The sequence below is a fragment of the Sparus aurata genome, chromosome 4 (genome assembly GCF_900880675.1).
Source record: "Sparus aurata chromosome 4, fSpaAur1.1, whole genome shotgun sequence".
Classification (NCBI taxonomy): Eukaryota; Metazoa; Chordata; class Actinopteri; order Spariformes; family Sparidae; genus Sparus; species Sparus aurata.
In genome coordinates, this window is record NC_044190.1 from 21,307,768 (window position 1) to 21,445,835 (window position 138,068).

General features: G+C 41.7%; 5 protein-coding genes across 10 annotated transcripts in view; all 5 read right to left on the bottom strand.

Moving 5' to 3' along the window:
• Positions 1-12,006: 12,006 nt before the first annotated feature.
• On the bottom strand, positions 12,007-13,651 carry LOC115580812 (BTB/POZ domain-containing protein KCTD12-like). Its single transcript, XM_030415476.1, has one exon. It carries the CDS (start codon positions 13,493-13,495, stop codon positions 12,698-12,700), a length of 798 nt encoding a protein of 265 aa, XP_030271336.1. The 5' UTR covers positions 13,496-13,651; the 3' UTR covers positions 12,007-12,697.
• Positions 13,652-28,927: 15,276 nt separating this feature from the next.
• slc5a7a (solute carrier family 5 member 7a) lies at positions 28,928-37,294 on the bottom strand. Its single transcript, XM_030413458.1, has 9 exons — positions 37,096-37,294; positions 36,065-36,290; positions 35,448-35,561; positions 34,968-35,123; positions 34,722-34,870; positions 34,312-34,455; positions 32,846-32,999; positions 32,024-32,241; positions 28,928-31,928 (listed from the first exon to the last, which is right to left on the bottom strand). The coding sequence occupies exons 2-9, from the start codon at positions 36,246-36,248 to the stop codon at positions 31,257-31,259; spliced, it is 1,791 nt and encodes a 596-aa protein (XP_030269318.1). The 5' UTR covers positions 36,249-36,290; positions 37,096-37,294; the 3' UTR covers positions 28,928-31,256.
• A 2,139-nt stretch (positions 37,295-39,433) lies between these two features.
• Positions 39,434-48,189, bottom strand: arl6 (ARF like GTPase 6). Its single transcript, XM_030413993.1, has 9 exons — positions 47,998-48,189; positions 47,079-47,232; positions 46,731-46,792; positions 46,514-46,582; positions 46,337-46,431; positions 46,053-46,182; positions 45,284-45,339; positions 42,311-42,379; positions 39,434-39,615 (listed from the first exon to the last, which is right to left on the bottom strand). The coding sequence occupies exons 2-8, from the start codon at positions 47,196-47,198 to the stop codon at positions 42,354-42,356; spliced, it is 558 nt and encodes a 185-aa protein (XP_030269853.1). The 5' UTR covers positions 47,199-47,232; positions 47,998-48,189; the 3' UTR covers positions 39,434-39,615; positions 42,311-42,353.
• Positions 48,190-49,625: 1,436 nt separating this feature from the next.
• Positions 49,626-108,446, bottom strand: LOC115580093 (ephrin type-A receptor 6-like). 6 transcript variants are annotated; one of them, XM_030413990.1, is made up of 20 exons: positions 107,721-108,441; positions 94,211-94,275; positions 84,490-84,618; positions 83,579-83,728; positions 83,136-83,297; positions 82,792-83,020; positions 72,604-72,759; positions 71,390-71,740; positions 60,433-60,557; positions 59,871-60,033; positions 58,097-58,202; positions 56,446-56,516; positions 53,844-53,969; positions 52,450-52,635; positions 52,295-52,356; positions 51,989-52,198; positions 51,749-51,898; positions 51,470-51,663; positions 51,096-51,245; positions 49,626-50,462 (listed from the first exon to the last, which is right to left on the bottom strand). In XM_030413990.1, the coding sequence occupies exons 1-20, from the start codon at positions 107,797-107,799 to the stop codon at positions 50,348-50,350; spliced, it is 2,979 nt and encodes a 992-aa protein (XP_030269850.1). In that variant the 5' UTR covers positions 107,800-108,441; the 3' UTR covers positions 49,626-50,347. The 6 variants fall into 6 exon arrangements, with proteins under 6 accessions (XP_030269850.1, XP_030269849.1, XP_030269848.1 ...); XM_030413989.1 differs by having other exon boundaries at positions 51,749-52,198; positions 107,721-108,443; XM_030413988.1 differs by having other exon boundaries at positions 52,295-52,635; positions 107,721-108,443.
• A 25,087-nt stretch (positions 108,447-133,533) lies between these two features.
• The window catches only part of nsun3 (NOP2/Sun RNA methyltransferase 3), a 6,103-nt gene continuing 1,568 nt past the window's right edge, over positions 133,534-138,068 (bottom strand). Inside the window, exons 2-6 of the mRNA XM_030413515.1 lie at positions 137,853-137,956; positions 137,262-137,764; positions 136,751-136,905; positions 135,520-135,641; positions 133,534-135,041 (exon numbers count right to left, since the gene is read on the bottom strand). Coding sequence (XP_030269375.1) covers positions 134,714-135,041; positions 135,520-135,641; positions 136,751-136,905; positions 137,262-137,764; positions 137,853-137,956 — 1,212 coding nt within the window. The 3' untranslated portion in view covers positions 133,534-134,713. The remainder of the gene's footprint in view (positions 135,042-135,519; positions 135,642-136,750; positions 136,906-137,261; positions 137,765-137,852; positions 137,957-138,068) is intronic.

A 138,068-nucleotide genomic window follows, 5' to 3' on the forward strand; every position in this document is an offset into this window, starting at 1 on the left:
TGTTTTGTCTCTTTGGGAGAAATGACCTTTCACAGGAAATTGATGAAGCAAATTTAACTGAAGGAAAAGGAACAGAAAGTCTTCTGTCCTCTGGCCTTCAAATGGGGAAGTGCCATATTGTCTAAAATGGCTGACTCGGTCTCTGACATCACAAATGAGAGAAGAGTCTGAGGTTGTGTGACAGTTGTGATGAACACTTGGTTTTTGTCTTTGTCATCTTACAGAAAGATGACTGAGAGAGATCTGTGGTGACGGAAGTGTTAGAAGCAAGTTACCTAGGTCACTGATGGTTGTTTTAACCTCTAAAAAAAAACATAATTGCATCACTTCTTGGAACTCTGATCTCTCAGTCAGACTGAGATGTTAAACGTCGGTCATCCAGCGCTCCTCTTGGCCTGATGGATGGAAATGTTTTGGTGGTTTTCTGTGACCTGCTCCTCTGGAGGGGAGAGTTCACTTCCCTGAAGACTCGAGTGGAGACATTTTTCACTTTCTGACATGCTCCATCTGTTTGGGATGACTCTTCTGACCCCAGCCTGACCCATTCAAAACCACAAGTACAGTAAGCCAGAGACTGCAGAGGGTCAAACTGAACAAAGCAGGCTGCAAAGACATCATTTACTTGAAATTTAGCTCAAAGATTAACCAAATTGACTCCATGGATGATGTTGACAGAGCAGTGAGCATTCCTCTAAGTAATGGCTAATCCTTTTAAACTGTGTTTTGCATCAGCATGTGAACTTTTCCCAACTGATTAGTCAATTAAATCCAAACCACAGTCAAACATAACTCACTTCATTTTGCTGCATTTTTACAGCTGAAACATGCACAACATTGCTGCTCGGGCCATCTGTGTTCTGAATCAGCTAAATCTAATCTGCAGGGCTCGATGGAAGGTTGCGCTCTATGTCGTCCTAAAATGCGCTGAAAACCTCTGGAACAAGTGGACAGTTAAAAATCTGTCAAACAGACAAATGTAAACAGGAATAAGCACCCATGGGACGTATTTTTAGCGAGCTACTGTTAATGTTTTTCTTCTTTAAGACATTATTGCTGAGCAGCCAAGCGGAAAATCCTGACCCTGGTCTATCAAAGTATCTTAAGAATTCTCCGTACCGGATTTTCTTTTTTTAATGGGAGAAATCTGAGGATGCCCTGAAGCTCTTATTTATAGTCCCTTTTTTTTTTTTTTTAAAAAAAAAGCATTTTTCCCTTACGGCTTTCAGGGCAGCTTCCCATGCAATTGTCATTAATTAGAAGTTCCCTGACTACTGGCTCTGTCCTGGTTCACCCTCTTCATCCAAGGTTTTAAAAACAATAACTTCCTCTCAGTGGTTTTCTATTATGAATAAGAGACCTTGTGTGAAAGATACAAACTGCTCTTTCCATGATTTAACAGCTTATAACATTTCATAACTAACTCACAGTTTAAGTGTACAATAGCTTGCCATCAAAACACTGACCGACAGACTTGAAACACACTTGCAGTTCGATGTGTCAAACAGGAAAGCATGACGACAGGAGGAAGTGGTTTCAAGTTAGTGTTCAAGTGTGGCACTAACCCTCTCTGTCTGCATCTGTCAATCATCCGTCACCACTGCACTATCTGGACTGTCTATCTGCGACACAGGAAGCAGCGAGGAAGAAGTGGGCGTGTCTGTGCCTCACAGATATCTGGCAAGTGTCCTGTCACTGCTGTAACGTTGTCCAGAGCCCAAACATGCAGGCAGAGAGACGACCTGGAACCTGTTTTCAATCCGGTAATCGAGACCGAATGCGATGTTTTGTGGCATGTTTCAAGAACAAAATGATGACGCATAACAAGAAGAACTGTAACATTTCTAAAAAGCTGGTTAGTCACACTTAAAGCAAAACTCTCGCCAAAATGCAACCTAGGCTTTTTTTTTGTGAATGTATATGAGTCAAACCTTTGTGTAAAAGCATAATTACAACGAAGGAGGCACTTTTAAGATTCATCTTCGTTTCGTTTTTGGGGCAAGCTAATTTTCAATGGAGTGCTGGGGCACTCTTACGCTAGCATCAAAATCGCTATTTTTAAAACACTAAGAAGGCTCGACACAACATGAAACTGTTCCTAGTATGACCAGGGTTTCTACACATGAACACGAGCATTGAGAACATTGTTTGTGTACACAGTTTACTAAAAAAAATACGTTTTTGGACAACTCACGTTAGCAGATGTTTCCTCCGCTAGCTGCCGTCCTGGCAGCCGAGAAGTTTCGATCCCCTATTGTGACGTAGCATGGAGGTGAGTTAAAGGAATATTCCGGTGTAAATTTAATCCATGGTCTAAATCACTGTGAAACTGTGTTAGACTCCCTCTCGAGTGATCAAGTTAGCAGACCGCTAATTTACGGAGTTTTATCAACCTTAGAAACGACCGCACGACAACAATACACTGCAGTAAATGGATCCAAATATAAACCGCCACCAAAAAGCCACAAATAATGCTCAGTACAGCACCAAACTTCATCACCAGTACAAATAGGGTCTCAGCACATAGTCCAGGGCATTAAAACTCCACTAGCTTAGCTGGATTTCTACTGAAAAGCTGACAAAATTTACAATTCTTCTGCAGCAGCTTCCTGTTGACGGGAAGTCCCGACGACTCGATTACTGAGTGCAGTAGAGTTCCGCGGCTCATGGATGAAAATGTATGATTATGACTCCATGGAAAAGCAATCAAAGTTCATATGTGTCTTACCTGCCAGTTTATAACAGTTATTATCGAGAGTGGACAGGGAAAAGAACGGAATTGAGCATTTCTAACCGCACTCTGTAATCGTCGCGTCGTGACTTCCCCGACCCGGAAGCTGATGGAGGAGAGGTAACTCTGTTTTTAGCTTCTCAATAGAAATCCAGCTAAGCTAGCGGAGGTGAGATGCCTCAGACTATGTGCTGAGACCCTTTTTGTACTGTTTTGTACTTTTTGTACGGCTTTTTGGTGGCGGTTTATATTTGGATCCATTTACTGCAGTGTATTGTCGTGGTGCGGTCATTTCTTAGGTTGATAAAACTCCGTAAATTAGCGGTCTGCTAACTTGATCTCTCGAGAGGGAGTGTAACACAGTTTCACTGTGATTTAGACCATGGATTAAATTTACACCGGAATATCCCTTTAAGGTGGAACGCTCCTAAAGCTGAGTTCCATATCAATGCACGGATAATTCATTGTTTTGTCATTAGCGAAAAAGAATATTGACCTTGAAGTTGAAAAAGGAGCCTCATGTAAGAAACAATACTGAAATAAAGAGCCGGAAAAGTCATGTAAGATATTGCGTGGATAGTTGCTGCTGGAAGACAGTAGCAGTCCACCTTAACTCTCCTCCATGTTATGTCGCATTCGGAGATCGATACTTCTCGGCTGCCATAATGAGTGGGAGCGGAACAAGCTACTGCTAAGGTGAGTTGTTAGAAAAACCTTCTCTTTAGTAAACTCTGTGTACACAAACAATGTTCCCAGCTCTCGTGTTCATGTGTAGAGACCCTGGTGATACTACGAGCAAAGTTTCATGTTGTGTCGAGCCTTCTTAGTGTTTTAAAAATAGCGAGTGCCCCCGTACTCCATTGAAAATGAGCTTGCCCGAAAATGAAACTACAGTAAATCTTAAAAGTGCCCCTTTGGTCGTAATTATGCTTTTACACGAAGGTTTGACTCATAAACATTCACAAAAAAAGCCTAAGTAGCATTTTGGCGAGAGTTTGCTTAAACAGACTAGACTCCAGTTCTCTCTTCTTGTTTCCTTCTGTTCTTTGTCATCGTAACAATCATGTAGTAAAGTATATGTACCCAACAGCTCCCGTTGGTAGTCATCTCAATTAACTGGAGGTCACCTCTGCAGATCGCAGCTGCAGTCAAGTTGATAAACAGGAGTGAAGATAAATCCACTTTAATCACTGAGATTCTACCGGGTGTTTATTCCTCCTAAGGGTCTGGCTCTGCACACGACTCTCTCCTACAGAGTTGCACGACTCTGGGAAGGTTAGACCCGCCTTTATCTGCCCACTCCACCTGGTCCTCCCCAGCAAATGACCAGTGAAGCCCGGTGACGCAAACTTTTCAATGAAAGCTGAATATTTTCGTAGCTGCAAATATGCATCCATTCACATCATTGCATTGACTTCATATGGGATTTGGATGCGTGGAAAATTTGCTCCACTTCCTGTCTGAACTCACCACAAAATGAGAGTCCACAGCAATTCTGGCAATTTTTAATAACTTCCAATTTTTTATCACTTATTTACTGTTACAACATACGATGTACCTGATTGTAACAGTTCAGCTTTTTGTGTTTGACTTCAAATTGATGCTTCAAATTGATGCTATTTGTAGTAGTAAATGAGCCTACTTTGTGACTGTGAAGCGAAATTCTAAAGGTCTAGCACACTCTTCCATACTTATTTGCACTATTAGCAAAGAAGACTACAGCTGAGGCTGATTAGAATCTAATTTGTTTTAGTGATACCATACAATACTGAGGGGCAAATTGACGGGGCATTCGGGCATTTTAAACCTGAGTCCGATATCTACATGTTTTGGTATCTAAGTGATTTGTATTTACCAAAAGTTTTGGAATCGGTCACCCAGATCGTCTCAGCCCTCAACAGCAACATGGCTGCAATCACTGCAACATAATCCTTTGGGGCAACTCCAACTAACAAAGTTAAGTCCACTAAAATGTTCTTAGTGTTGTATCGTAGGAAACTGGACGTGTTTCAGTTCCTTGACGAAGTTTCACCTCTCATCTGAGAGGCTCCCCCAGTTCGAACTAACTGGATGGGTGTTGCAGTCTTTTAAACTATGTTTGGGAGTGTCCTTACAGAATAGTGTGAGTTCCGAGTTTGTCCTTGGTGGCTTTAACGACTCTGAAACTCAGAGCTCGCATATGACCTGGATGACCGAGAGCCTTTATCAACACGTCCAGTCAAAGTGCTTGTTTTTGCTGCTGACAGGCTGCGGTTGATATTCTGAGTCTGACAAAATTACGAAAACGATTCTTACAGAGAGATCTTTTTCTTGATTAATTTTTTTTGCTGTCAGATATGCAAGTCTCATTCACAGACAAATCTTGCTCTAATAAAGTTTTTCAAGGTGTGTTGTTACAGTTGTTGCCTCATCAAGATCCTCAAACACATTTAAATAGTCAGCCATGACTTTTGAAATAAATTCTTGCTGGCAGCTTCTCTCGAGGTACTCCAAACGCCTCTCTCCAACTCTGACTCACCACTGTCTACCTGCAGCAAGTTTTTTAGTTTTCCAAAAAGTTTTCTACTTTCAGTGGACTTAACTTTGATTTTGTTGGAGTTGCCCAAAGGCATGATATTGCAGCCATTGCAGAGGTGTTGCAGCGATCTCCTGGAACAATTCCATAACTTTTGGAAGGTATGAATCAACAACACACAGAAACTTGTAAATATAGGGCCCAGGTTTAAAAAAAACAAAACAGAATCCCCCTTTATTATTATTACCCCTCTTCGTGAAAATGTCATGCAATAATTGCAGAGACTGCATTTAAAAACTAGAAACATCAACATGCGGGAACATTTTGGGGCTTACAGAGTCATTTGAATTTATCCCCAGTGGAACACCATGGTGATCCATCTGATGGTTGAGATATTTCCGTCTGGACTGACTGACCGGCTGACTGATCTAATGCCATCCCTTGAGCCATGCCGCTGGCTTTAAATAGGCCATTTTATTCAGATCTCAGGCGCAGGTGCTCCAGTGTTGTTTGTATATTCATTGAGGTGAAAAGTCTCAAAACGTATTAGACTTCTCCCCTCAGTGTCAGTTATAGACAGGAAACATTGCTTTGTCGAACCAAGAAGAAAAAATTATGCAGCATCTTACTTTGCATGAAATGGCATTACAACTCAAATTAAAGTAACCTCACAGTCCAACTTCGAATCAGTTTCCTCAACATCTTGCCCTTTCAAACAGCCCTGAGAGGGAAGGAGGGAGGGGGGAGTTGCACTTCTTGTGAAAGGAAGCCCACTGCAGCCACAGCAGGGGAGGAGGATGCTCCCTTTCTTCCTCTCTGTTCCCCGCAGCTGATTGATGCTGGCAGCCTTTTACCTTTCAGTTTACCGGCACAGTGCAAGGCTCAGCCCTGTCACTGGGAGCTGTACCAATCTCCGGCCTGCTGCTGGGCGCTGAGAGCAGCTCAGCTGAGGCTGGCGACATTTACACCCTCCTTCTGCCAGAGTTAACTACACAGAGCAGACAGGGAGAGAGAGGGCTCTGGTCAGAAGCAGTGAGGTAGAATCTTTGAAGGAGACGGATAACATGACAAATGGTGTCTTTCAGCAGCTACACCATATGCTCCTGTTAACTGATGGCAGTATGTGCAATGTTAAAGCATTTTACATCTAATCTCCAAAATCTACTGAACTACTCAGTATGTAATGCATTACATGACACAGTAAACAGTTAAAGGTGATCCATATGTATGTATTGGCCACCTGTTGAATTCATACTTCCAACAAATAGCGCATCTCTACTGCATATCAGTAGAATAACTGCTAACTGCTGCTAATTGTATTCTGTTTATACATCCACAAATGTATCTACAGTTAGCTTGTTAGCTCCGTTGGCCAAGCATCAGGCATCACTACTGGGAGAGTGTTTTAACACTGCCTGCAAAGCAACTTTGGTTTGCTGAGAGGTTTTCAGGCCCTGGGCTAGCTGGTTAGCATGCTAACTTCAGTAAATATCATTGCAACTCGATGCATTGATGTCTTTGACATAACGCCAACACTGTTGTTTCGTCACATTCTGTTGATAATGTTGGTTAATTTTTGAATGTTTTAAACTGAAAATTCGCACATATTGAAAAATGAAATTGACCGCCAGCGTTTCCTTTTTAGTGAAGTGACCTGATTTCACTTTAGGACCTCGTCAATGAAGCCTTGCTTGTTTTGTTGACTGATCAGAGCAAGAGACAGATTTCAGATTAAAAATAAAATTGCATTTTGCATGACGTTGTTGATGTTGCATTTTGTGCGACCGTAGGCAATTGTGATACAAGGAGTGCTCCATTAGTTTGCACTCTGCAACCAGAGCACTACATTTAGATGCCACTAAATCCTACACACTGGTCCTTAAACTCATACTTGTTCCTATATATTTGTACATCATTTTGGTTTCAAGAAAGAAAAAGTTGTTCAGGACGCAGCTTTATTCTTCCATCAAGGTTTATTGAGCCACTTGGACTGAAAAATTCAAGCCACACGTTCAGAGGACGGTTGCAGGCAGCTTTAATGCTGAATGATTTCCATTAAATTAGACTAGGCTGTGCTGTATGAGGTTTTGCGTCATGCTGTCACAATGATGTCATGATCTAATCTGTGCTCTTTTATTAACGTTTTGTGTTGCATTGGTGTGATTTCAGACACAAGAAACTGGATAGTAGAAGACAAAAAAAAAGACTTGTGCGTAGGTTTCTAGGTCCTGTCTTATTCCTGGGATTTCCGTTTTATTATTTGAAACACACATCTCAGGCTGTCTTACAGAGGGAGTTAAGTTCCCAACAGAGTTTATTACATTTTCTCCAGTGCAGTGATTCGAACTTTATACTGTACTTGACTGACACACACATAAAACATTAACTCAAGAATGTTCTGCTGTTAATGTGTTACTTTCCTCTAACTGATGAGGGAATGAAGTCAAATAAAGTTGGGATCCGTGATGACGATGAGAAGACTGTTAGACTGTAAAACCGAATGACGCAATAGAATAAAATATATCTGCAAATAATTGCTATAGATTAGAGTGTCACATTTCAAGGATGGGCCTCTAAATGACAGATTGTGGTTTCAACTTTGTTTCAGTGACTCGGCCAGACTGTTTCCTCAGAGAGAGATTTGTGAAAGAGGATGTTTGATTGTGAAAGTGCTGGTGGAGTGTGGAGAAACAGTAAAGGTCTTTAATAGATCGTATCCACTGTGATGAGACAAAAGTAAAGCCGAAAATGCTTCAACAAATGCTTGGAGCCTTAATGGCTTCACTGCTTGGTAACACAAACACTTAACTGGGCTAATTATGTGTTCAGGTGGTTAGCAAACATTACCAGCCCCGAGTCTGCAGTGATGTCAGCCTGCGATGGTCCGTTACAATATGTGCGCTTTACATTAGCAATCAGCGGCTGGAAAAACTTCTCAGGGTTTGTTCAAACAGTGAAATGTTTGCTCTACTGATACCTAGATAACCAAGGAAATTAAGGAGCCATAGAGTGAGTTGAGATTGTTTGCTGCTGTTTCAAAGCTGAAGAATGAATGTTAAGCTCAACTCTAAAGTAAACACGGCTGAGAAGTCCTTAAGGTGCTCAGAATCATGGAAAGTCTCCACGTATCGAGGACAAACTCAGCAGATGAATGAGGAGCAGGTTACAGGAGTAAGAACAGCAAGTTGTGTTTTTATTCATCACATCAGTGATGTTGAGATGTGCCGGCGGGTGGATTGTGTTTCAGCCACGCCACCTGTTCCCCCCTGTTTCTAGTCTTTGTGCTAAGCTAAGCTATAGCCTTCATCGTGGCTATAGCTTCATATTTACAGGTGATGTGTATATTAAATGGCCAACTGTCAGGTTCATTCTCCAAACAAATGGTGGGTAGTTTATCACAGAGTAGCCGCTAAATGCTGCCAACTGTAGCTGCTGTACGCTAATAAGCAGAGCTAGTTACTGTGTAGCTATCAGTCACATTAGCTGACTCCACTTAGCCTGGGACTCGGAAGCTCGGACCACCGGGAGACTGCTGTTGTTGTTTACTATCAGATTGTTATCACCTCTGATGGTAGAAAGTGGCTAGAGGCTAGCTGTTTAATTTTATTATTGTGTTTATTATATTACTTCAATCGATATCTCAGCAATACAACACATAGATGTCAGAACTAGTGTTTCTTCACATTCATTTTTTAATTTAAACACTTTCCGACACATTGCACCTTTAACAGACATACGTGAAATATTTTCGTCTAATGCTGCAAAAAAGCCAATAAGCGCATTCCCAATTATGGAGATCTATATCCCTTAAAATCTTTTTTTCTCCATGATGATGTTTACTACGCTGACATTCATGAATTAAATATACCGACTGAAGACAGCATTTGATCGTTTCCTGTTGCCTGCAGTTCTTGTTTAAGTGATAAAGCCTTATTGCTGTTCTTTAAGCAGCCTGAACGAGGCTTTAAGATTGTGAAATGTTTCACAGTTGGGCTCACTGTCGTCTCTCAGTATAGAGTAAGCTCTACGGCGGCTATGGTGCTAATGCTCGTGAGATCAGAGAGCCAAGTCTGAGAACGTCATGTAGAGAACAACATCCTCACATCTCACTTGACTTTCACGAGGCGTTCAGTCCTCTAATTATTGTCGAATCTTCAGTCGGAGTGTTGACTTCCTCAGCATGGCTCCCACATGCTTACACCATGCTTCACAACTGAGTACTTAAGAATCCTGCAGTACTTGGTATTGATAAACAGCCTACAAGTGGAACAGCCACTGCTGTCTGTAGATGTGAGGACGCCCTACTGTAAACAGGACATTTAAGATAACATGGATATTAAGGGAAAAATGTTCTTACATTCATCTGAGAGACAACGCGTTTTATCTCCTGCTCTCACACCTGATCTAAACAAAGATAAACACAGCCTGGGTTAATTTCTCATGTGTTGTTCTCGCAGCAAACAGTGTGATGTGTCTGAGAACTCGAGATGGAACGAATGCAAATTAAGACGCATTAAAGACGCGCAGGTCACAGTGGGCTCGAGGCAGACTGCGAGAGAGAGTGTGAAAGATTTAGCACATAGAGGCAGATATGTAGAAAGCCAGCGTGTCTGTGTTATCTCCAACCCTGCAAATTGGCTAATTTGGCTCGCTTGATGTGTCTCCCTCCTGCGCTCTGAGTGTTCACTTATGCGTGTGTGTGTGTGTGTGTGTGTGTGTGTGTGTGTGTGTGTGTGTGTACAGGAAAAAAAACAAAAAACAGTATACTGTATATCTAGTGAAAACTGTGTTGGAGGTGTTTTTATCACCAGGGAAGGACACTCACACTGAGAAACACAAAAAGGTCTGTATTAGAAATAGCTGCCTGGCAGAGAGACTCAAAATCTTCTCAGAGGAACCAAAAAAAGTGAATTGAAATGAACTGAGTGTGTCTTTTGACCAACAATTGTCCGATTGTTTTGTCAGCTCTCAGTCTAATATAAGACGAGAGGTGCTGGAGGACATCCTCGCCTCTCATCCCTTTTTTTTTTCTCGTAGCAGGCAATTACATGCAGAGTAAAATGCACAGTGAGGACAAATGTGTCTGATTTTGTCGAGGACAGCGAGCACTGTATATGTCCTGTTTCTGGAGAACACACTAGAGGAAGAGCTGCAGTCGATCCTTCCTTTTTCCTGTCCAGATGGCAGCATCAGCTGACGGCAGATACAAGGTTTCTTGTGCTGACGTGTATCTTTGAAGCTCTTATGAAGCTCCTCGGTAGCAGAAGTGTGTGGGGGTGGTTGGTTTGATAGGGGAGTGTATTTGTTTTTATATGGGGAGTTAGGGAACAAATCCCCTTTAATATTGTTTTTACAGTAATAGCTTCATTGGTCCTGGACACGTCTCCCACACATCTGACAGTAACATTATTCATTTTGCTCTCTCCAACTTTTTTTTATTCAGGCACACTCTAACACAGCCCACACAAAGCCTTTTTTGTATTAGACTCGATCCTGGGATAGCTTGGATTTGTGCCCCAGGATCCCACAAGGGAAGAGACATTTGATTACTGTACTTGTCAGCCAAAGAGAAATCCCCCTCCTCGTCCTCCTCTTCCCCCTCCTCCTCCTTCCCATCCTGCTCAGTGGAGATAACAGAGCTCTTCTGTGTTGCAGAGAAGGACACTCTGCTTACGGCAACCAAGTTCTGGTTTTGGCGACAATTTGCTGGCACCAATTTCAATTTCAGCTTCAACTGAAATTAAAATCCCCCTCTAAGGAGAAGTGATTTAACTGAAATGGTAGTAAAACGTGCAGGAATAAGAATGGAAAGAGTCACTCCTCCTAAATTCGGGTTGTCAATGTACAAAAATCAAGAAAATCCTTATGGAGTTTTGAATTGAGACAATTCAGCTGCCATCTCTTTTATCTCAGTGCATTTTGTACCATGAATGTTTCATTAACAACACATGACTTTATGGAAGATCATGTCTAAGTTCATCATCATCATCATCACCATCACCTCCACCATCATCATCATCATCATCATTATCGGTCTCTCTTCAGCGACCTCTGAATTTTTTATGTGATAAATGCAGGGTGGGTGTAACTAATTACATCCACTCATATTACTGTAATTAAGTCATTTTTGGGAACTTGTACTCTTTTCAAGCCTGTAATCTTACTCGTACTTAACTATGCATTACACAATGTAATCTACTTAGTTGATTTGAGTTCTAGGTACAATTCATATCCAAACATTTCATCTGCATTTTTGCAGCCAACAAAGCAATCTGAACACAAACAGGCCGATGAAAACCCTCAGATAGTGACAAAACTCTGCAGCAGGATGTAACTGGGAAATATTTCTGTAACGTAACTGCGCTTTACTTGAGCAGAGCGTTTCGGTACTCTTTCCACCAGCAGATAAAGGTCATTTCCAATGTTCCAAACGATATGATGTGACTTTAACTCAGGTCAAATTCCCATCAAACCCATTTGGGTGAGGTTATAGTCTGCTGAGGGCCTCTGGGTTTGACCTCTGACATGTCTGCATTTGTTAAAGTATGAAGGAGGCCAGTGTGTCGGATCACGTGAAGGAAACCCCCTGCTGGATAATTAGATCGCAAAAAAATGTGCTCAATTACATTTTCACAGAGAGACTGCGGATGAGACACTCTCATAAATGTCTTATTTAAAAAAACAAACAAACAAACAAGCAAAAAACCTTGTGTGTGCTGCATGTGGAGGGAAGCATTTTGAAAACTCAAGGGGACAATGAAGGTGGATAGTGTTACACCGTCACACTTTATTAGCTGAAGAGGAAAAAAAACAATGACAACAACTCATCATCAATGGCACATGACAGAATACTTGTAGCATTAGGGAAAAAAAAGTCCACAGGTGTCATCTTAAAAGGCAGTGCTGCTGTATGAGTGGTCACATTAGACACAAGAGACAATAACAAAGATCCTACAGTCCAAACACCAGGATATTTACAGCACATGTGCCCTGGTTAATGTGTTCAGAACATCAGAAAGCCTCTGTACAACAACATGGCCATGCAGGCACGGTTCAGCCAGGATCAGAAGAAAACCAGCCCCCTAACATTTCTGCCACCCTCACTAACCATTCATGTCGTTCACCTCTGAGCAAAACAGACTTTGTGGAGGCTTGTTAAAGGTTACGAAGCATAAAAATATACCCCAGCTATGGACCCAGATCCAGACAGATCAGAAGAGTAACTTGCCCTGACCTATCAGATGTGTGTTTGAGTTTGGAGTCTGGTCTTACAGAACCAGAGGAAGTAAAAAGAAATGGCAGAGAAGTTAAACTCTGGCTGATCCCAAACAGAGCCAAAAAGAAAAAAAAAACACATGAAACTGTAACTACATGAGGCTGAACTGACACTTGTGGGGTGTTAAGTTATGTGATAACTGTTCTATAACTGGTGATGATTAGTTAGTGGCTCTTGTTCACCGGCTGAAAACATACTCGGTGTAGCTGGTCCACAGTTTGTCTTCCCCCGGGTCGTTGCTGCCGTACGAGCACGTCCCGGTGGAGTTACAGGCCACCATGTGGAAACCAGCCTCGGCCAGCCGGTCAAACGCCTGCTCCAGAAAGTTATACTTGAGGTAATACCTGGCGGTGTACTTGTCAGGGGGTCGGTCCGGGTCTCGGCTCTCGTTCAGGGTCTCCCCGAAGACCTCTTTGGCCAGAGAGATCTTGCTGCACACGGTTATCCTGGCGACTCTGCGGAACTTGGCGTCCGCCTGGATGTCCCTCCCGATGGTGTAGCTGCCTCGGTACCCGATGGTGATGTAGCCGGAGCTGGGCCCGGGGGAGCGCACGGTGGTCCTGTCCGAGGAGGAGGAGGAGGAGGTGACCGGGCTCGTCAGCTCAGCCTCCTCCGGCTCCCCGCTGTCCTCCGCGCACAAGCTGTCCTTACTGACCGCCGCCAGGCGCCTGGAGAGCTCCGGCAGCTGGAAGAAGTCCGCTTCTTTCTGCAGCCGCCTCCTCTCCTTGAAAAACTCGGGCAGGAAGAGCTCAGAGTCCCGTAAGTAGTCCAAAATGTAGCGGAACAGAAAGCCGTCGCGGTCGAAGAAGAAGCGGCCCTTGCTGTCTTTCGGCAGCTCTTGCGGGGAGCCCTGGGTGAAGCGGGTCCACAGGAGAGAGTTGGGGACCGCGGTGAGAGTTTCGAGTCGGGTCACATACACCTGCCCGCCCACGTTCAGCTCCACGATCTCAGGGAAAGTTTTGTCGGCTTGTGCCATATCTTCTTCTTCAAGTAGTGTCCCTCCCTGTGTGTTCCCTAACAAGGAAGGACAGTTGGTGAGTCTCTCTCCTCACTGTGCAGAAATGTTTGTATTGGTTTGGCTGTGTGGGAGGAGAAGAGAGGAGAAGAGAAGAGAGGGAGAAGGGCGGCCGGCAGAGACATTAACTGTTCACTGACAGCTCTGAGAAATCACAATGCTGCCTTCAAGTGCTCCCTGTAAGCCTCAACCCCCGTGTTCAACACTTGTAAACCAAACACAACACTTGTACACAAAGTAGAAAGAAGGTTAGCTGCCAGTTAGCTTACTTAGCTTAAAATCACTGATCATTTAATGATTTCGTACTTTTGCCTTTAATGAGTTGATCATGATTAGCCAATAAGAAAATAATATTTAACATAATTAACTCTAACCTATCTGCATGAAGCCTAAATAGGAATACTAATGTTCCTTCAACAGATACAAAAGGGTTATTATACCCTGCCATATTCATACTTCAAGTTTGAGGTGGGCTATACAGTGGGGCAAAAAAGTATTTAGTCAGCCACCAATTGTGCAAGTTCTCCCACTTAAAAAGATGAGAGAGGCCTGTATTTTTCATCATAGGTATACCTCAACTATGACAGACAAAATGAGAAAAACAAATCCAGAAAATCACATTGTCTGATTTTTAAAGAATTTGCAAATTATGGTGGAAAATAAGTATTTGGTCAATAAGTTCATCTCAGTACTTTGTTATATACCCTTTGTTGGCAATGACAGAGGTCAAATGTTTTCTGTAAGTCTTCACAAGGTTTTCACACACTGTTGCTGGTATTTTGGCCTATTCCTTCATGCAGATCTCCTCTAGAGCAGTGATGTTTTGGGGCTGTCGCTGGGCAACACGGACTTTCAACTCCCTCCAAAGATTTTCTATGGGGTTGAGATCTGAGACTGGCTAGGCCACTCCAGGACCTTGAAATGCTTCTTACGAAGCCACTCCTTCGTTGCCCGGGCGGTGTGTTTGGGATCATTGTCATGCTGAAAGACCCAGCCACGTTTCATATTCAATGCCCTTGCTGATGGAAGGAGGTTTTCACTCAAAATCTCACGATACATGGCCCCATTCATTCTTTCCTTTACACAGATCAGTCGTCCTGGTCCTGGTCCATCATGAAAATGACAGGCCTCTCTCATCTTTTTAAGTGGGAGAACTTGCACAATTGGTGGCTGACTAAATACTTTTTTGCCCCACTGTATATCTAAATATAAGCATAAACAATTAAGATTTATTTCAACTGTCTGAATATATGATAATAGTTTAATCACTCTGCTAAAATTACATCACTGACTGCCAACATTAATTAATGATGGAAATAACTTTCACTTCTAGAAATTGCTACCTGGATATTGTTGAGGTTTTTGTTTGAAAGGTCTCTGTCAGTAACGTCTGTCTCTGTACCAGGGGTCTGGTTCGGTTTTGGGGAGCTCCCCCTCCCTCCGTTTGCTTTGCAGCTCAGTGTTAACTTTTGGGTGTACTGCTTTTAAATGCGTATACAAGTTAGTGGCGTTACCACAGAAACGTATTGCTTTCCTGCATACATCACATGTAATAGTTTCTCTGTCTTATTTTATTATTTTTATTAACCTTTATTTATACAGGTAAAATCTCATTGAGACCCAGGGTCTCATTTACAAGAGAGACCTGTCCCAGGTAGGCAGCAGTTGTGTTAAACTGTGAAATAACTCCAAACAGCACTCCTCTTCCTCTCCGCCATCAGGATCGCCACTCCGTCTCTGCCTTGGCAGGCAGTGTAGGAGGGGAGAGGGAGAGGAGGGGAGGGGCACAGTGAACCTGAGTGAGAGGAGTGAGAGAGGTGGAGAGGAGCGCTGCTCATAAGGACTAAGAGAGACGCTGCGCTCACACAAACTCTGTGAAGAAATATCTAAAAACGTATAGAAGAGAAACTACAACAAAAATATCAATCTCATCACGCTAGTGTCGATCCGATACCAATACTTACCTTGGTATCGATACTATCGATATTTGGATCAATCCGCCCACCCCTACTAATTGTCTTTGGATGCTAACCAGGACAACAAACTACACCACTCGATTTATTACTTCTACTTCACAATGGAAATTATTGTAACATGGGCTAGTGTACGTTTTAGTCTACTACATCTTTTGATAGCTCGTTAGCCTACCTAACACAGTAAGATTATAAATACAAAACATATAGATTACATATAAAAATGTCATACGATATTACAGTTTCAACTACCAACCAAAGCAAAACAAATGGACTCCACCAGGACTTTGACCCCACTTTTGTTAGGCTACATTAAAAAGCCGCCGACATAGCTTAGTTATAATTTAATTTGCTGCTTTGTTGTCACTGTTCACAACCTGTACTGCACACTGGTCAAACTCCAAAAAGCCTAGCCTAGCTGATAATGATGCCTTGAGAATATTATATTTTGAGCCCAAACAACTAATCAGTGGGCCAGTATTATCAGCCGATATTGGCCAATCACAGATACATCAGTGTTGATGTTGATGCTGTACTGGGTGATATAGGATCACTGCAAAAAATGTGTATATAGTGGCCGATATATTGATATCATACTTTTTCACGCCTTAATATCGATATTGGCTTCGGCCCCAAAAACTGCATATTAGTCAGGCTCTAATTATAGACTACTTACAACTGCAGTTCTAACTGCAAGTTAAATGTTTGTGGCTGCTGGTGTCAATCGGTCCAAGCCGTGTTGAGAAACCTCATGTTGCCTTATAATATCTCTGAAAATGAAATCATCTGTGTTTGATCAAACATAAGGTTTAGCTTTTGTACTTCTGCTTAACTAAAATTGTAAGTGCAAGACTTGTACTTGTAATGGAGCTGAAAATAGTGCGTTTAATAAAAGGAGACACTTATGTAATGCATCCTGTAGCTATAGTGCACACTAAGACTTAATAAACCTTCATAATGCACATATCAGCCACAGTCAAGTACAACACTTACTGAGTTTAAAAATAATCTTTAATAGCAACTGGTAAAGATTTGTGGACCTTTATAACCTTGGTGGATGGTAAACGTTTTGTACCATCTGCTGTAATACCTTCATGACAAATTCAGTGACAGCTTCAAGTGGAGTCGGGTTGTGGAGATATGTGTGACAGGATGTTTCTGTCATCCTGCAGCATGCTGCAACGATGTTTCATATTTTCATCGAGGTCTGCTCTATACAGCTGCGGAAATTGTGATAGAGTGTAGTCCTCTCAGATAACATTAATACACTCTCACTAGAAGCAGACAAGCTGTTATTATTATGAAGACGAAGTTATTATGGCAGCCATAACAACTCTCCATCCATTATGTTTACATAAAGCTCCAGGATGTTGATAACACATTATATAATCTGTCACGTGAAATGAGTAGAGGGATTCTAAACAGTTGTAGGTCAAACTCGTATCGTTTGTTATTTCTTTTCTTTGGAAACAGCTTTTTTTTAACTTGAGGATCTGTTTAGTACAGTGGGTATATTGGAGCTTTTGATCCTATCATATGACCTTGTCACTGTTGAATTATAGATGTTTACATTTACTTACATCTTCAATTTCCTGACATCTGGACATGATATAATGGAAAAGTCCTGCTAAATGGTGCTGAAGTGAGATGAATTTGTACACATACAGTAAATATAATGTCCGCTGACTGTTATAGAACTTCTTAATGAATTGTAATTGCTTGATGCAGTTTTTTTAGGCATTATTTATGTGCTGTTGTGCATGATGGCCGTCAAAGTGTGGTTTTATTTTAGGGAACCATGCAAAAGGGGTGCATGCCAAAGTTCAGCAGAGTGTTACATTAATTGTCATTGTTGTCACAGAGTATTTTAATTATCCGGGCCCCCCCAGACTTCCCACGTTTCAGTTTTGGAATTTGAACGCTGCATAAAGAGGCAAAGTCGCACTGGGTTTGACGAGAACGATCAAATTCATGTAGTGGAGGTTGAAAACATCCCCTTGGCTTGGAGTCAATCATTTCCAACCGAGATGAAGTGCAAGAGGACTCTACCAATGAACCCCCTGTTTTCCTGTTCAGCTGAGAGGGGAGGCAGGATGTGTGCCTGGGGTCTTCATGCGAACACCCACTGAAAAACCGAGTAACAACAGTTCAGTACGCATGACGTACTAAAAACCCTCTGCTTTAAAGATAGAGCTAGTCTGACTGATCTGTGGTGTCTCCAGAATCCCTTGAAAAGAGGCTGCACTTTCCCTCAAACCCACGCAAGCCTTAGAACAGGATCGATTTCATTTTAACACCACAAATCTCTTTGATCCTGTCTTGAAGCGCAGTGTAGGCTGTATTCATCATATTTCAGTCCACGCACCAGTATTTCTGCTGAGGAGGGACGCTGACATTATCACTCATAATCTGAGTGAGATGTAATAGACTAGTTGTCGTAGATGCTGAGCTGTTGGATGCATAAAACAGCAGCAGCTATTTGAAAGAGAGAACACTGATTAAGATCCATTTGAGTTATGAAAAACGATACTTGTTAGAAACATTCAAGGTACAGACGCAGCCTGCAGAAACGATGCAGTGAGTTAAAGTCAGTCAGATGTGTGTTAAAATAAACATCATTATGGAACACATTTAGAGACTAAGCCCAATCTGATATAGAAAAGCAAGTGCTAATTAATGGATTAGACACATTTTGCAATGGTGGAAATGGTGATTATGATGAATATAAAGAAGCTCACTTTAGCAGGAAGCATACTTCCAAATCAACTTTACAATGTAATTATAAAGTTTTTTATTTTTTTTTATTTTGATGGATTTTCATCAAACAAGGGGTGTCACAATATCCCAATATTCATGATACATGCATACATTTTTTTCTATTTTCTATTTAACTTTACGTGTATTTGTCTGATTCTTTTTCCCTTTACTTGTTGCATCTTGAGCTGATGTAACAAGTGAATTTCCCTGTTGTGGGGTAAATAAAGCCTATCTAATCTAATCCAGTCTAATCTAATATTGTATGAATAATAAATCAAAGATGCTCCACTGTGTGCATATTTTGTTCATTAGTATATCTGATGCTATCATTACAAGTAACTGAGTGTAATTGTTCTCTTTGTACACACAAGTTATGGTTACAGACTCATATTATAAGGGGATTTTATTTGCCAAAATAGATGCAAAACACACAGTAAACAAAGTTACACCAAAAGTGCTGCTACATTACACACTATAATGATTGTGTGGTTAAGCTTTTTAAAGGAAAGCACAATAACTTGTTGCTTTCTTGGCAACTGAAGATCTTCTCTCAGAGCTCAAATGTGTCCCCCAGCCTTGATAATCTTTGGATTACAGTGACATCTAGTGGACAGTGCCTTAAGATGCAGGTTGCTGTCCTTGGGTTACTGTAATTGAGATGTTCGCTGCAGCATTAAACCTCATCGTGTCCAAAAAACTGGAAACACCGATTGATGAAAAGCTATGAATCAAAACATGACATGTGAGGCTGTCCCTCTGCTAAAGCTTTTACTTTATCCTGCCTGTTTATTAGAGGTGTGTTTTTTTTTTCATATTAATAACACTAAAACAATCAGGCTGGAATAAAATAAATGTATGGTATCTCTCTGTGCACACCACGCCTAAATCCTCCTCCTCTGTCCAGTCTGGATCGTGTGTCTGTGTCTTAAATGTTACAGTTTTTCTCAGGAGTCTGGCAGGAGATAATTGGCTGGAGGAAGTTGTAACATTTAGCTCCTCGGGCGTTTCCAAGAGAGTCTAAGGGTTAAGAGATTTGGCAGCTCATTTACTCATCATATGGTGTTCTGTCTGAGATACATCAGTTCTCGTATTCATCAGCAGCTTTTAGCTTATAATTCTGAGGCCTGCATTGCATTGTGTTGAGTGTTGTTGACCCTGAAAGAAGACATCACAGACTGTATGTTGGAAGGAAAGGAAATCATCAGAAACATTCACTTATAGTGTCAAATAAAACTACTGGTTCGTAGCAGTCCTAATTTTTTTGTACTTGCTATCTTTTTAGCTTAATGCTCAAAATATCTCTGGAGCTGGATTCACTGTAATTGATTCAGGTCACCTGTTGTACAGGCTGTAGAGACTGGCTCCTCATTAATGATTCAGAGCAGTGTGGGGCATCACCCTCCCACTCAATCAGGGTGTGACGACTATTCTGTCCTCCACACACTGCAGACCTTGCCATCTTGTTCTTTTAGATTGAGGGAAGCTTTGAGTGTTCCTACCTAGTTGTGTCAATATCAAAAGTCCTGTTTAATTAGGTCAGGGCTGAGCACAGTGCTATTTGTGCAAGACAATAGCTTGCTTTGTAACAGCTGTGGTGGGCCTGCAGGTTTCTTATCCTAAGTGAAGCCCTTGAAGAAGGAAGAAATGCATTTCTGTTTTAAAATCCACATGACATGACATGGTGCAGGTGCTAGTTTTAACCTTATGTACTGTAGCGTAGTTTAGTCCAGTTGTTCGCAACGTTGGAGTCAATTCTGCCAAAACACTGTAAAGGACCAAACGTGTCCTTTTTACCACAAAATATTGAATCATTTGAACTCTGTGGGCCTCAGTCAACTTAAATGAACGATCGGAGGAGAAAGAGTGGGATGGAGCTGCTGAAACTAGATTTCTGAAAGGACACTTTGTTTGGGATGTAAGGGGTCACAGTCCTGATCTTGTTTATTATCATATGTTTTATGTAAAATAGGTCAGTTTCAGAGGAGAATATAAAACAAATGTCAAAGTTATGGGAAGCTGTACCTACTTTTTGGTCCATGTGGCTCCACCCTGTGGTCAGAAGATAATAGCAGAGGGGGCAGGACAGCTAAGTTTACATGTTCAATCTAAATATAAAACGATATATATCTACTTAATAGCTATAGATTACACAATATGAAAAATACTGCAAAGCACATTATAAAATGTAAATGTATGTATTAAATAGCAATGATAATGCAACATCTTAGATCCACTGAAAAACAGTGGCGTCCCTATGCTGTTTTATTCGGGGCTAAAGCCCCGGATGTTTTTTAATTAGCCCCGAATATTAATTTTCAAAAAAACAAAAACATATATATATATTTTATAATTTTTAAATTTTTATTTTTTTAGATCACATCCTCAAAGGTTATCTTATGTTGTTGCTTCAATAAAACAATGTTTTTGAACAGGTTTGAGTAACAATTAATTGTTATTTAAAAAAAAAAAAAAATCCACTACTACAGCATTGGCACACAAGTGGTTAACACCTCCAGGTCGCATGTCATTCACCCAAGAGCTTCAGAGGTCAGGCGCGAATTGGCTTGACAACAACAAGCAAGTATTACAAGATGTCACAACAAAGAAAGACTTACATGTTTTTTCCCCATAAGGTGGTCAGCAGTCAAAGAGGTAATGGGAATAGGGATTATGGAAAAATGTAGGCTATAATTTCGACATGAGTGTTGCAGCTGGAGCTAGAGGGGAGTAGCTAACGTTTGCTAGCTAGCTGGCTGATATTAGACGGAAAAAACGATCTATTATTATTAGCATCTGTCTGTAAATGCAGTTGTAGTGTGTGAGAATTGTGTTCCTAAAAATAATTAAGCTTGGGCTTCTTCTAGAGGGGAAAGTAACTAACATTAACGTTAGGCTATAATGTTAAACCATCTTGTTTACATTTCTTTTTCATGCATGATAGCTAGCAGACAGGGATCCTGCACAGCCTGCCTCTTCTACTGTAATGTGTTACATGGAAAAACGATGTGTTGTTACCTAGCTAGCTAATGTCAGTGGCTACTTACATGGGTGCAGACTAAATTCAAAATGGGTCATTCGTTTGATGATCTGTGATTATGGGATTGCATCGTTGTCACCTTTTTCACCGGTGATAGGTTTGCAGTGCACCCATGTACTTAGCCAAGCATTCGTCTGTGAATGCAAGTGTAGTGTGAATTGTGTGTTCTTAAAATAATTTAACACACTTCTTCTCAGATGATGATAATCAAGATGGTACTGCTGCTGCTGCTGCTAGTGGTACTGCTGCTGCCACCAGACAGACAAGCGCAAGGCATGGTGGAAGAGGTAGTTAGTTTGTTGTTTCTTAAAATCAGTGTGTGATTATTTTAGGACATGGAATAATCCACCTGGCATTGTAGGTATTGTGGTTTTTAACGTTTCACCATAGTTTCAAGGTGTGTCTCCACCATTAGGTGGTAGCATTAGGACAGGTTAACATGTTGTTCCCCAAAGTTGGTTGGGTTTAAATGAAGCTCGACAGATGGGCAAAATAGAGGAAAATATTGGCGATTATGCAGGAAAATTAAATATCTCAGATATCTCTTTTTTATGCTACACTAGAGTGGCGTAACTGGTCCAGTGTTTGGGCATATTTAACATTTAATTTTATATTTAACACGTTTACATTTAATTTTCAGGTATGATAGCAGATAAGGATGTGTTCAGGGATCCTGCAGCAGACCAAAGGGAGGACAATGAAAGAGCAGGTACCTGTAGGCTACGTGGAGAATGTCTTTATGTCTAAAAAATTTTCATTAACTGACCTGCTATGGGCTAAGCCCCGGATGTGTCAGAAACCTAGGAACGCCTCTGCTGAAAAACAAACACGGTACCACATTTGTATATTTTGCAAGTGTATGTAAATGTAAAGGAAACATTTTTGTGTGTGTGTGTGTGTGTGTGTGTGTGCGCGCGCGGTGTTTGTATTACGTCATCACGTCAATCATGCGACCTCCTGCTTATGACAATAAGGCAACCTTCTGATGTGACACCCAGCCAAACACTGTCACTCTGCAGTGTGCTGGAGTGTGACCTCCTCAACGCAGCCTCAGCGCTCTCTGCAGCACCCGGCCCATCATCTATGTGCTGTCTCCCCTTTGTGGCCCTCATCCAGCTCCTCTCCAGTGATCCTCTCCCTGCTCCCGTCTGACACACAGACAAAGACGAGAGGCAGAAGCCTTCTCTCCCTCCCTGTCAACACAGAAAAACTCGTTTACAGTCCTGTCTCCGCCAGACTATTTCTGATTTTAGTCAAGACACTTTATGTTCACGTCTTTTGGTTTGGTCTGGTGGTGTTGTTCTGCTCACAGTTTTCAAACAACCCCTAAGAGCAGTTAAAAGTTATGAAGCAACAGTTTGTTGTTTCCTCATCCTCATCTTCATCAAGCTGTAAAAATCACTGTAGAGTGCACCTGTTCATCACGGCCACACTGTGAGAAGTTAAGAAAATAAAAACAGAATTTCAGGGCTGTTCATTTTTCTTTAAATCTTGAATAACTGTTGTTTTCTTTTTTGGACACCGAGGAAACAAACCCTAAACCCAATACTGACATATTATAAACGTATAGCATGTTCAAAATCTTTTTAGCTCTGCATTTGATCTCTACCAACTACTAAGAAAAAAACTTCTGCTGCTTTAGCGGCTAAATGCTCCACTGTGGTCACCAGCTTGTTGCTAACGGTGTCTTTGTTCCTTAGAAGAAGAGAAAACACACCGTAAGACAAAACAGCAGGCAAGAAAAAAAGAGTAAGCAACTTGATTAAGCACCTTCCAACACCTTAAAGATATTCAGTATACTGTCGATGAAAAGTTCATTTTTGAGTCTCATTCCAAACGCATAAAATAACAACAATCTGGGGTGGCAGCCGACCTGCACCACAAGGCCTGAGCATCATTTTGGGACGAGTTGGGAATGAAAAAAAAAGCTACTTTTCTTACAAATAGCACCTCTGAACTGAGTCAAAACACTTGAGTCATGAAATGACCATAGGCTGTTAGTATAGCCTAAGGTTTTAATTAACTGAACTTAAGTCTTGATTTCACTAATACAAATGAGAGATATGTTGGTTAAGCTTAAATATGTATTCTTGAGCATTAAGTGATTTTTTTTTAGTTGGCTCAATTCAAATCATTCTCTTCATACAAATGCATTATGTTAGATGGCCTTAACATTCTTACTTTCAACTAACCTAAAACAAATTTGTGGAAAGATACATATTTTATTTTTATGTCTGGCAGATTGTTACAGATCTTGAATTTGTACTTACGACAGTGACGTTGCTCTCAGAAAACTCAGTTTTAGCGTTGTGGTATTTTTCATATTGACTTATTGTCACACTGTCACACTGATTTACTGGGACACTTGAATTACAGAGTCATCGTTAATATGATGAGCAGCACCCGTTCTTTTCCTACGGTGACAAGGCTTCAATTTGTGCATTTTTTACATGACTTCAGAGAACTATGGCTCAAATCATTTCTACTATTGTGGTTCACCTGCAAATTCATCCCTCCCTTACTGTGTGCATGTGTGTGTGTCTGTAGCTTTACTCATGCTTTATGGAACTGGACTGGACTGGAATGTGTGGGTGTGTGAGTGTGTGTGTGTGTGTTCTCGTCACCTTCTCTCAGGGTTACGTCTGCACCCTTGTGCTCCTCAATCAGCTCTAATGGATCCTCTGGCTCAGACTCAGCCTGGACTGATACTAAAGACACTCAAACACTCACAGACACACACATGCACACACACACACATAAGACAGGGCGGGGCTGGAGGCTGATGCATCGTGATGAGCTAAGAGGTACAGCGACGACCCTCCGAACATTTTCTTCCTTTCGCTGTCCTTTGTTTCTTCTCTTATCCGACGCCATTGCTGTCCCTTAACACTGAACCTCCGGCAGTCAATTTAAAATAACCATGTACTAACTAAACATGCCAAGAATTACAGTGAATTATGTAGGAATTTAAAGTGTATCTGAAATCTTCACACTGTAAAAATAGAAAAGATGACAAACAAAACAGCAAAAACCTCAAATCTTTACTTCTGTGTCTTTGTGTCACCCACCCCCCACCCATCCCATCACCAACGCCAGGGCCCTTGTGCGTGCATGTGTGTATGTGAATGGTTCACATGAGTCCCATCCTCCATCCCTCCCTCCCTCAGCAGCTTCATTCGGGGAGAGTGAACAGGTCCCCTGGGGCTGGTGGACGCTTTTGTATGTGTGTGTGGCCACTACATTATTCTCCCCGCTGACTTTCTATGGACCGGAAGAAAAAAAAACCTGTCCGTCCATCAAGCGCGCCCTGTCCTCACTGTATTTATCAAAGAGACGGGCTGAGGGCAACAACTTGTATGGCAGGGAAAATTCTAACATCAGGCAGCACCTTTATCTAAATATGACAACATTTCGTATGCTCGTCACTGATGATTCATCAAATTATTATCTGACAGTGACTAATTCTCATTGAGAGTTTTGCAACAGTCAGTTCGGAGAATATTACATAAATAGCAATGAGGAATGAAAGGCTTCTGTTTTTATTTCATGTGTTTGAAACATTAAACTTTTTAATACTTTTTGGTTTAATCATCTAAAATATGAGAGTAGCAGTACACTTTCAGTTGGTCTCGCCTTTTTGTGATGTGGCAGAAAGAGCCAGAGCACGAGAATTTCATTGTTATTCTAAAACGAATGATAATAAAGATGAACTGGAACTTGAGTGATATTGTAAGACTGGAATCTTTGAACAGTAAACCATAATTTACAAGACAAGGCAGTGACATCGATCCAGGCACTGCAACATTTTGGAAATAGGAAATAAAGGAAAATGAATTCCTTCTTTCTTTTTTTTTTTTAAAATGTCCACAGCTGCCATACAACTGAAATCTGCCACCGTCATTAACAATTAGCAATTTTGTGTGCATTGTTCTCTTTAAAGGCCTGCTCTCAACAATTCATCTGATTTAAATAAACACTGAATCTCATATCCAACAGTGTTTTTGTTTCTTGTTCTCGATCACATGTGCAGGTCCAGTGGAACAATTAGATTCTCATTGATCCGTCGGAGCTGACGGCACTCAGCCACTTGTAAAAAAAAAAAAAAAAAAAAAACTAGTCTCGCAAGGATCTGAGTGACTGTTTGACTCGCGGCTCTAATTCCAAGTCAGTGGAGCTGATTCATGGCTTCGACTCATTAAGAATCAGGGGGCTCTGCTGATTGTGGAGCAGTCGCCTCATTCCTGTGGTGAGCCCCAGACAGTCTACCTGCAGCCGGGGCCCGAGTGGAACAAAAAGCCGGATCTGTAATTAGGTTCTCCAGGCTGATCCGATTAGAGCAGCCGCTACATTCATTTAGCTAAAGATGCTCCTCAGCTGCTTGAAGGGACTAATGGAGGAGATGGAGTGATATGTGGGAAACGATTAGACATGACATTATCGTACGGTGTGTGTTTGTACATGTGTATTATGTACTTTATGTCTGTGTCTTACAAGCAAAACAACCTTTGTCCCCTCAACATTCACACTGATATACTGCAAATGTGTCCTCACATTTCTCCTTCTCAAACCTGCACCACTTCTTTCTCTTTCCTCCTTCTCCATCCCACGCCCGTTCCATTGTTTCAATTATCTGCCTTGCAATTAAATTACAGGGGACATTACTTAAGAAGGACATAAATAGCGGCCTGCCGATGCGACAGTGGTGCCCCAGCCTCAGATGAGATATGAGTGAGCTGCCTTGAGTCACGCTGACCGGAGAGAGGAGAGATGTCAGATCCAGACAGCAAGCTTCGCGCTCTACGTCCTGTTCAAATCACACGAAAATAAGAAATATCAAAGCCAACCCGTCCAATCAAAAATGTGCTTAACTTGGAGGAGATGTTGGGTTTTCAGCAGTTAAATGTTGGAAATTCATACAGATCCTGGATTTTTCAGTGAAGATGGATAAAGAACCTTTTTCTAGATTTTAGATTTATAAATGAGGCAAACTGAACTATCAGCAAAGACATATGAAAGCTATTCTCCAGCCTGTGTTTCACTGTTCTTCACGCTGAAACAGACACACTGGGCAGACGGTGTGTGGAGATTCAGTCAGATGATGTTAGATGTTAAAGAATAGTCAGCATCAAAGCAGCAGAGGTTTAGATTTAGAGATAATGATTTTTGTTTACTAGAATGAGTTAAGCCCGAAAAATGTGGGCTCCTAAAATTTGCTTTATGCAATTGAGTAGTATCTTTAAATAGATGGTCCCTTCGAAGGACAATTCCTGCAACTTCCCATCATTCAAACTCTTATTATGTTTGTTAAATGGCATACAATTTAGGTTATTCAGAGCAAATGCAGGAATAGAAAGAAGTTTATATTTACAATGTATTAATGCAAACTTTGAAAAAGTAATTTGATTACTGAATAAACAACCAACCAAGTAAAAAAATCACATCTCTTTCTATTCAGCATACATTCCCAAAAGTACACATTGCACCTTTAAAACAAAAATCATTTCTCCTCACGAGTGACATTCCCAGTGAGCATGTGAGCAGTGACAGTCACCTTGCTTTGAGTCCTCTCTCCGAAGTTATGCCTGACTCCGGCTCATTACAGATGTCTATCTGAATGCAGCGTCTGCTCTCTGTAATCTCGTCTCCTCATGTCCAAGTCGAGCTTAAGTGCTCTACTGGGACCTTGATTCCCAGAATTCTCTTTTATCTCTTAACGTTTTGAAAAATACGCCGGACAGCTGCAGGAGATAACACATAGCGAGGGGAAAAATGGCCTCGCATGTTTAAACATAGTGTCTGTGCACAGGCCAGAGTGTGAAGCCTGGCTGGTTCTCCTTCTGGGATCTAATTAGACTCTTCCTCCAGATCAAGAGGGAAAGTGAGAACGCAGCTGTGCGGGAGGTTTTCATTTTTTTTTTTACGACCAGTTGACCAAGTCGTCGACGTTTCTTGATAAATGAAAAGTGAAAAATCTTCATTCAGGGCACTTATAGATTAGAATAATTAGCAGTGATAGTTTGCACTGGACGTTCTACGTCTTGTAGGACGTTCTAAATATACCCAGCAGTCATGAATGAATGAATCTGTTTTGGTTTAAATCCAAAAGCTCTCAAAGAGAGACTCCAACACACAAACCCTCCCCCAACCATCCCCCCCTCGTACGTAAAGCTGTAAATAAATGGATTGGGTTTTGGACCAGCGACAGTTTTACTTCATAATTGTTAATTATCATGAGTGCTCTGCGAGGTACTTTCTATGAATGGAGATGGGACACTCTCCCTCTTTTTCTCCACCCTCTTGTTCTTTTTATGGGATTGGTCTCAGTTCTCAAGGTCGTCGAAAAGGACGCAAACGATGGAGGGAGGAGGTGCAGCGGGCGGGCGGGGCACCTGCGTCATTCCTGCGCATCAGGGTTGGCGGATTTGATGGCAAAATGGGCGCCAGTGAGCTACACCCACTCCAAACCCCACCCACGTCCAGCTTCCCCTCCCTGACCACCAGCAACCCCACCCACCCCCGGGATGGCTCCTCCCCGAGTCCCAGACGAGAGAGCACAGCACTTAAGGTAATGTAAATAACCGGAGCTATTTTAAGATACCGTCTTTCACTGTGGTCATGGAGGGGGACAAAGATGCAAGCCAAGCGATTGTAATTTCAGTCACGTTTTGGGACACGTTCCCTTTCTCTGTCTGCCGCCCAGCTAGCTGAAGGGCCTGGTGGGCTGGAAAGAGCCCGTACCGGCTGCAAATTCAATGTAGGCCTTTTTCTAAAGAGAGATGCCTTCAAAAATATAGATATCTTACAACAACAGGCAGCTAATGGTCTTGGACAGTGAACTGGGATATCTCTGTCAAGACAGAAAGAGAAAAATCATGGAAAAGAGCACATGAAATATATATATGTATATATATATATATATATATATATATATACATATATATATATATTACAGGGGCACTGTGTAGTTTTGGAGAAGACATTTTCACAATTAATGAGGTAAGAAAACAAATTCAGAAATGTTTATTTTTCCATAACTGAATAAACAAGCTGTTCTCAGAGGAACATGAAATCCCCAGAACACTGTTTGAAGCTAGAAAGGTGGCAGGGTCCGCCACATGTAAACAAAGTAAAACAGTATGAAACTGTGTTGCAGTTTGTTTACTCAGCCATGAAAACAAAGAGATTTTGTTTATCCAGTTTCTTTAGGCGTAAAATCAGCCAATGAAGATCTTTGTCTTCTGATCAAAATTTCTTCCCCAAAACTACGTAGTGCTCTTTCAAAATTGGCTCAATGTTCCTGTAAAACAAATATCCTCCAAAGGGCTTGTAGGATTAATCTGAGTGGTCTGAGTGACAGGAAAAAACAAAACCAATATGATCCTGCAACACAGAAATGATTTTTTGAAGCCTGAAGAGGAAAAATTAACTAGAAATCTACAACATGAATAGCAAAGATTCTGAATATACAACATTCAGGCACCGGAAAAAAAAATGTTTGGTTGAGGCCCCGAGTCTACATGCTCTACTCTGCCATAAAGGTCAGGAAAAACCTCATCCCTGATCGGATCACAATGTTATACTGTAGCATCATGATAAACAAACTAAAAAAAGAACAACCAAATAAAATGAGAGTAAATAAATTTAGTGGAAATTTTAAAAGGAAAACCTCATTTGCAAGTTGATTTTCAACACGAGTCAGAGAATTTAAATGAATATGAGCTACCCATTTTATCTTATTACAAAAGTAGACTTTATATATTTTGAAAATCTGAAATAATTTCTTATTTTTTATTGTTTCATCTTTTTATAACATCAAAAATAAATAAACATTTAGACGTCAGCCTCTCCATCTCATATGAATAAACTGTAACCAGCATTATTTGTTATCTCTATATATCTTTTTTTTCCTTCTCCATATTCATACAAACATTCACAACACAGAGAAAATAATCTGCACACTGCTGTTAAAACACCGAATCAAGAACAGATTTGTGAATCAGAATCTGTCACCACTTTTTTTCGCAACAGTTAATATTTGACTTTGCAAAATCACAAAACAACGAAAGAGACAAATAAAACAATAAATCCACAAACAGCAGTTGAAACACACAACGTGATATAGTTAGATCTTTTTGTCGAGGTTACATTCATGTTCAAGTCTTTGTTTGCTGCAGTCTGACTGGAGTCTGGTCACAACTGTGGAAATGAAAAGTGTCTCTTCTTCTGAGCTTTGTTAAGGCAGTTAAAATACAAGATAACTTTAAAACACTAATTCTTACGGATTCTTATGATTAAAACGGACATTAAAGAGAATATTAGCTAATGCTTCAAGTCCACTACTGTCACTACTGCTTGTATACTTTCTACTCAGCATGATACATGGATTGTTGGATTGTGATTCTTTGTTCATCAGTAATAATTAATAATACACATGAGAGACACGATCGCCTGGCATGAACTGCATCAGACAACATGAGTTTTGCCAAAAGTATTTCACTTGATGTCGTTACAGTCTAAAACCAGTTATTTTGCTGCCACTAATGTGAATTTGATTACACATGACAGAGTTATCGGTGTGATGTGACATACTGAAGCGGTAAAATGTCCTGTTTTGCATCATCTCCCGATGTGGATCGATTTTACTTTTACTTACACTCTCTCACAGTCAGGTTTTCCTCACAATCGCTGTACAGGTGCTGAAGTGTGTGTATGCGTTATTGCTTTTATCTAATTGGTAAATACATCGGTACGTAATACCCTCCATCCAAGCTGTGGTTGTGCTGTCAGGTCATCTGTTTCATTCCTTGTCACATTTATGATCTGATATTTTACCTCTTTATGCAGCATCTCATCTGCAGCTTTGTATCGCTCTGCTTCTTTCATGAATGACACACAATGAAATTAATCATATTAAAGGGATAGCTCACCCCCAAATCAAAAATCTGTATTTTTTCTCTTATATGAAGCTCTGTTTATCCATCTGTATTATTTTGGTGTGAGTTCTGAAAAAAATTGATCGTCTCGTCTGCCTTCTATCGAATGAAATGGAACTTGATGGCACAAAAATGTATAAATTCAAAAGTAGGGGTGCACAATATATATACCGGCCCAATAAATTATCGGTTCCAATAATAAGAGATTTATATTATCAGCCATTTATCTGTATTAGTATTTATAAATAGAGCAGATAATGGTCCACAGACCTTGCTGTGAGCAGTCTCATTCTCTTTTCCTCATCAGTGTACAAAAGGAAGCGTGGCTCCCCTTGTGGCCGAGTGGTTAGCTCACTAAGCTAAGCTAGCTAACGTTACAGTTCAACTGAGGAGAACAACTTTCATGTTTACACCCGGCAGCGTCACGTGCAAGGGCCTCACATCCATGAACAGGTGCTCGAAATAAAACTATTTTCCGACATGAGACCGCTCAAAACAAGAAGTGTGGATTATCTTGAGTAAGTGCGTCTCTGGTTTCTGCGAAAGACATGGCTGTTGGGCTCCTTCGAGTGCCATCTAGTTCCATTATAATCAAGAGAAAGCCGATATCGCCGAAGCTCACCATCTCACAGCAGAACAGATAAACAAGACTACAGGTTAAAGGAAAATTATGTATTTTTGACTTTTGGGTGAACTGTCCCTTTAAGAGTCTCTGAATACAGTTTTTCTCCAAACCAGTTTTTTAAAAAAAGCATGAATATACAGTACATCCAACTATCTATAGGTACTATATGAATGTATGTGTGTGTCTGATGCACATCAGCGTCATGTCCGGACACTCAGCAAGCTGCTACACTATATATCCTGACACGTGGCTGTTATCCAATCACCGTAGGCGGGATGCGGTACGTTGTAGTCCAGAGGGCAGATGTTTACTTGGAGTTTTTGACAGAGTAACCAGTTCTCTGGCAGTCCAAGTCACATACATTTTTTTATTCTTTTTTTATCACATCCTGAGTTTGTCATTCTTCATCATGGTGAGAGGAGTCAGGGCTGGACTCCTCCTCCTCCTCCACCGTTTCCTTCGGCAGTGTGTCGCGGCGCGTGAAGGCGGCCGCCAAGGTCACGCTCAGCCGCGGCTTGACGGCCGACATCTCCGACAGCCCGATGTTGTTGCCGCGAGTCACAAGTGTCGTCTTATCCATAATCTCTCCGCTGTGCTTGGACACCACCGCGTCGAGAAAGTCGTATTTGTGTGAAATCTTGCCGCTCTCGAACAGGTACTTTGCCAGGTAGGAGACGGCCACGTTACCCAGGAAAGAGGCGAGCATGGAGACGGTTTTGAAGGGGAACTTCTGGATGACGACTTCCTCCATTTCTCCAGTCATGGGGTGCATCCGCTGCTCAGTGGTCCAGCCAGGGTAGTAAATGAACGGAGGCAGGCGCAGGTAGGGTTCACCTCCACCTATGCGCAGCAACATGCCGAACAGGTAGGCGGCCACCGAGCCGTACGTGTTGGTGCCTTTGATGAACAGCACGCTGAGCAGCTGAGGGAAGATGATGACGTAAACCAGGTCAGAGCTCAGGTACCACAGGCCGTAAACCGTCCCGGTTACCAACGCCATTATCGTGGCAAGGCCGCCGAATACAAAGATGGTGATGCGCATCACCCACACGATCTCACGGTCAGACGCCTGAAGAGACAGAGAGGAGTGGAAGAGCGATCGTTGCATACGCAGAACAAGCCGGAAAAACATTGGGTTTTGTCGCATTTCGCTCTGGTACTCACCGACTGTCTGAAGGCGAGCTGGTAGATGTTCCTCGCAAACATGGAGCTCGCTGAGAGGATGGAAGAGTCTGCAGATGACATGACGGCGGCAGACACCGCACCGAGGCCGAAAAAAGAGACGAATGGCGGGCAAAGGTGTTGGAGCACGATGGGTAGAATCATGTCTGCTTGCTCCTTGTCTTTAGGGGCGATGGCACCATAACTTGTCTGGTTCCAGTCTGAAGGAGGGAGAGATTTAATGAAATTGAAAAAAATATGTTAAAATATCCAATGATCATATCAAAAACCCAACTTTTCCAGATGATTCAGACACAAAACAATTTGTAATTCTGATGTTGTCAAAATATCAGAAAATAATGTTTTAACAAATTTTCGGCTCATCAAACCAGTAAAATGCAAATAGACGATGTGGAACCTTTATGTGACTTTGTCCATTTTTAAGTTTGTCATGAGAACTCGTGTTTCTCAGTTTTTTTTTTTTGTCTTTTTTTTCTTGTTAAAACAAAACAAACTGTAAATTCAGATGTTCACGAGGAATCTGACGCCTAAAAATCTGGAGATCAAACCTCTAATTTGGTCCCTCGCCTCACTCTAATGTAATATTTACACGAGCAGCGTGGTTATTAAATGGATCGCTGCTTCATTATGGATGAGGGGAACCAGCTGCTATTTACCAGGCTCTCTCAGATCTAAGGGCAACATGGACCCATCCAGAGCCTCCCCACAAACAAACAAACACACATACACACACACACACACACACACACACACACATACACACACAGTCTATGCATCTGCAGTCTCATGTATGAGCTCTCTAACCTGTGGAGGCCCCGATGGCTCCGATGAGAACGGAGGGCACAGCCATGACGAGGCAGCCGAAAGCAGCCAGGAAGGACAGGACCTGGGCGTAGGTGGCGGAGGAGGCAGACAGGACTCTTTGGAAATACACCTGCCAGGGTATTCCTCCCAGCATCTGCAGGTCGGTCAGAGGCCAGTGAGTAACATTCGCAGAGCCCCGACACAGACTTAGGACCTGTCCACACTTACACAGGTATTTCTTAAAACTTTGCTTTTCCTTTGCTTTTTGGCCTTTTGTGCACATTTAAATCATGTTTCAGGTAATATGTGATATGCATCTTAAAAACACCGGTGTACGTACTGGTAAGACTGGTAACACTCTACAGTAACGCTAGATGAATTAACACTTTGGAACTTAACATTAACTAATAGTTAACTAGTGTGTCCAATAATCATTTATGAATGGTGTTCATGTCAACTAGGTTATTCATTTATACATAGAGCTTTGAGTCTCATTCCCAACTCGTCAAATAGTTATGCTGTAGGATTGCATCAGTCAGTTATCTCACCAACTCGAGCTTGAGTAGTTAATGATAGTAAAATGCTGTTAATCAAGGGAAACATCAACTTTGAGTTTATTAACACAGTAATAAGCACTGAGGGAGCGTTATCCAATGTCTTTAGTGAACATCTTTTCTCCTGTTATTTAATTGTTTTAATTGCATTTGACTATGCAGTTTATCTTCATGTAGGAATGACTTAACTTACAGTCTGTTCATTAATCAGTGTGCATGTTATAATGTATCAACAATAATCATGAATCATAATCAACCATGAATGAATGCGAATGAATGTGTCCCTTATCGTAAAGTCGATAACATGTTTTAAGAGAGAGCACATTACCGTTAAATAGACATTTGTTTAAAAACTGTTTGTTCTTAATTAAGTGGTTTAGCTGTGAACTTCATGACATATACGTTCATTAACATCTGTATGAAACCATCAACTAATATTACTTAGTACCTTAATTAACATGTAAATCCCCAATAAATGTTAACCAAACGGTTTCTCAGTGCTTATTATTTTATTTGTTAACTGTTCAATAAGACTTTTCACTAGCATTTTAATAAACTATTAGACAATGTGTAAATAAATACTTTAGATAACATGAACACCATTAGTTCGCAGTTTGTCCATGCTTGTTACTGCATCGCCTAATGGTTACTAATGTACCCTTATTTTAAAGGGTTACCCACATACTTTTGACCAAGTAATCCTATGAAATTAATTTGTCTACAACATTTCAAATGCAAAGAAAGAAATAAAGAAAGAAATGTCCATCACATGTTACTAAAGCCAAAGCTATCACATTTGAAAGGCTATAATGAGCAAAATACAGACTTTTCCTCCCATCCGTGATTTCACTAATGATCAAAATGATCAACAGACGCTTGGGAAAGTGTTTTGAATCTGACTGATTACTGTACCAGGAGGCAGAAGTTGTCGATCCAGACCCAGGTGTCGCTCTGGTGGACGCTGCCTCTCCAGGGCGACTGGTACACCTGCTTCACTGCAGTCACAGTGATGTCCGACACCGCAGGGTTGGTCAAAGCAAAGGGCACACTGATCCACTGTAGACAGCCCCAAACAAGTACAGTAATAAATCAAAAATTCACTTTTTCATTTTAGGACAATTTGTAAAAAGCAAATCTTTGCAGCGTCATTTCATATCACTTCATCCCCATGGAACAACATTCATGACCATTTTGTGCAGAATTCTTTTTTGGTATATTCTAAGTCAAGGTCAAAGTACGCGTGGCGTGGCAGATACAGTGAATCTACTCAAGAAGGGTAATTAAGAATAGTGTTTTACATTATCTGCTTTACATGAACCTACCAGGCCAACAAAGATACAGAAGAGCTGCACAACGTCAGTGTAGGCCACAGAGTACAGTCCTCCGACCAGGGTGTAGAAGATGGCAATGAGTGCAGAGATGACCACTGACATCTTGATGTTGATGTCCACGATGACACTCAGAGTGGCACCTAAGGTCACGAGGAAAGGGACGAAAAGGGTATTACGGCCACAGAAACATCTCCAACAGAACCTTTCGTTCTGTGGAAGACTGAAACACGAACTTACCAAGGGCGGACAAGATGGCGGCGGACCAGAAGATCTCGCCCATGAGTGCAGGTATGAAGAGCAGGCCGCCCATGCGTTTCCCGTACAGCTGCTGGAAGGGGTCCAACATGGTGACGTAACCTCGCGAGCGCATGGGCTTGGCGAAGAAAAGACCACCTGGGACGGAGACATGACAGGGTGAGAACAGAGGCACCACCCAGAAGCTGAGAGAGAGAGAGGGGCTCTAAATCTAGACCAAACTGCCCTTTGTGGTGTCGTTTATAGCTATATATGGTTCCTTTAAATGGATTTGTTCAAATTGACAAAACCATAAATAAAACACACACAGCACAAAAAGAGGCCAACGTTTAACACACAGGCCTGAGACCTAACAATCATTTCTATCAGGTCTGCGGTCAATAAGTCATCACATTAATGTGTGGGAAAATAAGTCATGTCACACACTGTCTCAACATGCCATGAACACGTAACAGCACTCACCCACAACAAGACTGAGGGCATATCCAAAGGGAGCTTGTGCCCAGGCCAAGCCGTAATCCGGCAGATAGACGTACTCAGCTGTGCCATTGATGTATCCTCCTCCAACCCAGGTCGCTAAAAAATCACACACACACACACACAAACACACACACACACACACACACACACACACACACACACACATCACATACCGAGTCCAAAGAATCAGCACTGGAGAAATTCAGATTGAGGGCAGGTGATTTGTGCTAAAATAAATATCAGTTCAAATAATTTTAAAGGCTAATGTGGCACTTATCGGGAAAACATTAGTCTCTTCAATGAGGAAAATCCATGAAATGCCAATGCAAGACCAATTTTGAATCAAGGACATTGTCTTAAATCTGGTCGGTGACTTTTTCCCTCAAAAAACACAACAAACAAACAAACAAAATACCGAAATGACCGAAAAAACAGGATTATCCAACTCCAACAGCTGATTCTTCACATGTTAAAGGGATAGCAGATTAAACTTGTTAAAACAGACATTTGGAAGACTTTAAAAAAAACAAACAACAACAAAAAAACACTCATCCCTCCTAAAAATCAAAGTGCAATTGAGCCATGAATCCAAACTTCACCTGTCATGGTGAATCCACCGACGAACAGTCCAATGTCTCTCCCTCCCACCATGATGGTTTCGCTGCGGTCGGTGCCCTCCGCCTCCCCGGAGTGTTTGTTCTTCCATGCCGCCCAGATGCCCACGAACAGGATGAGGAGATAGAAGATCGCGATAGCCACAAGCCCCTCTACATGGATGGTCATTGTCGCACCGGTCTTCCGCTAGGAACGGGGGGGCATGGAGACCTGCTTGGCGCACGGAGAGGAGGCGCTCAGATCGTAAAGTCTGACTGACATTCGGCTTTTATTAGGTTTTATCTTGTCTTATATCTCTCTTTATCTGTTTTGGTTTGTTTGAAAAGCATTAAAAATGTAATTTTTTTTTAGCGCGATTAAGAGGTCCAACTTACAAAGAAAAGACGCGTTGACTTGTTGAAATAGGAAATTCAAAGTTGAATAGTCCATAAGAAGGAAGGGTCCTCTGCCGATTTCATACATGTCGTGCGCTCTTTGGACGCTGAACGCGTTCTTTTCTTGAAATCTGACTTTCAACTCAGTACAGATCGACTGAGATGAAGCTTACTCTCGATGATCATAATGAGTAAAGAAAAAAGAACCCAGTAACCTCGAATGATTTTTTATATTTTTATTTCTCTGACTAAAATATGCAGTAAGCTTCAAATATTACAAAGTTCAACCAAATAAAAATAAATAATAATTCTCAAGATAATAAAAAAAAACAAAAAACTAATCAAATCTGTGAGAATTGGTTTAAGATTAATCACAGCTGGCCCTCGAATAGGACTTCGGTTTCCTTGTCTGTCTCCTTTCGTCCTTCTATCCGGACACCCGCGCGTAAAACTCAAATTACGCACAGCATCCACAACACAAATATATCTGTGAGCTAAGATCGAGTGAGTCTCAACCAAATCCTATAATTCATGATGAACTGTCACCTAAACATGTCCGTCAAACAAATGAGATATCATCCTCTAAAAGACCATTTCATAAACAGCCGGCAGAAGCTTAGAAGAACGCGCACAAAACTTACCTCAAGTGTTTCTAGAGTCATGTGCTGGAGCACCTGAGGAAGAAAACAGTGCGCGGGTCAGCTGGGCGGTTTATAAGAGCCTCGTCTCCACCTTTTTGGACCCGCCAGGAACGGTTGAATGAAACGCTGGTGGAGGTCTCCTGGATGACTTACTGAAGCTTATAAGGGGGGACAGGTGCCGTCAGAGGACTGATACACACGTCAGAGCCACCAAACGTCCCTCTTAATGAGGACCCTGCACGGAAACACGTCACAGTGTGCCGGCTGATCTGACTGGAGGAGGCCGGGAGAGATTCCTTTACTCAATAAAAAGGATGGATGGGGCATCTTACTTTCTTTTTTTTCTCCTCAGTTTTTTACTGAACCACTCAGTGGCGTGACATGAATTTTAATACGAGGGTTGCGTTTTTACGCATTAAGTAATCAATAAAGTGAGGAGGAGTCGGACGCTTCACGCAGCTCCTGCTCCTTCAGCTCAGTGCTTAACGGCAGCCTAATTGCGCAGCCATACTTCATGTGGCCTTTTATCCGCTGTCACCCTGTGCCCGGCGCCCGGCCGGCATTTCACCTTACAACCGCAATTAACTTTGCTCCACAGAAAACTGTTTTTGCGCAACTGTCGTGGAGAAAGTCGCCCTTTAAAATAAAAATGCGGAGAGATACACTTATTTAAAAGAAAAAGACTCAAATTGAATTCCCATCCAGTTCTTGTTCGTCGAGACTCTCCACTCTTTCCCCCCACACACACACCTTTGAGCAATTAGAAATCATTTAAATGTACCGTGTCTGTCACTTTCCCTCCTGGATATGAACTGTGTCTACTTAATGGCCCCCTGTGCCTGCGGTTATCTAATGCGGGCAACTCTTGTCGAAACTGACAGGCATCCAATTAGGATGGATCCTGAGGAGCGACGGGGAGATTTAATGATACAGTCCGACTTTAAAGAAGCCTCTGGCACACGGAACCACACAGAGGGTCACCACACACTCGCGCAAACAGCACAACGAAGGGAAGTATTTACTAAAGAAGGAGTTTTCTCATTAAGAGAGACGGTGACAAGCTTATTGTGACCGCTAAATGCAGACAGCGCCCCCTTCTGGCCACAGAGCTGCTTCAGCCCCATGGACAAGAGGCTCCTATATTTAGTCGAAGGTTAACCTTACTAGAAAACTTTTGAATTATTATTTTTTCCCCCATTTTTATTTTATTTGAAATAAGTATTGCACAATCAAACAGCCTACAAGTACACATACATGTTCAGGTATTTTCCTTTCTCCCATCCTTCTTTATTTTTTACTCCGTCCCTCCACACATCCACCCAAATCTCTTTGAGGAACTATAACACAGAATACATGGTAAGGAAAACAAACATACAAAAAAAACAAAAAAACAGCGGACAAACAAGGCTGAACTTAATCAAACCCCAAAATAAATAGAACGGGGTGGAAAATACAACAGGGAGGATGTTCCAGGTGTCATCTAAAAGTAGATGCATTCAGAATCGGATGGTGTCCAGAGGAGACGATAGGCTGCCATCTTTTGCAGAGATTGGCAGATGAACCTCTCGGGGAATGTTTCACCTTCTCTTGCGACACAAAGGACTTTCAGCCAGTTCACCAAGACGTGGCGGAAGGTGGATTTGGGCTTCTGACGAGTGAAGCAAAAGCTTCACTTAATTTGAACAATAAACCAAACTAAATGAAAGCTTGTAATATAGCTTCACTTCTTTCCAAGCTCTGGCTAACATTTCCTGATGAACCTCTTCCTCTCATCTATTAATATGATTTCTTAAATGAGGAATATTTATTTGACTCTGCTTGAATGGCTCAGTTGTACATCATTTGGTGGAGCCTCAATTTACCAAGCATAAAATTACAAATAAGGCCAATTTAACAAGTTAACTAGAATATGGTCGACTTGACCGTGTTACACCGATGCCAAAACCTAAAACATCCGCTAGACAGCTGGAAAGCTTCCTAACTGCATGTTTGACAGATGGCTGGCACGTGACCTTGACACTTCTTCAAGCCAAGCACTGAAGCTGAGCCTCTATGTATTTGTGGCTCGATGATGCGAGACATAAACACACGTTCCTCAATTATGCCATTATAAACAGATACAGAGCAAAACATCACTGCAAAAAATGAACTTTCTGGATAAAACCATAAAAAGGAATCCTCTGAACTTGTATAAACAAATGTTTATGTTTAACCAAATAACGTGTTCAGGGCTCAAGGACTTGAGGTTTAATGAGCAGCTGTTGCTGGCAGCGCTCAAGATGTTCGTGAGAGAAAGAGACGCACACACCGAAAGAGAGAGGAGACCCACAGATACAAACAATGTTCATTTGCCATCGCATTTATTCTTTCAACACATATAATGTCATAAACAAAACACAGACAGCCTGTTTGATGATATAGTGTAAAGAAAGGGTCTACAACTTGTCTGACGCTAAAAGTGCTCGGAGGCTCCTTGTTTTGAAATAGACGTCTGGAGGATCTCACAAGGACCCTCTTGTTCTGAAAAATATTAAATCAGATGGTCGGAGGTTATGAAATTTGAGTGAAGCACCTCTCTGAAATGTCTCACCGTTAGAACAAAATACTACAAAAACAATGTGGGAACCTTAAAGTCATTCTGAGTGAAATTCTTCGACCCATTTATATAAAAATACATATACAGGAGCAGGATTAAAGTAACACATAGATAGATTTTTACTGGAAATGTCTCCTTGCAAGAAAAAAACATTACAGTACATTTATACTCAACTTTCAGGATGTCCCAATTTTAAACATACCAACGGAAACAAAAGCAGAATTTTCAGTTTGCGATTCTTACCTTAAAGCAACATTATGCAGAAATTGGCATTTTGCGTGATCTGGCGCCCGCCACAGGTCCCGAGTGCAACACCACTGTCATGACTACAAATCCCACGTCTTTAACAATCGGACAGACGTAATGTTGGTGCTTACTACAAACAAAACTCATCACATCATAACAATGTCCTACGTTTTAAACTTATATCTTGAAGTAAACATGTATATGACCCTGTGATCCGACTCTCTCACTGAAGTTACACAGTGCAGAAACAAGTGATGGAGGGGCTGAGACACAGACACCTGTTACAAGACGCTGTTCCATCACAATGATTTTAAAGCTGGTATTTGAAGGTTAAAAAAATGGACATAAAGTTGCTTCAAAATCATTCCGATGGTACAATATGTTTGGTTCAAGACAAAAGTTTAAGCGACATAACATTGTAATGCGTTTTGGTTGTAGTTAGCACTTACATTATGTCCGACAAATCATCACAGACCTGAGATTTGACAGTGATTTGACAGAAACCGTGCGGGGCGCCAAATCGTACAAAATGTTGCTTCAAGCCAAATTAATCAAGTACCTAATCACTTTACATTTTTTTTTTTATTATATAAAACATGTATCTGTGAGGTTTTCTCTGGTTGGTGAAACTGTAAAAACGTTCATTCATTCACAACTTAAAGAACTAAATTCACAAAACCTAGCAGGAATTGGTTTGCACCCCACACACTCTGGTAATCCATCCTCTAGTTAATATATTAACCTACGAACAAAATCCTTTTAAAACAAGACATGACTTTAGAGGTCCACTCAAGATTTGTCAGTATTTGACCAGTTGGAAATTCTTACAAATCTAAACATCCTAAACCACCCATTATAAAAAGAATTGTACCCTGATACTTTAGTATAATTGTAAGCATAATTTTTGGGGAAAATAATTAATTTTTGATTGAGTGTTTCAAGGCTATATTGTAGTTTCTGCCATTTGTGATACTTGTAGGACTAAAAATGAAGTTTACAGACATTTATGAAATATTAAAATATATAAAATAGAATATAATTATTTCAAAATATTTTATCATACATTGTCAGTTATTCCTTTTTGCCTTGAGACTTCTCGTACACAGTGAAACACCTCTCACTTGCTGTGCAGCTTGTTTGAGGTGACCACACACTCTCATCTGTACAGAAGTGGTTTTTAATGCAAGCTTTCAGTCAGAGACGGAACAAGAGGATCAAAGGCTGCATGAAAATAAGTTGTGCAGATGTTCTTGGATTTTTTTGTTGTCTGCCTTTGAATCACTGAAGTACCACCATTAGTAAATTGTAAAATTTGTTTTACTATATTTTTTTTCTTTCAATGAAATAAGGCAAAGATAGAAAAAAAAAAAAAGCTTTTGAAGTTTGGATTTTAAAGCAAGCTTTGCAGGCTAATTAGGCTAATTGACTTGACATTCACTTTATGACTATCACTCCCTCAGTTGTTACAGCTAGGTTAACAATATCTGAACACTTAGTTGCAAGTAACAATATGTACAAGACAATCTACTGGGTTCTGGAAAACATTCAGTCTTCGATATGCAAAACTCATTTTTTACAGCAAATTGAGAAAAGAGAAACATTCATCGAACATGAGCAGAGCTGCATGAAGTATTTAGCTGCAGTTAGGAAATAGCAACTGTCGTTTTTAATGAGACAATGAGATGGATGATTGGCTTTTGTCAATCAGAAAATTTGCCTCCGCTGAAGAGGTATGTGAACTTTTGTGGTGCGTCAAACATGAATAATGGTTTATTTATAGAAGCGCTAAGAGACAGAGGAAAACAAAAATAAGAAAATGGAGCATTTGGCATTTTTCAGAGGCGGATATCATTTCTAAGATCCTTCCTTACAGGTTGTTTTGGATACATTATCTGAATATATAAAGACCACGGAGATGGACACTAATAGCTTAGCTAAGATTGGTAATTGTAAGCCTGTGGACAAAGGGCATAAAACCTTGAGTTCTCGTCTCTTCAAGGAAACTGGTGCGTGTCATTTATGAGACGCTGAGAGTTTAAGGGCTACAACATACAAGATATGACACATACCAACAATATGTCTTTTCTACAAGACATCTGGTGTATTCATGCTCTCTAAAATGAAGAAGCTCAATAACTTATATCAGTTTCAGCTGAAGATATTAAGAAATGGGGGCAATTTTTAAAGAATTTTTAAGCCAATGTGTGTGTTTCGCATTGACTTAGCCCCGTCAGTGGACACATTACTACCAGAGAATCAAATCGTGTTCTCATTTTTCGAGTGACATCCAAAATCCATCTGAATACCACATTAAAGACACAACTATCTCATTGCACCACTGAAAACAGGCTCAACCCATCTTTCATAAAAGACCTCCATGGATGCTGTTACTTTCCGCCTGTCCGTCTTCATGCCCTCACGTTCTCATTGTTTTGATTTGATCTGGAAAAAAATGAGAAAAGCAGGGAATCAGCAAAATATAACCACCATAAAGAGCAGCAACAGCCTAATTGGGGCACCCTCGATTCACACAGCACTGTTAGTCCAGAAATTCCCTATGGGTCACTTGACTAAAATAAGACTACAGTCACTATAACACAGAATACATGGTAAGGAAATTAAATAATATATTTTAAAGCTTCACAGTAACACAATATTTAAAAAGGTACAGTGTGTAATATGTAGTGGCATCTAGCAGAACAGACTTGGCAGAAATGGAATTTAATGTTCATAATGTTTTATTAAGTGTACAATCACCTGATGATAAGAGTCGTTGTGTTTTCATTACCTTAAAATGAGCCATTTATATCTAAATAAGGAGCGGGTCCACGTTCACGGAGGCAACTATGTTGCACTGATATGTATTTACAGTTGCCCAGAATGGACAAACCTGGCACTAGTGAGGGACTTTTGCATTTTGCATTGACGGCGGAAATGACCGGTTTGAAAGACAGAGAAGAATAGCGAGCGGCTACTGTTTCCTACCAAACAATTTATATTGTGAGAAGTTTGAAACCACAATCTGATAAAGGATGAATGCCAAATCACAGAGCGTGAATCACTGGCAAAGAAACAAAAACTCCAAGACGCTAAACAATATAGTGATGGCATAAAACAATAATAAACATTGTTAAGTGTGAGTTGACTTTCCCAGATGGAAATCTCTGACGATAGAGAAGTGTTACAACCGACCGTAATATATATTTCCCCCTGCTGCTGATGGTACAGAACCTAGATAATGTACAATGTTTATCAGCAGTACGTTAAAGAAAAGAAATTCTGCCACATATGACCTTAAATATTAGCACACTGTAGCCTCAGTCTGTGCCTCTCACACAGCTGGTGGTAATTTCACTTCAGCAGGATTTATTTAGATTTATTCCTCGTCTGTTGGAGTAAGGCAACACATGGAGCTATTTTTGATATTTCAGGTGCCAAAGACAGTCAGAGTAATGACTTCATGTGACAGACAAACTGTTTAGTTTTACAGACTAAGTAATTAAATATATCTTTACCTCATCACTTGAACTAGTAGAAATACTCAACAAGTTCATATTTAGAAAATGACTTTCTTGTCCGTGGGGGCCGCCGTAGCTTCTGGAGCTTTGCCAGCGTCTTTGGAAAGGGAGGGGTGTGTTGCAATATAGAACCTCACAGCTAGATGCCGCTAAATACTCCATCTATTACACACTGTACCATTAACACAGCACTCACGAAACACAGAGTACTCACTGTATAATTTGATCTATGGAATGATTTGAATGAGAGCGTTAAACATGATAAAAAAAAAAGAAAAGTAGACGATGTTGATGTGGTGGAACAGACCACACTGGGCAGGCTTATACAAAGTTATGTGCTGTATATCCTCCAGTCATACAGAGATATGCAATACATAAACAAACATATAATCCTTTTTGATGTGGTAAAAAACTGAGACAGCTTAAAATTCTTAACATTTGTAAGATTATCTTTAGAAAGGGTCCTAATCATTAAATGAGCTGTGGCGCTGGTAGCCGGCCATATCAGTATTTTAGCAGATTACATTTCTAAAGTAACATTAGCTGCTGTTGCTCTCTGTTAGTGGAGCAGAGTGAGGCACTGAGACGAGGCACTTAACAACATGCATTGTTTACAAAGAAATCCGCAGTCCAGCAGCATTTGGCAGCTGAAACAAATCGTCCCCAGGCTTCTATAGGCAACCAGGAGATCCAGAGAAGGTCTCATGTTTCACATTGCATTACAACCTGCTCACATACGGCCATGCACATTGCTACAAATTGATACACAGAGCCCCTTTAACAAATAAGCCACTGCACACCATCCTACAATACACTAAAAGGCCAACTGATGAGAGGATCATGTTTGGAGTAAAAATACACAAGGTTCTTGTTGCTAATCAAACATCGTCATATATGCACTCATTGGTTCATGTTAAACTTAAGGTTATAGAAGTAATTAAAGTCAATAACACAGAATAACTAATATAGGGCCCTATAAAATCCGTTTTATTTTTTCCCAATTTCCATTTTATCTTTTCCCAAATTCCGTTTTTTCCGTTTTAATTTTTGGGAATTCCGTTTTTTCCATTTAAATTTGGGGAATCCAGTTTTTTTTAAACCTTTTACTCTTATTTTACTACTAAAACAGTGTTTCTTTAATGTAAATTACAAGATGTACACAAATTAAATAGAAATTACCTTAAATTTATTGAGGTGACAAACACATTTCCTCAATACTGTACCGTGGAGTACACTAAAGTGCATCAAAAACATCTGATTTCATACTGTCTACATACAGTAGTATAATTTGTGTTTTTATGGGTTTAATTTTGGTTTCATTGAATAAAGACATATGGTCAGCTCTCAGGCAGATCCAGAAAATGTTTGCATACCAAAATTGTTCTGAATTTAAGTTGTAAATATTCAAAAAATTAGCAAAGATGACCAACGAAATGAGAAATTATACTGTTAATTATACAGTGAAAACACCAACCCTCCCCCTGTCCTCTGAGTTCCCAGCCCAGGCAGAGTCAGCTAAGAGGGCTGTGGCTAACGGGGCTACCTAGCTAACAGCAGCTACTGTTAGCAGCAGTTAACAGTCACTTTGGTGATATGCCGATAATATGAATCGGACAGGTGGCTAACTCTCTCACATTACAACTTTAATTATGATTTCTCAGGTCTGCTTCTTTGCAAAACAACAGTTCACCTGACACATACAAGTTGTTCTGGAACTGCTCGGCTCTGCGCCGAGGGGTTAATGAGTTAATGAAAGACAAATAGTGGCATGCTTTGTTGTCCACCAAACTGCACTCTTAAGTTCAGCACATATAAACAGTCATCGTACCTTGTAACCAGTCGACTCCCTCCTGTAAACCTTCTCCTTTCAGAGCGTCGGTGGCACTGAAACGTATCAACGCATCACATTTAAATAAAACGATATCTGAAACTGACGGCTTTGTCAGAAGAAATGTCAAAACTGAAGACATCACGACAATTTCAGTTGTAGAAAATAAGCAGGTCACACAATTCAGACCAGTCAACAGTGAAACGCTTTTAAAATATGCGAGTGGCTAGTAGTTAGCACTCACCAGCCAAAAAAACAATGGTCGTCTATTAAAGCTGGTAAAATGTTAGCATTCACTTGCTATTTTGTGGATAGGAAAAAAGGTTCACTCTGTGAGTAACTATGTTGTTTCTGTCATGTTTGGATTTAACCATCCGTACAAACTCACACAGTGTTGTAAGCATTTAATGTTCACAGTCTAGGTGGGGAGCAGCATGTGCAACCGCTGCATCAGATGTTTTATACTACTTCTTGCGTTTAAAGCTAAAAAAATCATTACAAATTGCCAATCACAGATATGCCTCAAGGTATTTGTCCGAGATCCGTATAAAAGGCATAACCTTCATATGACAAACAAGTGACTGCTTTACTAGCATACAAATGTTTACTCAATCAGCTAGTTCGGGTGTCTCCTATAGAGGAGGTGTGATTTAAAAAACTACAGCATTATTTCACAGCTGATTACAATTTGTCCACGATAACTTCACCACTGTTTTCTCCATCACACAGGCATACAGGAATACTGGTAAATTAATTAGCGTGTTCATACCAGATGTGCCAGGGTTTGTCTTTGATGTTCTCCAGACATAGCAGCTGTGAGACCTTGACTGAAGACAGAGCATCTCTGACATCCATTTTGTTAGCAAAGAAGAGGATGGGGATTCTCCTGTGTTTAATGTCTGTAGTGACAGTGAGAGAGATAATGTCAGAAATTCCATGCCATTCAGTTCTAATACAGTGAAACAATGCCGTGAAACCAAGTCAACTTGGAAACAATAATGGCAGCGAGTCAAATCAAGATTCAAGAATCAGGTCAAATGTACATGAACGCACCAGGATGGTTCAGTAACGTGTCCAGTTCTTCTTTGGCTACAACCATCCTCAGTTTGTCCGCACTGTCGATCACAAATATGATTGCCTGGCCTTCCCTGAGAATTCGAAGAGATCACAGAAATTAATGTGTATAAAGACGGCAAACAGGACACAGGAGTGTGTCACTAGAGCACTCACTTGTAATAGTGTTCCCATAGGTTCCTGTATCGACCTTGACCAGACATGTCGAACACCGTGAAGGAAAGACTATGAGAAGAGCAGACAAAAAACCTTTGTGAGCAGAATACATCAAATGTGCTATAAAATTAGATTGATTTATTTGAGACAGAAAAATGCAACTATGAGAAGATAACAAAACATGTTTTAAAAGTCCAACAATTTGTCAAACACTAACCTGGACGTCTTGAACTTCTCTATGCTGAAGCCAATAGTTGGGACAATGTCTTGTGCCTGGGCCTGAAAGACAAGACAAGACAAGACAAGACAAATACAGTATAGATTAACAAAACAAAACAAAGTAGGAAGCACACATTAGCAACATTTCTTAAATCCATTGCAAGTTAAACATAAACATGCTAGTTCACCATACTCAACGGATCCATACATAATTATAGGAAGATAACGTAGATGATTAGTTGTGTAATCAATAATTTGGTGGGTACATCAAAACCAGTGTGTGTCTGTGAGGGAAAAAAAACATTTCTGAAATCAGTTGAGTTAGAAAGCATTTGGGCAGACTTACATTAGTGGGCTTCAGGTGGTTGATGATGGTAGTTTTTCCACTGTTGTCCAGACCAAGACACAGCACATTCACCTCCTTCTTCAGCCCCAGCCATCCTGCCAACTTGTCAAACAGCCCCATTAGCTAGCCAGCAACCATCAGCTGTTTGTTTGATCTACAAGAGAAAAGGACCATAGGTACAGTGAAAGTTAGAAAGTAATAGCATCTTTTGCAGAGGCTTTTTAAGGCTCCATTGGCAGCTGAAATAAAACAAATATTAATGAGAGGAGTAGCTCTGCGCTTCTATACTTACATTTCATTTGAGTTGTTCCTGTTGTTCAAATATATGAAGGTACATGCACCTAATACAACCGCACTAGGTGTTTAGCTGGGTGGCTAATTAGCATCCGCTACTCTGGTAGAAGCCGTTTCAGCTAACACAGTTTAAAGCTAACTGCGGAGAGAAGACGTTCGTGTTTACTAGCTACAGAGAAACTCTCCATTGCAACTATCAACAAAATATAACCAAATAAAAAAAAGAGTTGTCTCTCGGCGACTTTTATTCCCTAACCGTAGCTTAAGCTGACATGCTTAGCGAGCTCTCACCAGGGTGTAACGTAATTACCATTCGCTAACAGCTATTTAGTTAATCTCTTGTTGTTTCTGTTGCTAGCTAGCCTTAGCCAGCGTTTAGCATGTCACTATTTTACACAAGCAGTATGTGACCTCAGCATTAGACACTCCCTCTGTGGTAACTGATTGATATCGCCAGTTTTACACGTCAGACATAAAATAAAACGCAATGAGGTGAACAAGCCTGAAGCGCAAATTAGCTTGCATAACGTTATGGGGATACTGGTGAAGCTAATACGCTAGCGGGTGACATTATCGGGTACTAGCTTGTTAGCTTGTCTTATCCTTCCACAGCCTGGACTCTCACCTGTGATTCAGCCTTGCGTTCTTGCGTCCAGGTTGTGCTTAACGCTCCCCTCTGCTAGCTCATGAAATAAGCAGGGTCAGACCGATGTTTCATTCATTTCTCCTCTCCTCTCTCTCATGCTCCCTCGGCTCACAGGGGAAACAGAGTTATTTACAGTGTGTTGCTGGGAGACCAAGAGACCGGACTCGAGCCTGCCACCTGCAGGACAAACAGAGAAACACACCTGACAGTGTGGCGCTGACACAAGCAACAGGACTGCGGTGCTACAGCAACCACAACATTTCTAGTTGGTGGTGGTGGAGCTTACTGTCTGTTGTTAGATTTATTTTTTGTTTGATTAGTCTAGCTGTTTGGTTTATTTTGAGTTAGAGTGCATTAGGGTCTGACATTTTGGGAGAAGTGGTTTTGACTGGAGAGCAACGACATTTATATTGAATGTACAACGACGTGACAGTCTCAGAAACACACATTTAAGAATCCTTATCAGTGTGCTGTCACACTAGTGGGATGCATGACTCCACACTGGCAACATAAACCTTTCCTAAGAAAGGTAAAAAAATATTTATATAATTCAGAAATTCAGTAATAAGTCTTTAACAGGGTTGGTCAAACCTTTTTGCCTAGAGGGCAAAAACCAAAACTTGATGGTGGACCACAAGTCAAGGTGGATGCAAAATGTTATACAGAAGCCCTGAAAAGCAAGCGAGGAGAAAGTCATGCTTGTGCATTTTAGTCAATTGTTTTCTCTCCGATGTTTATGACTTAAAACAAGTTTAAAAAGTCAAAGTTCCTTAATTTTTTTACAAGCCTCTCAGTGCTTCCGTAGTGCTAAGATCTCAAGTTCCCTTAATTGATTGACTTCCTAAACGGAGAGCTCAGATTATGAAAAATGATTGATAATAAAGAGCATTTTATCTCAGGGCCTCACGTTGGGCAACTCTGGTCCATAAGTTAAGTACTTTAAGGCTATGAAAATAATAAGTCACAAGAGTAATAAAATAATAAGTAATAAAAAATTACGTACAAAACAAATGCAACCAACTTACTGCAAATTATTTCTCAGGTTTGTGAAGTTAAAACTGAAAAAAAACAAACATGTTTTTGCACAATGTACAATGTAACCTAACCCTATCGTGAACACATCCCACTTTTATTTTCATCACTTTTAAACAGTTTTATTGACCTTTTTCCAGTTTCTGCAACTACATTTGTTAGTTGATTTACCTCAAAAGACAGCCAGCACCTTGAAAAACATAGGCTATAACTGTGTTTAAAAAAAAAAAAAAAAGATTTATAATGCCACATGAATTTGTATGGAGTGTTAAGAAAATGTGTTTGCCACATTGTTTTTCGCCACTGTGTTGGCCCCTTGAGGCTGTGACTCTTTGACCTTCCATAAGCACCTCTTTGACAAACTCACCTGACAATTCTTCATGTCCAGAAAACGTGTCAGTCTCTTGAGTGACAATAAGTGGGACACAGTCATAGTTCATGTGTTTGTCAGCAAGCGAGTGTGCATCCATGGATGTGTGTGTGTGTGTGTGTGTGTGTGTGTGCTAATCAACCTACTTTGAGGAGAGATACGCTCCAGCCTGGTTTGGTTAAAGTCTCAGAGAGTAAAAACAAAGTATTAAAATAGGGTCGTTTATTAAGGAACAAACATACTGAATAAAACAAACAACTTCCACGAGACTTTTTGTACAAGACATACTGCATTATCATGAGGATAGAACGTACATTTCTATAAAATCTTTTGACATTCAGCGGTCTTCAGTTCAAAAAACATGATTGTATTCACCATTCTGTCGCTCTGTGTTTCTGCTGAATTGTTTCATTAACCAGCTGAAAAAAAAAAAAGGTTGTTGTTAAGACTCGCACGCTGCACCACACGTTACCGTACCTGTTATCCCGTCCACGTCCTCTCTGGTCATGAGGTAACAAGACTTGAGACCAATCAAAGTCAATAGAAACCATTGGATTGTCACTTGGAAAGAGAAGAGGTATTGGTGAACACTTGAATAGACACTAGAGAGAAGAAGTCCTATATTCAAGTGAATGCTAGTATTTGCTGAGATAACAAAGAGGCCGCATTTGGCCAACGCTGACAGAGGTTTGTTGTTGTGGAGGCTGTGGTGACGATGATCCGTAAGATGATGAGTTGTGGTCTAGCAGCTCTCGCATGAGTAGCGTATGGTACCTGCCACACCTAACAGTCTGGTGCTTGTGCAGTTAGTTGGATGAAGATGCCAAAGGAGCTCCGGTTTGTTTCCCAGCTCACACACGCACACACACACACACACACACACACAAAAACACACACACACCACTGTCTGTCTTTGTGCAAAGGGTCTCACACTTGAAAGCCGCTCTGTTGGATGTGGTGAAGCTGCAGGCGGAGAGACTGTATGCTGCTTATGATTCTCCTCTGGTGACCAATCAAACAGATCCCGATGCGCCTGATGTCACTGCAGGGGGAAGAAGGGGAACATCATGACAAACGCTTCTTTAACCTGCAAGAAGCATACTGTACAAAAAACTTGATGATATAGATATAACCATATTTAGCATGGCAGGATGATATACCCTAATAGTGCTGTAGTAGCACTGATAATGTGGTTCAGTGTGGAGTGACGATACAGTGACAAACAGTGTGTTCATGTGGTGTCAGGATGAAAATTCACTTTAAAGCCACCTCAAGAGGGAACAAAAGTCTGCAAAACTCTCGGTACACAACTTGCTGACTATTTTCATGTTAAATACTACTGCATAATATGCTAAATAGTACTCCCCCCTGGTGTGACCTTGCATGAATCTCTGGCATAAACTATTATTCATCTTATTCATCAAGCTAGTTATATACTTATCAGGCTTCTGATGAGAAAATGAATGCAGGGTAACCCAGGACACATGGAGAATATTGTGGCATCTTCAAATTTAAAAAGGTGGGCATACATGATACAAACATACAATACAGATATGTTCTTGATGGATCTCATCGACTTCATTAGAATGTCACCATCCTCTGATGTCACTGTGCGTCCCTTACGTGTGCTTTTAGATACTGTGAGCTGCACTCTGTGTAATTTGTCATCACTCACTCTATACTCATGGTCGAAATGGAATCCAGTGTTGTGTATCCTGCTGCAAGGAAGTTGTTCTTGTACTGGCTCATCTTGATGGAGTCGAGCCAGTCGCCGATAGAGATGAACAGAGGGTAGTCCGGCATGTCCTCCGGGGAGTCAGGGAAACTGAGACGACAAACAGGAAGTTGAGGAACATAGAAAGACAAGTTAGATTACAGATTTTTAATTGCACCTAAGAACCTTAAACAATGAAGGAATAAAAATCAATAATAAAAATCATACAGTATGCTAAAGACAGTATTGTGAAGTTTACAAAACATATCTATCGTGGTCTAAAACATGTAAAAACCGTCGCTGTCACACAGTGTCTGTGTGATCTGATCCTTTACCTCTGCACGTCATTCACCAGAGTGAGCAGACTACTGGGATTGATTATTAGTTTGTCCAGGAATGAGAGCACACTGTTAAAGTGCGGGCGCTGGCCGGACTCCTTCTGCCAGCAGTGCAACATCAACTGGTGCAGCGTCACGGGGCAGCCCATTGGTGCCGGTAGACGGTAGCCTTCTTCAATCGATAAAATGACCTGAGATGAACATCGGTTAAAAAAAAATTATCTATGTGTTTGTTGCGTCAGCGTTGATGGAGTCTTAATGTGATCAGCGACTTACGTCTTGATTGGACATCTCCCAGTAGGGCCTCTCACCATAGGACATCACTTCCCACATGACGATGCCGTAGCTCCATACGTCACTAGCCGAAGAGAATTTCCCATAAGCAATAGCCTCTGGTGCCGTCCAGCGTATTGGTATCTTTCCCCCCTGACACGCAGACGAGACTTTTGTTGAGCAGGTATTCAACATCTCATTAACTGTGACATCCTGAAATAACCGTCCAATCCACACACTCACCGTAGCGGTGTAGGCTGCTTCACTGTCGTCCTCGAGGATCCTGGACATGCCAAAATCAGACACCTTGCACACCAAGTTCTCATCCACCAAGATGTTGCGAGCGGCTAGGTCCCTGTGAACGTAGCCCATCTCTGAGAGGTAGGTCATGCCTACTGCGATGCCACGCATCATGCCGACCAGTTGGAGCACTGTGAACTGGCCGTCCCGGGTCTGGAGTGAGAAAAAGACGGGACAAATATGACTCATGGTAGAAGTGTACATCTTTAGGAGATGGGCGCACCGCTGTGAACATTTTACTCTGCTCACCCTGAGGAACGAATCGAGCGCTCCGTTTTCCATGTACTCAACCACTATCATTATCGGTCTGCCTGAGGAAAAAGGGTAAAAAGACATTATTTGAGAAGGGAACAGAGAAAAGTGGCTACATTCAAAGAATGAGCAGTTGGACATATGGAACTTACTCTTGGTGACCACTCCATCCAGCCTGATAATGTTGGGGTTGTTGAACTGTCCCATGATCGAAGCCTCACGCAAAAACTCTCGCCTCTGCTGATCCATATAGCCGCCTTTCAGCGTTTTGATTGCGACGGCGATGTCCATCCTTCCAGGTATACGCAACCGACCACTGCAGACTTCTCCAAATTCACCTGACGAAACAACACAACACACCACATAAAGAGGGCATATCATCTCTCTTTTATCATAAGACGTGTTCCAGGCAAAATTACATTTACAGTTAAGTATATGTGCTATTTATTGAATAACAACAGCTACATCAAGATACTGTTTGTTGACATCCGCCCAGCATTTAATACAAGCTAGTAAGAGAAAGCATCCTGAAAACATCCTGGAAACTATAAGAAACTGGTCTGGTTCTTGCACAGCCGTGGGCAAGAAGGCTCAGCAGTGATTAAAACCGCCCAGAACATCACTGGCACCCATCTGTCGAGCATCAGTGACATCAGTGAAGTGGGGTGTCTGCAAAGAGCCCAAAGGATACTAAAAGAAAACACCCACCCCAGCCACAGCCTGGCAAAGAATACAGAAGTGTCCGCTGCTGTACCGCCAGACTACGGCTCTGTACTCTGGCGGTACGGCAGCGGATACTTCTTTATTCTTCCCTGAGGCTGAGAGAATCCTCAAATCATCGTCCACACTCTGTAAACTGTAAAAAAGTTAGTTTTTTGTTTCTTTTTGTGTGATGTAGCTAAAATGGACTCAAACACAATTTCATTTTGCAACACTGGCATTGTTAAAAGGTAAATACTAATATTTAATGTAAATGTAACCTTGATGTCCTTGTTTACTTATTGACGTCCAATAGAGGCACCAGTATCAGATTAAGGCTGTTTCATAATCAGTTCAAGGTTCTTTGTAGTACATTTAAATAATGTTTGATGTATTAATATCACTAAACAGTTGGTAAATCCAAATGAAACGAGAGAGAAATGTGGAAACTGTAACGGTGTCCTGCAGTTACATTGCCATATAGAACATGTGAAGGTACCCACTGCCCCCACCAGATGGAACTCATGTCACAGAAAACTGGATAATGGGAAGGCACGGTCACGATTACTCAGGGGCGAAACAGCAGACACAATCTGTTCAATGTAATGAACCATCTAACATCATTATTCATAGTCGGCAGCACTGCTCCTCTAAGGTACAACAACATAAATTACTTTAAAATCAGTTTGCTAAAAAGTTAAGCTTACACTTTATGAGGCTTGACATTTCTTGTAAAATAAAAGACGTTACTCAACATAAAATGTGTCAGTGGGACATTATCATAAATACTGCCATTCTGCCATAAATACAAAAAACTCATGCACACTTATGTGCACATCTATTTTACCTGCACCAATCACCCTCTCGATGCATATGTATGAGGGGTCTATCTCTTTGGCGAATTCCTCCACAGCCTGAGTGGGATCTTCATACGTGTCTGGATCTACGTAGGTCTTTATCCCGGAGAACGGGACTGAAAGAGCAGAAACATACAGCATGAAGCTTTTGACAAACCCCATATAGTGGCACTGCAGGAATATGCACTATTCAGGACGAGATCAGAGTATGCGGGTGAACATAGACAGAGACACTGAAAGGTCTTAAACACACTGATAACCTGCTGAACGTTCCATGGCTTCTTTACAGAGGTTTGTTGGCAGCGTTAGCTCGTCTTACAGAATAATCATAGTCAAGTCAAAACCATGTATACAGGCATTGTTAGCTTTTTACAGACGATTCAGATGGAGATTCTGATTTCAAGACGTAAGAATCAGTACTGACGGGTATAAGTGACATGTGTGCCTTATGTGCATGAGTGCAGATTAGATTATCTGTGCATGTCATTCGCACACAAATGTTGGACATCTTAACATGCAGCACAATGCAATCAAGTGCTTTAGGGTTTAAGTTTGTAGCCTTAAATCTCAAAAGTGGGTCGGCAGTTTGGAACCAGCTCACTGGACTCTGATTTGGAAAATAAGGTTTGACATTTTACTTTCTGGAGCGTATCCCGTCCATACCCATTCTCCTTTAGTGCACCACATTGTTGTTATTTTCATGATTTATTCAAAATGCAAAACAAAACTTTCATTCAAAAGGTTTGCCTGTATAGAAGATGTCATCTATGGACTCCAGCCCTGCAATAACTTCAGCTATATCTAAACATATAATGTTCTACTGTGTGCCAGAAAAGTTGACCCGTGCTTTAACTATGGGGCCATAATGAATGTTGTACTCGCTCCAATTCTGCTGTAAGGTTTTTCTGTTTGTTTTGTCAGGGGAAAGGGGAAAAACGAGCTGAGAAAACGCCTCAGTGCAGCGTATAAAGACATTGCAGGCAGCCAGGCTTCAGCATCCTCCTCACTGTCTGAGGCTGGGGACGTTGTTGCAGTGAGCGCTGTGCACAATGACTGGCACAAATGATAACTTGAAGCCGCCCCTGGTGCACCTCAACAGATGAGCTGGGGACTAAATGTACTTTATAGCTGTGTCAGCTCATATTGGGGAAGGTTGAAGGCTTCGCCTGAGATGGATTCCAGTTTTGGAGTCTACACTGTACCTCTCCGGGGTGCCTAAGCTCAGCTCCATAATAGAACAAACCTTTTTTCTACCAGTTTTGTTGAGCCTACTGGCATCCCCTGCCTGCGTGACGCCTCCACAGCAAAGAACAAACAAAAAGAAAAGACTGTGGGCAAGGATTACAACTACTAAAACAATGTTTTTATTTGATAAAAGACACTTAAATGTACGCGTATGTGTTGAAAAGACTGCTATCATCTTTTCACATGTGCTCGGCTCAGATGATGTGCAAAAACGAAAGTAACAACAAATGCATTTTGAGGTAACTGTGCAGCAAATTCAAAGTTCTGCGCACTGGAGGAAAAGACGCAGAAGACAGCATGACGACAAGCAGAAAGAAGCCGAGCACTCGTCGAGAAGGGCCTTGTGTCTATTTCCTGGCACAGACACAACATATGGGCACATATTGGAATGTCAGCATGCTACGATATTTTTATTAAGAGTCCTTCATGTTCTTGGATCAATCACAAATCAGGCCCTCAGACAATGGAGCAGTCAGGTTTGTCTCAGGACAACTTGGGCCCCTGCAGGCCTCAGATCGAACCCTCCAAGAGCTCTCACCGAACTGTCTTATTAAATTACAGGACACCATTTTGTTCCCCAAGAATGATACGCCTCCCCTGTGGGCCAATCAATAAGCCTGTTTTTATCTGTAATTGTAGCACCACACTTGGGTCAATCCTGTAATTCTTAAAACGGAACAGCGGTTACCCAAGCTTTGTCACAATCCAATAATGGGTGTATGACATACTGCGAGCGGTGGCTGGCAGATTTAGCACAGACATAGGGCCAAACTGCAGCATGCACAATCAATAGTGCACGCGCGCACACACACACACACACAGAAGAATTTGTAAGAGATATTTCTGGTGTAGATACAGAGCATTGCATTTGCGACAATAGCATAGTTTGATCAACCAGTGTGTGTGTGTGCTGTATATGTGTCGAGCTGCAACCTATTATTGATTAATCTGACCATTATCTTCATTTTGTCTATCGGTGTCAAAATAGTTTTATTTATGGTGAACCCATTTCCCATTTCCCAGAGCACTGTCTTCAAAATGCTTCTTTTGTCCAAACAACAGTTCCAAACCAAAAGACTCTTCATTTGCTATCATAGATGACAGGGAAAAGCGGCAAATCTTCACATTGAAGAAGCTGTTTGACAGTTTTTGCTTGAAAAATGACAGAAAACAATAATTGGTCTGACATAATAATCGCTTATTCAGTTGATCGTTGCAGTTCTAATGACTTGTGACTTGTACCCTAAGAAATTGAAAACTAAAGCCCTGGGAATTGGAGCATGCAGTCGTTTGAAGACATAACACAAACACACACACACACGCTATGAAGGAAATCATATATAGTACCGTGTCCACTGTGGAAGCGCGTCCTCCTCTTCTCCTCTGACTTCATCCTGGCTTTAATGTAGCCCTGACACCTGCACGGGTGAACCAGCTTTTGTAAGAATCACATTCACCAACACATAAAACAAATCTTCTCTCCTTCTCCCAAAACCCCCCTCAATTTTCCTGTGCTCAAAAGCACGGTGAATTAGATGCCTCTACTGGCAAGAAACAAGCGTGACATTTCACAGATTTACCACCCACATGAGAAAAGGTGGAAAAGTGCACTTTTCTTTTGGCAGCAGAAACTTCTTTAAAGCTGTTTTAAATAGGCTCTGTCTGTAATGCCGAATCATCAGTCTTTTGGTTTGCAAAGACGGCCATTTTCCTCTTTTCTATCGCCCGTTCCTTAGGAGCTGTCGTTCTCTATATTTTCTTCCATTTTCCCCTCTTTTATCCTATTCAGCATCCCACAAATTCAAGGCTTTCAAGGCTCAGTCTCCATAGAGAGGCAGAGTCTAGACATAAGTAGCAATCAAACACTGGTATTCAAGAATCAGAACAATATGCATTCTCTGTGTAAAAACCCAACAGAAAGGGGCTACCCTTTGAACATGTCATCACAGGATTAAGATGTTCTAATACTCTTGACTCAGTAAGTGTTCATTAATATGAAACAAGTTTCAAAGCCTGTTCTAAGAAAACCATTATTGACATGTAGACTCAGTTGAACCAGGGTCCAAGAGACGTTAAAGACAAAGCAGTTATTGTAAAGTCTCATTCACATATTGCAGCCTTTCTGCTTCGGTATCCTCGGATGTGGCCAATTCCTGGCACCTGAGAGGTTGAATACAATCAGTGAAAAACATCCACGTCTCTGAATGCACAGAAACAGGGACACCTTTTTGAGAGATATCCGGATACCTGTGACGTGGGCTCATCTGTGCAGCAACATTGTCTCTGAAAATTAGGGGATAGGGTTAGGGACTGAGATTCTCCCAAAAAACATTCATAGTATTGTTGATACATGTATTCTAGGCAGGACTTTTCAAAGTGAACCTGATTAAGGCGTGGATGAAACAAGTGAAGTTAAGAGTTGTGTGAATCCGACTTGGAACACATAACAGAGATGTGGAACAGGAATATTTGCATGCATAATATTTGCATGATGCCAAGTGTCCACCACTTTGTTTCAGAATATAAAGTTTTCTGTAAAGTAAGACACATCGCTCCCCTTTTCGGAGTTCAGATATGTTCCGCAAAATGCGGTTCACAAATTGAAGATTAATGATCAGCTAATCAGCTCGTATCACAATTAAGTAAAAGTCCGGGCGTCGTGTTGACTGACTCTGGGCCATTTTTCATTGTTTATTAATAAAGTGCCACTAATGGGAAAAGCCTTTGAACCAGAATCAGACCGAAGACAACAGTCTGAGATAACCTGTGGAAGTTAATGGAATGGAGCAAACTGCTGGTACATGCATTACATGCTGAGTAATTAGGCAGAAAATTGGTTCAGTCATTTGGAAAATAAGAGTGTCTGCTTGCTGGCAAAAGAGAGTCCATTAACAGACTTCTGGTTGTAGTGCCACTCAGGAGATTATGAGCGGAGAAGCACGGAGTTGCGTGCGGGCGTGTTAAGATGGCACTGAAGTGAAACGGGGGGTTCTCTCACCGGCCAGTGATGAGGAGGAAGAGGGTGAGGATGACCAACAGAGAGAAGCCTCCTACAGACGCCGTGACGACCACCAGAACTTGACCCTGATCGGCAATATCAGGATCTGAGGATATTGAGACATAAAAGAGAAAAGCAGACCGATTAGCACCTGAGCTCAAACCAGAGAACTGACACTACACGGTGACACAAAGCTGACCACAATGAATGGATTAGAAACAATATTACATTTGCTGTCTTGCAGGATTAAAACTTCCTCCATGTTTATCAGGCATTCGCTCATTTTCTAGTATCCTCAAGGCCCCCGGCCAGACATCGAAGAACCAGCTGCATCGAAGGCAGACTGTTAAGTCGCCCCGTGTCTCCCGTGTCTCGACCTGAAGAGCTGCACTTGACCACACTACACACACGTCTACTTGCGGTAAACGCAACAACTTGCGTTAAACGGGGGAAATCATGGAGACTAGGTGCGGGGAGCTTTCCCTTTCTTTTTCTGTTTCGTTTTCCCTTTTCTGTTTCGTTTTCTGTTTTCGTTTTCCCTGATTTCCCTCAATCAGACTGATTTATCTCACTGACAAGCCCCCCGACAGTTCTACTTGCTCAATCAGCCATAAAGCTGCCGACAAGGGCCGTCTAGTGGCTATGGTGCAGGACACATCACACCAACTAAAGCCTCATGGACGGCCCTGACAATGCCCATTTGTGGACATGTGGGCTTCATGCTCACTGAGCTGTCGCTTCTGAAATGTTATAAATATTAAAACTATTCTGAACAACAGAATACATGTATCAACATGTTTTTTATTATAAAAATGTGCATCTTCACGAGAGCATTTTGACGTTCCTCATGACTCAAATAAGCAACTTTGTGACAAAATGTCCATGAATTCATTTATTTCCTTAATTGACAATTTTTGCTTTTTACCGGCTGGTAAATATTACCATTATCTTTAGCAGCGTCTGATTTTATTTCCAATCAGGAAAATGAGAGGTAGCAGGAGACAGATGTATCTCTGACTGATGAGCCTCTGCGCTTGTGTCTGATTCACGTGACATCTGTTGAAATAAACACATTTTTGCACGATGTGCCCTCAAAAGATTTAACTCTGGATAACTTTTGAGCACCGTTGGCAAAGACCTGGTCTTGGTTGGTGTAAAATGAGGAAAAAACAGACGAGAAACAGGAAAAAAGTCAAAATCGCTGTATTGTGTGTGACCTAAAGCTATATGAGAGGATGCGTTATGCGGGTTGAATGAAGTCAGATTGAAGACGACGTATACGTGGAGGCACAATCCGAGCATATAAATGGAGTAAATGGTAGTATGAGAACGTGGAGGTGGACATTTACATATTCATCACTTTAAGTGTGTTTCTTGGAGGAGGCTGTGCATTCCTGCATATTTCAGGATTAGAATCAGCAGAGCGTTATGTGTGCATCAGGAACTTAAAGCGCTTATAAACATTTAAATAAATGGCTCATGCCTGAGGAAGCACTGATGAGTTTCACTGATCCATGGCAAAGAATGACCATAAAATGTCGCCATGGGTTTTATGGAGTTGTCGATCAACACAGATGACTCCAGATCTATCGCTTTGAAACGCCCATCTTCTCCCGTGCGTTGTTTTAAACACAAAAGTCACAACACAACTAACTGGCATTTAAACACCAATCTAGCTGACTAAATGAATGAATATGAGAGCCATTCCTCCCTATAACACAGCGAGCACAAACACAAACACAACTCCCTGGTGCTCCCTCCTCCACATTCGTACCCTCGGGTGTGGTAAAGAACTCAAAGTTGGGGCTGTACGCTGTGTATCCAGCAGCGGTGCGAGCGCGCACATGGAAGACGTAGACAGTCGAGGGTCTGAGGCCCGTTACCACCACGCTGGGGGCTTTGGTCCGCGTTGATGAGTAGCTCAGCTGCTCTTGCTCCTAGGAAAGCACGGACAGATTGCCAGAGATGATAAACAAGAGCAAGTTTTTGGCAGACAAATGTGCGTGTGCATAAACCCATTATCACAGCAACGTTTGAAACAAAACACATAATTTTCATCCTATTAACTATCTGAGCAGATGGTGAACAAAGCAGAGACACCAAACACATTACGGATGGCTCTGCTCTTACATTTGGATGTTTTGTATGATAACAATGCACATCGCTCTGTGAGCAGCGATTGTTATTTGTCCATGTAATCACTTGCCGTTGCTCATTTCACTGCTGCAATGACTGTAATACAAACCGCTGTTGTTGCTAAACCATTAACACATATGGTGCTTAAGCTTGTAGTAAAAAAAAAAAAAGAGAAGAAAAAAAAAGCCTTATTTACTTACCTTCTCGTAGTATTTCACTTCATAGTCCACTATGTCTGGGGGCGCCTGTTCCACTTGTGACCAGGAGAGGGCGATGCTGTTTTGAGAGGCCCAGTCCTTCCTGACTACACCCACCAGAGCAGGACCTGAGGATGCAGTGGGGGAGTGCAGGGACTTGAGTCAGCTGCGAGAAGAAGGCTGATTGGAGGTTTTAAAATGTAAGTAAACAAAATGTCTTTTTACAACCATTGACCCTTAGATATTTCCAACTCTGTACTCTTGGTTCGTCCACTGAAATGTAGATGTACCAAAGAGTGACTACTGACATAAAAGGATAAAGATTGGAAGGAACATAGGCAAGAAAAATGGCCAGTTTGCAGCAGGACTGAGCAGCCCAGGAGTCACCTGTCTGAGAGGCCCAGGGGACGAAGAAACGGATGACTCCGGCCACTTATTGCTCGAGCCACTCCGGTGAACTCTAAAGTGAATCCACTAGGTTCAGAGACACCACTGCAAAACACATTTCAAAAGTGTCTCCAGCCATCACGGGAAAGATGTCAACTTTGAACAAAAAGTTTCACAACTCCAGAAAAAAAAAAAAATAGATGAAAGTTCGATAGATAGATGAAATAGAGCCTGAGAAAGCAGATGACATAAATATAGCATCTCCACTCTGCAGCTTACCGCAGAAGATCTCAAGTAAAAGAACTTTTGAGAAATGTAACGACCTGCTGGCCTTTTGGAAGAGAAACTGTTTCAGTATCCCAGGAATACCCAAAGGGAAAGTCGGGCCAAGGAACAACCATTTTACCGTCCAGCTTCAGTGTGATGTGCAGCCTGAGAGAAACATTTTTGTTAACCAAACCACTAGACCCACTGCTACTGTTTATCATGTTTGTCATTACTGCTGAATTTGGGAGAATATTTCACACAAGGCTGCTGAGGAGACACAAAATCACCTAGCAGAGATTCAAATATTTACCATCAATTATTCATAAAGCCTTCGCTTGAACAGAATATGATTTGGCAAACTAATAGATCCAGTCCCTCTGTTGTCGAGCATGATGTTTGGGAGACCATCGATGGAATACAAATTCAACGCCAGAATGAAGTCTAAAAGTGTCCTCGTCTTCAGAGAGGCAGATTGGCTTCAGCACACAGAAGGCCACAGGCCGGATGGGGCACTTGAGAAAAGGTGACGCACCAGTGTATTAAGTGGGATGCATTAGGGTTCAGATGCGACCTTCACATTCTGTCAGAAAGCCGCCATTTTCGGGCAGCGGCTCGGCCCAGACAGGAAGCTTCACAGTCCAGCAGCTCGACAATTTTAGCTTAAAAAAAAACAGAAGGGCAGAGAGAAAGATGGTGCATGCAGGAAGCAAGAGTTTGATGCTGACTCCTGCAAAAAATGTGCACTGGAGGTGACAAATATGTAAATTTAAAGTACCTCCTACAGCGCACACATTCAGACTCCAGACTCAAGTCTGTTGGAACATACGGTATGTTCAAGCCCCCTCGCCCACCTTCACACACGTACGTACTTGCTTTCGCTTGCAAACACTGCGGCAACGTGGTTGCACACTCCTCCTCGTGTAACTTATTTCAAGCATCGTCTCTGATTAATACAACACTGCAACTTCGGTGCGACATCTTACTGAAAAAACAAAATAAGAAACAAGAAAGCTTCACAATAGAATGAAGTCAAATCTTGAGACACCCTGGTTTGTGCTGGTTAAAGCTGAGGGCGAGAGGTGCCTCGTCATATTTTCTGTTCTTTGTTTTGAAGGGTTTGTTGTAGATTCATCGCCTGCGTTATATTTACTGAGGAGTCTTGTCACAAACTTGAGCATGTTCTGTTAGCGCCACAAAGCCATGCCCCATTCATTTAGCGATGCGATAATCAATTAATTGTGTCAAAAGAAGCGGTCTGAAGGCTCTGGGAAATTGTGATGAGCATCTTCACATTATATTCACATATAGACTAAACGATTCATAGATTAATCCATTATGAAAACAATTGTTAGTTGCAGAGCCACACAAAGCATCACACACGGGATCTGAACCTTTGCACTGTGCTATCTATTAAACAGTCTGCAGCGCCACATCTCACCCGTCTGCCATGTCCGCCATGTTATTCCAGGTAACATATGCCCCTCTCTATCCTGGTGGCAGGTGGTTTCTGAGCTGCACCGAGCGCCCGGAGATGTTGTGGAATTATCTCAAGCCTCTTGGTCTGACAGCCTGCTGCAGTTATTAATGGCAAACAGTAGACACACCAACAAAAACATACAGCATGTATTGACAGAACACCACGGCGCAAAATGTGCGCAGGCGAGGCGAGGCGAAGACAAACTCCACAGTGTTAGTCTGCAGATCTGTCGTCTGCGTCGTGTCTGGATTACTGTCATTATTACAGATTGAACAATATTAAACTTCAGTATCTTTACAGAAATCTTTCAGTGGGGTAAAATATGTGGCAGGTAGCTGAGAGCATTTCAGATCCTGCTGTATATATATATGTATATATACATGTATATACACACACACATATCTATCTATCTATCTATCTATCTATCTATCTATCTATATATATATACATATACATTAATAAAAGCTAATTGAAAAGTGCATAGTGGGGCTGCATCACAGAATTATTTTCACTTTTGATTAATCTACTAAATATTGTTCAATTAATAAATACATTTTTGCTCTAGAACATGTCAGAAATTAGTGAAAAATGCTAATCTCAGTACCCAAAGTCGAGTTTTCTGATCAACAGTCCCAACTCCAAAACATATCCAACTTTCTGTCTCATGAAAAAATTAATTATTTCAAAATAATTAGTATTCTGCCCGTCAACTCAACGTTTAAGCTACTACTCATTTTGGCTTTAGCGCACAGCAGTGAGACATCTGCAGTCATCCACAGCAAGTGGAAGTGTATGCAAGCGAAGGCACACAGAAAACCTGAGGCGAACATCGACTTATCTGGTGAGGAGCGGCTACAAAATATATATCAGTCCGGGTGAAACCAGCAGGGATGTTGAAACAAGGTCCAAAATGTGTTTCATTAAGACCAAGTGGGTTGTACCTGTGACGGCTTATTATTATTTTTACACTTATTTAAAATTACAATTAAAATAAGTATCCATTTCATTAAATCCTCCAGCATGAATATAACTGGAGAACTGAAATGAGTAAGTCAATGTGTGACTATAATTGGTTGTGATTTTATCAACTGTTAAATCACATCCAAACGATATGTTGTACATACTGTAGACGTCATGTTTAAATGAAGATGTTTTTCAGTCGTCCTCAGTGTAACCAAGCAGAGGAGTATGCATAACCCACTTTGGGAATGGGAATGAGAATCACAGCACTAGAGCAGATTTTTATGTCCGCAGAATACAGTGTGTGTGTGTGTGTGTGTGGACTTTTTTCTGCAAAGTGAGAAAATCTCTCCAAACTCTTATGCAAGAGGCTATTTTAGGTGCAGGATAAATCAATCCACTGTTTTGATACCCACTTTTTACGCATGAGTGGTTGAAAGGAAACACTTATAGTCATTACGGTTGAATCACAATCACACATCGAGAGATAATTGACTGTGAGCTCCAGTTATTGGCAGCATGTAAAAATAATCCAACCCCTCAACTATAGATGCTCGGAAAGAAAGAAAGAAAGAAAGAAAGAAAGAAAGAAAGAAAGAAAGAAAGAAAGAAAGAAAGAAAAAGAGAAAGAAAGAAAGAAAGAAATGAGAGAAGGACAGAGGGGGAGGAGAGAGGGAAGGAATGAGTGAACAGGGAGAGCTGTAAAGAAATCCCATGAGGTTGCATCTCCCCAGCATCTGAGCATATAAATAGAAGTCAGCCTTATTCCCAGAGCAGGGAGATGAAAACAGAAGAGAATCCACTGGAGGAAAAGGGAGGAAAAAGAGCAAAGTAAAAAAGAGGAAAATCTCCTGAATCAGGACACCGCAAAACAGTGGGAACTGTTCACACGTGGATTAATTGCATGAGAACTTTGCATGACTCGTGTTGTTATTGTTTTCTCACAAAATATTCAGGATAATAAAGACACAAGAGACAAAATTATGTTTGTTTTTTTCCCCCCCCAAAAAAGACAAACTGACAGCCAGGAATTTCCACAATGAGGTGAATCTTTCTAGCTGAACCAACATGTGAATCATACGGCTTACAGTTTACTGCATGTACAGTCATACATCGCATAAATAATTCAAATACAGTCGATATTCTTTGTTGAGTGGAATTGCTGACAGCTCACAAGAACCACAGCAGACAAGCCAAACTCAAATGACAAAGAGTTTAATGAATTCTTTGTTCACATATTGTTTTTGCACTTGGAGGAGAGAGCTCGCTAGAAGCAGGGCTTCTTAATCTCAAAACACTGCCAACCAGTCCAACATCCTCATGACCATGTTGATTACACCATCTTTAAATATGTCCTGATAAAATGCTGCAACTTGAACTGTTCATTTTTGCCCTGCACTGGTGAACTGTCAGTCTGTGCTCAAGCAAGCTAAAAAAGATAGACGTATCGAATTTAGGAAAAGAGGAAAAAAACAGCGCTAAATAAGTGTCAACACTGCCAGACACGGCACAAAAACGACATACACATATTACGATTGATCTCGATCAACCGCTCCGTCTGTAAAATGTTGTAACACGTGGAGAATGCTCATCAAAGTTTCAAAGAGCCCAAAGTTGTGTCTTTAAGCGGCTTCTTTTGTCCAACCAAATCCTTACATTTAAGAAGCTGGAACCAGCACGTTTGCCATTTTTCGCTTGGAAAATGAATGAAATGAGTAACTGATTATAGAAATAGCTGGTTATTAATTTGCCTCCGATAGACTAATCAGCTGATTGAGTGATTGCGGCAGCTCGACAGCCAAACGTGTGAGGCCGTAATCAGACTACGTAAACCAGAGGATAAAACCTGGATAAACTTCTCGCACTGTTTCAACCTCTGGACAACCATTCATTATACTTGAAATTATTCTGCTTCAGCGTATCATTATGCAGTAAATGGTGATAGCGCAATGTAATGAAAATAGAATAAAGAAACCATCAGGGTTGACAATGGTCACCCTCGCCACCGGGCACCCGGTCACCCCAGGAAAAGAAAGCTCAAGAGGTGATGGAATAAACTCACTCAACCCTCGGTATGTTCGACAACAACAACAACAACAACAACAACAACAACAACACATGGAAACACTCAGGGGAAAAAAGATGTCCGTTGCCACTTTGAAATTTTTCCTGTGACTAGTTGTTTGTAATATTATTACAAACAACTAGTCACAGGAAAAATCACACAAATACCATCTAATTACTTAATAGTAATTATTCATTAAGCAGTATTTAATTTAAAGTAGTTTCCAGTATGATGAACACAAGTAAAAACCTGTAGTTGTAGAGCAGTAGATGCCGATCAGCTGAATGACAATGAGCACAACTCTGTGGGGATTCAACCGTTTAAACCAGCAGCTCTTCGATTTCGATTATTTCAGCGGCGGTTAAATGCGTCATTAAATCTCACATTCTCTGAGTGAATTGACTCGAATAGATTCAATATATTTTGATTCTGCCAGGCTGCACAAATGTAAAAAAAAAAACAAAAAAACAACAAATCCGTCCCTTCATTAAAAAACACACGCAAACTTCACAGGTGTGGTGTTTAGGTCCAAACTTTCAACGGCTCAACAGACAATATATTTTCAGCCTCTGCTGGGACACAATGTTTCCTTTATTTTCATTCTTACGTAAGGATTTCTTTTAACACACAGTCTATCTTTGTGGCTGTCTCTCTGCTACTGCTGCTGCTGCTGTAGGAGCACACATTTCACAATTTGCTCTGATTTCTCTGTCTCCTCACGGAATACTGCAGTGAACTTTGTGGGAGTGAGAAACGCTCTGTTGGGCAATCTCTACAGTGCTCATGAACATAGAGATCATCCTGCTCACAACAACAGCTGACTTTCATCAGCTTCCACGAGGAAGGGACCGGCGTCCTGCCTTTCAAAGTGAGATTAAGTCTGGAGGAGAGCATGCCAAAAGAAGGTCATTTAAGAAAATCAGGTGTTTTTGTCAGAGAGCCCGTGACTAAACAGATCCCGCTTAGCTCATGGAGATACAAAGCTGACCAGTAACTCCAGTATCGTCGAAGGCAACAAACACTCCACTCTGTCCGGAGACTAAGCGATCATATATCTTTCCCCAACTGAGCATCACCACTTCTCAAAGTTAGACAAGCACACTGGCAATTGAGGAAGAGAGATTATTAGTAATTCTGATGAATTGGTTTAGCTTAATTAAAAGCATAATGAGGCATTAATAAGCAATTTACAAACAGATAACATGCCAACAGAAAATAAATCGTCCTGCTCCTCCACACTAAAACAAAATCAAGTTAATTGCTAATCCTGCTTCTGATTGGCCGTCATTCCATCGTTGGCATAATATCACAATCAATTAAATGAATCACCTTGCAGCATCTGCGTTAGCTGGCGACGAGCCTGCCCATCCCCAGTCCATCCAAACATCGGTTTAGACAAGCGCAGACGTACAATCAGCGTTTGTCTCGAACTTGATGAATGTCTCATCTCATTTGAATTTATAGTAAGTTTTGGAGTGTTTGTTCGGCTTTCAAGACCTGAAACAGATTTCCAAAGATTGGCCTGTTATTCGACAGCATCGTCAACAAGCTTCCTGGAAGATTTTCCTCTACCTACAGCTAAAATTCGCAGTTGCCAATAAGACTCCCACGAAGAGGATTATGAGCCGTCAAAAATGGCTAACAGTCCTTTTTATTCACCCTTTTCCCACATATAGTATGCAGTCCAGTTATATAACTGCAACCAAGGGATCGTGTATCGAACCGCAGAATTAAAGTGTTATTGTACTCCCTCAAATGGAGCTATATCTATACACAGAACTATATCTATTGTGAAAATATAATGACACTTGATCAAATAAAAAGAGGTACCTCTAGTTTGCCTCGTGTGTGGGAGAGAGACAAACAAGAGAGAGCACAGAGGAGAGCCAGGGAATGAGTAACCAACCATATGCGAAGCTGTAGGTGGTACATGGCTGAGGCGAATGTGCATGTGTCGTATGTGTGTACGGATTTGTGTGACTGCTTGTTTGCATGCGTGTCTGGCTGTGTGTGCATACTGTATGTCTGCTGAGGAAAGACAGTTTGACAAGATAATCCACTCCAAACAACCTAATGGGAACATCCCCACAGGCTGCTTCTCCTCCTCTACTCAGATTATTTTGCATTCCAACTTCCCCCCATCAGCTGAGCTGCCTTTGCCAGAGAGAAGGGTGCAAAGTGACACCTACACGCCTGACATCTGGTTTTCCACGGTGCGGTGACAGGCTATCGGCAAAACATTTCATTAATACACATAATACTTAAATGCAAAGTTTCTCAACTCACAAAAGAGGAGAATCAGCCACGAGCAATGACAGTTAAAGTTATTAACTTTTCTTGAACGGGCAGCAGCGTGATTCTTTACAGACTCTGATATGATAATTGGAACCATTTTTTTTTTTCTCGTATAAAAACCAACCACTCCACATTAAAGGTTGTTGGAAAATTATACTAAATTAATAAGAAAAAGGTCCAATTTTTGAATTACACTTCAAAGTCTGTTGTTCATAAACAGAACGGGAGCATCTGCACAGTCCAAACACTTGACAACAAAATGTGAAATTATATTTTTATTCCTCCACTGAGTCAACCTCATCATTAATGCCGCTTCATCCCACGGCTAGATGCTACATTCCACCTTTTTAACTCGATACATGGGCACAGTTTTTTGAAAATCTGAATCAGGCTCACGGCAACTTTCGCAGATTCTGAGTCATGCATAGCTGCTGTGTCAGCGCTGGAGAAAAGTCATCCTGTAAGCATGATCAATATGGTACAAGGGAGGAAAATGCTCAGGCTTGCTTCTAAAACCAATAAGAATCATCATGGGCAGCGGTGGATGCAGGATGCAACGACGGTCCGCCAGAGAATAGTGTCAGGAGGAGCTTGTTTTGGTGGATCATTTGCACTTGGGGAGGTGAGACCTGGCATTAAAATTGCTAAAACATTGCAGAAGAAAGTCAACAGCTACCAGCTTTGTTGGTTCGTACTGTTGGCGAACCAGGTGGATGTTGTGGTAGCTTGCCATTTATAAAACAGTTACATAACATGAGCTTAAGCCTGAAACACACTGGGCCAACCGTTGGCCGTCTGAAGCGTTTGGAGAGACTCGGACGAATTCAGGAACAAATCTGTTCAGTGTGTTCAGCTGCGTTGGAAGCTTTTGGAACCGCACGGACGTTGTATGCTCCGATTCAACTTGCGAAGTCTGAGGAGGTTGGCTGTTGGCCGTCTGAGCCATTGGATTCTCTGATTGGCGGTGTGCTACTGAATTAGCGCAGTGTGTGGGAGGGGCGGAAAACTGTGCGCTTTGTTTTTCTATGCACTCCGTTCCGTAATTTCCTGTTTTCATGTTTTGAAGTGCTGGCACGAGACTAGCGCCACCCGCTGTTAAGGTGGCTTATTGCATCTGGTGTCGAAGCGGTATGTTCAATGCAACTTTTCTGCCAAACGGGTCAGACGAGAGGCAACGGAGTGGTTGGATAAAGGCAGTTGGCTGTTCGTTTGAGTCTGGGCGTGTGTGGGGACCTGTAGACGTTGCTGTTGTTTCAATAGTCATAGATAGGCTGATACTAACATTCTACATCTGGTGAGTGAGGCTCATTCACTTCCACTTGGGTCCAGCCTGGAACATCTCAACAGCTATTGGATGTGCTGCCATGAAATCTAGTAAAACATTCATGATCTTCAGAAGATGATCCCATGGAGTTGACTTTTCAGAGAGCGCCATCGTCCGGTCAAAGTGTTATTCTTTCCCAATATTATGTTCACTTCTAATTAACTGCAAAGTAATGACATTCCCGTCATTCTCAGCTTTACTTTGTATTTTCTGCTAATTAGCAATTGTTGAATGAAGATGGTGAACATGGTATTAATTATACATGCAAACCAGCCTTCACATCTTTCTGAGACTTGGTTATCGGCCCCAAAAAAGTAAACCTCCAAATTCAATGTAATTGTAGAACAAACTTACAGCCAGCATCTCATCTCTAAAACTGAAAAAGTGGAAAATGTGTTGCAGTCTATCTTGCAGCACAAAGATCATTTTTAGCACAGATATACCCACTTCACCATCCTTTATTTTTCCATCCGAGCCACTGATAAACTAGAGAGCGTCTGAATGTTCTCATCTGAATTTCATCTCAACACTGGCTTGCTGCACATGCTGAAGGGGGGGAACACGTACGCATACATCCCTGTATAATTTATTCATCAACTCTCTTTTCTTCCTGCTCCCCGGCCTTTTCCATCAATTATTCCATCAGTTGCCCTTAAAATATAAGGTTCAGGTTTCAGTAGTTGAACTCTCTCATTTTCCTGTATTCAGGCCCAAGACAATGCTGCATTGAGGACGGCTTGTTATGGATGACCTGAGGTCAGCCAGGTTATGCTAATTAGGACTAGATGTAGGTCACAGTGGCTCAGTCAGCTATTCAAGGATCAGAAATGTGCTTCACCTATTAAGCTGGTGTGAGAGATAGAGACTATGTAGGAAGACACAAGGACCTTTTAGCTGCAGAATAAATAGATGCTCGTCTATTACTGTAGCATAAATATCTTCATCTGCTCCCAAACAGTATTCATGAGCCATGAATCAGGTGTTATGTAACAGTATATGCAGTATATGCATATGTCAAGCATAAGCATGTACATTTAATATGTATTTATACTTAGAACTAAAATATGGCTAGCTGAATGTTAACCCTCAACAATCTGTCCAGCAAAGGAAGAGCTAATGTAAAACATAAACTGCAGATGTTCTGGCTGTTAAATTGTGCCATTTTTGGATGCAACTGCAATCATTAGTGTACTTCAGCCATTTTGCACCAGGGTTATGACATCTAACTCGATCTAGATACAGTAGTTACAGAGCAGACATCTTATTACCAGCAATCACTATAAGCATTTGACCAACAGTTGTGCCACTCGTCCAGTCCACGGATACTCCAACCACTGCACAAACTGGAAATGCAGAATATCTGTCCATTCATTTTCTGTGTATTTGTGTTTGAGTTTGACATTTTTTTCGAGGAACACCTTGTTAATTCTCAGACAGGTTGGGCAGTCAGGAGCAGCGGGTATTTTTTGGCATCCTGCAAAAAGAAGAACTTATGAGTAAACAAGTAAAACTCCTGGTAGTTTGTGCAACCTGCTAGTTTTTTTTTTTTTTTTTGCAAGTTTGAAAACAATTTTTACTTGTTTTCATCACCTCCCTGCCATCCCACAGGCTGAATGGCCCACTGGGAAAATTCCCCCCATTGCAGATGGCCATTTTGCCCATGCCAGCAGGATTAAAATGATGAATGTGTCGCAATATTTTGCAGCTTACTGTGGACTATCTCAGCCCTGCAAAATATTTAAAATTGATTTATGTACTTATGAAAAGAGAACTGTTTTCCATTATTCATCTTAAAAATATTCTTTAATGTCTGAACTTAATCAGAAAAAGGTACTTAAAATAAGACCCCGGAGCCAAAAGTCCAAAACCCTACATTATTCAATTATAGTGATGTAAAATGTCGAAAATCAGCAAATCATATCATCTGAGAACCTAAACAGAACTTAAATGAAAGATAATTTATCAAAATTGTTTGCAACTAACTGTCCTTTGATGGATTGATCAATTTATCCACTTTCTATTTAAGCACTCATGAAATTGATACTCAAATGTGAATCTTATCCAAGCCAAGAGACCGCATCAAATCAATGCATGTCAATTCTAAAATTCTGGTGGTTCATCTGCTTGTCATCATCACAGCTGGATTTGAAGTTGCACTGAGGTGAAAAAGATGTCTGCGACTCACCGGCTTGGTGTGTGGTGACGGTAACATTCGCCAGTGATCGCGCTGCCACGCCCAGCCCAGAGACGCCGTTCACAGCCTCTACATGGAAGGTGTAGTTGGCGTGCGTCGCAAAATCTATTATTGCCACCGAGGTACCGGTCAGACCAAGTGGCCGTGGGATGAACCTCAGGTCCGGCTCACACGGCTCACACTGTGTCACCCCACTGTCGCCATCGCTTCCATCACAGCGCTGGCACAGGATGTTGTAGGTGATGTCCTTCCTGCCTCCCGTATCAGCAGGAGGCATCCACTGCAGGAAGAGAGCTGTGTCGTTGATTAATGAGACCAGGTTTCTGGGAGCTGACGGAGGCCCTGAGGAGAAAGTAGTTCGAGGGAGTGACTACCCATTGATAACTCACTAATCGCCTTGTTGGGTATTTTTGAACAAATATTTTACAGATACTCTCGTACAGATATAGGGTAACCCATTTGGAGGGGGTTTGGTTATTGTCTGATTGGTGATTTATGATCACTGGAGCCCTTTCAGACAATACAGGGGGAGAGCCAGTCACAGGCATGAAATGAGCAGCACTTAAGTATACTACTGCAAAAATTCCAGTTAGTATAATTATACATATGAAGTATAACAGTGATTATATCACTCTTCATGTCGTGTATTCGTGTACGTGTGTTTGTGTATATGAAGGTAGGTGTGTTAGGTGTGTGGGTGGTTGGCTTTCTTCTACATTATTTCAACCGTACAGCCGATGCGTCAATTTCTTGGAAGGAAACAGAAGTTCAGATCTCCCCCCCCCCCCCCCCCCCCGCCATTTTCACAACTGAACATCTGATTTGGCAAAGTGATCAGAACTAAAGTTGAGCCGGTCTTTGAATATCTGTGTGTACGCGTGTGGGCGGTAACAGAGTGCCATAAGTGTTTTATTCCAGCATGCTACTTGTCAATTTCATGGATTCAACCGTCAGAATCTTGAGGTACATCATAACAGATGTGGGGTTTTTTTTTCAAACGCTGAGATATGTATGAATAAGGTTATGGAGGCATATATTTAAATTTAGCTCGATCATATTGCGAAGATAAAAAAAAAAGAAAAAAAAAAGAGCAGATGGATGGGGGAGAGATGGCACCGCGGACGAAAATTAATTAGAGACATGCAAACAGAAACTAAGAATGTCTCAGCTGTCGGGGAAAGTTTTTCATTCTGGAAACTACTAACTTGTACAAGCCATGGTGGAGGAGTCTTTGATAGCCCTGTAGAAGCCTTTGTCGCAGTGACAGATGGTGGCGGCCTGGTCGTGGCTGGAGCTGTGTGGAGGACACTTGGAGCACTTCTTGTTCCCAGCGTACGCACTGAAGAAGCCAGGCCTACAAGCTGGAGAGACGGGGGGGATAGAGGAGGAGGAGCAAGTTACACAGGTTAATGTTTCTCACGCAAATGCGTTTCCATTAGCACACTTTATACACACACACTTTTAACACAGGGCCACAGCTGCTCCCGTCCTCACCTGTGGTCTGACCTTATTTCTAAGCTCTATGGAACACTGTTACCTCTTTATTAGCTGTCCATTGTCCAGTCTAACAAATGGCTCACACCTGTAATCACACCTGTAAAGCGTGGAACTGCTAAGACTAAGAAACAACCCATAAATAAGTTTTAAAACACATTACAAACAGCTCACAGCCCAACTCAGGTAGTTTACAGTGACACCTTTATGTGCTAGCAGCACCCAAATGTTTTTTTTTTTCTAGCAAGGCTCAACAGGTTTTTCCTTGAGACAGCTAATGGTTGTTCATGTTGGATTCCAATTTTGGAAAAGTTACTTGAAAAATGAAATGCTCTCGACCATTCATTCAAAGTAAAACTGACCAGTCCCAATACTAGCTAATAACTTGACAAGAATAACCAAATGTTGCACAAAAAATACACAAAAATTATATGTGTGTGTATATATATATATATATATATATATATATATATATATATATATATATATATATATATATATGTATATTTAAATTTTTTTCTGGGGTAAGTTGATATAGGCTAAATCTTAATTATTTGGGTGAACTAATCTTTTGCATGAAAACTCTAAACAACAGTGAAATAAATTTAAAATGACGTACAGCATTAAAATGACTTATTATCAATCGATGTAATGGTATTGTCTCAAAAACAGCATGTTGACATTTACATACAGAATGTGCTATTTTCACATGATGCAGAAGAAAATGCATATTTAGGGAGTTCAGGCGTGGTTCAGATGGTAAATTGAGCGGGGAATAGGTAAGCTATGGAAAACACTCTGGAGCCCATTTGTTTTTAAACTGCAGGTTTAATAGAGTCCCTACTTTCAGTTTCCCTTGAATACAAACATCGGAAAGTTCATATTGTTTGTCAGGCAGGTTAAAGAAATAGCTATTAACATACAAATAATGCATTATGAAAATGCAATTATAGCCTGCTTCAGTCCAAAACCTCCGTACACTTGCAAGGTGTATCCTGCTGACCTAAGCATTCTCCCGTTTTCCTTCCGTACCTCGGTTCACTTTCCTACCTCATTACTTCCTCCAGTTCTCTCCCGTTTTTACCTTCCCATTTCTTTTCTTCCCCATCAATTCTCCTTCCCTTATCTCGCCAATTTTCCGACAACTGTTTTTTCTCTGCCACAGTTTTCAGTTTCCACCTTCTCATCTATCCTCCAATATTTTTTTCTTTCCCCACCTCCCCTCCTGCTTTCCTCTCCTTCGCTCTCTCCACCTTAAGGCTTATCAGAAGATGGCAAAACCCGCTGCAGATTTGCCTCTCTCTCTCCCCTGGTCTTATCTGAGCAGCGAAAAAAAATAAAGCCCTAATAGACCAGTTATATAATATTCTTGGAATCTGGGGATCATTTGATTGCAGCGTGATTTGCGTGAGAATATGTGTGTGTGGGTGTGTTAATTATTTCGAAATGATCAAATTAGTATGCCAGCTATGACTGACAATGGAGTGATAGAGAAAAAAAAAAAAGGTAGCACGTTGGGAAATTTAATTTAAGACTTTGTGGTAGACTGCCAGAAGGATTTTTATGATTTCAACATTTTAATATTTTTCTCACAGTAAGTAGGAAGCACAACCATGCAGCGGTGAGCCACGCTTATTTCCTGTCTCCCTCACATAATCAGCAACCAACCGCATTACATAAGTCTGTTATTGTCTGATGCGTTATTGCTTCAGCTGAGAAACATTACCACTGCCATCCTTCTGTCGATATTAGCTCTTTTTATTATACAGAAATACGTTTCATATTGTGTCGCATGAATGATGTCCAGCTGCTACCCAGAACTCGGTACTGTACCAAAGATAATTGTCACTGACTGGATTATCCCGGTAAACTAAGGCCAATTGAATGCAATTGCTGCTGGTACATTTATTTGTGCTGTAATGGAGATTATTATTCAGTGCATTCAGCTGTTGTAGAAACACTAAATCCCATCAGTATGTATCCGGTGCTGCATCTCTGGTATCTAAAGTGTCTACATGTATGTCAGCTTGGGGGACCTGTGGGAGAGTACTGGTTGAATGAGGATTAGGCTTCCTACCTCGGGCTACTATGTTGTTACCAGAGTCTACCCGAGGCTAGAAAACTTGTTGAACTATTTATAGTCTAGTCAAAGCATCAGCACTTCAGTTATTCATTCAACTGATAAGAATAATTCATTGTGTGGAGACCAGCAGAAGCGCAGACTGTCACACCAGCCGGGAAAATTATTTATGAAAAGACTAATTGGTTTTAAACATTACCCTTTAAAAACAAATTTTTCATCCATGATCAATCCAATATAAGAAAATGCAGTACAACTTAAATCATGGCAAAGGAAAACACTAGTTCTTGATTTGTTTTCAGTTTTCCATAAATTGTATTTCAAGACACCTCAAGCACATCATCCCTCCTACAGCGGTGAAGTGTGAGGAGTCATTTGGGCACCTTGAGTTCAGCGGTTAAGTAAAAATCCAATTCATTTTCTCCACAGATAACAGTGAGTGATTGAGCACTTGCGGCTTAGATGGTCCTGAAATTATAGCTGCAACAATTAGCAGATTCATCAATTACTTGATGGATCGGCTCCTATTTTTATGACTGAACAATAATTTTCGTCATTTATAAGCAAAAATGAAAAACGTTAGTTGGTTCCGTCCTCTACAATGTACATTTTAGCAGACTGAGTCTCTTTGGGCGTTGGAGTGTTGGTCAGGGAAAATAAGACAACTGAAGATGTCACCTTAGGCTGAGGGAAATTATAACAACCTTTAACAACCACAGAATGAAGACCAAATTATTAATCAAGAAAATAATAAGTAAATTAAACAATATTGAAAATAATCTGTTTCAACCCTAGTTGAAATACTTCCAGTTGAACCAGCCGGACAAATGATGCTTTTTTTATCGAACTGTGACTGATGATTTTTTTAACTGTGACCAATTTGCGCTGAATTTTTGTGGTTACTTATTTGATCTGTAAGACATCAGAAAACAGAGGAAAATAATCACCAACATTTTGAAGAGCCAAAGGTTTTGTTGTCAAATGTCCAACCAACAATCCAAAACTCACATATATTCAGTTTGCGATGAGGTCAGACAATATAAGACATTTGAGAACCTGAAACTGCAAATGTTTGGCACTGTTACTCAAAAAGTGCCTGAAACAGTCAATGGACAATCATAATAGTAACAGATTAATTCTAACTGTTAACTCGACAATTGACATCTCTAGTCGTTGCAGAAAAAGTAGAAGTATAAGTGCCAGTGTACCTAAAGGCGGATGTTAACCACGACTCCCGAGATGCATTTTGGCAAGAAACATCTAATTATAAAGAGTAAGTTGTCTAATCAGACAATATGTTTACTTTATATTCTGTCTGATGCAGCTTTACACAGTGGTCACAGGTCACCATATTTATTTAAATAGCGACGATCTGTGGCTTTGATTTTAAAACAGAGATGACGTGCAGAGTCGAGTGAAAATGAAGGATTGTTGCAAGAAGAGAAACATGGAAAAGCAATCAGCATAAACAGGTGGACATAATTTAGTGCAAAGATATGTAAAAGGGATGAGATGAAAGATGGACACAAACAGAAACCCTCGTAAAATCATGTTGCTGCTTAGCTCCTCATGAGAAGAGTCATTTGTCACCGGTTTCCAATTTTTGAGGCCCCTCGTTCTCTTGGATATTACTCTCCTCCTATGCTGAGCTCCTGCCAAAGGCAACAAACACACACATTCATTTGAATTTCCAGCTGCTCCCCGCTCTCTGGTATATGCTGGGGAGATCACCACCAAAAAGCAATTACGATACTTATACCACTGTTTCCATCAAAAAGTCTGAAAAAATCTCGTGCACAAACACACAGACATGAGAGATGCATATGTTCACTATAACTGCTTTTATTTGTACAGTACTTCCATAGAGTAGTGCTGCACACACTAAACATACAAAAATAATGCAGACACGTCTGTTTCACTAGTTTATTTGAATTAAGGCCAAAAGTAACAATTACTTTGTCATTACAGTAATTCTGTAGATTTATTTTTTTAGTTAATTGATAAAACATTTTAAAATGTCCAACGAAAAGATTTATTCAGATTTTTTTTTTATTCATCAACAGTCCAAAAACATATTCTCATAAAGGTAAAAAAATTCATGCAAATCTGAATATTTGGCATTTTGCCCACACATTTTCCAACTAATCAATTAGGTGCTTTAGATAGTCTTTAATCATTCACACTGGCGACATAGCTCCTCTCGCTGATCTAATATTACATTGTTTGTTATATAAAAAGCCACAGTCTAGTTGGATGAGTGACTAATGTGTAATGCTATTACTTTCACTAGCATTAATCAATTCTTTGGCCACTTGGGGACAGCACAACAAGCTGTCGTCACAAGCATTATCAACCTAGCCTAAACATGCAGTTTCCCAAATTACTCACAGAAGATATGGAGCAGCATGTACATTCATTTGGAGTTGACCATTGATCTGCTTCTCACTAAAGTTAACGGGAAGTATAGGCATATCACCTGCACACAAAAACAGGTAATGGTATGACTTTTGCAGATTGATGGGTTGTTTTAATTACACACACAGCAATTTTTTATCAAAATGGATGAATAATTAAAAAAAAAAACACCTTGATGTGATCAAACTTTGGCTTCAGGTGAAGAGCAGCACTTATGAATGCCTGAGAACTGAGAGTCAGTAGATAACCTACAGGGGCTCAGTGGAAGGAAGCACATCACCTGCACGTTTGAAGCGATGACGATCCGACTGAGAGATTTTGAGTTGTTTGGGTTTGTGCAGTAGCTGGAAGTTTTCTCTTGGCTTTACGTTGTCAGAGACAGATGGAGCCAGAGACTATGTTTACTCTGGTCTCTCAGCTTTGATATGCAGATGGGAAGTTCACAGAGAATGAGTGATGCTCTTGTCTGGCTGTGCTGCTTCGAGGCCAGAGAGTAAACACAGTCTTTAATGGTCAGGAGGTGGGCACAGTGACTCACATGCAGCTACGAGGACGCATTGATTCCCCTCATTTGCCATTCCATTTTGCCTGGATTGACAGTCAAAAGTTAGTGCTTTTCCTGCCTGATCAATCAGGTGTCTCGAGACAGCAGAGGTCATGAGTGAGCAGGGAGTCTGGTTCTGGAGAGCTCTGACACGCAGAAGGGAAAGCTCTGATGGACTTTATTGTGTGATTCTGTCAATCTCTGCTTCCTCACTATTCACCTCTGCAGTAAAAAAGAGAACCCTGGGCTGTGTTAACTTTATGATGAATATAGGAGGTGCACATGTTTTTGTTAAAACCAAAATATTTGAATATTTTCTGCCTATTGTATGTAATCAGGTAGCTGACTGGTGGGCTTTTGGTCTTGCATGCATATCTGTACTCATTCAGATGAATCTCAAAAAAGACATCTCCATTAGCTTCCCCCACAACTCTCTGTCTCCTTTTGAATGCGATGGTGTGACGAAAGGATGTGGAACAAATAGCATTAGCTCTATGATGTTGCCTTATCTAGGTCATGATATAACCAGCCCATCTCTGAGTAATCCTCTTGTGGCTGACACTGAATGAAAGGAATAGAATAATAAAGCATTCGATTGAGATGTCAAAACAGTCTGGCAGAATGCTATTGGGGTGGAAAGCAGGGTTTGATAAGCGCTGATGCCTTTGTTTAGGCAGCTGGGAGGGAAAAGATGGACGTGTTAGCGCAGAGCTCTGCTTATATTTGGGAGCGTTGGGGTTTTCCCTATTCTCTCTCTCCCCTCTCTCTCTCTCTCTCTCTCCCTCTCGCACGCTCTCTCTCCCTCTTTTGCTCTTTCCCCATGCTGCCTCTCAGACAGCTTTGATCACAGTACCCTTTGAAGCAGTGTTCCAAAATGAAAAACGAGGAGAAAGCAGAAGTCATCGCAAGTTCACGCCTAAACTTCCTGCAACTACTTGCAAAGTGAACATCTTCATCACAGCCGAAAGCTCTGCAGGACCTGTGGAAATTATTAATGAGAAAATAATAATCGGACATGAATCATTAAAGCCATAAATCATTAACTGCGAGGCCGTAATCTGTTGTTGCCATTGATAAGCGAATGCAGATAAACATCCTTGAAAGACCTTACTGAACATTTTCTGTCCCGGACTCTATTTCTCTGCAAAACAAAAAAGCAGAGCAGCATCCTTGCTTTCCCAGTTACCCAGGATGATACAACAGTATCAGTTACATCACACATAGGTAAATCTTAAAGGAACAGCCATTTCAGGTATAACATTTTTTTTTTGTTGGACTCACAGTGAGATGATAAGATCATTATTAGTTTTATCACCGTCCGGCTGCAGGAGATTATTCTGGGAAATGTTTAGCAGACCAGATATAAGGATGCAACTGTAAGTCTAGCTGTGCCAAAAGTGACAATATGCTGTAAACCTCATTTCAAACAGGAGGGACTCATTAATTCTGAGCGACCATCAGATGCGAGATACGGGTCTCCGGCGATTAGGCCCCATCGTTATGTCCATTATATTTTAAGAGGGGAGGCTGAATAGGAAACCCCAACTTCTCCCCCCCCCCCATTGGAGCCTAGACACTGAAGTGGTGGTGATGGGATGGGGATGAAAGGTGTAAGATCTAGATGTGATAAGAGAGTTTAACCTGGACACAGTATATGATGAAGTGGAGATGAATGGGCTGGAGGACGGTCGAAACGATTTTGCACTGAAATGAATGAACCCGGTTGGTTTAACTGAAAGAGTTAACGCCCATAGGCTTTCCCAGCAGAGCACTACTTCATAATGAGATCATGATCAGTGTTACTCAATGCAGCTCTTTGTACTTTTTAATGTTTTGGCTGATAAGTGTTTGGCGTGAGACGATAAAACTTGGTCATCCATCAGAGATTTTTCCAGACCTTTTATAACGAAGCAGCTGTCCTTTCAAAATCTCCGGCTGTCTGAGACTATTCTGGGCAAACAAAGAGCAGGACGGGTTCGTGGTAATACCAGATTTATGTATGATATTTGATGATGATGTCAGTTTGTCAGTTTGGATTGGCTGAAACATACTGTTCATAGTCTATACACTACATGTGACTCACCAAATATACAGACACACATCATCTTCCAGTTGCCAAGTGGGTTGCTGCTCAATGAGTTACTGGCCCATTTATTGTAATGGCTGCCTTGACACTGTTTCAGCTACAGCACAATAGAGAGAAGCAACCACTGTCAGCCAAAGGAGCTGAAGGGAGAGTAAAGATGTGGACATATACGAGGGACGCCATGAGAATGCTGCTGCTAAGCTGCCGCCTCATCAGTAATCTCTCCTGACAGGCCTCTGTGTTATTTAACTACTACTTTGAGATGATCGAGAGAGCGAGAGAGAGAAAGGATAAATTGAAAAAAAAGCAGATAAAAGAGACAAAGATAAAAAGAAAAAATTACACCCGAGGAGCAAATAAAGGAGATATTACAGCCTGTCCTACATATCAGCTGTGCTAATGACTGCTGGAGTTCTCTCTGTAATAACCTGAGTAACCACATCACCACAGGGGTACTACATGAGATTCACCCCAACCAGCTGAGACTTCTGTAAGTCTGAAAAATGTAGCAAGTAATTGTAATCGTGCAGTGTGGTTCAATTTAGCACCTGCCTTAATTACAAAAGTAAGTCTGAGCCCCATAAATGAAAGAGAGGGTTCGGGGAGTTTTACCAAAGACTAGGTGCAGGCCAAATTAGCTGTGAAACTAACAAATGAAGGCAATTAGCCAGCTAGCCCTGCGTCTGCCTGCACAGTCTAATTGAGAAACCAGGCCAAAGACTATCTGGAACAACTCAACAGTTGCTTTAACTTTTCCTTAATCTGTTTTTACTGACAATAGGCCACATTTAGGTACAGCTGATACGAGTAATTGCAGTGGGGAAAGCGTTTAACAGAACCTTTGTGTTATTTATCTTTGCTCGCGTTTATGGAACACAGTATGATATTTATCAAGACAACAGCAGATGTATGAACAGCGGAAAACCATAACGGCTTGATTTTAAAATAAATGACTTTCCCGTTTGAACCACATAATTAGAACGAACCAGGAGCCCCTCTAGTGAGCACAAGAAGGTAGTGTGTCCCCTCAGAGTTGCCGTTAGGCAGGACTTGCTGTTTTGATTTTGCCATGAGGGAAAACTTGAAAAGAAGTGTTCTGTTGATCAGTCCATAAACATTGTGTCTCCATGTCCCATTTATTACTTTCTTATCAAACCTGCACAGCTAGGCGAACCCAAAACCCTTGGTTCAACTTGTGGCAGTTGTGTTTCTTTTCAGTGGGACGCTGTTGTTGTTCACAGTTTTTATTAGCTTAGTTTCCTCAGTGTAACTAGCCGGCTTGTGAGGCTGAACACAGCTGACATGCAGACATGGGGTGCTGAGACAAAGATGCTTTTGAACCCAGCACGGGGATTTATGTTGCCAGGAGTCGGTTTGCTCAGATGGGTGAGACAGTTCGAGGTTGCCATCAGAGCGACAGTGGGACTCGATGGTTCCCTGTGGGTATAGTCATATGCCCAACACTACCATGCATGCTTTTCTGCAGGTATCATGTGTAGTCTGTCTGGCAGATGAAAATATCGATGGCCAAATGGCCAGGTGGGCACATGCCAAATTAATTATTATTATTGACTTACTATAAATTAATAGCAATAAAAAATTATTAATTACTGTACGACCTATGTTGCCAAAACCAATGTATATATAAACTCTTATGCAAAAGTTTTGTTTTGCCTCAGCTATTATGACATTGAGAGATTCACTGAGAGTTTAGTCATGAGCAGAATCTTTTTCTCTCACTCTGCAGGGGCTTCATCCAAGCAGTCCCCAGCGATCTGCCCACGACTTCTGCCTGAAAAAAAATACACAGACAGTGGGCCTAAGCACGGCTAGAATCCAAAAGCCGCATACTCCAGTAACAAGCCCCACGCTTTGGCTCAACAGCGGTTAAAAATGACTTCAGAAATGCTGAAGGTGAAGCAGACGTCCCTGGACCAGTTTTATAAGACAAAAAAATCAGGCAGTCAAGAGCTGCAACCAAGACCAGCAAGACCACAGAGACGCATCAAGCCCCTGCTCTGCATGAAATGGAAGATGGAAGAGATTCAAACCAGAATGGCAGGAGGAGTTCAACTTGGTGGACGATCACACTGAGACGCCTCGCTAGCAACATGTCACCGGCAAAAGGGTTTTTTTGGAAATCACTCGTCACTGGCCAGGCAAGTCGCACACACAGCTCTGCTCCACAGGCACACCACACACACGTTCATGGAAAGATGAACAGAATAGAATAAATGTGATGCACTGTTTGTGACAGTTCAAGGTCCAGTCATTGTACCGCCATGATTTTGTAATATCATCGACAATAACGGCCCTCAAAATTAAGTCTTGCTTAAACTCATAAACACACTGTTTAGCATGGCAGAAAAGTATGGCGAGGAGAGACCGCAAGCGGGAGACTAAAATGGGAGGAATGGCAAGACAGCAAATAAAGAGACACAGAGGAGAAAGAATGGGGGTGTAAGTGAAGCGTAAACAAAGAGGACAAGTGAGGAGAGACGATGATGAAGGGAGGTGGAGCTGTGAGGAGATGAAGAGAGATGTGGATGGAGAGGATCAGACAAGGATGTGGGATCTTAGAACGAGAGGAGGGAATAACAGTTCTGTAACTCCTGCAGATGACTGGGGAGGCCCAAGAGATCTGTTAATGTGATGCAACGCCTTCTCCTCTCTTGTCTCTGTTTCTCTTTCTATTTATCTTCTTCTCTGCTCTACTGCTCTAAAAAAAAGTACAAACACATCAACACAAATCCAAATCCAAAACAGCATCTCACCCCGGCAGTAGCCATCCATCTCCTCGTGGCCAATGCTACAGAAACAGCCGCCCAGTGGCACCAACCAGTCTCCATCCGCACCGCAGTACAATTTGGGTGTGTCCCTCTCCTCCGCGTTCTCCACACACACACCCCTCACTTCCACCAGAGAGGACGAGTCCATATGCGGCACTGTGTCAGGAAAAGCCGCCAGGTTCCTTATTGTCGCTGGGCAGCGTTTGTAGAACACCTTATGTGAAAGAACGGGAAGTTAAAGGTTCTGCCAGTCTTGAGAAAGGAATATAACTGACAAGATCATGGCTGTTGTTCATGCAGACATAAGTCCCACCCTGCTGGTCACTGACCTTGACGGACACAAGGGCGATGCAAGCTCCCACATCCTGAAAGGCCAGGTAGAAGCCCTTAAGTGTCACCGGGCCCACCTCCCTGACCTCGGTATTGAGGCGAAGAACGCGATCGCCGAGATCTGTCTGTGTGAAGCTCTCGTCTGCTGCGATGGTGTCCACCTTAAAGCCAACAGATAACACTTTATTTGCACAGGTCACTGCTACTGAAGAATAGCAGCAGCACAACAGAGAACTCCAACACTGATAAAACAATTAAACATAGGACATAACATTCTGTAAAACGACCCATTTTTTTATCATTCCTTTTAAGGTCACTGTAACTGATAATAACAGTAGTAATACTAATTGTTTTAGAACGTGATACTGTGGTATTTGCTGATTTACCGGGAGTTATCATTCTGTGAAAATCTCATATCGTGGCAACCCTGCTGATAACCAACCTTGGCGTAGTCAGTAGGCCGAAACCGTGTGGCTGCAGGGAGCGGATCATCTGTCTGCAGGTAAAAAAGGTTGAAGGTTTCCTTACAGGTGCCAGACACCCAAGGGATGGAGTTGCAGTCTCTCAGTGTGAAACGCAGCTCCACGTATACCTGTGTTAAAAAATAGAAAATAGATATAATGATCACAAGCTCATTAGAAATGAGACATTTTTTCAGGCCGTACAAATCAGAAACTTCTACACATATTGTACAATATTCTGTTGCTTATTAAACTGGGCTTGCATAATGTGTGAAGGGAAGTCAGCAGCAGTTATCTGCAGGGTAAACGTTAGCCCACTCTGCAGTTTCTCCGGTGGCTCCTTGTCAGAGTTGCTTGCTCAGTAAGTTACAAAACGTTCCATTGCAGCTCAAAAGAATCGTCCACACACTTTTGATAATAATAAAAAAGATAAAAGGCCATTATGTTTCAATAATGCGAGGTTAGCCGACTAGTTATTGACAGGTGCCGCACAGTGATTTAGCATATGGTTTAGTTAGCTTGGTCACATGATTGCACAAGGAGACTATCGTCAATGTCTTGTAAATTAAATTCTTTTGACAAACTGAGCTTTACTAATCATATGTTGGAATTTATGCTCATGTGTATTTTCAGACACATTTAAAATATTTTCAAACAATTTGGCGGCACCCCTGCAGTAACTCCGAGGGCCCCCAGGGGGTCACGGACCTCCTACTGAAGACCACGGACCTAACATTTCTAATAGAGGTATAAATGTCAAAATAACGCTTTATCTTGGGATGTCATATGAATATCAATTAAGTACAAGCATAGCAATGATGAATTAATAAGTAATCATGATAGGTAAAAACACTGAGAAGTGAAACATGAAGAAGTGTGATGTGGTCCAGACCCTCTGTGCAGCCTGCCGCTGGATCCATCCAGACCGTAGCCAGTTGTTCTGGTTTGGCTCCATGACGTGGCAAACCTGGAAGGTGTGGATAGGCCTGTTCTGCTCATCCATCTCTGTGATGGCGTCCCACTGTGAAAATATAGGAAGCAAATATAGGCAGATGTGTGAATAGCAAAAGCCTACAATGTGAAAGCATCAAAAACAAAAGATATCTGACAAACAATATCATTATATACTTTTCTATAGCGAGCATCTGTAGTTTTAATCCACAATTTATTTTTGGAAAGGATCAGTCATGGTTTATATTAGTATGTGCTAGGCTGCAGATTAATCATAACGGTACGATATGGAGATTATGTGTGTGGGATTCCAATACATGCAGCCATGATCTGGTTTTAGAGCTGTTCTGTTAAATGTTCAACCTCTATTGCATGTAGCAAGACTTCATTTCTATAGAAACATGACGTCTGAGAGACACCGTGAGTTTCACTGATGTTTTCAAGCTGTTGCATCAGCCAGACTCCCTCATTTGCCTGCTCCGCTTTAACGGTGTGATGATCAGAGCTTCAAAAGCCCTAATTTTTATTGACAGATCTTCTTTCTCACGACTCCTGTGGCAATAAATGGGCAGCAGAGATAGTGTCAGTTACACAGCTGGACATGTAATTATAAGTCAAGAGCAAGAGACAGGGTTACGTGATTCTGCCCTGAAAAGGACAGACTGGAGGAAATGACAGCATGTAAACCATTATGCTAAGCTATTACATCAAAATGGAGACAAAATTGTGGAGGTTGAGATGCTATAAGCATCTATAATAATTCACATTTCGCAGACACACTCTCTCCCAGATCTTTCTAGTGTCCTGTGACACAGAGAGGACCTCTATTACAGAGACATGAGGAGTAAAGCCGCCCACAAAGGTGGGAGCTTGTTCCTCCTCTGTAGCCTCACAGAGACCAAACCCTCATCAACAAGTCCACAATTCCCATGGCAAAATGTATCACAAAGTTACGGAGAGAATCTGAATTTATCCTGGCTGCAAACAGGAACAAACAGCATACTTTATGCCTCTTTATCATCAGTCTCTGTTTCCTTGTTCTATACCATCTAATGTTTTTGTCAACAAGAACTATTACGAAGGAAACATACTGAGAGCAAGTACCAGATATACAGAAGAGCTAGCCCAGAGGAAGATTTTACTGCTCAAAGCTTGCTCCTTTACGGCAATGGAGCCGTAAAGGTGCTCAATGAGAGTACTCATTTCAGTCTCGTTGTAGTCTTTTTTGGTCTTAAACATTTCTCATTTGTTTCTCCTAAAATTCCTTAGGAGCAATAGGTGAGACTTGAGACTTTACCGCTCAAACCTTGCTCCTTTCCAGCACTGAGAAGACATTCTGAAACTTCATTGAGAACTTGATGAGATCTCCTTTGAAACTTACAGGGAGCCCAAGTTGAGATTTTCTGCACCTGTTTCTCAGGAGAAACAATTGAGAAACAGGAGAAATCAGCCACAGCCTCACTTCGGTCTCACATAGATCTCATAGTTGTCTAGGAGAAATGAATGACACCACTGAGATCTCTTTTCCAATTTTCATTTCCTCTGGGAGGTGACATTTCGCAACATAACAAGTTAAAAAGGTTCCCTCGAACTCTCCCTGTAGTGTGGACAACGGATTTATGGGATGCTGAGGGCTACCGGAAAACTACTGTCATGATTTAGTGTCATCTTGTTGTTGTGTTCTGATTTAATTTGATATTATGCCCTCTTGTGTCAGTCACTTCTTGCTTTTCAGTTTCTTCTGTGTGTTACTTCCCTTCCGTTCATCACCCCACCTGTTCCTGATCCCCTCGTTAACGTGTCTGTGTATTTAGTGTTTGTTCTGCCTAAAGGCTTTGTCTCTTCGTTCTGCATCTGTCAGCCTCTGTTCATCCCTCCATGATGTTCTCCAGTGTCTCCCCCATTGGAATGTTTGGGTTTTGGGTTTTCCTGTCTCTCGTTTGATTACAATAGTTTGGTGCAGTTCTGAGCATTATTTGTGGCTATGAGTGGCTTTTTGATGGCGGTTTCTTGACGGAGGCATAGACTGCAGTGTATTGTTATCGTCTTTTCTGAGGTTGCTAAAACTACATAGGCTAGCGGTCAGAAAACTTGATCTCTCGAGGGGGGGTCTTACTCAGTGTCATGGTGTGTTAGACCATGGATTAAATGTATTTAACAATGCTACCTCCATTGTTACAGATGATGATTTCCAGGTCCGCAGACTGGAGCATGCAGGACTTCTTATTGCATTCACTTCTCACCCGGTTAATAACTACATTATGTAATTATGTACTTGGGGTATGGGGTGGGAAATTCACGGGGTGTTTAAATTGTAGGAAATTTGGCATTTTGCTCTAATGACTGTACTTTTATAGGCCACAAATACATCTGCACACAGCACGGCTGCACAGTGCTTAGTGATGAATACCTTGAATGTGTCACACTCAGAGATCCAATAAAGTTAGATGACGGACAGAGCGAGGTGAGCCAAGACAACTGAGGTAGAGTGTTCTCTAATATAAATGATTAAACAACACTTTAACCTTGACTGGAGTGCGAGCAAAAGCAATTACTCTTATATTAATTACTCTATCTAAATTAGCTCTATGTGACACCCAAGGGCTAAATGATTAATCAATCATAATCACATCCTCTTTCATTTGGAACTCCAGCCAGCCAATAATACCATGCCTGCACCTTTATGATGTTAAGTGGACTCTGAGGTAGTATGTAATCAAGCACATATCATTGCTATGGGAAATATCCACGACGAATGAGGAGAATTTTTAAATGGAGAAAAACGTCTTGGTTTAAGGTTCACCTCCAGCTTGTGGGCTAAAGAAAAGACAAATCATGGTGATAAATATTGCATATGCACGATTAACTAGTGTGTGTGTGTGTGTGTGTGTGTATACCTGTAGGATGGGGAGTGTAATTGGGAAGACACTCCCCCATACTACATCTTTCCAAAGTAACTATGGCTGACGTCTGCAAGATGAACAATATGTGTGCTACTACCTGCTTGTGGTGTTAGAGGTTAGAGGTTTTGCTAAAGTCATATGGATTAAAGGAGCTTCAATGGCGTGGTAATCCATCCAGTAGTTGTCGTGATACATCAGACTCAACCAAACAAAGTGGTCGACGGACTGCAGCTTTGCCAACAGCATGCCTAAAAAGCCTATCTAAGACATTCATTGCTGAGTTCACCAAAGTGAGAAACCCAACTGGTGTTGTACGACTGCAAGGCCTCTGCAGTGTTTCATCTCTTGCCATTTGTCATATTTTCTTTTTGCTATAAAAGTGAAAATACTTTAGAAGTCATAGAAAGGAACTGTACGATTTTATAGAAAACTCTCGCTCTTGAGAGGAGAGGACTTTCTCTAACATACAGACTCTAAATTCTGTCATTTCACTGCCCTCTTTCCAGACCAGAAACAGAAACTCGGGTGTCTTTAAAGGGTGCAAGGCTTTCTGGTTTGCATAAGATCAGCATTAAGTAATTGAAGTTCCATTATGCATACAAACAAGAGAAAATGGTAATTTGTCACTCTCTGTGCCTCAGTGTTCTAAAATGCCCCCTTGGGATGTGGCATGGTTCAGAGCAGAGAAAACAAATGCAAACCCCGAGTTTGAAGGATGAGCTGCAGCCCACACTCTCTGAGGCAATCAGATATGCACCTACTAATCGCTTTGCCTATTAGCCCCGAGCTGCGCAGACTGCAGCAGACACAGACCAGGTTTACTTTAGTACAAAGGTGAAGAGCAACTTAATGCATTGACACTAATGCTGTAACATGAAAGTGCATTTAAGGTTTTCTGAAACTGGCCTGTGGAAAAAAGGCTCACTGTTGACTTTGTTTTGAGGCCGCCCTGTGATGATATACTCTAGATCTCGACAACTATGGATGATGCAAAAACTATCCTGGGCTTAACTTCCTAGTTTGGCATCTTGACCCGAGAGTTTGTGAAATATTTCCTCACCTAATCCAAAAAGCAATTAACACACTTCATTTCAACACAATGACACTCAGACCACGATTAGACCTGCCCCGACGAGCTCTCCTATTGACTTTTGCTTGTTCAGGTGCACTTTCTCCGGGTACAGATGACTTTTAACAAAGTTTGCAACGATTAATGACTACATGACTTCGGCGTCTGCATACAGATGGCGATTTGGAGGAGAGAGTGGGTGGATCCTGGAAGACTTCATCTTCATTGCCAAGTAGATGACCATTTACTTCAAGAGTCTCAGTCCCTCTTCTCACTTGAAGTAGACAGACTCAGAACAGCTGCTGAGTTTAGTCCTCACGGCAGCCATATTAATATACTGGAGTGGGGCAGAGTGGATTGGTACTGTGTTATTTCTGCCGTGTAACGTCCTTGAGAGTGGAAAATGATTATCTGGGGTAACTGGGCAAACATACTGCGCACTTGTGTTGTTCAGAGACATTTGGATGTTTCTTTTTTACTAATTTATTCAGCAAGATTTTTCTTTCATTCCTGGGACGGGAAACTCTGAATTACGTTGTTTTTATCACAATTTTTAGCTACTGGCCACCAACATTAACTTTGCTTTGCGGCTTATATTAGCCCATGCTCCTACCCCGACAGTGTGGCCTGATAATAAGTGCTACCAAGATACCAAGTGCTGCAACTCTACTGTTGGACCTTGGGTAAATTTGGGTCATCATATGCAATCAAAAAGGAGGTAATGTAACATTAAAATACATCAGAATGTAGGACTCTCATGGCCAACTCAGTAATTATGATTTAATTTTTATCCTTGTAATAAAGAGAGGCACTGAGTCTTGTAACCTTCAGTTTGTTTCAAGTGTGCCTTGAAAAAAACTTAAATTGGAGGGCCATGTAGCCCTAATACTTAATCCTGCCCCTCTCCAAACAAGAATCAGGTTGCCTTATCCCTGGACTTGAATGCACAAAACAGAGTGGTAAGGCACAGTGGTAGTGGTAAGGGCTGTGTTGGAATTGGGCCTTAGTTGCACTTCCCAAGCCCTACTCTTGTGCAGAGACGCTCATCCATTTAAAACTCATGTTCAGTATCTAAATGTACTTCTTATGACAATTTACTGTTTTTTTACTCCCCCGCCAGCTTCAGGTCTGCACTGCGCTCCTGCCAAGAATCTTTGACAGCAACATAGTCAGTGTCGAGTTGTTATGAAAGCTGTTCATATATAGGCCTATATATATATATATATATATATATATATATATATATATATATATATATACATATATATATATATATATATATATATATATATGTGTGTGTGTGTGTGTGTGTGTGTGTGTGTGTGTGTGTGTGTGCCTTAAAAAAGGTGCAGTTTTCATCGATAATTTGTTGCTTTTAGACCTATTAGTAGAGCTGGGCAATTACTTCCTCAATGTCTCAGTAACACAGAAAATGGGTGATGCTGGGGGTGAATACAAGACTAAATACATTTTCCTCACTGTAGATGGAAGTGATTTTGCGTCATCCATGTAAACTCTGATCACAAAAGCTGCAGACCAAGCATGTAAAGATGAGAACCTCTGCCAGCTTCATGGTCAGAAGAGCCACATTAATCCTGTAGCCTTACGATTGATAGCAGCCATAATCAGCCGTTCAAGAAAATTCCTTTTAACACCTGAAACATTCTGTTCAGGAAGGATAGGTTCAATAACTTTTAACTACCTCGTGTCTTCCTGCAGGACACCAGCACTAGAACTTGACTTGACTTCCAGGGCCATATGAAACTGTATTAATGAAAATGCATGAACATAAAGTAAAGGTTTCCAGTCACTTTGGTCATTTTCATAAATTAAATCCATTTGATAAAATATAATATAGTTACACACTGCAGAGGAACACACTGCTGTGACTACCCAAGTCAAATTGTAAAATATGTTGCCTCCAGGGGGCTCAGTGTTCATTCTTCATTCACAACTGCATTATACACTACAGACAAACACCTGCCTTTTATGACACACACTGGCGTTCCTTGACCTGCTGTGGCCACAGTTATTATTACATTAGTAAAGGAGTGATGGTTGGGTAAAACAAGAGCTAGAGACTGCTGTTTGTGTCCAGTGTGAAACCCAAAATAAACATAATGTAACATAGGTACATTTAGAAATGATTTCAATTGAGTAACTTAGTTATGTTCACCAAAACCACAATGTTCTCCTCCACCTAACTAAGAAGTTTACATGCCTAAACCTAACCATAGTGTTACCATACGCTCCAACAATCAATTCATCTTGGGAATTGTGACATATGTTGTTTTTGGAGGTGCAATAGTCAGCTGTTTTTTTTGGTTGCACATAAGGTGCAGGGCTCAAAGGGCAACAATTTTTGGTCGCACATGCAGCCAAAAATCTGTAAAGTGCAACTAAAAATGTTAATGATTGCATTGCATTGATGGACCTGTGCACCTGCACAGTTTATTTTTTAACAACTGAGGTTATTGCCATTTGTTGTGTATGTTGTGATTTAAATGAAGACAAACGTGTTTTTGCAGCATTATTCTTTTTTAAAATCATTCACACAAGCTCTGCATGCAAAAAGATAGCACTGATATGTGTCGGCCCAACGCTGGAGAAATCACCTGCAGTAAATGACAGACGAAGATGGATGTGTGTGATTAAGGGTACAGCAGGGGGAAAAAAAATAATGTGGAGCTCCCCCTTGAGGTGAAATGACTATCGATGTTTCACGCGCTGAAAAATACATGAGGCTGTTAACAAAGACTCTCACACACATCTGCCTACACTGCACAGATAGATACTGTCGTGCTAACAACAATGGTGGAGCCACTCAACCTGGCTAAGAGATGTGAGGTTTTGATTAAAACAAGACAATTTGTCATTGTCAGACTAAAGGGAAGAAAGAGAGAGAGGCGTTATGAAAATATCATTAAATCTCTGTAGTCGTGATGAATTATTGATTCGATGTGAATCTGGGTGGTGCCGATGTGTTTTTTGTTCAACCAATTAATGCCGACGTCGCTCCCCATAGCAAAAAGGGAAAAAAACTGTTTTCGTCTGTGTGCGAGGGAGGAGAAGCTGTTTCAATATTGGTATTTGGCCCTGAAAATATCTCAGTATTTTCTTTCTATTTATTGGTTTTGCTCCAAAGGATTTATTACACTTTTAATAATAGCCTGAAAACGCAAACAGTCCTGCTACCGCCCCGTGTCCCAAATTAGACGCAACATCGTGGAAAAATGATTGTTGCTCAGTCCCATTTGTGAGAATGTAATCTTACAGCAGCACCTCTTCAGGCTTTGCCCCATTTGAACTATATTCTACAATTAGATAAATTCAGTCTCCAGATATGTTAAAGGCTTGATCACATCTGAATTCATCGCACATAAACACTGTCGCATTTGATCTATGAAAAAACACCATTGGAGACTATTGTTTCAGATTAAGTCTGGACCTTTTGTTTACTGGACTCTCTGTGTTGCTTGTGAATTCTTAGCTGTATAGTATTTGAAGTTAAGTCTGCGTTCTTCGTTAATAGAGTTGAGATAAGTGTGTACAAGGGTCATCCCCAAAAACTGTAGGACTGGAGTGTTTACATGCTGTTGTAAGTATATATGTCCTTATTCATTCATTTTTCAGGATATGTTTATTTAGGACATAGAGTAAGCCGGTTATTCATAATAACATTATCCAGCTTTCAGCTCGCTGTCTGTTGTTCGCTGCTGAAGGCGTGTAAACAACTCCTCAACATTTCCCGGGCCTGTTACCTCGGGAGCTCAGCGTAAACTCACTTCAACTCAGATACTTAAGGTGAAATTACGACAGCGTTAACATACTTTGTCGTTCATTTGAAAATAAATGATGAAATTATCATCAAAACTCCCTCTGCATCAAAATAATCCCTGTGGCTGATATATTATGACATCTTTTTTTTGTTTTATAATACTGATGCAATGATGTGTAAGCAGCATTTTACTGTCGTAGCTGGTTGAGACAGAGCTAGTTTATCTGCTGTAGACACAGTCGGGTCAGATACATCTGAGATGAAATGATTATTGGGACAGAGAGGAACAAAACAATTAGTTCTGCCGCATAAATCAGCATTCCTTTTTTAAAAGAATCTAATCTTTTCTTATCAAATCTGAATAATAATGGACAATTGGTTGGAAACATGCATTTTAATTTATATTTTTTAATGATAGCGTACATCAACATATTTGTTTTCCCAGTTTCAAATTGTACCAATAGGTTCCCACCTGAAGTTTGATCAGGTGTTCACCGTTTACATGCCTCAGTGTCCCTGCTTCTTTTCATCTCACACGTTCTGGTTTCTCAAAACCTGAGATAATGATGTATTTGGGTTCCAAAATTCCAGTGTGACTTTGAATAGCCGCTCCCAGAAATGGCAGCTCAAAGTCTGTATTAAACTGTATGAGTTTAAGGTATAACATCAGCCTGTTAGATCGCTTAAATTGGTCCTACCAACATTTTGATGTTCTTCAGACCTAAATGACTCAATTTAACCTTTATTTTACCAGGAATATTTCCACTGAGACGTAGAATCTCAAGGGAGTCCCGGCCAAGACAGCACCGTATCCTTGTGTGTCATGTGTGAACACCTGTGTTCCACCAGTTGAATATTGTTGGATGGTCTGATTCTCCTGCGTTCCTGTGCCTGTTCCCTCTGTCCTCACGTCTCCTTTGTGTTTGTACTTTCTTCTCCGTGGCTTTGGGTTTGTCTTCAGTTTTGTATTTCTCTTTAGTCTTTTCTTGGACTTTCCTTTACCTTCCTTTTTTTCTGTAAAAAATTTGGCTTAAAGCTCACCCTTTGTTTCTCGCCCCTTGTTATGTCTGCGTTTTGGTCCTCAACTTTTTGTAAATGTATAAAAAGCTGTGTTTAAAGTTGTGGTTACTTATACCCATCGTTTATACAGTTTTTCACTAAATGAAGGAAAGCCTGCCAGCTACAACCCCTATTCCACAAAAAGTAGAGATGTTGTGTAAAATGTAAATAAAAACAGAACAAATCAACTTCAGAATGAGTGCATATTTACGTAAAGCAATAACATTTATCAATGTGAACATAAAATATCTTTTTTTTTTGTCTGTTTTTAATTGAATACAGGTTGAAAAGATGATTCATTTGCACCTGAAAGCTATGTTGTCGCTCGCTCACACTGCTGCTACCGTTCATACTGTATTTCAAAAGCCCTACCTCCACCCTTGCATCCACCCATAGGATCTGAGTCTACTTTTCCCTGGGGGATGAGTTATCATCACTGCACCTCACTCCCTGTTGTGCTGTGCTTGGGGCTTCCTATTGTTGGCGCCAGTCTAGATGCTAAACATCAACAGTATACATACAACAACAATACATCGAAGTATGGCATCAAAATGCTGTTTGTTAACCTTACAGCCACATTTATCCCAAATGTAACCTTGTAGACGGTCGACATATGAGCACTGAATGCTGTCAGGAAGGTTTTGTCTCTTGTCTGTGTCGACCTTAAGAAAGACAAATCTCAACTACTCCGGCTCAGTGGCTTCGTTTTTGAAAAAATAGGTTGGAATAAAATATTTGTATATTTTTGTTGTATGTTATTTAATTTGTTCACTTGTTTGAGAGGTCATATCCAACATAGACAAGACACTTTGCGGGGAATATTCGTATTCCAGGAAATGCTTATGTCACTCACCCCATTGACAGGATATGTCTTCCAGTCCAGTTCTCCTAGCACCGTCGTGGTGTCCAACAGAACCACTAGAGAGAGCAGGGTGGTGAAAGAGAAAGTCATGTAAAATGGAGGAGAAAAGTTAGAAGAGTGAAAGCATGACAGTACAAGCACAAAGAGTGACAGCAGAGAGCAGACAGGGGAAGGGAGAGAGTGTGCGAGAGAGGTTGGACAGTGAGTTTAAAAAGAAGAGAAATGGAGATGACAAAATAGGAAGAAAGCAGACAATAGTTATCAAGCTGTCAATGAGGAGCTGGTAGCGCTGTAAAGCCCTTATCAGATTCAACCACCTATGAAATAACAGCTCTTAGGAAAGTCCAGGACAACAGCAACACTAACACAGATCCGCCCTCCGTCTAGGTGAAGTCTGGAAGATTAGTACTCTCCTTCTCAGAGGTCAGGAGTTTTCTGCGCTACATGACATCAAAGATGAGCCAAAGATGAATAAAGGGGAACAATGGAAGGACTGTGGTGACTTTCAGTATTCAGAGGGACGGTGTGTACTTTTAGGAAAAGAAATTCAAACTTGTACATTTAACTGCGTACAATATAAATGAGGTAATAATACAAATGAAGGAAAATAAGCTCCCCAGCACACCGTTTGAAGCTAGAAATGTGGCTTTATAAACAAAGTAACACGGTATGAAATTGTGTTGTCCTATAAGGTCAGTTTCATTATGCGGTGTATTCACTCGTGAAAACTAAGAGAGTTTGTTTATTTAGTTTGTTTAAGCATAAAAAAAATCAAGTCAATGATTCTCAAATCTACACAGTGCACATTAAAGTAAACAAAACACGACTCCATTAAAAGTGATCTGAGACAAGTGCTGTCAGCATGCCAACTGCACGAATGGTGACAACCTTTTGAATATATGTAAAGAGCCACCTTGAGCCCCTCGATATCATTTTGTTACTTGATAGCAGCCAAAAATCTCAAGGATAGGATGATTCTGCACATCAACGTAGTTTCAGTTCCAATTATCAGTGTCAACGCAGGAAGAAGAACTATATGTAGTGAGGTGATACCAACAATGTGGAGGCTGGAGTGGTGGGATCCGCATGTGGTGCACTTAAGTAGACTGGGAGTGTCGTCACTGCAATGAACATTTTTCGAAGCCAGCATGTGCGGCTGGGTAACGAACTTCAATAGTTGGATGGCACTGATCAGATTGCTTTAATCCTAGTCTCGAAAAATGTTGTGGCTTGTTTGTTTTTATTTAAACCAATATTGATCACTGGGGTGGTGCCCAACGTGTTCAGGGTATACGTTGCTAGCTCAGAAGCAGCTGAAGCAGTTGTTGTTCGCTGGTGATCTACATGTGAAGAACAATGCCGCCTTAAAATAGGCACCCGATGGCATACTTATACCAACAGTTGAATCAAACTACTTCCTATCCAGTATCACAAAATGCCTTGTCATTCAATACCTAAGAAATAAATCTCATAAGGGTCAGTGAACCGATAAGCATGCGACATAGCTTGCAAGTAAATTGCATTTGCTCATTGGCGAATCCGTCTCCACATCATCCACGGGTATGGAGCGCCAGCAAACACTCTCCTTGTCACCTAGGCGATGTGTAACCTCGGGCAGAGGTGGAGAGTGTTTCTGAGGGCTAAATTGGTGACGGAGAAATGTACACCTGAAGTTGACACGATGGGTGGTTGTCAGACTAGCTGCTGTCATACTGCAGGCTAGCAGCCTATCTTTTTTTTTTTTTATTGTCCAGAAGTGTACATATATTGCATCAGTCTCTTCATTTCAGTCCAGTTCTCCAGGTTGAGTAAGAGTACATAGTGCAAAGCACATAATTGTTTCTCCAGCTGCTCCCAGATCTTTGAACAGCTTCTTCCTCTGAACGAAGTCATTTAGCCGTAACATGAAATGTCATTTTCTTTTTTTCTTGAAAAAAGGATTCTACACATTGTTCAGTAATGTGTAGATGATTACATAATGAGGGACACTCAACTTCAACCATATTTGGATTTTGGACAAGTCCAACAATGGCCTGCCTTGTCAGACTTGGGGCATACACCTCATTAAACCGAAAAAGACTATAATTTTCTTTTTAATCTTTTCCCCTTGTTATGTCTGGATTCGCTACTACTCATCGACCAAGTTGTTGTTTTTGTTGCACGAACATGTTAAAAAACGACTCTCTTAATGTGCGTCCATGAGCACATTGTGTACATACAAGTGTAACAATCTCAAGCTGTCTGCACTCTGGTCACGGCTCTGGCATGAAAAGAGTCATTATCTGGCCCTTGCTAAGCCCCCTGAGCCAATTTGATATGATGAATGTGCAATTTCCTTTGTCTCCACACAGCCAGTTAATTACAATCTCTATCAATAAAGTGCGTCCCACTTCAGTGGTCGACATTACAGACCAAAGAGTCACATCTTCAGACGACCTGTCACTCCAGTGCACGGCAGACTTTGCCAAATCTGGACTAATTTAATGGGGTTGCCACTGTTTTAAGAACAAGTTAGATAACCAGCGAAGATACACTTTGGTGAGACTAAATGAACCGTTTCAGTATATACAGAGACTTCATTTAGCCTTGATCCCCTGCTGGTAATTAAGGGCTGAATTATAATAAGATGGCCTTGTGTCTGTTTAAAAGGAGGACATAGAGAGAGGGAGGAGAGAGAGGGAGGCTGTGAGACAGACCGAGAGAGACAGAGAGATATTGATTTTTGACTGAATTAGAAAAGCAATCTTTCATAATCATGAGCAATGTTCCATACCATGTTTGACAGCTAAAAACTTTTTTCCATTCACTGTGTGTGTCTGTCTCGCATACATGCACACACTCACACACACACCCACACACACACCCACACACACATACATACGTACATACAAAGTAATGTAGTCATGAAATGATTAAGTTCCTGCAACTACCTTTGGAGCCAGGAAATAACAAATGACCTAAGACCACAATTCTGAATTTGATACACAGATTTTCTCACTCAAAGCGCACAGACACACACACACACACACACACACACACACACACACACACACACACACACACACACACAGACAAGTATATTTATCAGGAGGCCAAATCACATTACTCCAGTCTGGCTTTTATGTCTGGATCGTAATAATCTGCAACTGTCTAGTCTAAGTTTTCCTGACCACAGAGATATTATCACATTTTCGAAAAGACGGTGGGCACAAATGGTCTAAAAGGCATCAAATTGTTGTTAATTCTTTTGTGATATGTTATTGCAACGATATTGCAGGTTGAGGTGTTCAGTACGTGAACAAATACATCTTTAAAACTGAATCCTCAACCTGAACTGAGCGTATGAGTCATTATCGTGACAGACTGAATGAGCTGCTTTTGAGCGTGGAGGCTCCCCCTTCCACTTTAATTACCATAGCTGATTTTTGATATCTGCTAAAACTGATGCAAGTTGCTGTCTTGATTTTCTGTGTTTAGAAGATATCTCCAAACCAAGGTCCTGTAGAGGTAGCCAGCCGTTACTAGCTCGCTCAGTAGCAAACCTTCTCATGTTATGTTATTGCAGGTCGATGGTCCATCATGTCTACTTTACACACTTATGTGAGACCAAACAATATGTGGAGTACTGTTATCATTGCAGAACTGTTAAATCACTAATTCATTAATCAAGTTGTGCATCTCATTTGGGATATGGGCTAACTATGGGCTACATAGAGAAACAAAGTTGTTGTTAATGTCACAACATACAGGTAAAAAAGATCAACTGCGTCATCAGGGACTAATACTCTATGAGCTGACCTGAACAAAATGATTTGGATCAGCAAAGTCATACTGGCATTCTCCTGTACTACAGAGGCATAGCTGTATCCTTCCTCTACTCCATACATGTTGCTGTGTGTGTGTGTGTGTGTGTGTGTGTGTGTGTGCGTGTTTGTGTGTTTCTCCTTCGATGGGTCCTCGTTTGGTTTCTCTGTGTGGGAACATATGGGACAATGCTTGCGCGTAAAATATTTAAAAATAGTAAACTGTATATGTTTGTTGAAGACGGCGAATAATTAAACACATCGTTTAAAAACAAGAAGTTCACAGTGAGAGACCTGTGTTGTAACAGTAACTCATTACTCAGTAAAATAAGTTGTTTTGCCAGTAATTAGTAGGGTAAAGATTACAATTCAAAATTAGTAATAACATTACAGTTACTATATTGAGTGACGCAGTATGACTGCGTTGCCAGAATGATGTGTACGAGTGATGAGATGATCTGTCATGACTCTGGTTTTATGTCTTTGTATCTTGTCTTGTGTCTTGTTTTTCCATGCCCTCATGTGTCCTTTAAGTTCTTCTGTGTATTTTCCTATGTTCCCTCTGGCTCCCTCTGTCTATTGCTTTGTTCCCTTCATGTTCTCGTGTGCTCCTCCCCTTCGTTACCTCACCTGTTGGTCCACCTCACCTGTTCCTCGTCTTGTCATCAGTGTCTGTGTTCTTAGTCTGTGTGTTTCCCTTCACTCCCTGTCTGGTCATTGTTCTTGTCAGCGTCCGTCTTTGTCCATGCTCCATGCTCCATGCGCCAGTTCCTGTGCCTCTGTCTGTTCCTTGTTCCCCCACGGTATGTGTTTTTGGAGTTTCGCATTTTGCATCTTTGATTTGAACTTTGCCTTTTTCTTTGTACTTTGTCTTGCTTTAATTTGCTACTTTGCCTCACTTTCATTTGCTACTTTGCCTGCTTCTGTTTTTGTGTTCAGCTTTTAAATAAAGCTCGCCTTTTGTTCCCCACGCCCTGCCTCTTGTCCGTAACTGCATTTGGGTCCACCTTCCCCTTTTCCTGAGTCTTCCCTTTAACCCCCCACCTGACAGAATGACCAGACCTAAAATGGACCCAGCAGTAAATGGCCTGGAGATAATCCGCTGGTACCAGGACTTTGTCACCAATCCCACCAGCAGGGCTCGGCAGATTGCTGCAAGCAACCTTTTTTTTCAGGCCACAGCCCAAACCCATGCCTCAGCTCCAGCCCCAGCCAATGCCGTAGCCACAGCTAGGCTACCAGCCCAGGCCTCAGTCTCGACCCCAGGGCCTTCAAGTCCTGAGGCGTCTCCTTTCTGGGGAACCCGCCTGGCCTTCAAGGTTTCCCCGCCTAGGAAGCGCCGCTCTCGGTGGCGTCCGGGCTCCTTGAGGTCTGGCGCCCTCCTTTGCTGTCCTTCGCCGACACCTGCCAGTGGCCCTCAGTCGGCGGCCCGGTCGACACCGGCCAGTGGCCTTCAGTCGGCGGCCCGGTCGACACCTGCCAGTGGCCTTCAGTCGGCGGCCCGGTCGACACCGGCCAGTGGCCTTCAGTCGGCGGCCCGGTCGACACCTGCCAGTGGCCTTCAGTCGGCGGCCCGGTCGCCACCTGCCAGTGGCCTTCAGTCGGCGGCCCGGTCGCCACCTGCCAGTGGCCTTCAGTCGGCGGCCCGGTCGCCACCTGCCAGTGGCCTTCAGACGGCGGCCCGGTCGCCACCTGCCAGTGGCCTTCAGTCGGCGGCCCGGTCGCCACCTGCCAGTGGCCTTCAGTCGGCGGCCCCGGTCGCCACCTGCCAGTGGCCTTCAGTCGGCGGCCCGGTCGCCACCTGCCAGTGGCCTTCAGTCGGCGGCCTGGTCGCCACCTGCCAGTGGCCTTCAGTCGGCAGCCCGGTCGACACCTGCCAGTGCCTTCAGTCGGCGGCCCTGATGGCGCCTGTTCCTGCCAGTGGCCTTCAGTCGGCGGACCTGATGGCGCCTGTTCCTGCCTGTGGCCTTCAGTCGGCGGACCTGATGGCGCCTGTTCCTGCCTGTGGCCTCCGGCCTGAGGCCCGTCCCTGCACCTCGGTCGGAGGACCGGCCGAGGCCCATGCCAAGTCCTGTCCCTGCTCCGAGGCCCATGCCAAGTCCTGTCCCTGCTCCGAGGCCCATGCCAAGTCCTGTCCCTGCTCCGAGGCCCATGCCAAGTCCTGTCCCTGCTCCGAGGCCCATGCCAAGTCCTGTCCCAGCACCTCGGTCGGAGGACCGGCCGAGGCCCGTCCCAGCACCTCGGTCGGAGGACCGGCCGAGGCCCGCTCCTGCTCCAAGTCCAGCGCCAAGTCCTCGGTCGGAGGCCCGGCCGAGTCCCGCTCCTGCTCCAAGTCCAGCGCCAAGTCCTCGGTCGGAGGCCCGGCCGAGTCCCACGCCAAGTCCAGCGCCTGCTCCTCGGTCGGAGGACCGGCCGAGTCCCACGCCAAGTCCTGTGTCTGCTCCTCGGTCGGAGGACCGGCCGAGGCCAGTACCAAGTCCCCTGCCAAGTCCAGTGCCAGCTCCTTGGTCGGAGGCCGGGCCGAGGTCGTCTGCCGCCAGCGACCCTTCATTGGCTCACAGGCCACCAGCTCCCTGCGAACCTCTGTTGGTGGTCCGGCCAAGGCCCAGGAGGGTTTCCCAGTCAGCGATCCGGCCTCAAGAGGGCTTCAGCCTTCGCCTTCGCCGCCGGCCTCCAGTGGGTGCCAGCCCACGTCTTCGCCGCCGGCCTCCAGTGGGTGCCAGCCCACGTCTTCGCCGCCGGCCTCCAGTGGGTGCCAGCCCACGTCTTCGCCGCCGGCCTCCAGTGGGTGCCAGCTCACGTCTTCGCCGCCGGCCTCCAGTGGTTGCCAGCTCACGTCTTCGCCGCCGGCCTCCAGTGGTTGCCAGCTCACGTCTTCGCCGCCGGCCTCCAGTGGGTGCCAGCTCACGTCTTCGCCGCCGGCCTCCAGTGGGTGCCAGCTCACGCCTTCGCCTTCGTCGCCGGCCTCCAGTGGGTCCCAGCCCGCGCCTTTGCCTTCGTCGCCGGCCTCCAGTGGGTCCCAGCCCACGCCTTTGCCTTCGTCGCCGGCCTCCAGTGGGTCCCAGCCCACGCCTTTGCCTTCGTCGCCGGCCTCCAGTGGGTCCCAGCCCACGCCTTTGCCTTCGTCGCCGGCCTCCAGTGGGTCCCAGCCCACGCCTTTGCCTTCGTCGCCGGCCTCCAGTGGGTCCCAGCCCACGCCTTCGTCTTCGTCGCCGGCCTCCAGTGGGTCCCAGCCCACGCCTTCGCCTTCGTCGCCGGCCTCCAGTGGGTCCCAGCCCACGCCTTCGCCTTCGTCGCCGGCCTCCAGTGGGTCCCAGCCCACGCCTTCGCCTTCGTCGCCGGCCTCCAGTGGGTCCCAGCCCTCGCCTTCGTCGCCGGCCTCCAGTGGGTCCCAGCCCACGCCTTCGCCTTCGTCGCCGGCCTCCAGTGGGTCCCAGCCCTCGCCTTCGTCGCCGGCCTCCAGTGGGTCCCAGCCCACGCCTTCGTCTTCGTCGCCGGCCTCCAGAGCGCCTACGTCTTCGTCTTCGTCGCCGGCCTCCAGAACGCCTACGCCTTCGTCTTCGTCGCCGGCCTCCAGAACGCCTACGTCCACGTCCCCGGCCTCTAGGGGGCCCCAGCCCACGTCCCCGGCCTCTAGGGGGCCCCAGCCCACGTCCCCGGCCTCTAGGGGGCCCCAGCCCACGTCCCCGGCCTCTAGGGGGCCCCAGCCCACGTCCCCGGCCTCTAGGGGGCCCCAGCCCACGTCCCCGGCCTCCAGTGGGTTCCAGTCCTCACCTCCACCCTCCTGTTTGTTTGGGCCTTGGCCCTCCTCCAGACCCCCTCCACCCTCCCAGCCTCACTTATGTTTTGGGGCATCTGGAAGCTGCCCCTTGAGGGGGGGGGTACTGTCATGACTCTGGTTTTATGTCTTTGTATCTTGTCTTGTGTCTTGTTTTTCCATGCCCTCATGTGTCCTTTAAGTTCTCCTGTGTATTTTCCTATGTTCCCTCTGGCTCCCTCTGTCTATTGCTTTGTTCCCTTCATGTTCTCGTGTGCTCCTCCCCTTCGTTACCTCACCTGTTGGTCCACCTCACCTGTTCCTCGTCTTGTCATCAGTGTCTGTGTTCTTAGTCTGTGTGTTTCCCTTCACTCCCTGTCTGGTCATTGTTCTTGTCAGCGTCCATCTTTGTCCATGCTCCATGCTCCATGCTCCAGTTCCTGTGCCTCTGTCTGTTCCTTGTTCCCCCATGGTATGTGTTTTTGGAGTTTTGCATTTTGCATCTTTGATTTGAACTTTGCCTTTTTCTTTGTACTTTGTCTTGCTTTAATTTGCTACTTTGCCTCGCTTTCATTTGCTACTTTGCCTGCTTCTGTTTTTGTGTTCAGCTTTTAAATAAAGCTCGCCTTTTGTTCCCCACGCCCTGCCTCTTGTCCGTAACTGCATTTGGGTCCACCTTCCCCTTTTCCTGAGTCTTCCCTTTAACCCCCCACCTGACATGATCGGGTTCTACCGTGAAGGATGAAGGATGAAGTACAGAGGTAAGATGTAAAGACGCTCATTTCTATGTAAGTTATATCGCGAAAGAAGATGTTAACTATGTAAAAGTAATATGGTAAAATAAAAAGTAACACAACTAGTTACTTTTGATACCAAGTAATAGGAAAAGGATTATCATTACTTTTTAACAGAGTATTTAGTAGAGAGTAGCAGATTACCTTTCAGAGTTCCTGCTTGGCAGCTTTTTTAAAAACTTTGGGCAGAACCAGGCTAGCTGTTTCTTTCCGCAAGTTACACTAATAGTCTTCTGGCTCAAGTGTCAGATTTGCCGTACAGAACACAAGAGTGGTATCAAGTGGTCGAGTGGTTATTTACTTAATTACTTACTTACTTACTTGTGTCCACCAAGGGCATAGATTTAGTTCACTGGCACCACATGTGCGATATTACAATAAAAGCCTCCTAAAGTACATGGTGTCTAATATCATGTCTTAGCATTTCCACAGCCTTTATTAAGCTGTTGCTTTCAGGAGATGAGGAGCTGTTTTTTTCTGAAGGTTAACACCAGACTAAAATCTAGTCTTGAACAGTTTCAGACAGTACATAACTTCTCTGTAAGATGCTCATGAACACTCAAAGGCTAGAAATGAAGTTAGAATCCTCACTTACATAAATACCTGAGCTGAGATCAACCAGAGACATATTTCTATGAGGGCCATTCTATTTTCTTTCTTTCCTTCTTTCTTTGCAGTTTCCAAAATGTGGTTTTTTTTTTTAGAAAGCCGCCGGGAGTTGAAAAAAAATCGCTATCTTCTCTGATGATAATAAAAGTCGACTGGAGCATCTTAATTCAACAGATCGTGGCGCAGATGATGCTGCATCCTCGTCCTGCAGTAACTGGCTGTTTTCTACTGTTGTGTTGGGATGAGATTTGGTTACAGAGATGTCAGACGTTTCCTTTTAGAATACACTGGTATCACAGAAATTCAAAGTATTTTGTCAACTAATTGATTGACAGAAAACTTTCAGATGAGTGTTTATTATTAACATTAATTACCAGTAATGGATTTATTGATGATGTGTTTGCCATTTATCAAGAGACAACATGAAAAGATTTGATATTTACAGCTTCTCAGATGTTCTGAAAGCACATGTAGATGTTGTATACAATGTATTGTTGGTATCATGACTGCAGAAATGTTGAAAGTCTAACCAGATGTTAAATTCACAATGGCTTCAAGTGCAACAGGAACAGCAAGCACAGCATTATGGTTTGAGGCTTAAGGAAACTGAATTTGACGAGTTGAGAATGACCACATGTTGTCAATTCAGACGGCGGAACTGATGATTTGTCTTTAATAAAAAAGACCCGCTGTTTCTGACATTACTGAGAGTTTGGAGTGGTAAATCTGCCATGGTTATCATCGTAGAAGAGTGTAGTTATATAAAGACTTCAACTCATCTCTCATTTTCTCGTTTTCATCTCTTCATTGTCTCATACAAGTGATTCACATTCATTAGGAAACTCGCTCAGATAAATTCCTCCCGGCGAAAAATATATTAGACTGTTCTTGCTACATTTTAAACTCCTCACGTTGTCATCTTTTTTTTCAAGTTTCCCTGTGTTCACTCCCTCCCTTTCGAGCCTGTCACCACCACAGGCAGACAGGCATCCTGTGGGGAGAACTGAACACACACACACACACATACACACAGAAAAATGTAGTGAAGGAGACTTCAACATTTGGCTTGTGAAAGGGGCGTCTGTCACCTTTAAAAACGTGGGTCGTAAACATTAAACATTCAAGAAGATATATCAAACGGACCTCTGCAAATGTGCAAAGTGGAAGATGTCAAGAAACGATTACATTACGGTGACCATTCGCTCCGTTTGACTTACGAGTACAACTGAGGGGACATAACGTCATTACCTACTCTGTTTCTAAACCGTTCTCGACTGCGCACAATTCCCATGTGACTGCAAATATATTTTTGAAAAGTGGGAAAATACTTGTATACATTTGGTGCCAACAACTGCGCATCATAATGCTATTCACATGTTTCATACAAGTATAAGACAAGCGTCCGTGACTAATCCCCTTGGGACTGCATTGGCCGAGATCCGTTATATTTTCATCCATGAATGTGTGAACTCATCATGGAGGCAGAAATAGGCAACTCAAACGCATCACTACAGCAGACAGAGTCTGCCGGAGGCTGACATTCACTGGAACGCTTTGAGGCCCCTATAGCTGTGGCAATGTTTCTGTACACTCAGATTTTGGAGGTAAAGTATAGTGTCAGAGCCTCCTCTATAATTAGTCTGATGGAGCTCCTGTCTGTGGCACACAGAACCTTGGTAAGAATTTTACGCTTTAAGGATGAATTTCAGTGTGTGTTCATTATAAAATCAGCAAAAATGTCTACTTTAATCCAACACTGCTCCTGAAACACCTCATCAGTAGTCCCGCCTTAGATTCTGTGATTAAACAACATCTCACTATATCACCATGTCACACATCTGACTATGTAATGCCTATATTCACAGTAGAAGTGAATCTAACTGGAAGCTGAAAACAGGGTAGAACTGAGACAATAGTGAGTGGTGCTGGCTCAGGCGTGTGTGAACTGACCAATCAGAGGTGACTGGGTATTCAGGTGACCCAAATTAAAATTATGAACCTGAAAATGAGAATAATTTGTCTCCTTTAAAAAAACGACACGCAATATAAACCGATAACTGCTAACTTGCTTCTCAAGACCAATACTGATAATGTCACATTTTTGTATTTAAAAAAAAAAAGTTCCTTACATATCGTTTATATTAGGGCTGCAACGATTACTCGAGTAACTCGAATAATTTGATTACAAAAAATGATCGAGGCAAAATCTCTGCCTCGAGGTGTTTAATTCCTATCACCCGCATTATGTTGCCTGCTTAGCTCAGGGATCATTTTTCCACACGGACTGTTATTGCGGACACACACCGCTACATTCAGAATTGAGTTAGGGCGATGGCGGAGAGCCAAGAAACGGTCCGTAAAAGTCAGAGAATGTCCAAAGCTTGGGATCATTTCACACTTAAAAAAGAAGATAACAAAGTGCAACGTGTTTACTGCAAAGCAGAACTGGAGTACCACAACAGCAAGTCAACAATTAGTCAACATCTGAACCGAAAGCATCCAGCTGTTAACACCAGCTCACCAAGCATCGCCGACGCAAGCCGACGTAAACATTAATGTTAGCTTATTTAACGGAGCCTAGCATCGCTGTTTAGAGCGTATGGTATTTGCGGAGGCTGTAGCCTGATGTCGGTATGACCAGATATCATGTTAAGATGTGGAAACTACTTTGTGTTAAATTGCAAGAGAGTAATAGACTACACCAAATAACTCCTTTCCACCCCCCCGCACACACATCTCGTCTCTCACTCTCCCTCATGCACAGGTGCACACATAAAACCAACACACACCTTTACTCCCGGTGTTAGGAACAGTTGGAATAAATACCTGTATGTTTTTTTTCAGGAATAAAAGCCAATAGCTTGGTCTATTTAACAGGCCTGTCATTTTCGTTACGCATTATTTGGTATTATTGTTTAATAATGCAAAATTATTTCTATTAGATTACTCGATTAATCGATGGGATAATCGGTAGAATACTTGATTCTAAAAATATTCAATAGCTGCAGCCCTAGTTTATATACACCTGGGGGTAAGAAAGACAAGGATATAGTGAGCAAAACCAGATGATTTAATATCCCACAGCTCCACTAATATTTGTAATGTCAGAACTCAACTCTTCCCTCCTCTTTGAAACTTTGCAGCACAAAGTGCACTCAAACTGGACAACAAACATCCATATCGGCGACGACATGTTTGGGTTTTTTCGTCTACACTGCCCGGCTCTATCCAGGCGAGGCAGTTTGATGTCATGAGAGGGTCAACGGTGTGCTGCATTTGTTCTCCTTCTCCTTCTTTCGTGTGTTTATTGATGGATTGCAAAACAACTTTGGAGGAGCGTGCTGCCACCTATTCTACCTCAGTGTGTAGATGCTTTACTTGTTCGAACAGGAGATCAAAGTAATTTGGCTTCATTTAATCGACTCCATTTATCGGCTGTAATTTCAGCGATACCAATATACAGCCAATAATATAATATTTCCCAATAAAGAGGAAAGATTTATTGGCTGATTTTGTTGCACATCACTATTTGTCAGGACCACTGATAAATCCACTGACAAAAGCCAGCAAATGTACATTTCTGCCCCCTTTTTTCGAGGCTGTGAATGTGTTTACATTTATAATTTTGTACAATTCACAGCAAGAGTGACATAATTCATAATTTCAGATGGTGTCAGTTAAAGACACCAAAGTCAAAGTCTTGATTATGAATACAGATAGATCACATCAACAGGGGCATCTCTTTTTTCAACAAGAGGAACTTAATTCACTTGTTTTTTTTTTTTCATGAATTTTGAGACTGAACATGTATAAATATATTTTTTAGGCAGAGCAGACTGACAGTCACTTAAACATGATTGTCTCTGCCAAAGATAGAGACTGACATCTCTTGGCTCAACCAGCAAATTGACAATTTGGCGCACAGTTCCATTCTGTCAGTGCATCTTTAAAATTGTATCTGGGCCAAATTAATGTAACTCCGTCAAATGTATTTTGACAGAGTTGATGTAAAAAGTAACCAAAACATTATTATCACGACCGTGTTCAGTCTGTCAGAGGTCTGCAAGCCATAGGTATCAGGTGCATCTCCTGGTTTAGCCAACAAATTGAAATGTAATTGCATTTTGAGTCTGTGCATGCATGTATTAATGTGTTTTCTGTCTGTCTGACATATTCCATATAGGATAGATTCACTGTCAATCCCTGCTCAAGACAGGAGACAGACATACCAGCTCTTGACATTGGACAGAAACCAAAAATACCTGAAGAAAAACACATCACAGGTAAGACACGTGAAGGCATCGCACTCTTTAAACACGATTATTGTGTTTCAAGACAAGATATGTTCACCGGTTTGACATTGTATGGTTGCGGTCAGTAGATGAGACGCACTGTAAAACATGAAGTTAGATGCGTGTCAGTGTGCATTTGCGTGTGTTTAGGCAGAACAGAGGATCAGTAATTGTTGGAGAACACTTTTAAATGGTCACATCTGGTGAATTGTTTCGAGTGTGTGCAGTGAATCTCTTTTTGCTCACCTTGGTTTGTGGTCCCCGGGTCCGACAGGATACTTTGAAGCAGGAACAAAAACACACAGTATTTCCCAGCGGAGCACATCGTTGAGTCAGACACGAGTGCGCTCTGAAACTAAAACGCTGCACAGACTCCGAAATAGGTCCCCCAAATGGAAAGGTAAGGAGGTGTCATGAAAGAGGCGACTGGAATCGTCCCGGTGTCCAGACGGGGGTGGGGGGGGGGGTCACTCAGGAGTTGTTGATTTCTTGTTTTATTTCAGCCAAGCATTCCGAATCCCTCCATGTGGAGACGGGCGGACAGGCGGGCTGAACGACCAGCCATTACGCACAGACACCTGGCGACGCGAGCTTGGATCAAGTTAAACAAAAAAAACAATAAACGGAGGAGTAGTAACCTTAAGGTGCAGACTGTCCCAGAAGTGTCCAAAAGCAAAGTTCCCCGAAGATTACTTATTAGAGGCAAGCTCCGTCTGTTTGTCTTTGTCCATAAGCGAGAGAGGCGCAGGGAGAGAAAAAGGGGGAAACCCCGGACTTCCCGCCTCTCTTACAGCCAGTGCATCCCTCACTGTGTGTCTGTATCACTGCATGTATCTCTCTCTCTCTCTCCCTCTGTCTGTCTCTCCCTCCTTCCTCAGGATAGGAGGGATGATCTGGCGCAGGCAGAGGAGAACAAGACTACCACGACAACCCGATATTTAGCAGCTGCGTGTCCAACTTGGTCTTTTGGTGATATTTCACCTCACTTCTCACTTTACATCATGTAAAAGGGGCAGGCGTTTTTTCCCCCCATCAAACGTTATTGATTCCTGGGGTTGGGGACGGAGGGGGAGATGGAAGGAAATATGAGGCAATTTGTTAAACTCGTGTATCACTACTGTGCTATGATGTAGGTTATACCTGCATTGGATTATGTTGTAGGGAATAGTAATGTGTCTGGGCCGCTTCTATTTATGGTGGCAGAGGAGGAAGGCTGGCAGACAAATAGATAGGTTGATATGGGGCATGGTGGGGTTGAACCTGTGCGCGCGCGCACACACACACGCGCGCGCACTTTTCATTAAAAAATATAAAACATGTGTTAATTTTGCATAAAAATCTCTTTAAAAAAACGACTATACCTTTGTTGTGTGTTTTCTTGGGCTGTGTACTTACATAATCTCAGATGTGTCCAACAATGTTCAAACCTAGAGAAACACAGTTTACAGTGCTCAACAGAGACTGTGTTTCTCTAGGTTAAAATTATGTCGCGAACACCTGAAAACAGAGTTCAGCTCCACGGATTGCTGTTGCAGTCAGGTTGATAAATAGAAGTGAAGATAAATCCACTTTGATAGAGAACCTGGTTTGGAGGTGACGCCGAGCAGTTTGACAGTTTAAATCGTGCAAAAGTGGAAGTCTGTGTTTTGGTTTAGATGATTGATAATGAATAGTAGATGTCCCAGGACAGATCCCTGGGACATGTCCTTGGATGCAGTCAGTGAGTTAGGAGTGAAATCTTCTGGCTGCACACACTGGGATCTGCTGGATGATAATTTTTAAACCCTGAGACAGTTGGCTGTCAACAATATCAAGATCTACAGTATCAAATAATTTAAACAAATCAATGATAAGAGCTGCACAGTGTTATTTGGTGTCTAAATATTTGATAATACCATCTACTGACTTTAAGGCAGCTGTGACTGTGCTGTGTTTTTTATTAAATCCATTTTCATTTACATATTCTTGTTAGTGAGTGAAGATGATCCTCTTGTTGGTGATCAGAGATTAATTCAACACAACAGTAATTCGTTAAGTTTTTTATTTAGGCTTTTATCTTTGCAAACAGCTGGTGTTTTTGTTATCCGCAGGGGACAATTATTGTATTGCCTGCATGTGAAGTAATGCATGTGATCCAATCAGCAGTGAACAGCGGTGTGTTTAAAAGAAGAAATCAAACAACAGAAAATTCTAATTGAAAATGCAGCACTAATGCACACATTTCATTTTAACAAAAGACAGGGGTTTAAGGGGTTACCATTATAATCCTTTCATATGCTTGTGTGTACTTTTCCATATGGATGTAAGATTGTGGTTGAAATGTCCCTGCAGTGGGTACCTGCTCATTAGAAACAAATCCTGTCAACACTGTTGGTTAAAGCAGCTCCTAACACAGAGAGGATTTATCCTTGCTTCAAACACTTCTACCTGTCCTGACTGATGGCCTGTGAGCTTTAATCTGTAGCACAATACGTGGTGACTCTTAACTGAAGTCCACTGGGATCCACCATCAGGGAGAAGGTATAATGACCCTCTGGCCTTCAGAGTCTCAGCTCAGCTGTCCGAGGATAAAATGCTGCTTATCAGACGCTCATTGTCTGTTTGAGTGACAGCTCAAGTAATTGCTAGCTGCACTGGTATTCTAGCATTCAGACACACAGCTCACCATAGCATGTAGTTGCTGACAAGAAGAAGTTGTTGAGATTGTATGTCAAAATAAAAAAAAGCTTATTGTGACAGATATTTACATTGTTGTTAGGCGGCGACCTCTAGTGGCTGTAGTAATTATTACAGCCGCAAAGGAGGAAGTGAGGAGAAATGGTGTACAGAGAGAGAAGGCGGTAAAGCACAGGAATATAATTCAGGAGACTGCTCTTCATGTCCAGTGGGTAAGAAGAAGTCAACAGTGAGTTTGGTTTATCTTTTACACATGGACTTACTGGGGTTGTTATATACACAACATAACATAAGTTAAGTAACATAGTGATTGTAACCCAAACTATTATGTTTTCTTTGACCTTACCGAGGATTTTGTTGTTTAAAACCCCAACCAAGTAGTTTTGTTGTCTAAACCCACCTGCAACCATAAGAAGAAGGTCCAATATGTGCGTCGTTGTTGTTAACCACAGACAGTAAAGAGTTGTAACCAAAAACCCACTGACTTCGAGACAGGGGGACCAGAAGTACAAACGTGTGAACTCATTCCTGCAGTAAATGGAAACGGTTCCTTCCCATGAAGGAATCAGGGCTCACCTCTCCCCGCAATGCTAATAATAATAATAATACTGCATTTCAGCACCATGGACAGCAACAACCTTCTGAAGAAGTGAGACTTCTGTTTTTGCCTTGCTTTGTCAAAAATTAAAGTGTGGTCAGTAAATTTCAGTCATACAGACTGACCCACCCGCTGTTAAAATTGTCACGATATAATAAAGATAAAAAGTGGGAACACACTTTGGATTGTGTCTTGAAAGTATAATTATGATAAGAATATACAATACAATATGAATCTGCCATAAATATGAAATAACTGAAATCTGAATCACTTTCTACCTGCTGTTTGAAAGACGTCTGGCACATGGCAGTTCATTGCGATGGTCAATTTTATTCTTGCAGAGTGAAAATCAGTAGCTGAATTTAGATGAACACTGCTGAGAACATTCATTTTCAACAGAGGATCCTGATCCTTATATAGTCTTCTGCACTTTCTCCTAGAATAAGTACAAGAGGGTGTTAAGACATAACACCAATTATGTTAATGAATTATGTCATACATTATACTACACCTTCCTTTAAAACAGTTTCCCATCACTTGCCAAGTCTTCGGCCTCACTTGTCTTTTACATTGAGGTCTAAGTTTATATTTTTAATGTTAAAGAGCTCTAACAAAAACAAAAAACATGAAGAGGAGCCACAAACACATTAATTAAACTAAATTAAAACTTGTTTTTCTGCATCTTTCGTTTTATAAGGACATTTCTTTGACTGTGTCGTGTCACCATCAACATTTCCTTTTGAGATAAGACACATTACCCCCTTTCCTCCTTTTTTCCTCCTTTATTTCCTCTTTCCTCTTACAGCAAATGAACAGAGAACAAAATGAAGGAATAGCTGCAAGCCGGGGAACACACACAGTATTTGCATTAACACGAAACATTTCATTTGTGAATATAAACGTGCAGTTAAAATCTTTAATCCATTTGATTGTCTCATTTCTCACGTGTTTGTAAAAGCATTTGAGATGTATATCCTTGCGTTAATGGCATGGATAAAGACAGAACTTTGAATCCACCCACCAGAACATCTTCAGTTCTCGCACATCTTTGATTGAAAATTGACGCATCTTGTTGCTTCAAATACTGAGACAAAGATTCTGCTTCCTTTCTGTGATGATAACTTGACGCTATCATTTATAATGGCTATAAAAGCTTATAAACACTCTAGGTCCCTGAAGCCCACAAAATGACAACACCGTTATTCAAAACCACCTAAAATCACCTAAAATGGAAATAATCACATCATTGTGTGAAAAGTGATTCTTTGCGGGCAGCCTTACTGTAAATGACCAATTCAGCACCTATGTGCAGTGTCTCTATAAGCAGCGTGGAGCAGCAGAAAAACAAGACCAAAGACAGGTGTGCTTGAAACAAACTAATTCAGACAATCATTCAAATGGGGATTATGATGCAAAGTCACTGTGCTCTGGAGAATTATGGTGTCGTTTTTACATGCAAATAGTAAGTAGTTGTGTGAAGAAATATGAGAGAAATTAAAGCTTGAGAGCAAAATTTAAATCCTGAAAACTTTCTTGTCTATACACATCTGGTGAATCTCTGTGAGAAGTGTTCAAAAGCTTTGGAAAGACTTGGATGGAGCCCCTGGGACCCAGGATGTTAAGAGGTTTTCTACAAATGTATCAAAAAATGCTTTGAGAGTAACAGCCATTTTTTCATTTTGACGGTCAAAGGACAAGGTCACCGTCACCTCCCTCCCTCCATCCATCCAACTCAAATTTGGCACAAATGTCCACCGCGATCCAGGACAAACTGATCTTGTTTTGGTTGTTGCTGGAGCATCTCTCAAATGTAAAGCATAAATTAATCAATGTCCATGACGTGTCACATACTATAACAATAACTAAATTAGAGGGTTTTTTTCTGACTATTACAAATGCTTGTTGAAACTTTCAGTAGAATGTTCATCCAGTTGGTTATCAAACCACCTTTCCTCAGGCTGCGAAAGGCTGCAGTCTTCTCACTGACGGTGTTGTTTGCTTAAACCAAAGTTTTACTTTCTGTCTAAGCGCGCGTTTACACAGACAGCAATGGTAGCATTGTGAACATAGTTGTTCACATATTTATTCACATATTTGTCTAAATACTACACGTGTTCCTGAACACCAGAAACAATAGTGCTTAAAACCAATTAAATGGCACGTTTGCTTGTTGTCACTGCTGTCACTAATGTGCTCACTGACATTGGCACAAACTGATGCTACACTGCCCCCTACGATTCATGATTGTAATGCATCTCACATACACGTGACATATATTTTCCGAGGACTTCAGAGGCAGGATACATGAGGCAGAACTAAATTAACCACAAAATGACACATTTAAAAATAACAAAAGTGATGAGAGTCATTCAAACAACCGATACATTGAGAGGCGTCAGGATTAAATTGAGACTGATTCGCAACTCGTTAAAAGTTCATTGTAGTTCGCTTAACAATAATAAGATTAAAGGTGTCAGAGAGGAGAAGAACGTGTCTGTAATGATGCTTCAGAGTGAGCAGAGTGGAAGTGAATAGAGCAGCTCTGCCTGTGAGAAGTCTTTTGAGAAAGCAGGACAGAATGACCTGTGAAAGAATGAACCCACATTAATCCCGGATAGGGATTATCACTCTTCAGCTGCAGACTGACTGGGACCATAAAGAGCTTTAGAGCATCATTTCCTGCAATCCATTTACTCTTACACATCTCTTCTGCTGTCGAACACCACACATTGTGCTGCCCGATTATTCCCGACTTCATCTGCCAGTCGGTCTACATCTCTATTTGTGCTACCAACTCCTCTCCCTCTCTGCCTCCTTGCCCTTCGTTTCCGTCCTGTCGCACTCTTCAACCCCTCTCCTCAGCCTTCAGCCTTGTTGTTCATTCCCTCTGCCTCCCTCAACACCTCCTCTGCCTTTTTCCTCCCTCCACGTCTCTTCCTCTCCACAAAACAACCCATTCCTTCCCTTCAGATCTTTCTGCTGTAGCACCAAGCCACCTACCCACGCACTTTTTTCACCTCCATCCATGTTATTCTGTTATGTGTGACCTCTCTCTATCTCTCTCTCTCCCCCCCCCCCCCCCCCCCTCGCTCTACTGCTCTCCACCCTCCTCCCATCTCTCTCTGAATATTTCATGATTTGGTGGCACACTGCTAAGGTGAGGAGCCTTCCTCTGTCTAGAGCTTGCGCAGCACAAATATTTACTCCCCGAGCTGAGCTTAGTCGAGTGTTAGGACGGACTAACAGTGTGTGTGTGTGTGTGTGTGTGTGTGTGTGTGTGTGTGTGTGTGTGTGTGTGTAAGTAACAGTGATTACATGTGACATGGGCCCCAGAGGGGAAGGGAGGTCTTTGGTCTCTTCCTATATTGCTGTTACTGCTCCATTGCACTCCCTAAGTCTTCTAGGATAGATAGATAGATAAATAGTAGATAGATAGATAGATAGATAGATAGATAGATAGATAGATAGATAGATAGATAGATAGATAGATAGATAGAGTAACTGAAAAAAGGAGGAACCACAGAGAAAAGAGAGGTTAAAATGGAGGGCAACAGCTGAAAATGTGGCGGAAAGAGTGGGGATCTCACGCTGCCTGTGCATTGACAAATGTCTGTTCTGTTTTGGCTGGCGAGAATGGAGCTCAATTGCAGGTCTAGAGGAACATCAAAACACAATTAGGGACTGACATGGAACTGGTCATGCAGAAGAGTGAGGACAGGGGAAGGAGGAGAAGAAGCGGAGTCAGAGGAAGTAGGAGGAGGAGGAGGAGGAGGAGGAGGAGGAGAACTCGGCAAAGAGAGAAGGACAAGAAAGTGAGATATTTGGGAAGCAGACAGAGGAACGCAGAGGACCATAATTGTATTTTATAGGATATGATCAGAGGAGAAGTGGGAGGTAAAAAATGATAGGGAAGGTGCAGTCTTCTGGGAGGTGTGCGTTGGTACTGTTTGCGACATGAATTATCATTTCCTTGTGTACAGGTATTGTAATGCATTTAGAGGGGCTAATTTAATTTTCAACTAAGTGATTCTGTAATTTAGTATTCATGAACTTGTTTGAAGGCAGTGTGCAGACATGGCCATCAATTCCTGCCAGATTACAAAGGTGTGGCTCCAAATGAAAGTAAATTAGCCATGTGGGTTTTTCTGATTTCAGTCCCTGTGTCTGCTGCCTCCAGGTTGCTCCGTCTACCACTTCAGTGTTTCAATGGGAAGACGACTAAGTGTGGTGAGCCACTGACTTCTTATCTAGTGCCACAATCTGTTAAAAGTAGGTCTTTATCCAATACTTTGATTAATGAACAAATAATAACTACTGCATCACGTTCCCATCAGCCTCGGGTGTAGGCTACCTCCTCATTCTGCTTATTTTATTCATATGTTAAAGCATGAGCTGGAGCACGTTTTTGTAATTTCATACCATAACAACTCAGTAAAAAGGATGCAAATGGTAAAAGTTATCATTTCAAACACGTGTTTACTGTGGTGGAAGGTTTTTTTTTTTAATCCAAACCATATTTTCCTTAACCAACATGAGAACAAAATTCAAATATTTGTCCTCATCTGGCAGCCCATGTTACAGCAGGAAACACTGAAAAATCTTATCTTATTGGAACATAATGGTCTCATTCTGAGCTGACGGTTACAATTCACTTCCTTTAGCATTTATTCCTTTGGGACTGTATTATAAGTGACATGCTTGAAAAATCTGGATTTGAACTTTCAAGTCGCTGTATGATTTCCACCTAAAGACACAGCTGCTTTAGAAGCTGTGAAGTCAGCAAAAAGAAGTTAAACATTACACTCCACTGGACTAAGACCTCTATTGTGACAACTTCATTGCTATTAGATGAAACAGTGAGCACTGCACGAGCTCCGAGCCGAAAGAAAATGGGACATATGAAAATGAAGTCATGTGTATGTTAAGTTTAATATCCATTCGAGGCTCGTTGTGCACTTTTTGCAAGCATGTAGTGTTTGATTGATAAACTTGATTTCCCCTCGGGGGGATGTTGCATTTTAGTCCAAGGCAAAAAGGTCACAATTTACATTTTATTAATGTTTTTGTGCTCCCAAGGTGGAAAAGCTGTGTAAATAAATAAAGGCGACTGAATAGATACATGCTTAAAAAGAAAAGAGCATAAAAAGGATTAGTAATGCTCCGAATCAGATAAATTAATTGGTCTTACAGTCTCTCTTTAGATAACTAAAGTTTTTCTTGTATTTCCTCTGTGTTCCTTCAAATCAGAGGACTTTTTAAGTATTCAACCCAACACCTCCCGCTCAAAGAGAAGGTGACATATCAAACATTTAGAGGACATCACAAAAACTCCAGCCCTCCCTCTCCCGCTGCCTACTGAGCTGAGTTCTTTTGTTCTAAAGCTGAGAAAGGCTTTCAGTCGATGCGTGGCCGCATTTGAACACCTGTGAACACCTGTTGTCAGAGGATCGATCTCGGTGGCAGGAGGGAAAGCCCAGATTTGTGCTTTAGGAATTGGATTGAAGCTGTGTCTAAGAGGCCCAGTGGGATGTTGAATCCTCCGAGTGATTAAGGGTTGCGAAAGGTCTCATGCCCTTGAAAAGTAATTCTATATCTAAAGGTCTGCACACACTAGTCTTTGAAAGAACTGTTAAGTACTCATGATACATCCATAATATTATAAGTGTTGACAAATCTGTGCTTTAAACAGAGTAATTCACACCTAAATATCCGTGCCAGGAAAAATAAAACTTGAAAAGCTCTTGTGCCAGCTCCTTCTCCTTTTTTCACTCTCACTCTGAAGCAAAGCGTCCTGATGATGATTAAGCTCGGGCTTGAGTCAGTGAGACGCATGTATCACTCCTCCAGGGGAGATTTTAAAGAGGTGGTACCGGGCTGCTGCCCCTCTCGCTGACCATGAAGATGGCCAGCACAGCTTTCTCAGCAAGCTACATCCTCCCACCAAGTGGTCACGTAAGGGTCCTAACTACACATTTGTCTTTGGCCTCGAGATGCACAGCTGATAATGTGCGTCTGGTGATTTTTTTTTTTTACGTTGCAGTTATGGAGCCTTGTTTTAATGAGTTTCCCAATCCGAACAAAGCAAATCTTCAGATTACTGTCTGTGACAACGTGATATTTGCTATTGTTAAACATTTGGTGAATATTGAACTCAAGGGTACCGTGTGTCTCTCTTTGCTTCGACAGGTAGCTTGATAACCTCTCTGCCTGCCTCTTCCTCCTTTTCTTCCTACATTTTATCACTTTCATCTTCTAGCTTGCAGGTCTTTAATTTTTAACCATGCTAGCTCTGTGGATTGAATAGTCTGTATCTCGACCCTCCACCAATTTGGTCCTGACTGGAAATGGTTCGCTATGAAATATGGTACAGATATTCATTGTTGCCAGAGGATGAATCCTGCAGACTCTGGTCATCACCTGACTTCTTTTCTAGTGCTGTCATGAGGTTGGCATTTGTGAGTTTGAGTGAAATCTCTCTGGTACATGTGTTCATGTCCCATCCGCCTCAGGATAAATTGTAAAACACTGATGATCCTATACGATTTCCCTTAGCTAAAAAGGTGTCCAAAATAAGCCAGTGGGTGAAAGTTGGCCCACCACGAGGTTCAATTTCCCACACGGTTTATGTTGTTTTATCTTTCCTGACGTAAATATGCTCTTTATATTTGTAGCATAATGTTACTTTACTCTAATTATTATGTTTTATATATATATATATCTAATCTGAGTTGGGTTCAAGATGCACTGGTTGCTCACCCCAGATGGAGCCAGACAGATGTAGTAACCTTAGAGAAACTAGCAGGACTTGGACTGAGATAAACGAATGAGAACAATTGTTGTCAGTTTGTAAAGATGTAGCTGTAAATACAACAACATGTAAATACGGAAAATAAAACGGTGTAAACCTAAATATGTGGATCATGCATATATCTTAGGAAATTAAGGTCCCAGGTCTGTAAAAAATTGTCAGACATAATGTAGGTGGTAACTACTAATAAACTCATGACATCATAACAATGTTGTGTGATAAAAACTTGTAAGTTGCTGTAAACATGTGTTCAACACTGCGATGCGACCCTCTCTCTGAAGTTACAGAAACAAGTGATCAGGGGGTTGAGAGAGAGAGAGACCATTCACCCTGTTACAAGACACTGTACCATCAAAATGAATTTGAAGCTGTTATTTTAAGGTGAAAAAGTTACATAACCTTACAATAACTCCTGAAACATACATTAGCATTGATGCTTTGAGCACATTTGCAATGCTAGCATTAACAATTAGTTACAGCCTCTCAGAGCTGCTACCATGGCTGTCTGCTTATTCTCTTTCATCGTACTCACTCCATCTCTGACCATTTGTAGCTTAATTTGTTGCCATCTTCTCACCTGCCTTCCTTCGTCTTATGGCTCATTGATCTCATTAAAGGTTACAGCCTCATTTGACCGGCCGTGCCTTTTTATCTCCTCCCAGATATTTCATCTCCACTTGATCTTCCACCTCATTAACTTTCAGTTAACACGATTAACCTTCCTCGTGTCTTCATATTGTCTCCAACAAGTGTCAGATATGAAATAAAACTGGTCTTTGTTAGGACACTGTGAGACATTATTTTTAATTTTTTATTTCATATGTCATCCACTGAAAAATACTCAATTAAATTCCACAAAGGGGAAAATAAAGTCCTTGCTCTTCTCTTATAAATCCATCTGGTTTATCAGCTAATTGCCTAATATGTAAATGTAAAACGTAATTTATGCAGTCACATAAAATGTTGTTATGCACTGCATTTGACTAATTACACATGGTAATTCACAAATACAGCAAACAATGGGTCAGCCTTGTGTTTGCTGAGAAAAGTGATATTCGGCTCACTTTCCGTTCACTCTGCTCGTTTCTCAAAGAAAGCCGGCAAGTGGCTGTCGGTGATGTAATGTGTATTGAGCTGAAGAAAAAAAATGTGTATGGAAGTTGATTGGGCCATGACCACACACGGGTTTTCCCAGCATTTTACCAAATGCATGCTGGGAAGGGCTCAATTGCATCGCTGGCACTGAACGCACTAAGCATGCACAGTATGCAAAATGGATGAATGGACGATGTAGAATACTAAAGTGTATCTATTAAAGCTTCAGTTGGACATAAGCCCATTAATAATTTAAAACCCACAGTAATTTCCTTGTTACAGCTGACGAGTGATGGACATGCATTAAAGTCGCAGGGTTTTATGTGAACATTTGATTAGAAGAGGAGCAGGTGGAGAAAGAATTCTCTCACCAGTGGGAATTATTTCCATTTCAGACGTGCTGATGACTCACTTTCTTCACAGTTTTGTCACACTTTGTTCCAGCGCCGATACTGTGATGAACTCAACATTCATCATTTACCTTGGACAAGTGCGATGTTATTTTTTGTATAACTTAAAAACTTGATCTCACCCTCTTGAAATGTGTCTGTGCCTGAGTACGTGAGACATTTTTGGAAGTTTTTTTTCGTGACTGATTGTGTTGAAGAGGAGCTCGTGTGACACACGCCGCCTGACGCTGTGACTAAAAACTCCAAGCAGCTTTTAATAATAAATCTAATATTCATGGTGATAATTGAGCCACTTCTGTAGAACCGTTTAGTCACCTGCATTATTCACTTAAACTAGTTGTGCATAATGAATGTGGCAGCGCCGCAACAACACAAAAGACTGTCTGCTTCTGTTTTCACAATTGAACCAATGTTGTTGCCCCTGAGGCTTTGACATTGATGCTTCTTCTCTTTGTTGGTATAATACTCATGGCATGAATTACCAAATAGTTCTTATGTATCATGTATAATTCAGAAATAGAAGGATGGCAGCAAAATATTTTAAAGAAAGATTTAGCAAAGGTCTGTTAATGTTGTGCCTGCATACGGATCATATTTACGTACTTTCACATAACACATGTCTCCATGTGAGTGCACCCATGTGAGCCAGTCCTGCTCCCACAGAGCTGCTGTACCCCCAGTGTTGTGTGTGTGTGTAGCATGAAATTAGACACAACAGTTCAAAGAAAAAGTCCCTCTGAGACATGAGAAAATTAAACAGTAATTTCTGGTCCACGCTCTGTAGTTCAATTAATGTTCAGCCATGAATTCTCCTTATTGGCACAGCAAGTTAGAGTCTCCTGGTTCTTGCTAACAAGGAAACAGTGCACATGCAGGACATGAGCGAATCAGCCAACTTTGCCTTTCCAATCACTCTCTATCTGCCGTCTGATTTACATATAAAAATCCACAATGTTAACAGCTTTATTGAATTCCCAAAGAATCATTTAAAGCAGCTCTATATCAAGAGCTATTATTAAATATGACTTCAGTGTATTGAATCGCCAAAGCCTTATTCCAAAAATACAGAGCTGATTGATTTCAGGGAGAGAAAGAGAGAAATAAAAGGCCTCATTCCATCCACCTTTGATATTCTGGCCATCAGCCACCTGTCATATCGATGTGATCCGCCCCCAGGAAAGAGAAGTATGGACACGCAAACACTAGCCCTCTCTCGTCTCAGCATCTCCATTTGAGACCGTTTGCTCGTCTTGAAATGAGGACGCGTTTATACAAGTTCAGAAGACAAGGGAAGACACACATTGTGGACCTGTGCATATGCAGGTGCTCTTGCGGGAGACACACTCAATGACAGGAGAAAACTTAGACAAAAGTTTCCTCAGCAATTTAAAACATCTGTGTCCAGGGCCCTCGGAGATTGTACAAGTTGATACACAGTTAAGTTTTTATAGTGGCTCAAGTCAAACTCCACTGAGCAGTCGATATAGAGTTAAACAATTATGCAGAGCATCCTAAATAAAATGTAAAGTTTTGGTGGAAAGTTGGAGAGGAAACAAATGACTTTTGACCCCCTTCATTTCCAAAGCTAGGGTGGCCGAGTCAACTGGATCGCTTTGTTTCCCTCAGAGTCGCAACTTAAAACAACAAATCTGTGTTCATCATTTGTTAAATCTATAATCGAGACGTGAAAGCGGATAAAAACAGGCCCTCCTCGTCAGAAAAACGACCATATACTGTAAGCCAACTGTTATGGCCCATATTTACGTCTTTATTGTTAGTGAAAATTACAGCAACAAAGGAGGAAGTCAGCCGAAGTAGGAGAGCGACAACTCTGCATGAGGTCGGGACGGATGAACACAGGACTTTCACTCAGGAGGCCGCTGTTTGAAGGCAACGGTGAGTTAAATCACATACTTTTCGTACTGCAACTTAAATATTCTGAATCATGATGTTTTCCTGGACCTAAACAAGTCGTTACTTGTCTAAACTTGACCAAACTGTGATCGTACAACACAGATCTGGTTAGTTGTCGTTGGTATGCTGTAACTGTCGTTTCGGGAGGGACCGTCTCATGGTTAGCCATGTCGCCAGGATATACTGTGCAGTTACGTGTCTGATATATTGATAGGCTGACATATGGAGCAAGCATGGCATATCAGGTTTACATTATATGCTTACTGGCTGACTTTCACATCAGGGGGCAAGGCTGGCAACCATCCGTGATCATGGCAACCAGAACAGTGATTTAAGTGAAACCATGATGTAATTCGAAACCTAATTAAGTGGTTTTTGTGGACAAAGCATAGCGGAAGTGTTGTGATGAGAGAAAAATAGAAAATTCAACCTAAAGAAACATAAAGTTGCAACGTAAAGAAATGTTCAGAACATTTGGACCCATCTGTGGTTTTGCGGAAACGTACTTAGCTAACAGTTATTCTGGATTGCCGTCGTTTATATACGAGAGGATGTGTCTGATATAAATCATTCCCAGTCAGCCTTCATTTGTCTGGGAGTTTTCATGCCCAGTGGCAGAAGAAAGTGCATTATGAAGATGAGGTTTATATGGATCTTAATGTAGATGACGCCATTATTCTATTGCCATTACGTGCGATCAGCATTCACCTTGTAATGATATGTTAAAGCAAAAAAAAGAAAAACCTGGCTATCAGCAATTTAAGAATTCGATTTTTTAAAATCCAATTTAAATAATTGTAGTAATTGATAGCTATATTCTGTAGAGCAGAGAGAAACAGAAAACAATGCAAAGACTTACAACTGACATCTAGTGAAAAAAGGAAAACGTGTACAATAACGAAAGGGTCAGTGCAGGGTAATCCGGTCATTATTCAGTACATGAGGAAAAAAGTCTTCAGGGACGTACGCATGAATCTTAATCAATATACAGGATATGTTTTTGCCCTCACATGTATATTAATGCATGGATCTGTGTGCATATACGCAGCTGGGAGTGCGTACGCTGCACTGAGAGCGTTAATAGTAAGCACTCTTCCTTTTTACTTCGTCTCCTTTTTCTCCTGGGTGAACGGTCTTGAAAATGTATGTTATGGTTGTTGAGTCCTGAGTGCACTTGTAAGTTTCACAAGAACATCAAAACACAATCAAGTCGTGTGGATCCCCGAGGCTCCAGGCTGGGAGCTAGCACTCAGGGAAAGAGAGGATTAAAGGGGGGAGGGGGGGAGATGAAGGTATGAAGGGAAGCAGAGGAACGATGTGATGCCGAAGACTGGGATAAATGACCTTCATTTCATATTGCTGAAGATATTTTGACACAAAACCTAGATAAGATGATAATGCACGGCTCTTGTCAGAAGCAGAGCTTATGACTAATTGTTTCCCACGCACATTCACCCAGAAGTTTTTACCCTCCTCCGCCGTTAAGTACCGAGCTCACCGAATCGATCCAGACCTCAGCAGCAGCCCTAAAACCTCTTAAATTACAGGTGTCACAATTCACTACAGAGCTGAGCGAACCCTGACAGCCAGGGAGCGAGAGCGAGGGAAAATTAAAAGTCTTTCTCTTCCCTTTTTTTTTTTTCATGGTGAATAGAAATTCCGCTCAATTTTGCTCACTTTGGAAGCCCAAGTGTGAGGAATGGTAATTGAGCCATCAATCCAGGGAGGAGAGAAAGATGAATAGACAGCAGGGAGAGAGAGGATGAAGTGGAAGGGGGAAGGGAGAAAGATGTGTAAAAAGACTGGCTCACAGAGGACAGGAAGCTCAGCGTCTTTGACTTGTGTTCCCTTACAACTCCTTATATATTAGGGAAAATATAATTATGCCCTGATTGCAATTGATTGATGAGCATGTCTGCAAAATCCTTTTAATAATTAGTAATTTGTTCAATATCTCATTGAGGTAACGAGGGGTTTGGCTAAGCGGGACCAACTTGAATTGTTTGGTCAGGCTTAGGGAAAATTGGTGAGGTTGGGAGTGACATGGGAGATGGTTTAATTTGGGTTTTAGAAGTTGGGAATGTTTAAGGAAGGATAAGACGTGGTGGTGGGTTTCATTTACTGTGCGTTTAGGAGTTAAAGCAAAACTCTCGCCACAATGCAACCTAGGCTTTTTTTGGTGAATGTATCTGAGTCAAACCTTCGTGCAAAAGCATAATTACAATGAAAGAGGCACTAAAAGATTTACTGTTTTTTCGTTTTTGGGCAAGCTCATTTTCAATGGAGTGCTGGGGCACTCTTACGCTAGCATCAAAATCGCTATTTTTAAAACACTAAGAAGGCTTGACACAACATGAAACTTTGCTCGTAGTATCACCAGGGTCTCTACACTTGAACACGAGCATTGAGAACATTGTTTGTATACACAGAGTTTGCTAAAAATAAAGTTTTTCTAACAACTCACCTTAGCAGTAGCTTGTTCCGCTCCCAGTCGTCATGGCAGCCGAGAAGTATCGATCTCAGAAAGCAACTTTACCTGGAGGAGAGTTAAGGTGGACCGCTACTGTCTTCCGGCAACAACGCAACACGATATCTCACGTGACTTTTCCAGCTTTTTGTTTTAGTATTGTTTCTTACATGAGGCTCCTTTTTCAACTACAAGGTCAATATTGTTTTTCGCTAACAACAAAACAATGAATTATCCGTACATTTATATGGAACTTAGTTTTAGGAGCGGTCCACCTTAACTCTTGTCCAAGTTACGTTGCATTTGGAGATCGATATGTCAGAACGGCAGCAAGCAGAAGAAACATCTGCTAAGGTGAGTTGTTCAAAAACTCTTTTTTTAGTAAACTCTGTGTACACAATGTTCTCAATGCTTGTGTTCATGTGTAGAGACCCTGGTGATACTACGGGCAACGTTTCATGTTGTGTTGAGCTTTCTTAGTGTTTTAAAAATAGCAATTTTGATGCTAGCGTGTGAGTGCCTAGCACTCTATTGAAAATAAGCTTGTCCGAAAAACGAAACAATGGTAAATCTTTGTGCCTCTTTTGTCGTAATTACGTTTTTAATCAAAGGTTTGACTCATACACATTCACCAAAAAAAGCCTAGGTTGCATTTTGGTGAGAGTTTTGCTTTAAGTTAAGTTTTTTGGTGCTTTATGGATCAAAAAAATAAGCAGACTTCATCTCCGCAACAGATTGTATAAACGACGTAGCCACTGTAAAGTTACAAAGTGGTTTGGGGAATACTGTTTTAAAGTCTCAAGTTGTTGCCATCTTGGTTTTATGAGTCAGAAGCTGCAATACATATTTGGACGAGAGGGAGGAGGGAATCTCACTGAAAACAAACCTTGGTGTAAAAATGGACAGTGATTTTAAACTTGATAAACAGATAAACTCAGTAGTTAAAACCAGTTTTTATCATCTGAGGCTTTTATCTAAAATTAAATCTGTTGTATCTTTTAATGATTTTGTGTGCGTGATTCATGCTTTTATCTCGACCCGTTTGGACTATTGTAATGCACTTTACACTGGTATTAACCAGGCCTCCCTCGCACGCTTGCAGTCCAAAACGCGGCCGCTCGTCTTTTAACAGGAACTTGTAAGCATGACCACATTACCCCCATTCTTGCCTCCCTCCACTGGCTCCCTGTCCATTTTAGAATAAACTTTAAAATGTTATTGTTTGTTTTTAAGTCACTAAATGATTTGGCACCCCAGTATATCACTGACCTTATACATGTCTATACCCCCCGAGAGCGTTGAGATCTGCTGATCAGCTGCGTCTTGTTGTGCCAAAAAGCAGGCAAAAGACCAGGGGGGACCGTGCTTTTTCAGTGGTAGCTCCTAAGCTATGGAATGAGCTACCCACCCATGTCAAAATGGCCCCCACCCTGGATACTTTTAAATCTCGCCTAAAAACTCGGCTTGGCTTTTAATACAGCGTGAGAGTTGTGTGGTCTCTGTCTGTCTTTTTATTGTATTTTTATTTTCTCAATGTTTTATCTGATCTTATGTTTGCCTTTTATATGCTTTTAATTAATTAATTTATTGTATTTTAACTTTAACTTTCTTTATTTTACTGTTTTGTATCTGTTGTGCAGCACTTTGGTAACTTTATTGTTTTTAAAATGTGCTATACAAATAAAGTGGATTGGATTGGATTGAAAACGTGAGGACTGCGTGTCGCCGCGGTGGCTACTTGTTGATCACAAGGTCACCGTTCACTAAAGCTTTCCCTGCTTTATCGTCTATCGTAGTCGAAATGTAACAAATGATCAAGATGGTGCATTGAAGAAAACTTGAAACCAGCGAGTTAGACCACAAGCTCATTAGGAATGTGTTCACTGAGGTGATAAATCAAGAAAGATTTTCTCAGCGACTCCTGTTTCTGACCAGTGGAGTCGCCCCCTGCTGGCTGTCAGGAAGAATGCACTACCATTCACTACAAGGTTACTTCTTCTATTACACAGTCTATATGGTCTCTTCCCTTGACTACTGTGGGAGGCATCAACATAGTTTTTTTGCTCTGGTTCATTGCTTATATACTATTTAATATATGATTGTAATTTTTGAGGCAGAATTATTAAAGATTTGCTGTTGTCCCTCAGTTGTGTTTCTTACTGCTCCATCCACTGTCACATTATTGTGAGTGTCTCAGCTTTGGTCAAAATTCCCTGCAGTTTCTCTCGATTAAAACCATGCAACCCCATAGTAACTGCTTTATTATTTTGAGATTTTCAGACTTTTTAAGAAACAAAACAAAATAAACAAAAGAGAGAAAAACACACAGAAAATATTCTGCGTTATACTCGAAAATACATATAACCATTCACAGACAGCCGTGCATGGACACCTCTCATCATACGATGTGTGTCACATGTGCACATGTAATTGTACTGATAATACAACTCTGATAAAGGCCCATTATCCACCTCATCAGTAAGGTAGATGCTTTACATGAGCATAAATGATGTCCAATGTGTAATGATGTCTTTCGGCTGATCCTTCCAATGATTAACACTGTTATTAAAGGGACATTACACTTATTCTTACAGGTCAAAGTCTGTTTAAAGATCTCGGGAGAACTATATAAAATCATTTTTAGATGTCTTTAGTGGCTGCAGAGGGCAATCAAATCAGATTGAAAAAGACGGTAAAGATGAGAGGCGATTCAAGGCTACGTTGGCCTGTCGACTCAGTGGATGAGATGCGTTGTGTACCTTTGGTGCTGCTGCATCAACGTGGAGACATAAAAAAAAGGTCGCCTTTAATCTGACAAGTTTATGGAGGTGCAGCGCTTAATTAATGGACTACTCAGAGTACAAAACAAAGCTGCTGCTTTGGAGTGTGTGCATATTAGTATGCAGCACCATATTCAACAGTGTTTTTGTTTTGGTCAAGTTTAACTTTGTATACAGCCACTGCAAGGGTAAACGTGTCAGTGTGGCCGAGCATCACTCCATGGCAGCTTCAGTAAATTCAGTAAAGAGTTTTGCGCTCCTGAGATTATTTATTTTGCATGTGACACTTGGAAAGCAATCATGGTGCCCAGCCACCACAATGGATATCCATCTTAATTTACCAGTTTACTTCATTTCCTCAGAGAAAATTGTTTCCATCTTTTCCGTGAGCAAAAAACGATTAAAAAATGCAGGACCACAGATGGATGAAATGACCCCTTTGATGATGCAATGTTTAGAATGAAATATTTAGGCAGGTTTCAGTCCAGGATTCCTCTGATGCCTTGTTACGCTCATCGCAGTTATAAAATGGCTTATTTGATAATCTCGTTGTGCGAAGGTATAATCCAATCTGCACGTGTCTCTCAGTGTTTTTCATTTCAGCGTGATTATACCTTCACCATATTTTGCTTTGTTTATCTATCGCATGCCATGAAATGATTATTTACATCAGATTACAACCTGGCCAGTGATGGATCGGTGTTATTGTCACTGATAAGGATGCCGGAGTGTTATTGTCATGGACACACACATTTTACCTTATATGAATTTCAAACCTTTTCCTCACATTTGAATTTACCTTAAACCTCAGAGGACACACACACACAGACGCACACACACACACACACACACACACACACACACACACACACACACAAACAGTATGCTTGTGATTAAGGGTGTCCAGGCCTGTCATTACAGCGTGCGGTGTGGGAAATTTTGTCTCAGTAGACCTCCTGCAAAAGGCAGAGCAAGAGTTAAGACATTAATAGGCAGAGAAAAGCTTTAGTGCATCACTGTCTACCTCTGTGCTAGGACTGGCAAGATCAAAGGCTGACTCTGAGAGAGGGAGAGAGGAGAGGAGAGGAGAGGAAAGGAGAGTTGAGGAAGGTAGAGAAAGGCAGCCAGATACACAGACACAGAGGAAGGGAGAGAAAAGTCATCCAGCGACAAGGAGACAGAGAGAATAGCAAGTTCTGAAAGCACAGAAGGGACAGCGAGGCAGGTAAAGAAAAAATCGACAGGGAGGATAAATAGAAGACATTTCCCTTCTGCCACCTGCCTTACCGCTGACTTCAGATTATGCACTGCATTGGCCTCTGTGTCACCTTCTGTATGCCTTGTGAAACCCTCGAAACAAGGCAGCCGTTGAACTTGTCTGGTCAGCACCCTGACTACTGAGTCATGCTAATTGGAAGTAAGCCCGCAGTGAACATGTTTTCATCGAGAAATGATGCAGCAATGACAAATTCTTTTGCCTTTGGCTCATGGGACACCTATGGATGTTGTCATTTTTCTATAGCCAGTATACTGAGCAGTCAATGTTTACTTCTCAATGATTTTACGCAACAGGCTATGTTAAACACAAAAACCTTGGCTAAAGCCACTTAAACTCAAAGCAGCAGTGTGCAAAAGTACAGCTTCATAGAACAGTTTGAAGCAAAAGAAGGGACATGTAATCATCTTTGTCATTGCGAAACCTCGAACTTACAGCACAATCAGTCCATAGCTGTAGCACAGGCAGTCATTGTAATTTCATTAGTGCCAGATTTCAAAGGCAATCTGCCCAAGTTTCATCAAACACAGAAATAAATTCACAGCTGCCCACATACAACTACGACCAGCTGAATATGAATTATAAATATGTTACGTATAAGTGCTTACGTCAAAACTCCAGGAGGGCTCCATTATTTCTGACTAACCTCAAACCACTCCGCGAATATGCTCCTAATTTTAAGGAAGTGACATTTATTGGATCCTTTGAAAAACATCCCCCAGTCATGTTTTTATGAACTTTTAAACTCAAAGTATTGGTATGAAATCTATCAGTTTTAATCAGCCCCTTCAAACCCCCCCCCCCCCCCCACACACACACACACACCTTCCTCTCCCCCTTTTTCCCTTTGAGTGAATAATCTATTATTCATGCCTTTCCTTCTCTCGGGGAGTGTCCACTTCGACAAGGTTTGAAGTCGAGAAGTTTAACAGAAGTGAAGTAAAAAAATTGAGATGAGGCAACTCAATCTGGGTGCACCTTTTCTGGATGGACATCGTATTCTTGGGCACGTGTACTGCAGGGATCCATGCAGGGGTCAAGTGAGCGTTAACACAGGGCTGTGTGACGTGAACTGCAGCTACGGAGCCCGTTGAGGAAGATCACAACATTTAGCACTTTCTATTTAGAAAGTGAGTTAAAAGTGTGGATTAATAGTTTGCACCAAGAAATGTGAACTAACAAATTACAGATTAAATACATTTCCGTTAGCAATTTTTCCCCTGCTGAAATCATCTACTTGTGAACTAAAATCTGATATTTTGAAGTCTGTTGAGCATGAAAAATTGTCTTTATGTCCCCACCACCTCGCAACACAAAGTGACGCCTTTGCTTGTGTAATGTCATGTGTTCAGGAGTCAGGTATCACAGAAGTCAAATCCAAGTCAAACCTCAAGGCCTGCTTTTCTGTCCTTTTTAATTTTATTATTAAGGCCTGTCTGAAGTCCAATTGTGCAGCTTTGCAGGTCTGTCATTCATCCATGTCTATCTGAATTTATGTAGATCAAATACTCTTGTGTGTCATTTTCTTTGTTGAATAAATGAAACATTTTTAGAAGATTGAATACTGTCTGTCATGTGAACTGTCTGACTGATGGGTATGGTGCTGAGGACAATAAAGTCTAGGTCTTTATTCTGTGAGCCTTACAAACGCAACAGCAATTTCACATAGGGTGTTGGTGGTAAATTCAGGACTGTAAAATCTACAAAACAACAGGAGTCAGTACCTCAGATATTTGCAATCATTACCACTTTATGTTATTCTGCTGTGCACATTTTAAATCATCCATACTTTTGCAGTTCACCACTCTGCCACTGTAGCCACACACAGGGGTCACAAGTGGAAACGACTGAACCACTGTTGGAAAAGTTGCAATTTAAGATAAGTAGTCTGAATGCACATCCTGAATTGGCATAATTCATGGCCAGTAATACTGATCTGCAGTTCCAATTTGCATTTAATTTGTGGGCAAACGATGACTAGATACGTAAAAACTGATCCGGTAGTTCTCTCTCAAATTCAATTTCCCCGCAAGACTGTACGAGGCTTTAGTTTTATATCTCCCGATCAATTCTGTCTTTTCCTCAAAGGATGAATGAGTGTCCGGGCCTGGGTAATATGTCCTGCCTTCAGTCTGTTAAGCCTGTACTTCGTCTTCTGCTGCAGCTGTTATGGATGTCTCTTTCCCTGCAGCTGCCGAGGCTCACTGAGGTCCATGGGAGGAGCAGCAACACCTCTTGTCTTGATACAGCTCATCGAGGGCCACACCAGTTAGCCTTGAAGTGCTCTTGATTTTCTATTCCGTTTCCCCCCAACCCCCAGTCCCCTTTTGAATTAAAAACTGTCGACAAGTTTTGTAGAAGTGGTAAACTTGATCCGAGTTCTGCTGCCTTCTAAGTCGCCTGTCACAACAACCGCATCTACAAAAGAACACCTCACTTTTCACCTCTCTTCGCTCTCGACTTTCTTTTTGCATTAGGAGTTTGTTTACAGACAAACAGCAGATGAAAGGATAGAGAGATCTGTGTTCCTCCCCTTTACCTTGAGGTTACCCTCTCACATTCAGCCCTGTCCCACTCGTTTTCCTCTGGCGTTGTCTGTCTGTGTTGACACTGATGGTTCCTGATGTCGCCCCCGGACGTGAAAAAAAAAAAAAAAAAAAAAAACACGAGAGGAAACTTTGTACTCAAGTAAAAAAAAATCTAATTTCTTTCTGTTATTTATTTAAAACCCTACAATGAAGTTGTTCTGTCTTTCTCTGAAGTGTCACATCTGGTGGTTTCACTGCTGCTAGTTCATCATGTACCCATCTTTGCCGGAAGAGACAAAATGATGACTTGAGCATCTTTCTTTTAGGGTAGCATCCCAGGTGTGCAATAGTCAGTATGCCCGGTCATAACCTGTTATATGGTTCACTCTCTAAGGGGATTCAAGACTGCCAACTTCAGGTTCTGTTGTCCGTTCGATGCGGGAGTGTGTGCTGTGGCATTGTTCACAAAATTCATATTTTTGTGTGCACGTTGACAGTTTGACTTGACCTCTAGAAGGATTCATACTTTGCAGACTTTCCCCCCCCTCAGAGATTAGCTGTGTAACAATCAATCAACAGCAGCAGTCCTGGTCACTCACTTCCACTGATGGAATATTGACAAATGGTGACGTTTGAAATGAATGATGGATGCCCCAAACAGTACCAAATCTATAGACCCACTTGTTAACTGTCCGGCACAGTCAGTGTCAAACGCTTCGAGTCAGACATTTTTCACAAGAGGGAAAACATCAGATTGACAGCGTGGTTGAACCTGATCGGATTTTAGCAGCACAAATAATGAAGAAGCTTTTCTAAGTCTGAAGTGCTGTATTGTAGGCAACTGGATTTGTTTCAGTTTCTTGAAGACGTTTCACTTCCCACCCAAGAGGATTCTTCAGTTCTAACTAGCTGGAGGGGAGTCGCAGGCTTTTTAACTCTATGTAGGAGTGTCCTTACAGAGTTGTTAAGGACACGTGTGAGCTCTGAGTTAGGGCACAGGAGGCTGTAGAACATCACCCACTTTTCTAAGTGGATGATGTTCTATAGCAAATCTGTTCAGTGATGGCCTGTGGGCCAAATACAGCCCATTAACAACCTCATTCTGGCCTTTTGATCATTTTGCTAGGGGGCTAATTAGCCCATATAATTAGTTACGTCTGTTGGAAAAAATGCTTTAATTTCATGAAAAAAGTTTCAACCCCAACTGTGTAAAGCGGCAATATGTACACATTTTTGTGAAAAACTTTTTTTTTTTTTAAATTAAAATCATTGACAGAATATGAAGAAATAACAGTTTTGACTTGAGTCCTTCAATCTATTGTGTTGTGGAGAAGTTAGCATGCTAACCAGCTACTGGCCCTGGAGCATTCCGGCTTAAATCTCCTCTGCTAGCGGAGTAAAAACAAACCCACATCTGGTTCCCAAGTTACCAGTCCGGACCGCTAACTGCGCGGCTAACTGAGCGGCTAACTGAGCTAACAAGCTACGCGATTACTCTGTTGCTCCTTAGTTGTTTTGAGTATGGATTTGACTGGTTGCCAATTCATACTTATTGCACCTTCAAGCAGAGGGCATCAAACTGACAACCTGCTTAGATTCTAAAATGGACCTGTTCGACAGTATCTTGCACATGAATACATCGTAATGATTTTTTACTCAGAAATTAACCCAGAGACATTCCAAATTCAGCAAGTCACTAAATGTCTCTGTCTGAGCTCGTGCACTGTGGGTTAGAAAACAGCGGCATGCTGCTGGGAACAAGGTTAATGAGAGCAGTGAGACTGAACCATAGAGTACATTTAACGGCTGTGAGCAACGCACTGAAGCCTACACATGCTGCTAAATGGCTTTCAGTGTGACATACATAGCTGCAGATAACTGTGGCTCTCTTGATGTGTTGACATCACTTTCTACACCACTGAAACCCTAAAGTACATATAAAATAATGGGTTCTGAGAAGTAAGGATCAACTTCAAGCCGACATGTCCAAACAAAGAGTGATGGAGCTAAATGTTACCAGACTGAAAAAAAAAAAAAAAAAAAAACTCATCCTGGCTTAGCAGAGCTCAGGCCAGATTAGCCTGCTTAGCTGTGGTTTCCTCCGGCATTCAGGGCCATCCTATACTCTGCGTTTCTTTCTCATTCCATCCACCGTTCGACAATTCCTCCTCTATTTCCCCCTTCTCCTCCTCCTTTATTGTCAATGACTGGAGTTTTAATGATTACATCTGGCGGTGGCACAAATTAATTCCTGCCTCTCTGGCAAAAAGCTGTTCCCCACCTGATTATGCAAAGCAGGCCTACATTCTCTCCCTTTGAAGTGGAGGAAAAGCTGCTTAGAGATTCTCCCCTTGAGGGAACACTGCAATATGGGGGAACATCAACAAACCAGAGTTCACACAAAGGTCAGGAACATGGTTAACCCCAATGAGGCCCCACTTCATCTACACATCTCGCCGCTTTCAAGTTGATGATGCATCGGCATTATGATGCACTGGTATCAGAGGCCAAAGATACTTTTTCAAAGACACGCAGAAGTGGAGCGAAACTAGGACGGCCAATAAAAATAGCCATATAAATGCACCCAATAATGCTTGTGTCTATGGCAGAGGAGTCGGACGAAACAGGTGCGAGGCTCTTGTTGCTTTCCCATTTCCGCAATCATGTCCTTGACTGCGTCTGGCTCAGAACCACCAGCCGTATATGTTTTGGAGGGAGGATATAAGAGTTTCAGCACGTAACTGCCACCGCAACAGCCTACTTTGTCTGTCTGTCAGGTTCGAAAAAGGTAAAATTATGTGAACTCTTGTGCGTTATTGTCTACAGTTCCTTTTAAAACACCTTCGGCTTCTGCTCTGAGCAATCACAGCCTGATGAAAAGCTACAATGAAGCAGTCGACTTTTCACTCAAGCATGACACAAGAACAGTCCACAAAGGTAATGAGCCACTATGAGAGACGATACTGCCATCTCAATCACACTGAAGAGGTGCTGCGACGACAGATGTTAGGATTCAGACTTACGGCACGACTTCATTCAGACAATTCAGGGAGGAAGAAAGAGAAACTGTGTGTTAATTATATAGTCACTGCTCTTTGTGGTTATTTAACTAGCGTCTCAGATACAGCAGGAGCCTCTTGTTGAGTGTGTCATGTCTGCAAACAATTTCACCAGTGTTATGGCACATCACATATATAGGCCAATAAACATAAATCCTGCGTGCTCAGAGGCTTTTAAAAATTCAGTGATGGCTTAAGTCAAGAGGTCATCCAAATTTAATGAGTGCAACCTGATTTACTGGCCTCAGGCCCGGAAGATGGAGATTCTGAATGTGAGCGCCCGCAGTGCTAAGTCTTATAATGTCATCTCACTCTCTAACTACCTCTCAAAGAGTGTTTAGAAAGGAAAACTCGCACAAACCGAAATAAAGCTCTCACCATAAGCATCCATTCCTAACAGGATAAATTGTGAATGCATTTTACATTTTACGATCTTATAGAATATTGCTGTCTTGTAGTATTATCAATTTTATTATACGACATGGACACAGATTTATTAATGTACAGCATTTAAAAGATTCGGTCAATACGATCTAACTGTACATCTGCAGTGTCAGTAGTTTCCACAGTTGTCATAAAAACATAAATAATACAATAAATTAAAAGAGGGTCGGTTGCAGAAGTGAAAGAAAGCAATCAAACCTGTAAATACTGGGCAACAGAAAAAAGTTTTGAACACAACATTGAAAAGCAGCTTTTGAATGGAAATGGCAAACTTGCGAGCAAACAGCTGCTTGTTAGGGATCTAACAGATCATAAAGGCAAAAGTATCATTCATTTAGATTTATGTTTTTGGCATCCAAGTGATAGTAAGTCTAGTTATTACAACTCCACAGGGATGCCAAACGGCCAACCACAGTTTGATTCACTCCACTGGATGTTTCAAAGGTAACCTGCAGACATTTTCAGATGTTTATTGATGCAAAAAAAGAAAAAAAAAAAAAAAGCAGCCATTCTTTACAGGGAGTTTGGGCGTCTCAATCTATGATTGATTTTATATCGAACCATGATTTTTTTCCCAACCCTAACCAAGTGCTTTTTGTGCCTAAACCTAATTAGAGCATAAGTATAGCACTGTGACAGAAACAAATTCAGCCTAAGCAAACGTAAAGTTGTAACATAAAGAAGTGTTAAGTTTTAACTTACCTGTGGTTTTGCAGAAACTTACTTAGCTAAGATTTATTCTGGCAACTGGGCTGAATGATCATATTTGGATGAGAGGTTGGAAAGGATATCCCGATTGGATCTGACTGAGATCACAATGGTAGCAACATTTTAATCACAAGGTAACCACACACTAAAAAGCACACCCTTCTTTCCTCTGATTTACTCAAAATGGGACCATGATTTAATGATTTAATGAATAAATCAAATGAGAAGTAGGGTCACTCTCTTATATGCTTACATACAATCAGAGTTTGTTTCAGACCAGTGGGGTCATCCCCTACTGGCCATTAGATTGATTGCAGGTTTAAGAACCCTCTGCAACCTCCCCAGTTTTCAGACTAGTCAGTGATGTGAGTTTCTTTGGATACGAAAAGATCCATCAGTAACTAAAGTCTTCCCAAATAAATGTGACTGTTTAGCCATTTCTATCCTCATATCTTTTCAGCACAGGAGGATACACTCTATTTCCTCCTTCTAATCCGGGACAAAAACATGGGTCCCCAGGTCCTGCCTGCTTGAGGAACCACTAAAATGCCAAGTGCGTGCCGGTAAGAGGACACGTTGCCGTTCCGTGGCTTGTGAAGTGTCTGTCCTCTATGACCAGGGTGAGCAGGACCAAATGCAAAGTATTTTGATAAAGGAACAGCAATCTCTTCCCACAGGTCTTCAGGTTCAGCCTCAGGACAGTCATTCAGCACCATCTCAACCACAGTGTAGTTCTCAGAGCTGGACAGCGTGCAAGTGGAATAGACCACGACGCCCCCCGGACGGACCGCTGACAGTGCAGACCTGTGGGGAGGAGACAAATACTCCATGACGAGGACCTTAAATTACTCTTTCAAACACTGCTGCAAAGCTGGATATTCATTGCTACCCCACTAGATTATTTGTTATTAATTTATATTTTTTTCCCAATTTGACCACATAGTTTACAGCCTCCACGGAGCTCTTTGTTGTTTTCTGTTGTTTTGAAAATTAATTTATTCAATTAAAGAGCTGCTTGCCAGACTTTTTTTTATTCCTGACAAATTACACTAATTACCTGTCAGTGTAATGTAATTCCACCTTATAGTACTGTTTGTAATTGTGATTAATTCAAGTCCTGTTCTGATGTAGGGTTTACATTATTTCATGTGTCATTTAAAACACTTGTAAATATTGTATAATTCCCCCATGTGAACCAAAGACAATGGTATTATTTTGTGAGCAATAATTTCAAAGTTTGGAGACACTGCAGACATTTCTCTATGTCGAGGACAGGTCTTACCTTAGCAGCTGAGCCTGGAGCGCAGGCAGCCTGGACCTTTCCTGTAGTCTCTGTTCCCCCTGCTGGCTGCTGCAAGAATACAACCAGCTCCTGTCATTAGAACATGGAGCATCGACTAAAACCTGCAACAGAGAGGGCAAGACAGTCTGAGTCAGTGTAAGTATATATAAGATTTTGTTCTTTATGTAACGATAACTGCCTGGAGGATGAATATCATGTTTTGTTTGAGTGTAAAAGCAAAGGCATTGTTGATAACACAAAGAAATATTTGCCAAAATACTTCATGTTTGAACTTGCGCCGTTATTGCAGACTGATAAATCAAAGATCGTACGTAAACTAGGTGCATTTCTGGTTGTTTATCATTGTGTTTTGGTTTTGTGCAGTCAAGAGTAAATACAAATCTGAATCCGTATCTGAAAATTTCATGTCATGACAATTCTGTCAAACATAATTGCAATTCACAATAGTCATCAAAAATAAAACTGCACTAAAACATACTGGAATCGATTTGTTTGCACACAAACAAATAATCTTTAATCATAAGTTTGTCCTGCACAAATAAAGGATAAATAAATGGTGCTGATGTTCAAGCTGTGTCTTCAGCCGTGGCGACAAGCTTAGACAGGCTTTGCAATATTTTGCATGAAGCGTACATCAGTGAGCCAAACAGCTTTTTCAAGGCATTCATGTGAGCATATTCACTATTTTCTCGATTATCCCGATATTGAAAACTCAAAACGATCATATCATTGAATATTTTTTACGAGATCCACAATAGAATATTTTATTGTCCTTAGTAAACGCAGTGAGGGACAGCAGGGGTTGAAGAAGTAGAGCAAAAATGAAGTGACAACAATTAAATAGTCACTGAAGATAAAAGCAGATGACAAGACAAGCTGGAGGTCTGTAACATAATCAAAGTACATGCTATAATTTCCACACAGCAAAAGACAAAGACACTTAAGAGTTAGCATTAATTAGCAACAGTGGAAGAGTCTGAATCTTTGCACATCAGCTGAGAATCTTCCCACAAATCTGTCCTCCATGCAGATTTCACAAAGCCACATCATTGCCTAGACAAAGCTTCAGGGATTATTTGCTTTTGTTCGAAGGCTTGCTCTTCTCATTCATTTCTAAACATGGCTATGAAAAAGAAGTGTGACACCTCAATTTGTTCAGACACTGCGGTAAAATTCATACACATGCTGCAACAGACACGACTCTCCGCACCTTGTCATACGTCCCTGCTTCACTTTGCCCAAAAGACCGTCCGTCCTGCGGAGACACAATCACCCTGCTGTTTAGTGAGTGAGGCAGAAAAGACTCCAGCGTTTTGGCTAGCCAGTCCCGTCTGTGAGGGTCTGGTTCATTACAGCAGAGAAGCGCTGGGAAACAACACAGGGCAGCATTACTAATTACCAGTATTCAATGCAAATAGGCTTTTCAGAGCAGACTGAAATAGTCCTTAGATTCAGCAGCAACTTACATTCAAAGTATGTTTCTAATATTAACAACAAGATGTTTTTGGTGAAAAGCAATATCCCCCAAAAGTTATTTATTTGGGATAATTTCGTATTAAGTATAGCCATTAACATTACAACATTTCACATTTCATTGCAAATGTATGAGCCACTACTGCCTTGTTTTGAAACTGCACAAAATCCACAATCGTATACCTCTTTGCATGATATAAATAAATCATAAAAAAAATTGAAAAGTCCATTTAAAGCACTTGTTTTACCTGGGTTGGCAGCCTGCATTATGGCTAAGGCTTTGCCCCCCGGAGCAGAGCAAAGATCCAAAACCTTCTCTCCGTCTCTGACTTGCAGAGCCAGCACTGGAAGCAGGGAGGCTGCGTTCAGGAGGTAGTACTGCTTCAGCTGGCCAGGCCTGTGGGCCTGAGAGGGAAACCGCAGAGGATGTGGGTGGATGTAGCATTGTAATGACGGATGGGGTAAACTGAGTGAAGGCTCTGATTCAAGAGCCTGACACAGCGCATGAGAGGTGGTGTCAGGTTGGAGATTGGAGTCATTAGGGGGGCACTCGGACAAAGAGTCTTTTCCTTCTTGCTGTTTTGAATTTGAGACTGGTGAGCGGCCACTGCAGGGCAACGTGGACACATCTAATCGTGGCAGCAATGTTGAAAAGCCCTGTGACTGAAGAGTCTGGGTGATTTCTGTCACAGCGCTGAAGCGGTTGAGCATGACCCCATGCTGCCAAGAATGGGGGTCCAGGAGCACAGCTCTGCAGAGGAAAAGCACTCCCAATGAAACAAGGGAACAACCGCTCTCCATGTGTGAGCTGCAGTAATTATTTCAGACAAAATGTATACCTTGCAGATGGCCACAAGTCTCCAAGTTCCTGACTGTACTGCTGGTCGAATCGATCCAGTACTGGTTGACATGACGATCTTCTCTTTGCATGCCTTTTGGTCACCTGTTATGGAACAGACTATGGTAAAAATGTCATCTATCATACTTTCAATCCTAGAGATGCTAGACATTATGTGGCATGCTTTAAGTAAATGACAGCACTTTGGTTAGTGCAT

Bases quoted from the DNA above. Each gene is read 5' to 3' on its own strand.
- LOC115580812 (XM_030415476.1), bottom strand. From the start codon at position 13,495: ATGGCACAAGCCGACAAAACTTTCCCTGAGATCGTGGAGCTGAACGTG.
- slc5a7a (XM_030413458.1), bottom strand. From the start codon at position 36,248: ATGACCATCCATGTAGAGGGGCTTGTGGCTATCGCGATCTTCTATCTC. The intron at 35,562-36,064 runs GTGAAGTTTGGA...GTGATTTTTTAG, and splicing joins CGGTGGATTCACCATGACAG to CGACCTGGGTTGGAGGAGGA. The intron at 33,000-34,311 runs GTACAGTAATCA...ACCGACCTGCAG, and splicing joins TCGACAACTTCTGCCTCCTG to ATGCTGGGAGGAATACCCTG.
- arl6 (XM_030413993.1), bottom strand. From the start codon at position 47,198: ATGGGGCTGTTTGACAAGTTGGCAGGATGGCTGGGGCTGAAGAAGGAG. The intron at 46,183-46,336 runs GTGCGTTCATGT...CTGTCACTACAG, and splicing joins CACGTTACTGAACCATCCTG to ACATTAAACACAGGAGAATC. The intron at 45,340-46,052 runs GTATGAACACGC...GATACGTTTCAG, and splicing joins GACAAACCCTGGCACATCTG to TGCCACCGACGCTCTGAAAG.
- LOC115580093 (XM_030413987.1), bottom strand. From the start codon at position 107,799: ATGTGCTCCGCTGGGAAATACTGTGTGTTTTTGTTCCTGCTTCAAAGT. The intron at 83,729-84,489 runs GTCTGGACCACA...TTTTTAACACAG, and splicing joins AGCGGCAGGCTGCACAGAGG to GTATACGTGGAGCTGCGTTT. The intron at 51,664-51,748 runs GTAAGTCGCTGA...TGTTCATCTCAG, and splicing joins GGGAGATGTCCAATCAAGAC to GTCATTTTATCGATTGAAGA.